The sequence below is a fragment of the Mobula hypostoma genome, chromosome 6 (genome assembly GCF_963921235.1).
Source record: "Mobula hypostoma chromosome 6, sMobHyp1.1, whole genome shotgun sequence".
NCBI classification, from domain to species: domain Eukaryota; kingdom Metazoa; phylum Chordata; class Chondrichthyes; order Myliobatiformes; family Myliobatidae; genus Mobula; species Mobula hypostoma.
This window is the reverse complement of record NC_086102.1, coordinates 106,508,119-106,652,297: the sequence shown is the minus strand read 5'-3', so window position 1 is coordinate 106,652,297 and position 144,179 is coordinate 106,508,119. Positions and strand designations below refer to the sequence as shown.

The following is a 144,179-nucleotide window of genomic DNA, read 5'->3' as shown; positions in this document are numbered from 1 at the left end:
GATCACTATGATCCAACAAACACCTACATTAGCAATGGATCATCTGACCACCAGGAAAGTGTGGTAAATAGAGCAAGGGCCAATTGTTAACCTAAAATAGATCAATACTGGGAATACAGATCTATAATTCATGAAAGTGGTCTCACAGGTAGAATGGGTCATAAAATGAGCCTTTGGCACATTGTTCTTCATAAATCAAAGTATTTGAGTACAAAAGGTGGGATGTTATGTTAAAGTTGTATAAGACATTGGTGAGGTCTAATGTGGAGTATTGTGTGCAGTTTCAGTCACCAACCTACAGAAAAGATGTAAATAAGATTGAAAGAGTACAGAGAAAATTTACAAGGACGTTGCAGGACTCAAGGACCTGAGTTATAGATTGAACATGTTAGGACTTTATTCCCTGGAGTGCAGGAGATTGAGGGAAGATTTGATAGAGGTATACAAAATTATGAGGGTTGTAGACAGGGTAAATACAAGCAGGCATTTTACACTGAGGTTGGGTGAGACTAGTACTACAGGTCGTGTATTAAGGATGAAAGGCAAAATATTTCAGGGAAATCTGAGGGGCAATTTCTTCACTCGGAGGGTGGTAAGAGTGTGGAATGAGCTGCTGGTGGAAGTGTGGATGGGGACTTATTTGCAACTTTTAAGAGAAGTTCAGATAACTATTGTCCAGGTGCTGGTCAATGGGACTAGGCAGAATAATAGTTCTGTATGGACTTGATGGGCCAAAGTAAGTGTTTCTGTGCTGCAGTGTTCTATGACTCTTATAATATAGATTGTTATGTGAAAAAATTGTGTATATGCAGTGAGGTAACAGATGATTCCAAGTGATGGCAGAACAGGTTAAAAGCCTCCCAGTGCATCAGCAGAAACACACTGTTATCACATGCATTTCAGGAACATCTGCACTGCCAGATATGATCAGTACAACATCTGAGGAGGGAGATAATGCTCACACTTACGCTTTCTTGATGTCTTCTTGAGAGGAATTGCGAGAGATTCCCAAAGTATTATAGTAATCCACCATTTCCTCCTCTACAGCTGTCTCGCTGCTGAGAAATAAAAGCAACACATCAGATCAACGGAACCAGAATCAGGTTTTTTATCACTGACATGAAATTTGATGTTCTGCAGCAGCAGTCGCTTACAATACATAAAATAGACTGTAAATTAGAATAAGAAATAGAAATATATATATATGTTAAATAAGTAGTGCAAAAACAGCGAAAAAATAGGGGAAGTTCAAAGTAAATTTATTATCAAAGTACATTCACATCACCAAAAACAACCCCACAATTTATTTTCTTGTGGGCATTCACAGTAAATACAAAGAAAAAAATAAATCTATAAATGAATGATAAATATCTATAATAGGAAATGAAAAGTCCTTGAAAGTGAGTCCATAGGTTGTGGGAACAGTTCAGTGTTGGGGCGAGTGAAGTTATCTCCTTCCTATATGTGCTCCTGGGTTTACAGTTCTTTCAGAAATCTGATGGCGGGGGAAGAAGCCGTTCCAAAAAAGTTCATTTATTATCAAAGTATGTATGATAATAAATAAATACAACTCTGAGATTCTTCTTCTCCTCCAGATAGCCAGCCATGAAACAGAGAAAACCAAACCAAATTAAATCAAGTTTAATTATCATTCAAATCATACATGGATACAGTCAAATGAGACAGCCTTCAACTGGGGCCAAGGTGCAGAACATACATCCAAAATAGCGAGAGAAAAAAAACACTCTGTTACACAAGAAAATACATGTACAGGGTTTTCAAAGAGAAACAGCAAACTCACCCCCCAACACAAAAAAAAATGGCAACATGATCATCAGCCACCCTCCCCCGGACAAAATTATCAGCCCCCAAATCCCCTTCCCTCGCTCAAACAAGATCATTCCCCAAACCCCTTCCCCCACACAAGAAAACTAACAAAAGTGCAACAAGAATATTGACCTCCAAACCCTCCTCTCCCCCCACACACAAAAGCAATGAGAAAGAATGGGAAACACTACACTATATAAAAAACACAAGACTGAAAAAGTCCATAGCCATAGTCCAGATTCATAAACACAGAACCTTGGTAACATCATTGAAAGAGACATGGCTCCAGTACAGAGGTCTACCCTCCAGCACAGCAATGGGCCACATAGGTTCCTTTAGCAGCAGAGGGACCAAATTGAACACTTGTTCACCTTCCACAATCGCCTCAATGCTTCAATCTTTCTCATTGTTATAATTGGTGAAATGGAGTTAATCTGTAGCACACGTCCTGTCTCGAAGTTTCTTCACCTCAAGGACTCAGGCTCAGAGCCAAGAATCTTCTCGGAGACAGCAAAATGCTGAGTGTGTTGAGTGTGGGTTTCCAGGCTTCTGGACCCCCTCCATGATGGTAGAAATAAGAGGGCGTGTCCTGGGTAGTGCAGGTCCTGAATGACAGATGCCACATTTTTGAGGCATTGTGTTTTGATGTCCTCAATGGCGAAGAGGGCAGTCTACAACCCTCTGTGACTTTTTTCGATCCTGTGCAGTGACACCTCCACATCAGGCTGAGATGCAACTAGTTAACAATGCTCCCCATTGGATATCTATAGAAATTTGCTCAAGTCTTTGGTGATACACCAAATCTCCTCAAACGCCTAATGAATTGTAACTGCTGCATGCCTTATTCATAATTGCATTAATATGTTGGGCCCAGGTTTGATCTTCAGATATGTTGACACCCAGGAACTCATAACAATTCAATCTTCATTCTGATTCTCAAACCCCTCTATTGTCTCATTTCATTCCCATCTCCTCCAGTGCCAAACTCATTCTCCTGTTCCAAGCTTAACAAAGATGCAGCAGATAGGATGGAGGAAAACTGTTCTCATTTAGACATTGCCCCCAGATTCAACAATACAGACACAACGTACAGGAAAAGCCATTTTTATGCAGGGTGATTATGATCTGGATCTCTCAGACCATGGGGATTGTCGAATCAGGCCAGATTCATGTTATTGCACAGGACAGAAACAGGTCCTTAGCCAGCTCATGCTTGCCGACCAAGCTGCAATAACTCAACTTGGTCCATTTGCTTTTGTTTAGCCTATAAACTGATTGGGGTTCAATTCCCAATTGACCGCGGTCTGTAAGGAATTCACACGTTCTCCAGCATGGGTTACACACGTGACCAGAAAGGTTTCCTCACACATTCCAATGATGTACAGGTCAGGGTTAGTAAGCTATGGGTATTCTATGGCGCTACAAGCATGGCAACTCTTGTAGGCTGTCCCCAGCACAATGCAAACTATGACAAACCACGATTTCACTATATGCTTCCATGTGCATGTGACAAATAAAGCTGATCTTTTCTTTAAACCTTTCCTATCCACATGCCTGTCTAAATGTCTTTCAAATATTGTCATTGTAATTCCTCTAGTGCCATAAACCAACCAAAAAACTTGTTGCTCAGGTCTCCTTTAAATTTTTCCCTCTTTTCCTTTAATTCCATGCCTCCTAGCTTTAAATTCGCCAATCTGGGGAAAAGACTACGACCCTATCTATGAGCAACACACACACACACACAGAATGCTGGAGGAGCTCGGCAGGTCAGGCAGCATTTACAGAGGGGAATAAACAGTTGACGTTTCAAGCTGAGACCCTTCATCAGGACTGAAAAGGGGGGGAAGATGTCAAAATAAGCAGGTGGGGTGAGGAGGAGGAATATTAGCTGACAGGTGAGACCAGGTGAGGAGGGACTGTAGTTAAAAGCTGGGAGGTATTAGGTGGAAAAGCTAAAGAGTTGATGATGAAGGGTCTCAACCCAAAACATTGAGTGTATTCCCTTCCATAGGTGCTGCTTGACTTGCTGAATTTTCCAGCATGGTGAATGGAGGTGAGCGAGAAGGTGAACGGGCAGGTGTAGCATTTCTGTCACTTGCAGCGATACGTGCCAAGAGGAAGATTAGTGGGGAGGGACAAATGGACAACAGAATCAAGGGCCCTGATAATATCCTTGTTAATCTTTTCTGTGCCCTTTCCAGCATAATGACGTTCTTCCTATAGCTGGTGGCCAACACTGCACGCAATAGTCCAAGAGAAGTCTCACCAATGTATTATACGGTTGTAACATGATGCCCGAACGCCTGTATTTGTTGTCCTAACCAATGAAAGCAAGAACACCCTGATCAACAATAAGTTAGGTCACCTGGCTTTCTTCTGTGTTGCAATGATTTGAAATTACAAAGAAGGCGTGCCAGCAGCTATAATTCTTTAGAGTTTAAGGGGATTTGGATAGTCAAAGACTAGCGCATTTCTACAGCTGTACCATGGAGAGCATTCTGACTGGTTACATTACCATTTGCTACAGAGATGTCAATGAATAGAAACCATAGAAAAACTACAGCACAGAAACAGGCCTTTTGGCCCTTCTTGGCTGTGCCCAATCATTTTCTACCTAGTCCCACTGACCTGCACACGGACCAAATCCCTCCATACACCTCCCATCCATGTATCTGTCCAATTTATTCTTAAATGTTAAAAAAGAACCCGCATTTACCACCTTGTCTGGCAGCTCATTCCACACTCTCACCACTCTCTGTGTGAAGCCCCCCCCTAATGTTCCCTTTAAACTTTTCCCCCTTCACCTTAACCCATGTCCTCTGGTTTTTTTCTCCCCTTGCCTCAGTGGAAAAAGCCTGCTTGCATTCACTCTATCTATACTCATCATAATTTTATATACCTCCATCAAATCTCCCCTCATTCTTCTATGCTCCAGGGAATAAAGTCCTAACCTATTCAACCTTTCTCTGTAACTGAGTTTTTCAAGTCCCGGCAACATCCTTGTAAACCTTCTCTGCACTCTTTCAACCTTATTAATATCCTTCCTGTAACTTGGTGACCAAAACCGAACACAATACTCCAGATTCGGCCTCACCAATGCCTTAAACAACTTCATCATAACATTCCAGCTCTTATACTCAACACTTTGATTAATAAAGGCCAATGTACCAAAAGCGCTCTTTACGACCCTATCTACCTGTGACACCATTTTTAGGGAATTTTGTATCTGTATTCCCAGATCCCTCTGTTCTACTGCACTCAGTGCCTTACCATTAACCCTGTATGTTCTATCTTGGTTTGTCCTTCCAAAGTGCAATACCTCACACTTATCTGTATTAAACTCCATCTGCCATTTTTCAGCCCATTTTTCCAGCTGGTCCAAATCCCTCTGCAAGCTTTGAAAACCTTCCTCACTGTCCATTACACCTCCAATCTTTGTATCATCAGCAAACTTGCTGATCCAGTTTACCACATTATCATCCAGATCATTGATATAGATGACAAATAACAATGGACCCAGCACTGATCCTTGTGGCATACCACTAGTCACAGGCCTCCACTCTGAGAAGCAATTCTCTACCACCACTCTCTGGCTTCTTCCATCGAGCCAATGTCTACTCCAATTTACCACCTTAGAATGGGTAAAAGCTACAGTGGGTTGTAAACTCAGTCAACTCCATCATGAGCATCTTCAAAAGGCAATGCCTCAAGAAAGCACCACCCATCATGAAGGACCCTCACCATCCAGGTCGTGCCCTTGTTTGGTGTGAGCCCCCAAACCCTACAGATTTTCTACATGGGTACAATGAAGAGCATCCTGACTGGCTGCATCACTGCCTGGTAAGGGAACTGTATTTCACTCATTCACAGGACCCTGCAGAGAGTGGTGCGGACAGCCCAGCGCATCTGTAGGTGTGTGTGAACTTACCACTATTCAGGACATTTAAAAAGACAGGTCTGTAAAAAAGGCTCGAAGGATCATGGGGACCTGAGCCACCCCAGCCACAAACTGTTCCAGCTGCTGCCATTCGGGAAACGGTACCACAGCATAAAAGCCAAGACCAACAGGCTCCAGGACAGCTTCTTCCACCAGGCCATCAGACTAATTAATTCATGTCGACACAACTGTATTTCTATGTTATATTATTGTACATACCATTTTTAATAAATCACCATACATTGCACATTTAGACAACGTAGCGTAAACATTTTTACTCACGTATATGAAAGATGTAGATAATAAAGTCAATTCAGTTCAGTTCTTCTCATTATTACCATCATGGAGGAGGTACAGGACCCTGAAGATGAGCACTCAATGTCTTAGGAACAGCTTTTTCCCCTCCACCATCAGATTTCTGAATGGCTCATGACCCCATAAACCTCACTATTCTGCTCTCTTTGTACTATTGTTAATATAATCTTAGTGTAATTTACAGTAAATTTTATGTAATGCACTGTGCAGTTGCCACAAAACATACGTCAGTGATCATAAACCAGATTCAGATTCTAATGATCTCCTGTGTTACACCAATGCACAATGGTGACCTTGGCTTCACCTGCCTGGTTCTATGTTCTTTAATACCCTCGCAAAACCCTTCCCCCTACATTGCTTCCAAAAATGTGCCTCTTTGAGAAAACGTGTTGAGATGCCTACCTCACCATGACACTTTCCAGTGGAGACGTAGGAGCAGAATTAGACCATTTGGTCTATCAAGTCTTCTCTGCCATTCCACCATGGCTGATTTATTATCCCTCTCAACCCCATTCTCCTGCCTTCTCACTGTAACCTCTGACACCCTTACTAATCAAGAACCCATCAACCTTCAGTAAAATACATCCAACGACTTGATAAAGCTTGCTGCAGTTGCTTTTATATCAGAAATTTGAAAGAGCTCAACTCAAATTCCAGGACACCCAGAGAGCAGTTTGTGACTGCAGCCCTCTGCAAGTCTCCTCAGGAATTCAAAAAGTCCAAGTAAAGTTTATTGTCAAAGTACATATATATTACCATATACTACCTTGAGATTCATTTTCTTTCAGGCATTTACAGGAAAATAAAGAAATACAATTTAAGAAAATCTATACATAAACAAAGATTGATAAAAACACACAATGTGCAAAAAAGACAAAATTCTGCAAATACAAAAAATAATAATACTGAGAGCATGAGCTGTAGAGTTCCTGAATGTGAGTCTGGAGGTCACAGAATCAGTTGAGAGTTGTGGTGAGTGAAGTTATCATACAGGAACATGATGGCTGCAAGATAATAACTGCTCCTGAAACTGGTGGTGTGGGACCCAAGGGAAGTGTAATGAACCCCAAGCTATGTGCCAGTGTCTCCTCGGGACAACTAGCAAGTAGAGAACACAGCTTGGGCTCCTTTCCCTCTGGGATACATCGCAAAATAGGCAAAATGCCCACAGAGAAAGCTCGGACATTCCTCCATCAGACATAATTGCATTCCTATAGCATCCTGTGTGACCACAAGGCATCCCAAGGAACTTTTCTCTCAATTAAATACAATAGCCAATTGCAATTCAAATAAAATATAGAAAATTACAGTACAGCACAGGCCCTTCCACCCACAATGTTGTACTGACCTTTCAACCTACTGTAAGATTAATCACCCTTCCCTCCCACATAACCTTTCATTTTTCTCTCATCCATATACCCGAGTCTCTTAAATATCTCCACTATATCTGCCTCTACTGTCACTCTACTGCCACCCACCCACCCACCACTCTGTAAAACAAAACTTTGTCATTCCTCCCATACTTTCCTCCAATCACCTTAGAGTTGTGTCCCCCAGGGTTAGCCATTTCACCCTGGGAAAAAGACTCTGGCTATCCACTTGATCTATGTTTCATCATCTTGTATAGCTCTATCAAGTCACCTTTCAGCTTCCTTATTTCCAAAGAGAAAAGCCCTTGCTCACTCAACCTATCCTCATAAGAAGGGATGTTAATGATCAGAGGGACCTTCAGGTTCAATTTCATAGCACTCTGTAACTGTAGTACAACACAGGTAGATAGGGTGTTGATGAAGGTCTATGGTTGGGGTACCTGCTGCTAATAATATGATTTACAATTAGTTTAGTGATAGCAAACTGTTCACAGCCTTGAAAGTGTGGCCTCAACGACAGAGTATCAGTGATCCATTCACTGTCAGAGGTGATATTGGGGTAATCTCGAGAGTGCTCCAACAGAGTAATGCTCAGAACTGAAAGATAGTGGCATTTTGTGTGTGAATTACTTGAGTGGGGAGTGAATTCTCTCACGATATATGTGAACTACAGCAAACTATAAGGTCAGCACAAAAGGTTATTGTCTCCAGTCTACCATCACTGCAAGTAATGTACTGTCCAGTGCAAAAAAAGTGAGCAAGGAAAATCATTGCAGAAGCCAGCCACTGCAAACTGCCTTTTCCAAAAGCTCCCTTCTGGAAAGCATTATAGGGCTATTAAAACAGCAACTTCACCCTATCTTAGAAATTTCTTTCCCCAGGCAGTTAATCTGATCAACCATTCCAGCTACACCCACCCTCATCATTGCAATGCACTGGAAATACTTTAAGCCATTTTTATGCAACACACATCAAAGTTGCTGGTGAACGCAGCAGGCCAGGCAGCATCTCTAGGAAGAGATACAGTCGACGTTTCAGGCCGAGACCCTTCGTCAGGACTAACTGAAAGAAGAGCTAGTGAGAGGTTTGAAAGAGGGAGGGGGAGGGGGAAGATCCAAAATGATAGGAGAAGACAGGAGGGGGAGGGATGGAGCCCAGAGCTGGCCAGTTGATTGGCAAAGGGAATATGAGAGGATCATGGGACAGGAGGCCAGGGAGAAAGAAAAGGGGGAGGGGGGGAAACCAGAGGATGGGCAAGGGGTATAGTGAGAGGGACAGAGGTGGGGTGCGTCCGGTGCTCCCGATGTGGCCTTCTATATATTAGCGAGACCCGACGCAGACTGGGAGATCATTTCGCTGAACACCTACGCTCTGTCCGCCAGAGAAAGCAGGATCTCCCAGTGGCCACACATTTTAATTCCACGTCCCATTCCCATTCTGATATGTCTGTCTACGGCCTCCTCTACTGTAAAGTTGAAGCCACACTCAGGTTGGAGGAACAACACCTTATATTCCATCTGGGTAGCCTCCAACCTGATGGCATGAACATTTACTTCTCAAACTTCCGCTAATGCCCCACCTCTCCCTTGTACCCCATCCGTTATTTATTTATATACACACATTCTTTCTCTCACTCTCCTTTTTCTCCCTCTGTCCCTCTCACTATACCCCTTGCCCATCCTCTGGGTCACCTCCCCCCCCCTTTTCTTTCTCCCTGGGCCTCCTGTCCCATGATCCTCTCATATCCCTTTTGCCAATCACCTGTCCAGCTCTTGGCTCCATCCCTCCCCCTCCTGTCTTCTCCTATCATTTTGGATCTCCCCCTCCCCCTCCCACTTTCAAATCTCTTACTAGCTCTTCCTTCAGTTAGTCCTGACGAAGGGTCTCAGCCTGAAACGTCGACTGTACCTCTTCCTAGAGATGCTGCCTGGCCTGCTGCGTTCACCAGCAACTTTGATGTGTGTTGCTTGAATTTCCAGCATCTGCAGAATTCCTCGTGTTTGCATTTTTAAAGCCATTTTTGTTATTTACTTTGCAAATACATGCTAGTATTGATATATTTATGCACATTTTATTTCCTATCTGTACTTTAGCCTCTAACCTTACTTTTCTGTGATTGTTTATGATTACTGAATGCGTTGTTTATTGTTGCATGTTGCACCAATACACTACAGCAAATTCCGATTACATGGAAATGCATTTGGCAAATAAGGTGATCCTCATCACTTTTCCACAGTTGGTACTGTGACAGCAGATTTAGTGATTTCGAACAATGAACAACAACAGAGTTTAGAACAATAATTGCTGAACTCACCAGTAACACTCACATTCTAGTAAATACATTTTTAAAACTCGCTTATGGCTGTTTATGCATAAAAGTCCTACATGTTATTTTATTATTTTTAAACGTTAAATCAGTGGAATCCTGAGCTGCTATTTTCAGGCATTGAGGATCAAGTGTGTGGTAACCAGCCTATTTATGGCCACAGCCCTGTCACGCTGATCATCGTCACATTGCCCATCAACTCCGGGCACAGCATAGTTGCTTGTCCAGAAACCTAGCCACTCTGTGACTCAGCACTCTACCAAATCAGCTGAGAGGAGGTTTGGAGAAAGTTTATCAGACTAGTACCTGGAATCCATAGTTTGCCTGAGAGGGAAAGATTAGACAGACCACTGGAGTTAGGTAAAATCGAGAGAGGATTTAACACATTAGTGATTCCGCAGATGCTGGAAATCTTGAGCAACACACACAAAATGCTAGAGGAACTCAATAGGTCAGGCAGCATCTATGGAGAGGAATAAACAGTCATTGTTTCAGCCCAAGATCCTTCATCAGGACGGGAAAGGAAGGGGGAAGATGCCAGAATAAAAAGGCAGGGGGACAACATCATCTTTTGTAATTAGTCCAAGCTCTCTTCCTCAAAAGATTAGTGAAGGAAAGTCTTTGAATATTTTTAGGGGGAAGGTAATAGAGTTTCATAAATGGTGGGGCAGAGTTATGAGGCCAAATGATGCCTCAATGTTTCAATCTCCTTCGTTGCTTTAATCAGCGAAATGGTGTCAAACCTCGGCTTGCGCCCTGTACCACAGCCTGCCTACGAAGTTCCCGCACACTGCCTCTGCCTCCCGGAATCCTCTCGGAGACTGCAGAGTGCTAGAACACCCAAACAATCTCCAAACAGCAATTCACAGGCTCCAACAGTTCCAGAATCACATTCAAGATAAGTGAAATATATAGTTTCATGAACTATCCAGAAGATATTGACCAAAGGAGTGTTGTATGCAGACATTATCTTGACCAGAAGTGTTCTAGGGAATAAAGTTGAAATCTGTTTCATCTTTCTTAACTCAGGTGCTCCAGTCCTGGCAACATCCTTGTAAACTTTCTCCGTACTCTTTCAATATTATTTACATCTTTCCTGTAGATCGATGACCAAAACTGCACACAATACTCCAAATTAGTCCTCACCCAACATCTTATACAACTTCAACATAACGTCCCATCTCCTGTACTCAGTACTATGATCTCTGAAGGCCAATGTGCCTAAAGCTTTCTTTACGACTCTATCTACCCGTGATATCACTTTCAATGAATTATGGGCCTGAATCCCAGATCCCTTTGTTCTACCACAGTCCTCAAGTGTCCTATCGTTCACTGTATAAGACCTACCCCTGGTTGGTCCTACAGAAGTGCAACACCTCAGACTTGTCTGCATTAAATTCCATCTGTTATTTTAGCCCATTTTTCCAGCTGGTCCAAATCCCACTGCAAGATTTGATAGTCTTCCTCACTGTGCACTACACCCCAAAGTTTGGTGTCATCTGCAAATCTGCTGATCTAGTTCACCACATTGTAAAGTATATCAATGATCTGGATGAGAAACAACAACAGACCCAGCACCAATCCCTGTGGCACTCCACTAGTCACAGGCCTCCAGTTAGAGAAGCAACCATCTGCGATCACTCTCGGGCTTCTCCCACAAAGCCAATTCTAATCCTGTTAACTACCTCATCTTGAAGACCAAGTGAATGAACCTTCCTGACCAACCTCTCATGCGGTAGCTTGTCAAATGCCTTGTGGAAGTCCATGTAGCCAACATCTACTGCCTCGCCCTCATCAACTTTCATGGTGACTTCCTTGAAAAACTCTAAGATTGGTTAGACATGACTTACCACACATAAAGCCATGCTGATTATCCCTAATCAGTCCACACCTATCCAAATACTCATATTTAGTCCTTTAGAATACCTTCCAATAACTTTCCCACTACTGATGTCAGGCTCACAAGCCTGTAATTTCCAGGTTTATTCATTGAGCCTTTCTTAAACAGTGAAACAACATTAGCTATCCTCCAGTCCTCTGGTACCACACCAGTTGTTAACGATGATTTAAATATCTCTGCTAGGGCCCCTGCTGTTTTTGCACTTGCCTCCCACATGGAGGGAGATAGGATTTGTCCACCCTAATTGGCCTAAAGACGAAAAACACCTCCTCCTCTGTAATCAATATAAGATCCATGACCTCGCTGCTTCTTTGCCTCACTTCTATAGACTGTGTCATCTCCCACATACATACAGATGCAAATAACCGATTTAAGGTCTCCCCCATTGATTTGGCTCCATGTATAGATAACCACTCTGATGTTCCAGAGAGCCAATTTTAGACCACAAGATATAGGAGAAGAATTAGGCCATTCGGCCCATCAAGTCTTCCCTGCCATTTCATCATGGCTGATCCATTTCCCTCTCAGGCATATACATACTTTGTACGGTTGGTCAGAAAGAACTACATTCTATATATCAGTGAATTCAAAAGAATCAAGGACAGTGGAAGCAGACAGTCTAATTGTCTTTGTTCTTGCCGTGAGTTTGGGGGTAGAGGCTGCCATCTGGTGAACAGACTATTCCCCATTTTGTGAGCTTGACATGCTTGACTTGATCAATGTTTTAAAGATACAATGATACTCCAGGTAATCTTACTGGAGATCATTTCCAAATAAGAAGTTATTTGTGAGATGTTCAATGGTTGGATACAACATGCAGGTTTGTGATTATTGAGGTTAGTGCCTGCCTGGAGTGATTTGAGTTCATTGCTGATTGAGAACAAGCAGCCATAAATTATTGACGGTCACTTGATGGGAAAAGGGCAATAAATGGATGCTGGCTTGGAGCAGAGCCAATAACAAGGTGTTAAAGGTCAGACACATGACCTGTGGCCAATGACACTGGAATGCGATATTTGAATTGATAAAGAATGGATATAAAAGTGGATGCTTCATGTGTGCTGGCAGCAGTAACTTCGAAGAATAACAATCGCAGATAAAAGCATGAGCAACCCTGCGTGAAACATGTGGTGAGTGAACCGGGACTACGAGTAATGCCTGGCCAGCATAGACTCCTTTGCCCGGATAATACCTCTGCTATTTTTTGATTATTCAGGAGACTCAGGCACACCTAGTGGGTGTGCACACGAGGTATTTAGTGTATGAATTCACGTACTTGTTGGCTTAAACAATAAAGGTACTTGTCCGTAAATACAGATCTCTCTGTGCCTCACTGATTATTGTTATAAGAGGTAATTCATACAACAGTACTTTCAAAAGTTCATTTTGAAGGCCTCCCACTTACCATGTACATCTTTGCCAGAAAACAACCTGTCCCAATCCACACTTACCAGATCCTTTCTGATACCATTAAAATTGACCTTTCTCCAATTTAGAATCTCAACTGAGGACCAAACCTTATCGTTTTCTACAATTATCTTGAAACTAATGGCATTATGATCACTAGATGCAAATTGTTCTCCTACACAAATTTCTGTCACCTGCCCTGTCTTATTGGCCAACAGGAGATCAAATATTGCACACTCTCTCACAGGGACTTCTACATACTGATTAAGGAAACTTTCCTGAACACATTTGACAAACTCTGTCCCATCTAGTCCCTTGTCCATTCGTCCCTCCCCACTAATCTCCCTTCCAAGTATTTACCTCTGCTAACGGCACAAGTGCTACACGACCATTAATCCACCTCCACCCTCACCTCACCTCTATTTAGGGCCTCAAACATTCCTTCCAGGTGAGGCAACACTTCACCTGCAAATCTGATGGTGTCGTCTATTGCGTCCGGTGCTCCTGATGTAACCTCCTCTACGTTGGTGAGACCTGATGTAAATTGGGAGACGGCTTTGTTGAGTACCCTGGACCATCTGCCACAAGTGGGCCTTCCCGGTGGGCAAGCATTTTAATTCCGATTTCCACTGCGATATATCAGTCCACGGCCTTCTAGTGCCAAGATGAGCCTACCTTCATGGTGGAGAAGCAACACCTTACATTCTGTCCAGGTATCCTCCAACCTGATGGCATGAATATTGATTTCTCCTTCCAGAAAACAAATTCCACCCCCACTCTATCTTTTTATTTCTTCTCACCTAGCTGTTACTTCCCCCAGGGTCCCCTCCTCCTTCCCTTTCTCCTCTCCTATCAGATTCTTTCTTCTCTCACCCCTGACCTTTCCCACCCACCTGGTTTCTCCTATCACCTTCCAGCTATCTTCTTTCCTCTCTCAACCCCACCTTTTTATTCTGTCATCTGCCCCCTTCCATCTCAGTCCTGAAGAAGGGTGTCAACCTGAAATATTGACCATCTATTCATTTCCATAGATGCTGCCTGACCTGCTGAGTTCCTTCAGCATTTTGTTTGTGTTTCTTCCCATCTAATCCTTTTATAGAAGGGCAGTCCTAGTATTATATAATGCACCAGACTTCTGCTGCAAAACTACAAACTTCACACCATGCACCAGAGGTGTTACCCCACCCTGGACACCCCATAAATATATATTTATGTATTTAATAATTACACTCTGGACATTTTATCAGGCACACCTGTACACCTGCCCATTAATGAAAATATCTAATCAGCCAATCATGTAGCACCAAGCAATGCATTAAAGCATGCAGATATGGTTGAGGTTCAGTTGTTGTTCAGACCAAACATCAGAATGGAGAAGAAATGTGATCTAAGTGACTGTGACTGTGGAATGATTGTTGGTGCCAGAATGGGTGGATCAAGTATCCCAGAATCTGCTGATTTCCTGGGATTTTTAAGAACAACAATCTCCCGAGTGTTCAGAGAATGATGCGAGAAACAAGAAGTATCCAGTAACTGGCAGTTCTGTGGACAAAAGCGCCTGGTTAATGAGAGACATCAGGGGAGAATGGCCAGACTGGTTCAAACTGACAGGAAGGTGACAGCAACTCAAGTAACCACACATTACAACAGTGATGTGCAGAAGAGCATCTCTGAACACACAACACATCGAAACTTGAAGTGGATGGGCTACAGGAGCAGAAGATCATGAACATAAACACAAAATAATCTGCAGATGCTGGGGTCAAAGCAATGCTCACAACACGCTGGAGGAACTCAGCAGGTCGGGCACATCCGTAGAAAAGATCATGAACATACTCAGTGGCCACTTTATTAGGTAGAGGAGGTACCTAAAACAAGTGACCACTGAGTGTATTTCAGTGATGATAAAACTGATTCTAAGAGCCTTATTTAAGACCATTATGGCCACAAGATATAGGAGCAGAATTAGGCCATTTGGCCCATGAAGTCTGCTCCATTATTTCATCATAGCTGCTCCATTTCCTTCTCAGATTCAACCTCCTGCCTTCTTCCTGTATTCCTTCGTGCCCTGACTAATCAAGAATCTATCAACACACACAAAATGCTGGAGGAACTCAGCAGGCCGGGCAGCATCTATGGAAAAAAAGCACAGTCGACATTTCAGACCAAAATCCTTCAGCAGAACTGGAGAAAAAGTGCTGTTGAATAGATTTGAAAGGTGGGGGAGGGGACAGAGAAACACCAGGCAATGGGTGAAACTTGGAGGGGTGGGGGATGAAGCAAGAAGCTAGGAAGTTGATTGGTAAAAGGGACAGAAGGCCATGGAAGAATGAAAAAAGGGAGGGGGTGGAGGAGCACCAGAGGGAGGTGATAGGCAGGCAGGAGAGAGGGAAAAGGGGCTGGCAAATGGTGAAATGGGGGGGAGGCATTACTGGAAGTTTGACAAATTGATGTTCATGCCATCAGGTTGGAAGCTAACCAAACAGAATATAAGGTGATGTTCCTCCAACCTAAGTGTGGCCTTATCACGACAGTGGAAGTGGCCATGGACGGACATAAATCATGAATGGGAATGGGAAGTGGAATTAAAATGGGCAGCCACTAGGAGATCCCGCTTGTTCTGGCAGACAGAACATAGATGCTCAGCAAAGCAGTCTCCCAATCTATGTCGGGTCTTACTGATATACAGGAGGGGCAGGTGTAGCAATTGTTCTGCTTGCAAAGATAAGTGCCAGAAGAAGATCTGTGGGGAAGGACAAATAGACAAGGGAGTCGTGTAGGGAGCGAGCCTCACAGAAAGCAGAAAGGTGGGGGGGGTGGGGGGGAGGGAAAGATGTGTTTGGTGGTTGAATCCAGTTGGAGGTGACGTAAGTTTCAGAGAATTATGTGCTGGACGCAGAGGCAGGTGGGGTGGTAGGTGACGACAAGAGGAACCCTATCCCTGGTAGGGTGGCGGGGGGGTGGGTTAAGAGCAGACATGCATGAAATGGAAGAGATGCAGTTGAGGGCAGCATTGATGGTGGAGGAAGGGAAGCCCCTTTCTTTGAAAAAGGAGGACATCTCCTTTGTTCTAGAATGAAAATCCTCATCCTGAGAGCAGATGGGGCAGAGACAGAGGAATTGAGAGAAGGTGATAGTGTTTTTACAAGTAACAGGGTGGGACGAGGTATAGTCCATCGGTTTATAATAGACATTGGTGGATAAGCTGTCTCCGGAAATCGAGACAGTGAGATCGAGAAAGGGAAGTGTCGGAAATGGACCAGGTGAATTTGAGGGCTGGGTGGAAGATGGAGGCAAAGTAAATGAAATCGATGAGTTCACCACGGGTGCATTAAGCAGCACCAATGTAGTCATCAATGTAGCGTAGGAAAAGTGCGGGACGGTTACTAATGTAGGCTTGGAACATAGACAGTTCCACATAGCCAACACAATGGCAGGCATAGCTAGGACCCATGCAAGTACCCTTTTGTTTGAAGGAAGTGGGAGGAGCCAGAGAAGAAATTATTTAGAGTAAGGACAAGCTCTGTTAGGTGGAGAGTGGTGGTGGAGGGGAACTGGTTGGGACTGTGTCCAGAAAGAAACGAACAGCTTTGAGGCCTTCCTGGGGATGGAGATGTATATGGACTGGACATCCATAGTACAAATAAGATGTTGGGGGCCAGGGAACCTGAAATCCTTGAAAAGACCAAGAGCATGTGAGGTGTTATGGATGTAGGTAAGAAGGGACTGAACTGGGGTGATAAAATAGAGTCAAGGTATGCAGGTACGAATTCAGTGGGGCAGGAACAAGCTGAAACAATGGGCCTACCTGGACAAGCAGTTTTGTGAATTTTGGGTAGGAGGTAGAAAAGGGAAGTGCAGGAACCATGAGGTTGGTGGCAGTGAATGGGAGATCCCCAGAGTTCATAAGGTTGGTGATGATGTGGGAGACAACGGACTGGTGTTCCTTCATGGGGTCCTGTTCGAGGGATAAGAAAGAGGTGTCTGAGAGTTGGCGCTGGGTCTCAGCAGGGTAGAGGACAGTTCGCCAGACTACCGCAGTACCTACCTTATCAGAGGGTTTGATGGTGAGGTTAGGATTAGTGCGGAGGGAGTGGAGAGCCGAGCGTTCGGAAGGAGTGAGGTTGGAATAGGAGAAAGGAGTGTTAATGTCTAGACGGTTAATGTCCTGTTGGCAGTTGGTAATGAAAAAGTCCAGAGCAGGGAGAAGACCAGGGCGGGGGGGCTCCAGGAAGAGGAGGAGGGTTGAAGATGGGAGAAGGGGTCATCAGTGTGGGGTGGGGAGAACTTGCCAAAGAAATAGGCTCGGAAACAGAGGCGGCAAGAATCTATCAACCTCTGCCTTAAAGAGGACCTGCTTTTAGCTTCCTACCTAGCTACCTAATCTCTCTCTTCAGGACCTCTTCTTCTTTCCTGACGTCATCGGTGCCAATATGTACCAATGTTCACCTTCCCCGTTTAGAATGTCTTGGACACAATCCAAAATATCCCTAACATCACTGACCCTGGCACCTGAGAGGCAATGTACCATCCAGTCGCCTCTATCCTGCCCACAGAATCTTGTCTCTACTGTTCCAACTATGGAATCGCCTATCAGACCTGCCATCCTCTTCACCTCTTTTCTCTTCTGAGCCACAGGGCCCGAGACCCAGTCGCTGTGGCTCCGCCAGAAGGCCGTCCTCCTCAACAGTATCCAAAGTGGTATACTTATTACTGAGGGGAATGGCCACAGGGGTACTCTGCACTGGCTACTCCCTTCCCTTTCTTCTCCTGTCAGTCACCCAGTTACATGCCTCTTGCATGTAAGTGACTACCTCCCTGTAGCTCCTATCTATCACTTCCTCAATCTCTGTATAAGCCGAAGGTCACTGAGCTGCAGCTCCAGTTCCTTAACAAGCTCTCCGAGGAGGAGCGGCTCAGTGCATCTGGTGCAGATGTGGTTATCCGAGAGGCCAGAGGTCTCCCAGAATTCCCACACAGAACAAAACACAACCCCTGGAGCTAGTCTCACTGAACTAACTATGCCCTAACAGACACAAGAAATGGAGATTAAAGAATAAGAAGAAACTTACCAGATACTTACTTCGCCTCAGCTTGATGAGCCAAAGTCACTTCATCGTTGGCACACTCACACAATGGCCGCTCCACTTGTCCCTGCCTTAATTTTATTAGTCATTTCTAATGAATCCTGTTCACTGACTGGGTGCAGACAACTCCAAAAACAGCTGTGAATCACTACCTTTTTTAATCTTTAGCTATGTATGCAACTGAAATCACCACTTCTTGTGTTTCCACTCACTGATGGGACGCAGTCCAACTTTAAGAAACTTTTTGATAGGTACATGGAGGGGTGCAGTTAATTAGGACCAGCTGGGTGGGCTCTGTAGTTGGGCTGAAGGACCTGTATCCGTGCTGTATTGCTCTGACTCCAGGCCTCAGTCTAAACCAGTAGCAAGTACCCAACCATACACCTTCTTCACCATATTGTCCCACAGTTATAGGAAACTCTGGACTTGAACCCCAAGGTCCCTCCAATCAACAATGTTTCTTAACCCTATAATACCTACAGTTCTATAATGAACATGGTACACATTTCTATCTGATTCTTTGCTGCATAATATTTTGAATATGCACATAAGTGGATATAATTTTTATACGTTTTAGAGTCATCATTTTAGTTTTACTTTATTCAGAAATACAGCCCTTCTGTCCATGTCATTTAATTACACCCATGTGATCAATTAACCTGCTAAACCACCTTTGGAAGAGTCATTAGGACAGACTGTAAAACGTACCTTGATTTATCATTTTCACATGTTTAGATGTGCAGCAAAAAGCTTTTTGTATGCTGCACTGATCATTAGTGCATTGACACAGTACAAGGTAAAACAACAGAATACAGAATAAAGTATTACAGTCACCGAGAGAGTGCAGTGCTGGTAGACATTAAGGTACAAGGCAAAACAAACAAAATGCTGGAGGAACTCTGCAGGTGAGGCTGCTTACTTGGAGAGGAATAACCATATTGGGCCAAGACCCAATTCCCTCCTTTTCAGCCCTTTACTATTTCCACCTATCATTCCTAGCTTCATTCCCTCTCCTCCAACCGCCTAGCATCACCTTCTAAACTGACACTCATTCCCCTCCCCCACCTTATTCCAGCTTCTACCCACTTCCTGTCCAGTTCTGATGAAGGATCTCAACCCAAAGCAGCGACTGTTTATTCCCCTCCATAGATGCTGCCTGATCTGCTGAATTCCTCCAGCATTTGTGTGAGTTGCTCTGGATTTCCAGCATCTGCAGAATTGCTTGTTTTTATAAGCTGCAAGGCCATGACAAGGTAGATTGTGAGGCCAGGAGTCCACATTATCATACTAGGCCACCAGTTAGTGGTCTTTAAAACAGCAGGGCAGAAGGTGCCCATATAACTGAGTATAAAGCTTAAATGATGACAATACACTGTGAGGTCCAAAAGCAAAACATGATGTTCTGTCAAGTCAATATCAATGCTCACCACAAAGAAACACAAGGGATTCTGCAGATGCTGAAAATCCAGAGCAACTCTGATTCCTCTGTCCCATCGGGCAAAAAATACAGAAACTTGAGAAGCACTTACACCAGACTCAAGGACAGCTACTTTGAAAACAGCAGAATAGGAAAGTTCAACGTATATCTATTATCAGAGTACATACACGTCACCCTGAGATTCATTTTCTTGGATACATTCACAAAGAAATACAATAGATTCAATAAAAAACTAAACACAAAGACAAACAATGTACTAAAGATGACAAATAGTGCTAATATAGAAAAGAAAACAAATAATAAATAAATGTTGAGTGCATGAGAGGTAGAACCCTTGAAAGTGAGCCCACAGGTTGCAGAATCAGTTCGGTGACACTTGAACGGACTTCTTACACGCTAAAGGTGAACATTTGATCTACTAGCCGATCTTGTTATGCCCCTTACACCTTATTGTCTATTTGCACTGCACTTGCTCTGTAACTTTACTGTAACACTATATTCTGCACCGTTTAACATTTTTACCTCAATGTGCTACTCGAACGCAAACAAAAGCTTTGCACTGTACCTCGGCGCATGTGGCAATCATAAAGCAACAACCACAGAGCTAGGACAAACACCATGGGCCGAACGGCTTTGCGGGCGAAGTCTGGAACGCTCATCCCGAGTAAGCAGGTCAATGGAAGGAACGCCAAGCGCCCAGCAGAGGCGCGGGGAGCGCGCTAGCGGAGTCGTGCGCGCTCCCGAGGGGCGAATGTGAGAATGTTGCGGCGCCTGTAGCCGAGTGGAGAAGCGGGTAACATAGAGGATATCTAGAGGGTAACAACGTATCTATCGGACGAAAGGGGGTCTGGTAGCTGCAACATAGTAACCATCTGGCGCGCCGCAGCCGGCCACAAACGACCAGCTGCCGCCGTCTGGAACCTTTGGCTGGGTGACCGGGCAATCTCCTGGGCGCCTCCCCCGTCCCCTGTCCCCCGTCCCCCGTCCCTCGTCCCTCGTCCCTCGTCCCTCATCCCCCCCGTCTTCCTACCTGCTGTGAGTGTCGCCTCTTCTCGTCTCCCTTCCCGCCCTCAGTTGCCAGATGCGCTAACTCTGATCTCAGCGCGACGTCAACAATGAAAACTGCAGAAAAGTCCAGAAACCTGCCCCGCCCCCTCCGTCCCCACTCTCCCTCCCCCCCCGCCTCCTGGCCCGGGATCAGGGGACGCGCGCAGGCGCAGAGACTCGGTTAACCCTTGCGACGTCAGAGGGAATGGAGAGTAGACGGTTCGGTGTTTCCAGGGCCAAATCCGTACTTCGAGACAGTGTACAGCAGCAAACTTGTACTGATGAGGTGTTTCGGCCCGAAGCGTCGACTGTTCATTCCCTCCATAGAAGCTTCGTCATCTACTGAGCACTTCCAGCATTTGCAGAATCTCTTGTGTTAATGTGGTCGTAGACTTGAATCCAACTGCGCGGAGTCGCTGGAGATCGTAGATTCTGCATTGTATCCTGACATAATCAGAAACAGCTTTATTATCACTGACATATCTGGTGAAATGTTGTTGTTTTTACAGTGCAATACAAAAAAATGTAAAAAGTAAATAGTGCAGGAAGAACAAAATAATGAGGTAGTGGAGATATGAACCGTTTATAAAGCTGACGACGATAGGGAAGAAGCTGTTTCCAAAACTTTGAGTGTTGGTCTTCAGACTTCTGTGCCTCCTCCTGGTGGTAGTAATGAGAAGAGGCCCGATGTGGTGAGGACCTTTAATGATGGATGCCACCTTCAAGCAATCGCCATTTGAAGATGCCCTCAATGGTGAGGAGGCTTGTTACATCGAAAGTGCAGATTTGACCATAAGACATAGGAGCAGAATTAGGCCATTTGGCCCATCGAGTCTGCTCTGCCATTCAATCATAACTGATCCTCTCCCCCAGCCCCATTCCCTGGAATTCTCCAATCAAGAACCTATCAAGCTCTGCCTTAAATACGCCCAATGACCCGGCCTCCACAGCTGCCTGTGGTAATAAATTCCACAAGTTCACCACCCTCTGGCTAAAGAAATTTCTCCACATCTCTGTTTCAAATGGATGCCCCTCTATTTAATGGGCCAAATGGCTCTACTCTTACGGCATTATGGTCTTATGGTTGGACCATTGGTGGAACTTTGAAGAGGAACTAGATCAATACTAGCTCATAGAGAAAAGGGCTATGGAGGAATGACACAGAAAAGATGATGTCTCTATCATCCCATTGAATGGTAAGGCAGGCTTGAGAGGTTGATTGGCCTTCTCAAGGTCCTGTTTCTTACAGTCATAGAGGAATATAGCCTGGATACAGGCCCTTTGGCTCAGTGAGTCCTTGCCCATACAGCTAGTTCCAATGCCCTGATTAGCCCCATGTGCTCCTCAGCCACACTCCCCAGGTACCTATCCAAGGGCTCCTAGATCTATACTATTGTACCTGCCTCAACCACTTCCTCTGGAAACTCATTCCACATGCAGTACATGGAAAAGCCACCCTTCAGGCCCTTTTTAAATCTGTTCCTCTCTCACATCCTCTAGTTCTCGACATTTCTACCCTTTGAAAAAGACTCCCTTTCCAGTCCTCATGAAGGGTCTCAGTCTGAAACGTCAACTGGTATTCTCCATAGATGCTGCCTGATCTGCAGAATTCTTCCAGCACTTTGTGTGTGTGTTGCTCTGGATTTCCAGCATCCACAGAATTTCTTGTGTTTGTGATTTGCTACTCTACTACAAATTCTCTTTGAGGTATGCCTCTCCTGAAGAAACTTAAACTTTCTCTTCAATGGGACTTCAGCGAGACCTTCTCTTGCTGCTCCCTCTCTGTGATCATCGCAGCTCTCCAACTCTTCGACTATCTGTTCACCCAGACTTGCTAGCTTGTACTCCTTCCCGTTGCCTCCCACCTTATTCTGGCTTCTTCCCCTTTCCTTTCCAGTCCTGATGAAGGGTCTTAGCCTGAAATATTGACTGTTTATTCCACTCAATAGAAGCTGCCTGACCTGCCGAGTTCCTCCAGCATTGTGTGTGTGTGTTACTCTGACTGTCTATGCTGCTTGTAATTTTATAAACCAATTAATAGATCTCTTCTCAGCCTCCTATGCTACAGAGAAAACACTACAAGTTTGTCTCAGTGAAGTTCCGAAAGGTGAGTGGGGGGAGGATCTCATTGAAACCAACCAGATACTGAAAGGCACAGACAGAGTGAACATGGAGAGTATGTTTCTGCATTGGGGGAATCGAGAACCAGAGAGCACAGCCTCAGAATAGAGGGATGTCCCTTTTGAACTGAGATAAGGAAGAATTTTTTCAGCCAGAGGGATGATTAATCCGTAGAATTTGTTGCCACAGAGGCCAAGTCACTGGATGTATTTAAGACAGAAATTGAAAGGTTCTTGATTTGTAACTGGGTTAAAGTTTATAGGGAGAAGGCAGTTGACAAAAAATGTCAGCCATAATGGAATGCCAGAGCACATCTGATGGGCTGAATGGCCTAATTCTGCTCCTATATCATATGGTCTAAATACAACAGTGCTGGATAAATGGAATTTCAAGGGAGTTAGGAAACAAGAGGTGAGTTTCCGATGAAGTCGAGTTTGCAGATCATGCAAGGTGGATGACCAAAGTTCATAGTTCAAAATAGATTTATTATCAAAGTACATATAAGTAACCAAATACTTCCCGCCTTCTTGCAGGCATTCATAGTAGAACAGAGAAATAGACGCAAAGACTGACAAACAACCAATGTGCAAAAAATGACAAACTGTGCAAATGGAAAAATAATAATAATAAATAAGTATATAATAATACTGAGAACGTGAGTTGTAGAATCCTTGAAAGTGACTGAAGTTGGAGACGGAATCAATGTCGTGAGCTGATATTCGACTCCATTTCACTGTTTAAAGTGTCCATTAATTGCTGATTAAAGCACCGAAGAAGATTGAGACATCAAGGCGAAAGCAGAGTGCGAGTGAGAGTTTCAGCATCGACTGCCTGCCTTTTGATCGTTACTGGAGAAGGAGTCTGTGAGCGGCCTTTCACTGTGTGGCTCACGGTGGCAGGCAAGGAGGCCACTCTGCCTCGTGGTGTCCCTGTCTTTCGGTGAATGTTGATGATATCGTAGACTGGTATTGTAGTTCTGTATTTATGGATTGGACTATTGTGTTTACAGACTGCGAACGTTTTCAGACAGGGTTTTTATATTCTGGCTTCTTTTTAATCACCTGTTTCCATTTTGTTGTGCTGTGCAAGGGGAAAGAATTTGGAGTTGATGTTCTGTTAAGTTTTTTATGTGGGGGAGGGGTTTTTGGGGAAATCGATATCCCTGTCCCGTTTCGTGCAGGGGTGGAAGTTGATTATTAGGATGCTATTCTTTTTTGTATGAGAGGGTGGTGGGATTGATGTTTCTCTCTGAAAGACTTTCATGTTCTTTCTTTGTTTTGTGGCTATTTGGAGAAGACAGATTTCAGAGTTGTGTATTTTAGAATTGTGTTATTATCATGCTTTGATAATAAAATGAACCTTTGAATCAGATGCATGTCAGTCGTAATAGGGTTTGCAGACCTCTACTTTCTACAAGGCGAAACCTAACGTCCCGCAGCATCTGGTGACCCTATAATCTCTGAACTCGTCAGAACATCTTCAATGAGGGTGAACCCTCACAAGGTGTCAGGCTCTGAAAACCTGTGCCAACCAACTAGCTAGAGTGTTCAAGAACATCCTCAATCTCTCATCAATCAGAGGCTCCCACCTGCTTGAAGGAATGGCAATCATACCTGTGCCCAAGAAAAGCAGGGTGAGTTCCCTCAATGACTGTTGCTCAGTTGCGCACACTTCTACTGTGATGAAGTGCTTTGAGTGGTTGATCATGGCCAGAATCAACTCCTGCCTAAGTAAGGACCTGGACTCACTGCAATTTGCCTATCACCACAATAGGTCTACAGCAGATACAATCTCACTGGCTCTCCACTTGGCCTTGGATTATCTGGACAATAGCAATATCTAAGCAATACACACAAAATGCTGGAAGAAGTTGATGAGTGAAAGAGACAAAGGTCTCGAGGAGGGGGAATCTGATAGGAGAGGATAGACCATGTAAGAAAGGGAAGGGGGAAATGATAGGCAGCTAAGGTACGAGAGGGAAACAGGAATGGGGAATGGTGAAGGAGAGAGGGCAACTACCAGAAGTTCGAGAAATTGATAGTCATGCCATCAGGTTGAAGGCTACCCAAATGGAATATAAGATGTTGCTCTTTCAACCTCAGTGTTGTCTCATCGCGACAGTACAGGAGGCCATGGACTGACATGTTGGAATGGGAATGGATGTAGTGGAATTAAAATGGGTGGCTACAGGGAGATTCTGTTTTTTCTGGCATACGGAGCATAGATGTTCGGTGAAATGGCCTCTCAATCTATCTCGGGTCTCGCCGATATACAGGAGGCCACACCGGGAGTACCAGATACAGCAGATGACCACCACAGACTTACAGGTGAAGTGTCACGCCACCTGGAAGGACTGTTTGGGGCCCTAAATGATAGTGAGGGAGGAAGTGTAGGTGCAAGGACAAGTACCAGGAGGTTGATCAGTGGGGAGGGCCAAGTGGACAAGGGAGTCACGTAGGAAGCAATCCTTGCGGAAAGCAGGAAGTGGGGTGGGGAGAGGAAGGAAAGGTGTGCTTCGTGGTGAGATCCCGTTGGAGATGGTGGAAGTTACGGACAATTATGTGCTGGACGCGGAAGCTGGTGGGGTGGTAGGTGAGGGGAAGAGGAACCCTATCCTTCGTGCGGCGACGGGAGGATGGGGTGAGGGAAGACGTGCACGAAATGGAAGAGATGTGGGTGAGGGCAGCATTGATGTTGGAAGCCCCCTTCTTTGAAAGAGGAGGATATCTCATTAGCTCTGGAATGAAAAACCTCACACTGAGAGAAGATACTGTGGAGATGGAGAAACTGAGAAAAGGTGATGGCATTTTTACAAGTGAGAGACTGAAAGAGGAATAGTCCAGGTAGTTGTGAGAATCAGAGTGTTTATAAAAGATTTCTGTCTCCAGAGATGGAGACACAGAGTACAAGAAAGGGGAGGGAGGTGTTGGAAATCGATTAAGTAAATTTGAGGGCAGGGTGGAAGTTGGAGGCAAAGTTGATGAAGTTTACGAGCTCAGCATGGGTGCAGAAAGCAGTCAAATGCAGTCATTGATGTAGCATAGGGAGAGTTGGGGAGCAAAATACTGACATAGGCTTGGAACATGGACTGTTCCACGTAGCCGACAAAAAGGTAGGCATAGCAAGGCTCATGCAAGCACCCATGGATACACCTTTGGTTTGGAGAAAGTGGGAGGAGCTGAAGGAGAAATTATTGAGAGTGAGGACCAGTTCCAGCAGATGGAGGAGAGTGGTGGTGGAGGAGAACTGGTTGGGTCTGTTGTCCAGAAAGAAGCAGAGAGCTTTAAGGCCCTCCTGATGGGGGATATATAGGGACTGGACATCCATAGTGAAAATGAGACGATCAGGGCCAGGGAGCTTGAAGTCATTGAAAAGATCAAGAGTGTGTGACTTATACCAATGTTAGGTTGCTGTTTATTGATTACAGCTCAGCATTCAACACCATCATACTCTCTGTATTAATCAACAAGCTTCAAAACCTGAGTCTCCGTACCTTCCGCTACAACTAGATCCTTAACTTCCTCATCGGGAAAGCACAGTCAGTGCAGTTCAGAAATACTATCTCCTCCTTGCTGACGATCAACACTACCACGCCTCAAGGATGAGTGCTTAGCCCACTTGTCTACTCTTTCTACACCCACAATTATGTGGCTAGGCACAACTCAAACACCATATATAGATTTGCCAATAACACAACTATCGTTGGCAGAATTTCAGAGGGTGATGAGGAGGCGTTCATAAGTGAGACAGTTCAGCTGGTTGAGTGCTGTTGCAGCAGCAACCTTGCATTCAACATCAGTAAGACCGAGGAATTGATTGTGGACGTCAGGAAGGGGAAGTCAAGGAAACACACAGCAGTCCTCATTAAGGAATCAGCAATGGAAGGTGGTGCAGTTTCAAGTTCCTGGGTGTCAACATCTCTTAAAATCCATCCTGGGCCCAACATATTGATACTATTACAAAGAATGCACAGCAGCAGCTATATTTCATTAGGAGTTTCAGGATGTCACCAAAAGACTAGCAGGTTTCTACAGATGTACTATTATCAACATTCTAACTGATTGTATCACCATCTGGTATGAAGGGACCACTGCACAGGATTGGAAAAAACCTGCAGAAATTTGCAAACTCAGCCATCTCCATCATGGACACCAGCATCCCCAGCATCAAATACATCTCCAAAAGGAAGAGGTACAGGATCCTGAAGACACACACTTAACGTTTCAGCAACATCTTCTTCCCTACCACCATCAGATCTCTGAATGGATAATGAATCCATATACACGACTGCACTATTTTGTTTGCTCTTTTTGCACTACTTAATTTAATTTTTTATATATATATATATATTTCTTATTGTAATTTTGTTTATTATTATTCACTGCAATGTACTGCTGCCACAAAACAATATATTTCATGACATATGCCAGTGATATTAAACCTGATTCTGATTCTGAATGAAGTTGTCCACGCTGGTTCAGGAGCCTGATGATTGAACTGTTCCTGAACCTGGTGATTAGGACCTAAATCTCCTGTACCTCCTTCTCAATGGCAGCAGCAAGATGGAAGTATGGCCTGGATGGCGGAAGTCCTTGTTGGATGCTGCTTTCTTGTGGCAATGTTTGTTGTAGATGTGCTCAATGGTGGGGTGGGATTTTCCTGTGATGAATTGGGCTATATTGCAGCAAGTGAACTTAGAAGTAGCAATGGAGAGATCAAGATTTCAACATCAGTTGAAGAGAGGTAATTTTATCATACAACGTGGAAAAAGGCCTTTTGGCTCAACTGGTCCATACTGACCAAAATGACACCAGCTAGTCCCACTTGCCAGTATTGGCCCATAACCTCCAGAATCAAATGTTTTGCAGCAGCAGTACAGTGAAATACATTAAAAATTAAAAAGGGTTAGTTTAGCTGGCCATTTGATGACTAATTTATTTGATTCAGCACAACGTTGTGAGCCAAAGGGCCTGTTCCTGTACTACCTGTATACTCTTCTATGCTTTATATACTATAAATTACAATGTATATAAGAAAATAAGTTGTGCAAAAAGAAAGCAACATCGTGAGGTAGTGTTCATAGATGTTCAGAAATCTGATGGCAGAGGGAAAAAATCTGTTCCTAACATAATGAGTGTGCATCTTCAAGCTCCCATACCTCTTTCCCTGATAGTGGTAATGAGAAGAGGAATCCGAGAGAACCTACTGGCTATTGATGGAGTAGCAGTGTTTTTATAATTGCTCCTACTCTACTTAATTTACTGTTTCCAACTTGTTTTGAAAACTTACTTTTAAACGCAATATTGTTTTATGATGAGTCATGCCAAAGCTACCAAAAAAGAAGAGGACCCTCCCGTAACTTTGGAATCTATTTTGGAAACACTTCGGAAGCATAAAAATGAACTTTCGGAGGAGTTCCAGCAGGAATTTCGGCAACTCAGTGCTGAATTTAAACGAATGGATGTAAAATTGGATTCTATTCAAAAGAACTTTAAGTGAACACAATAAACGGATAAAAGAGAATAAAGACACTTTGACGACCTTGGATGCGAAGATTGATGACCTGGAAAAGATCTGATAAACAGTCAAAGGTTAATGAAACATTAAGACAGAAGATTATTGACTTAGAAAATAGAAGTAGAAAAAATAACTTACGTATTCTGGGTCTTAAAGAGTTAATGGAAGGCAATCAGCCTTCAGAATTTTTTGCAAACTTTTTGGCTAAATTATTTCCGAATATTTTAAAATCTCCACCTAAAATAGACCAAGCTCATAGATTGCCAGTATCAAGACCCCTTTCAGGAGAACAACCCCGTTCAGTGATAATTTGTCTTCATGACTTTCAAACAAAGCTTTTAATTCGTGAATCTCGTCAGAAAGTTATGACAGATTATGAAGGCCAGAAGATCGGAATTTTTCATCTGAGGTGTTGAACGAACACTTCAAGTTTAAAAAAGTGATGTTGGAGTTGTATAATAAAGGTTTTAAACCCTCTCTTCGTTACCCCACTCATTTTGAAAAATGGCTCTCAGAAATAGTTCCGTTCGACTCAAGAGATACAGAATTTCTTAATTTCTGAATCAATATCAGAAGTTTAATTGTTCAATAATTCCCTACATAAATCTATGTTGTGTCTGCCTGATGGATCCTTTTTTTAGAATCAGCACTCTAACTGTTGATTACTTTCTTTAATGAACAATTGTTTTTTTTTATTTTTGGTATACCTTCGTATCTAATTTTTTTTTGTACTTTTATTTCTTTGCTTAGAAAATTAATGATTTAACATTAGTAAGTTTTCATTGAATTAATACTTTCCAAATTAATATGTTCTGATTTTTCTTAGTTCTTTTTAATATTTTATACTATATTTTTATGAGGTTTCTTTAATATGTTTAATTTTGCTCTGTTTTTTGTTATGTCTTGTTGGAATGCGGTTAGCCTTGGAAATTTTTTGGAGCTCAGCCAATAAATTGTTTTGGGCAGGTAATGTTGGTAGGTTTAGTTGTTGATTGCCCTTTGGTCGACTTTTTTTCTTTGGGTGGGGATGGATTTTTTCTTTTCTATCAGCTGTTTGGTTCTCTTAGCTTCATTTGTCGCTTGGTTACTTTATCTTAAAGCTCACTGTTTGGATTTAATATACATTTTAGTGATTTTTATTCTAACCTCTCTCTTAAGCAATATTTAAAATGGACCATACTATTAATTTACTTAGTTTTAATGTGGAAGGATTAAAGCATCTTGTGAAACGTAATAAGATATTTAATTATATTAAGAAATTGAATGTCTCAATTATTTTTTTACAAAAAACACATTCATAAATGTGATAATTTACATCTTTTCAGCTGTTAGAAGGGTTTATTATTTCATTCCCCCTTTCAGGCTAAGGCTAGAGGTGTTTCGATTCTTATAGGCAATTCAGTTTCTTTCGTTCAACATAGCGTAGTGTCTGATACCAATGGGCATTTTGTTATAGTGTCAGGGAAATTAGATAATAAATTAATGGTTTTTGCTCATTTGTATGCCCCGAATATAGATGATCCATGTTTTTTTAATGCTTTTTTTCGCTTTTACCAGATTTAAGTCTGTATTCTCTGGTTTTAGGAGGAGACTTCAGCTGTTGTTTAGACCCTGTTTTAGATCGCTCATCTTTTAAACGATTGACTTTTAGTAGAGCTGCCTCCTTTATCCAATCTTTTTTAATGAAATGTGATATTGTTGATGTTCGGCACTTTTTGTATCCAACAGATAGACAGTACTCATTTTTTTCTCATGTTCATCATATGTATTCCAGGATTGATTTTTTTTTGTTGCTAGCAAATTGATTCCTTTAGTTCGATCCTGTGAATATAAAGAAATTGCTGTTTCGATCATGCTCCTGTGTTTTTATTGTTAAATCTTCCAGGTGTCTCCCGAATACTGTAAACATATTCTGGCGTTTTAATCCAACTTTGTTATCTGATAAGGATTTTTTTAAATTTTTGGAGACACAAATTACTCTTTTTTTAAGAAAATACGCTAGAAGAGACTTCTAGTCTTATTTTATGGGATGATTTTAAGGCTCATATTAGAGAACAAGTTACCGCAAGTGTTAAGAAAAAAGCTAATAAGAATTGAATTAGCCAATCAGATGAAACAATTAGACCAAAAATATGCTTTGGCTCCAGATCCTGCTTTATATAAAAGATGTGTTGAAATTAAAACTAAATACGATCTGCTTTTAACTTATCCAATTGAAACTCAGCTTTTAAAAGATAAAAGTCAGTTTTATGTTCATGGAGATAAAACGGGTAAACTATTGGCTAATCAATTAAAGACCTTTATAGTTAAGCACCAAATTAAAGAAATTTGTAAAGCTAATGGTGATAAAACATCTGATCATTTAGAAATAAACGACACTTTCAGAGAATTCTAAACTGTATAGTTCTGATCCTCCTAAAGATAATATTGTAATGAATAATTTCTTAGAACAATTAAACATTCCTACACTTTCTGAGAATAATTGAAAATTACTGGATCAACCCATTTCTTAGGAGGAAATTGCCAAGGTTGTTCACTCCTTGCACTCGGGGAAGGCTCCAGGTCCTAATCCTGATCGATTTTCTGGAGAGTTTTATAAGGCTTTTTCCTCTTTGCTTATACCTCACTTATATTTACTCCTTTTGGACTCTTTTAAATTAGGTAGGTTGCCACAATCGTTTTATGAAGCCTCTATTTCACTTATTCTAGGAAAGAATAAGGATCCAACTGAATTTCTTCTTATTGACCAATTTCCTTACTTAATGTTGATACTAAAATTTTATCTAAACTTTTGGCTCATAGGATTGAAAATATTTTGCCATCTATTATTTCTGATGATCAGACTGGATTCATCAAAAATCGATACTCCCACTTTAATATTCGTCCTTTATTGAATGTTATTTATTCTCCTTCTAAAGAGATATCGGAATGTGTGATATCCTTAGATGCTGAGAAAGCCTTTGATTGGGTTGAATGGAATTATTTATTTAAAACTTTCGAAAAATTTAACTTCGGGCCCGATTTTATTCAATGGATTAAATTGCTTTATTTATCTCCCTTTGCTCAGGTTCTTACTAATTCCCAGAATTCTAAACCATTTAAACTTCAACATGGAACCAGACAAGGTTGTCCTTTGAGTCCTTTGCTTTTTGATTTGGTCTTAGAACCTTTAGCTATTGCTTTCCAGGAATTTAATGATATCACTGGTATTTTAAGGAGGGGTATTACTCACAAAGTGTTGCTTTATGCTGATGACCTTTTGCTCTACATTTCTAATGTGGAGTCTTCTTTACCTTCCGTACTTTCTTTACTCTACTGCTTTAGTCAGTTTTCAGGATAGAAACTTAACTTTCATAAGAGTGAACTTTTTCCTTTGAATAATTTAGTATTCCTTTTAAAATTGTAAGAAATCAATTTACTTATTTGGGCGTAACAATTACTAGGAATTATAGATTCCTTTTTAAAGAATTTTTTTTACACTTCTGAATTATGTTAAGAAGGCACTATCAAATTGGTCACCCCTCTCTTTATCGTTGATTGGCCGAATTAATTCTATTAAAATAAGTATTTTGCCTAAATTTTTATATTTATTTCAGGCCGTACCTGTTTTTATTCCTAAATCCTTTTTTGATTCTCTGGATTCTATTATATCTTCTTATCTATGGAAAAATAAAATTTCTCAATTAAATAAAGTTCATCTTCAAAAAGCTAAAAAGAATGGAGGTTTAGCCTTACCCAATTTTAGGTTTTATTACTGGGCAATCAATATATGGAATCTTACGTTTTGGTTAGACTATATTAATCGAGAGGTCTGTCCGGTCTGGGTTTCTTTAGAAGCTAATTGTTAATAAATTTTCTATCATTTCTCTTCTCAGATCCTCAATTCCTTTATCTTTAAGTAATTTAACTGATAATTTTATAGTTAAACACACCTTGAGGATTTGGGTACAATTTAGAAAATATTTTGGTTTATTGAGTTTTTGACTTTCAAGTCCCATTTTTCTAACTTTTTTTTTTAAACCTTTTATGACTGATGTAGTTTTTAAAGAGTGGAATAGATTGGGTATTAAATGTTTTCAGGATTTGTTTGTTGGAGGTAGTCTCTCTTCATTTGAACAATTGTCTGCTAAGTATAGCCTACCCAAAACCCACCTTTTTCAATATTTACAAATTAGAGACTTTTTGTGTTCTCAAGTACATATATTTCCTAAGGGTCCAGATAAGAATTTACTTGATACAATTTTTAATTTGAAACCCTTCCATAATGGATCTACATCTTATGTCTATGGTACGTTGTTGGGAATGAGAAATGATTCCTTTAGACAAAATTATAAATCTCTGGGAGCAAGATTTACAGATTCCAGTTTCTGAGGATACTTGGAATGAAATTTTTTAATTGGTTGATACCTCATCGTTATGTGCCCATCATTCCCTTCTACAATTTAAAGTGGTTCAAAGGGCCCACATGCCTAAAGATAAGCTCTCTCGTTTTTATTCGAATACATCTCCCTATTGTGATATAGGTAACAATGGAGAAGCTTCACTAATCCATATGTTTTGGACTTGTCCGAGTCTTGGAAAATATTGGAAGGAAGTATCCCAAACTTTTTCAGTGCTTTTTAAAGTAAATTTTAAACCTAGTCCTTTGACTGCCTTATTTGGTATTGTTGGAGGAAATTATATTATTTTGGAGTCACATAATTTGCATTTTTTGGCCTTTATTTCTCTTGTAGCCAGGAAGGCATTGTTGCTTAAGTGGAAGGATGCCACTCCGCCTACTCATACTCATTGGTTAAATGATGTTATGTCATGCTTAAATTTAGAGAAGATTCACTGTTCAATTTCTGAACCTAGACAAGATTTTTTAACATTGTGAGGACCTTTTTTGAATTATTTTCAAAATCTTTGATTTGCTATTAAGCACAGATGTCGGCTAACAATATATCTTATATGATAAGGATTTTTTTCTTTTCTTTTTTTAACCAAACAGCTGTTTTTCTTTTTGGTAGTGGGTTTAGATTTTTTTTGCATAATAAAATTATCTCTTTTCAATATTATGTTTAAATTTAATGTGTATGGATATGGGGTAATGAGACTATATATGTGATTTCAATATATTGTAATCGATATATATTATACATCCTACTGTACTCTGTATTCTTTTATGTAAGAAATCAATAAAAATATTGAAAAAGGAGAAGAGGAATCCATGTACTTGTCCAACTGTCTTCTAAAAGTTGTTATTGTACCTACCATAAATCACTTCCTCTGGCAGCTTATTTCATACCGCACTCTGTGAAAAAAGTTGCCTCAAGTTTCTATTAAATTTTTCTCATCTCACCTTAAACCCATGTTTTTGATTCCCCACCAACTCCAGGATAAAAAGACTGAGTGCATTTACCCCATTTATGCCACACATAATTTTATACACCTCTCAGTCTCCTGCTCTTTAAAGAATAAAGTCCTTGCTTGTCCAACCTCTCCCTATAACTCAGTCCTTCACATCCTTGTAGATCTTTTCTGTACCCTTTCCAGTTTAATAATATCTTTCCTCTAGTAGGGTGACCAAAACTAAACACAACAAGAAGCCGAAATGTTGGGTTCAGGATGGAGGGCTGACCATTCCAGTTTTTTCCAGAGTTGTGTATTTTTGGAATTCTGTATTTCACCATGGGTGCTTAATAATAGAGGAATCAAAGTTCGAAGTAAATTTATTATCAAGGTACTCAACATAGTCCTGTATATATGTACCATGACCTCCCAACTTTTGTACTCAATGCCCTGACTGAGGAAATAATGAATGCTGCTTTCTTTTGGCAGCACTTCTTGAAGATGTGCTCAAAGGAGAGAAGGCTTTTCCTGTGATATATGGGCTATATCCACTGCTTCTTGTAGACTTTTCTGTTCATGGGTATTGGTGTTTCCATACCAGGCCACGATGGAACCAGTCAGGATACTCTCCACTATGCATCAATAGATGCTTTTTCAAAGTTTTAAATGACATGCCGAATCTGCACAAACTTCTATAAAAGTAGAAGCGCTGCCATGCCTTCTTTGCAACGGCACTTATGTACTGGTCCCAGGACAGACCCTCTAATGTGGAAAGGAGGGTCAAGGAATGTAAAGTTAATGACCCTCTCTATCTCCGATCCTCAAATGAGGACTGGCTCATGAACCTCCAATATCTTCTTCCTGTAGTCAATAGTCACTTCTTCAGTTTTGCTGATGTTGAGAGGTTGTTGTGGCACCATTCAACCAGATCTGGAGTAATTGTCCAGTACTTAATCATTGCAATACCATAATATTCCTAGTTTCTTCTCCTTCCTCTCCATCTAGCTGACCCCTAGTTCTAAAAGATCTAAAATCTCCATGTTACTCCATTTCAGGCTATATCCCATGTTTTTCTTTTCCAGAGGCAGCTATGTCTTCAACTGTCTTGTATATAAGACCATAAGACATAGGAGCAGAATTCAACCTTTCAGTCCATTGAATCATGGCTGTTTTATTATCCTTGTCAATGCCATTCTTATGCCTTTTCCCCATAATCTTTGACACCCTTACTAATCAAAAACCTATGAACCTCTGCTTTAGATATACGCAAACACTTGGCTTTCACAGTTCTCTTTGGAAATGAATTCCACAGATTCACCTCCATCTGGCTAAAGAAATTCCTCCTCATTTCTGAGGTTGTGCTCTCAGGTCCTAGTCTCTCCCACTATAGGAAACATCAAGGCATAATCAACATCTAGAATTTTCTCCCTAGGACTTCCTGAATCTCTCTTTTTCCCCCTCTCATCCTTCAGGACATACTCCGTATTTTGCAGTTATTACTTAAGGGTGCTATATGTGTGCAAATTGTTGAACACAGAAAAAATACTGAACTTAAAGAGTGCTTGAAAACACTAAACAGGTCAGGAGCCACTGCCAAGGTTAGGAAAATGTGGATGTAATATATACAACAAAATGTTTTCTTGTGTGTTTTTTTATTTAATAATGTTCAATGACTTATGGACTTGGCACAATATTGCTTTATGGTAACAAAGTGTTATTAAAATACAAGACAATATATTTACAATACATAATTTAAAGTTTATGTCTTGGGTGGAAAATTTAATAGTCAGTTATTGCTCAGGGGTAATTTTAACTTGAAAATATTAGGGAGCAGAGTTTTAAGATGATTGGATAAAATTTAGGGAGGATGTCAGAGGTAGGATTTTTATATCGAAAGTGGTGGGTGGATAGAATATGCTGCCAGGGTGGTAACAGGACCATAAGACTTAAGAGCAGAATTAGGTCATTTGGCCTATCAAGTCTACTCTGCCATTCCATCATGGCTGATTTATTATCCCACCCAACCCCATTCTCCTGCCTTCTCCACATAACCACTGACATCCTTCCTAAGTAAAAACCTATCAAACTTTAAATATACCTAAACACTTGGCCTCCACAACTGTCTGTGGCAATGAATTCCACAGATTCACCACGCTCTTGCTAAACAACCTACCTACTGTCGATTATGCCACTGGCATTTAGGGCAGCAATGAAAGTCCTCCATCTCTGGAGGTGTTCATCGTGACAGTAGCTCAGTTTTCACCATTGTCGGTCATGCAGGTCCCGGGTGGAGACTCAGGAATACTGCCGAGCACAGGTAGAGAAGGATTCTTCATTGCTGTTTCTTTAACAGTTTTGCTAGAAGCATAGAACATTACAGCACAGAAACAGGCTTTTTGGCCCTTCTTGGCTGTGCTGAACCATTTTTCTGCCTAGTCCCACTGACCTGCACCTGGACCATATCCTTCCATACACCTCTCATCCAGGTACCTGTCCAAGTTTTTCTTAAACGTTAAAAGTGAGCCTGCATTTACCACTTGATCTGGCAGCTCATTCCACTCTCCCACCATTCTCTGTGTGAAGAAGCTCCCCCAATGTTCCCTTTAAACTTTTCCCCCTTCACCCTTAATCCAGGTCCTCGGGTTTTTTTCTCCCCTAGCCTCAATGGAAAAAGTCTGCTTGCATTCACTCTGTCTATACCCATCATAATTTTATATACCTCTATCAAATCTCCCCTCATTCTTCTACGCTCCAGGGTATAGAATGTTTTACCATTCAGGGTTGTTAGCCCTGAGCTGAACTCCCAAACCTGGAGGACTGGTGGACCACTCTCAGTCTGGCCTCAACCCTTTGACCTGTTTGGCATGGGTAACCCTACCAAGAGCCAAAGCATAAAACCCAGACTCAGACCAACATAGCACTCTGGGTCATTGAGACATGTATGCCTCCAAACCCTATGACAAGGTTGTGGTCCTTTTGGAGGCTGGCTAGATAAATTCCTCCTCATTTCCATCCTAAAGAGAAGTCCCTTTATTCTGAGGCTGTGCCCTCTGATCCTAGACTCACCCACTATATGAAACATCCTCTTCACATTCACTCTATCAAGGCTTTTCAATATTTGATGGGTTTCAATAAAATCCCTCCTCATTCTTCTAAATTGCAGCTAGTACGTGCCCAGAGCCTTCTGAACTCTCTGCCTCCTCATCACTACCAGACCCTCCATCTATCTTTGAATTGCCCGCAAATTTGGCCACAAAGCCATCAATTCTGTCATCCACATCACTAACATATAACATGAAAAAAAACGGTCCCAACACTAACCTCTGTGGAACACCACTACTCACTGACAGCCAGAAAAGGTCCCCTTTATTCTCACTCTTTCCCTCCTGCCAGTCAGCCAATCCTCTACCCACGCTAGTATCTTTCCTGTATGCATGGGCTCTTGTTTAGCAGCATCCTGTGTGGCATCTTGTCAAAGGCCTTATGAAAATCCCAGCAATCAATGTCCACTAATTCTCCTTCATCTATCCTGTCTGTTATTTCCTCAAAGAATTCCAACAGATTTGTTGGACAAGATTTCCCCTGAAAAACAAACATGCTGACTTATTTTGTCATGTTTCTCCAAATACTTCGAAACCTCATCCTTAATTGTGCACTCCAAAACCTTCCCAACCACTGGAATCAGGCTAAATAGCCAATAATTTTCCTTGTTGTGCCTCCCTCCCTTCTTAAGGAATGGCATTTGCAATTTTCCAATCCTCCGGAACCTTTCCAGAATCCAGTAATTCCTGAAAGATCACTGCTAATGACTCCACAATCTCTTTCAGAACCTTGGAGTATAGTTCATCTGGTTGAGGTGACCTTCAGTTTTCCATCCATGCTGGTATCTTAACTGCTATACCAGAGCTCTTTTCACGTTTCGCAGGATCACGTGCAGCACCTTGCCAAAGGCCTTCTGAAAATCCAAGTAAACAACATCCTTTAACAAGAGATTCTGCAAATGCTGGAAATCTAATGCAATACACACAAAGTGCTGGAGGAACTCAGCAGGTGTCATCTCAGAAGATGCCAGAATAAGGTGGGGGGGAGGGAAGGATGACAAGCTAGAATGTTATAGGTGAAACCAGGTGTGTGGATGGGGGATGAAGTAAGAAGCTTGGAGGCAAAAGGCTAGAGAAGAAAGAATCTGATAGGGGGGAGAGTGGACCATGGGAGAAAGGCGGGGGCGGGGGGCACCAGGCAGAGGTGATAGGCAGGTGAAGAGAAGAGGTAAGATGCCAAAGTAGGGAATTGAGGAAGGAAGGGGAGGGGAAAAATACTGCTAGTTCAAGAAATCAATGTTCATGCCATAAGGTTGAAGACTACCTAGACAGAATACAAGGTGTAGCTCCTCCCATCTGAGAATGGCTGTATCATTGCAGGAAAGGAGGCCATGGACTGACATGTCAGAATAGAAAGGCAACAGGAGTTAAAACAGCTGACCACTGGGAAATTCCACTTCTTGCAGATGGAGCAGATGTGCTCAACAAAGCAGTCCCCCAAAAATTCCACTTCTTACAGATTCGCAGGTGAATGTTACCTCATCTTGAAGGTCTGTTTGGGGCCTTGAATGGAGATGAGGGAAGAGATGAAAGGACAGGTGTTGCACTTTGGTCACTAGCAAGGATATATGCCAAGAATGAGATTAGTGGGGAGGGATGAATGGACAAGGGAGTTACAAAAGGAGTGATCCCTGTGGAAAGTGGAGAGTCGGGGGTGGGCAAGGTAAATATTTGGCGGTACAGTCCCATTGAAGATGATGGATGTGGAGGCTCATGGGGTGGTAGGTGAGGACGAGAGGAACTATATCTCAGTTAAAGTGGCAGGAAGATGGGGTGAGTGCAGATGACCAGGCAATAGAGGAGATGCAGGTGAGGGCAGCATCTATGGCAGAGGAAGGGAAACCACCTTCTTTGAAGAAGGACACTTCTGATATCCTGGAAAGGAAAGCCTCATCCCAGGACAGATGTGTCAGAGATGAAGGAAGTGAGAAAAGGGAATGACGTTTTTACAGGAGACAGGGTGAGAAGAGATATAGTCAAGATAGCCATGGGAATCAATAGGTTTATAAAAGATACCGGTAAACAATTTGTCTCCAGAGATGAAGACAGAGAGATTGGGAAAGAGGAGAGAGGTATCAGAAATGGACCAAAAGAATTTAAGGTAGGGAGGAAGATGGAGGTGAAGTTGATGAAATTGACAAGCTCAGCATGGGTGCATGAAGCAGTACCTATACATTCATCAACGTAGCTCAGAAAGGGTTGGGAGCATTATCAGCGAAGGTTTGGATAGACATGTATAGGGACTGGACATCCATGGTAAAAATGAGGCAGTCGGCCAGGGAATTGAAAGTTAGTAAGGAGATTGAGAGCACGTGAAATGTCACGGATGTAGATGGGAAGGTACTAAACCAAGGGAGATAAGATGGAATTTAGGTATGCTAACACGAGTTCAATGGGACAGGATCAGGCAGTCAGGTTTGTTGATCTTGGGTAGGAGGTAGAAACGAGCAGTGTGGGGGTAAGGGAACTATGAGGTTGGTGGCAGTGGATAGGAGATCTCCAGAGTTGATGAGGTTGCTGATGCTGTGGGTCTTTATCAAGAGGCAAGTAAGAGGAAGTGCCTGAGAATAACTGCCTGGTCTCAGCAAGGTAGAGGTCAGTCTGTCATACTACAAAGCACTTTCTTTGCCTGCAGGTTTGATGGTGAGGTTGGGATTGGTGTGGAGAGAGTGGGGGGGTGGGGAGCCAGGTTTGAAGAGGAGAGAGGAGTGCTAAAGTCGAGCCAGTTGGTACCTCGTCAGCAATTAGAGATGAAAAGACCCAGAGAAGGTAGAAATCCAGAGTGGGGTGTGCAAGGTGAGGAGGAGGGTTGGAGTCCACTGACTCTCCTTTGTCTATTCTGCCTGTTCTTTTCTCTTTGGTGGAAGCAGATACATTTAAGAGACTCTTAGAAAAGCATATGGATAATAGATAAATGGCAGGCGAGAGAAGGGTTAGATTGATCTTAGAGTAGGTTAAAAGGTCAGCACAACATTGTGGGCTGAGTAGGCCTGTTCTATGTTACATAAAAGTGGTCCTTTTTGTTTTGAAAAGCTCTTCACTCTAAATACCTGGAAATAAATTTCTGACACTGTTATTGTCTCACAGCACTGCATTTTTCCGTGATTATTTTCCATTGTGCTACCTCAGTGTACTGATGTGATGAAGTGATCTGTATGGATAACAGGCAAAACAATTTTTCCATTGTACTTCAGTATACATCACAATAAATAACCAATTTACTAATCTACCAATAAGCCATCTATGGACAGAAGTGTACATTGGTGACTTGGGTTGAGACACTTCACCTGGAGTAATTATGAGCCAAGATGGAAAGTCAGACAAACAAGTAAACCTAGTTATTTTATTAACATATGCTTACTTCATTATTGGGAGAAGGTGTCAGCATTTCTAATACTCATCAGCATCAAGTTCTGAACTGTCCTTGCCTACTTCTTCATAATCTTTCTCCAAAGCTGCTAAATCCTCCCGAGCCTCAGAGAACTCCCCCTCCTCCATCCCCTCCCCCACATACCAATGTACAAAGGCGCGCTTGGCATACATCAGGTCAAACTTGTAATTGAGACGAGCCCAGGCTTCAGCAATGGCGGTGGTGTTGCTTAGCATACAGACTGCACGAAGCACCTTGGCCAGATCCCCACCAGGGACCACAGTGGGAGGCTGGTAGTTGATGCCAACTTTGAAGCCAGTGGGGCACCAGTCAACAAATCTAATGGAGCGTTTGGTCTTGATGCTAGCAATAGATGCATTAACGTCTTTCGGCACCACATCACCTCGATATAAGAGACAGCAAGACATGTACTTCCCATGACGAGGATCACATTTGACCATCTGGTTTGCTGGCTCAAAGCAGGCATTGGTGAGCTGAGCCACAGACAACTGCTCATGGAAAGCCTTTTCAGCTGAGACAACTGGTGCATAAGCAACCAATGGGAAATGGATGCGAGGATATGGAACCAAGTTGGTCTGGAACTCTATCAGATCAACATTCTGTGCACCCTCAAAGCGAAGGGAGCATGTAATACAGGAAACGACCTGAGCGAGCAGCCGGTTCAAGTTGGTGTAGGTCGGACGCTCGATGTCCAGGTTCCTGCGGCAGATATCATACAAAGCTTCGTTGTCTGCTATGAAGCAACAGTCTGAGTGTTCTAGGGTGGTATGGGTGGTGAGGATGGAGTTGTAGGGCTCAACCACAGCTGTTGAGATCTGGGGAGCTGGGTAAATAGTAAATTCAAACTTTGTCTTCTTGCCATAGTCAACAGAAAGGCACTGCATCAATAGAGAAGTGAACCCAGAGCCAGTTCCTCCACCAAAGCTATGGAACACCAGAAAACCCTGGAGTCCTGTGCATTCATCAGCCTGCAGAAAATAGGACAGAGTCTAGATTTATATACTCAGTCACTTATTTGAAATCAAAAACATCTTGCTTAAATTTTTTAAAACATTTCTAAATGACTAATGAAACATTAAAAAGTCTGGTTTATATTTTTCCACTCATTTTGAGAATCTGGGTACAGCTGGCAATGTCAACAATTACTGCCTAGATCAATCTGCCCTTGGAAAGGCGTAGCGAGCTGCACTCTTGAACAGATGCATACCTGGCAAGGACATTCCCACTGTGCAGTTGTTTTGTAACTTTCTGAGTCTGAAAACAATCTAGACCCAAATGTACACTGTGGCCACTTTATTAGCTACACCTGCTTGTTAATGCAAATATCTAATTAGCCAATCATGTGACAACAACTGAATGCATAAAAGCATGCAGACATGGTCAAGAGGTTCAGTTGTTGTTGTTCGGTTCCCAAGGAGATGTTGGAATGAATAGCAGGAGGAAGATTTCAAAAGAAGCAAGCAGGGGCAGTCGAGACGTAATTGGAGCCACAGTTCCCGAGGAGACATTGGATTGTGCATAATTAGGCACTTGGCAAAGGCCAATAAAAATAAGTTAGGTTTTAGTGGAGCAGCCATTGTGGGTGTGACCATTGTGTGAGTGGGCCAGAGTAAGACTGGGAAGTTCGGGCTTTGGCTGATAAAGGTCTTGGTAAGGAAAGACAAATGCTGCAGGTTGAATTTTTTTCATTAAGATTTTCTTTGGTTTTTTTTTTGCTTATTACCCAGTTAGGGCAGTGGGGATGCTAGATGGGATAGTGGAAAGCTCCTCTTGCGGGATGTGCAATGAGAGTCCTCCAGTGTCCCTGACAACTATATCCGCAAGAAATCAGCCTAGCTGCAGCTTCTTTTTGACCAGGTTAAGGAATTGGAGCTGGAGCTGGATTAACTCCAGATCATTTGGGAGGCTGGGGGGTTGGTCAACACGACAAACTGGGAGGTAGTTACATCCAACGTGCAAGACGCAAGTAATTGAGTGACTATCAGGAGGGGGAAAGAGGATAGGCAACCACTGTAGAGTACCCCTGTGACAGTTCCCCTCAACAACAGGTATACTGCTTTAGATTATGTTGGGGGAGGAATGAGCTCGCAGAGGAAAGCACAACGGTCAGGTCACTGGTACTGCATCTGGCTCTGGGGATTGGATGCGAAGTGGGGAGAAAAGATGAGCTGTAGTGATAGGGGAACAGACAGAAGTTCTGTGGACAAGAACAAGATTCCCGAATGGTACGTTGCCTTCCGGATGCCAGGGTATGGGATATCTCGGATTGAGTCCACAGCATTCTTAAGTGGGAGGGTGAGCAGTCAGAGGTTGTAGTCCAGGTCGGTACCAATGACATGGGTAGAAAGGGAGATGAGGTCCTGCAAAGTGAGTTCAGGGAGTTAGGCACTAAGTTAAAGGACAGGACCTCCAAGGTTGTGATCTTAGGATTGCTACCCATGCCAGGTGCTAGTGAGGCCAGAAGTAAGAGCAAACATATTTACACTTGGCAAAGGAGATGGTGCAGGAGGGACGGCTTCAGATTTTTGGATTGTTGGGCTCTCTTGCAGGGAAGATGTGAACTGTACAGGTGGGACAGTTTGCCCCTGAACTGGATGGGCACTAATATCATTGCGGAAAGGTTTGCTAATGCTGCACGGAGGCATCTAACCTAGAGTTATGGGGGATGGGACCCAGTGCACCAGAGCAGATAGTGGAGTGATTGTGAAGAATGATTTTGTTAAACCTACATACCAAGTCAGGAATCGAAAGACTAAGTATGGTGGGACTAATGTTCTAGGTTGTGTATATTTCAATGCAAGGAGTATTGTAGGAAAGGTAGATGACATTAGGGCATGGATCAGAACATGGAATTATGACATTGTAGCCTTAGTTGCAGGAGGGGCAGGACTGGCAGCCCAATGTTTCCGGGTTTTGTTGTTTAGGATGTGATACAGCAGGAGAGATAAAAGGAGAGTGGTGACATTCCTAGTCGGGGAAAATATCTTGGCTGTACTCAGGGAAGACTGGAGAGCTCATCTAGTGAGGGATAAACAGAGGAATAAGAAAGCTATGATCACAGTAATGGGATTATATTACAGACCACCCAAAAGTCATCGGGACTCAGAGGAGCAAATTTGTAGAAAGATTGCAAACTGTTGCAAGAAACGTAAGGTTGTAATAATGGGTGATTTTAAACTTTCCACATATTCACTGGGACTCCCATACTCTAAAAGGGCTGGATGGGACAGAGCTTGTCAAATCTGTCCTTAATCCTTGATTTCCTTAATCAGCACATAGAGGCCCCAACTAAAGTGATATTAGTTCTCCTATTAGGCAGTGAGACAGAGCAGGTGACAGAAGTTCGTGTCGGGGAACACTTTGCATTTATTGACCAGAATGCCATTAATTTCAAAGTAAATATGGAAAAAGATAGGTCTGCTCCTCGGGTTGAGATTCTAAATTGGAGAAAGGCCAAATTTGAAGGTATCAGAAAGGATCTAGCTAGTGTGGATGGGGACAGGTTGTTTTCTACCAAAGGTATACTTGGTGAGTGGGAAGCATTCAAAACTGAAATTCTGAGAGTAGAGTCCATACGTTCCTGTCAACATAAAAGGCAACAATAACAGGTTTAGGGAACCTTAGTTTTCAAGGGACATTGGGCCCTGGTTAAGAAAAAAAAGGAGGTGCATAGCAACTATAGGCAGGAAGGAACAAATGAGGTATTTGAGGCATATAAGAAATGCAAGAGAAAACTTAAGAAGGCACTCAGGAGGGCTAGAAGACATGAGGCTGCTTATCAGACAAGGTGAAGGAAAATCCCAAGGAGTTCTACAGATATATTAAAGAGCAAAAAGATAGCAAGGGACAAAATTGGCCCTCTAGAACAGCAGAGTGGTTATCTATGCATGGAGCCAAAGAGATGGGGGAGATCTTAAACAAGAGAAAATCTGCAGATGCTGGAAATCCTAGCAATAAACACAAAATGCTGGAGGAACTCAGCAGGCCAGGCAGCATCTATAGAAAAGAGTACAGTCAATATTTCGGGCTGAGACCCTTCATCAGGACTGGAAGAAAAATGATTAGAAGTCAGAGTTAGAAGGTGGTGGGAGGGGAGGAAGAAACACAATGTGATAGGTAAAACCGATTGGGGGGAGGGGTGAAGTAAAGAGCTGGGAAGTTGATTGGTGAAAAAGATACAGGACTGAAGAAGGGGGAATCTGATAGGGGAGGACAGAAGGCCATGGAAGAAAGGAAAGGGGGAGGAACACCAGAGGGAGCTGAAAGGCGGGTAAGGAAATAAGGCAAGAAACGGGAATGGGGAATGGTGGTGGGGCGGGGGGGGCGGGTGCTTTACCAGAAATTCAAGAAATCAATGTTCATACCATCAGGTTGGAGACTACCCAGACAGAATACAAGGTCTGGATCCTCCAATCTGAATGTGGCTTCATCGCGACAGTAGAGGAGGCCATGCACCGAAATGGCAGAATGGGAACGGAAAATGGAATTAAAATGGGTAGCCACCAGGAGATCCAGCTTTTCCCGGGTGGATGGAGCATAGGTGCTCAGCAAAGGGGTCTCCCAATCTACGTCGGGTCTCCCAAGAGATCACACCGGAAGCACCAGATGCAGTAGATGACAACAACAGGCTCAAGGGTGGAGTGTCGCCTCACCTGGAAGGACACTAAGGGGCCATAAGTGGTAGTGAGGGAGGAGGTGTAGGGGCAGGTGTAGCACTTGTTCCACTTGCCAAGGTAAGTGCCGGGAGGGAGATGAATGGGGAGGGATATAATGGACAAGGGAGTAACTTAGGGAGCGATACCTGTGGAAAGTAGAAAGTGGGGGGGGGAGCGAGGGAAAGATGTGCTTGGTGGTGGGATCCCATTGAGATGGTGGAAGTTACAGAGAATTATGTGCTGGACGTGGAGGCTGGTGGGGTGGTAGGTGAGAACAGGAGGAACCCTATCCCTGGTGGGGTGGCGGGAGAATGGGGTGTGGGCAGACGTGAGCAAAATGGAAGAGATGTGATTAAAGGCAGCATTGATAGTGGAGGAAGGGAAGACCCTTTCTTTGAAGAAGGATGAGGTCTCCTTCACTCTGGAATGAAAAGCCTCATCCTGAGAGCAGATGCAGTGGATAGGGAAGAACTGAGAGAGGTGGGTTGACATTTTTACAAGTAACAGGGTGGGAAGGGGTATGCTCCAAGTAGCTGTGACAGTCAATGGGTTTATAATAGACATCAGTAGATAAGCTGTCTCCAGAGATAGAGACAGTGAGAGCGAGAAAGGGGAGGGAGGTGTTGGAAATGGACCAGGTAAATTTGAGGGCAGGGTGGAAGCTGGAGGCAAAATTGAGGAAGTCGACAAGCTCTGCATGGGTGCAGGAAGCAGCAGCAATACAGTTGTTGATGTAGGTAGGAAAAGTTGGGAATTGACACAAGTGTTAGATTGGAACATACAGTGTACCACGTAGTCGACAAAAAGGGAGCCATAGCTGGGATCCATGCAAGCACCCATTGCACTTCCTTTTGTTGAAGGAAGTGGGAGGAGTCAAATGCAAAATTATTAAGAGTGAGGACGTTCCGCCAGACTGAGGAGAGTGGTGGTGGAGGGGAACTGGTTGGGACTGGTGTCCAGAAAGAAACGGAGAGATTTGAGGCCCTCCTGATGGGCGACGGAGGTTTTCAGGGACTAGGCTTCCATAGTGAAAATAAGATACTCGGAGACAGGGAACTTGAAGTCAATGAAAAGATCAACAGTGTGTGAAGTGTCAGGGATGTAGGTAGGAAGGGACTGAACCAGGGGGGATAAAACTGAGTCAAAGTATGCAGATAAGAGTTCAGTGGGGCAGAAACAATGGGCCTGCCTGGATGGGCAGGTTTGTCGATCTTGAGTAGGAGGTAGAAACGGGAGGTGCGGGGTGAGGGAACGATGAGTTTGGTGGTAGTGGATGGGAGATCACTAGAGCTAATAATGTCAATGATAGTGTGGGAAACAATGGCCTAGACCGTATCTTAAATAGATTCTTTGCATCTGTATTTACTCAGGAGATGGACACAAGAGTCTATAGATGTGAGGAAATTCAGCAGCCAGGTCATGGACCATACACAGACTTCAGAGGAGGAGGTGTTTGCTGCCTTGAGGCAAATTAAGGTGGATAAATCCCCAGGGCCTTAAAAGGTATTCCCTTGGACCCTGTGGCAGGCTAGTGCAGAAACTGAAAGGGCCCGAGCGAAGATATTTAAAACACCCTATGCCATGGGTGAGGTGCTGGAGGATTGCAGGATAGTTAATTTTATCCTGTTGTTTAGGAAAGGTTCTAAGAATATGCAAGGATATTATAGGCCAGTGAGTTTGACATCAATAGTGGGCAAGTTATCATAAGACATTCTAAGGAACTGAATATATAAGTATTTGGATAGGCAGGGACTAATTAGAGAAAATCAACTTGGCTATGATGTGTCTAATCAATCTTATAGAGTTTTTCGAGAAAATTATCAGGAAAGTTGATGACAGCAAGGTAGTAGATGTTGTCTACATGGACCTTAGCGAGGCCTTTGACAAGGTCCTGCATGGAAAGTTATTCAAGAAGGTTCAGTCGTTTGGCCTTCAGGATAAGGTAGTAAATTGAATTAGACAATAGCATCATGGAAGAAGCCAGACAGTAGCAGTAGTTGGTTGCCTCTCTGACTGGAGGCCTGTGACTAGTGGTGTGTTGTGGACATTAGTATTAAGTCCGCTGTTGGTTGTCATTTGTAACATGATCTGGATGATAATGTGGTAAACTGGATCTGCCAGTCTGCAACACTCACAAAATGCTGGAGGAACTCAGCAGGCGAGGCAGCATCTATGGGAAAGAGTACAGTCAATGTTTCAGGCTGTCGTACTTTGGCAGTTCTGGAGAAAAAAAGATGAGAAGATTTAAAAGGTGGGAGGGAAGAGAGAAACACAAGGTGATAGGTGAAACCAGGAGGCGGAGCGATGAAGTAAAGAACTTGGAAGTTGATTAGTGAAAGATACACGACTGCAAAAGGTGGAAATCTAATACGAAAAGACAGAAGGCCATGGAAGAAAGAAAAGGTGGGGGGGGGGAAGAGCATCAGAGGAAGGTGATGGGCAGACAAGGAGATACAGTGAGAGAGGGAGAAGGGGATGGGGAATGGTGAAAGGGGGACATTACTAGAAGTTTGAGAAATCGATGTTCATGCCATCAGGTTGGAGGCTACCCAAACAAAATATAAGGTGTTGTTCCTCCAACCTAAGCATGGCCTCTTGACAGTGGAGGAGGCCATGAATAGACATACGGGAATGGGAAGTGGAATTAAAATAGGTGGCCACTGGGGGATGGTTCTTCTCACATGCTTCTTCTGGTAGGTGCTCGGTGAAGCGGTCTCCCAATTTACGTCAGGTCTCGCCAATATACAGGAGGCCACACCGGGAGCACTGGACACAGTATATGACCCCAACAGACTCATAGGTGAAGTGTCACCTCACCTGGAAGAGCTCTATGGTGCTGAATGGTAGTGAAGGAGGAGGTGTTGGGCAAGTGTTGCACATGTTCCACTTGCAATGATAAGTTCCAGGACGGAGATCAGTGGGGAGGAACGAATGGACATGGGAGTTGTGTAGAAAGCAATCCCTGCGGAAAGCAGAAAGTGGGGGATGGGGTGGAGGGAAAGATGTGCTTGGTGATGGGACCCCATTGGAGATGGCGGAAGATCTAAAGAGAATTGTGTGCTGGACGCAGAGGCTAGTGGGGTGGTAACCCTATCCCTAGTAGGGTGGTGGGTGGATGGGGTAAGAGCAGACGTGTGAAATGGAAGAGATGCAGTTGAGGGCAGCGTTGATGGTGGAGGAAGGGAAGCCCCTTTCTTTGATAAAGGAGAACACCTACTTCACTCTGGAATGAAAACCTCATCCTGAGAGCAGATGTGGCAGAGACGGAGGAACTGAGAGAAGGGGATGGTATTTTTACAAGTAACAGTGTAGGAAAAGGTATAGTCCAGGTAGCTGTGAGGTTTATAATAGACATCAGTAGGTAAGTTGCCTCCAGATACAGAGACAGTGAGATCGAGAAAGAGGAGGAAGGTGTCAGAAATGGACCAGGTAAATTTGAGGGCAGGGGTAGAAGTTGGAGGCAAAATTCATGAAGTCAACAATCTCCGCATGGGTGCAGGAAGCAGTGCCAATGTTACATGTCTGAACGACTGGCGTCTTGTCGCACTCACCTCAATAATAAGCAAATACTTTGAGAGGCTGGTCAAGGATTACATCTGCAGCATGCTACCGTCCACACTGGACCCCCTACAATTTGCATACTGACACAACCAATTGACAGATGATGCAATAGCCACAGCTCTACACACTGTCCTTATACATCTGGAGAAGAAGGATGCTTATGTGAGAATGCTGTTCTTGCACTACAGTTCATTATTCAACACCATAATTCCCTCCAGGCTCGACAAGAAGCTCAGTGACCCTGGCATTCACCCTGCCTTGTGTAGCTGGATCCTGGACTTCCTGTCAGATCGCCGGCAGGTGGTAAGAGTGGAGTCCCTCACCTCTGCCTCTCAACACAGGTGTCCCCCAGGGCTGTGTACTAAGCCCCCTCCTTTACCCTCTGTCTACCCATGACTGTGTTGCCACCCACAGCTCCAATCTGCTAATTAGATTTGCTGATGATACTACACTAATTGGCCTAATCTCAAATAATAATGAGGCAGCCTACAGAGAAGAAGTCATCACCCTGACACAGTGGTGTCAAGAAAACAACCTCTCCCTCAGTGTCACTAAAAGGAGCTGGTTGTGGGCTACAGAAGGAATGGGGACAGGCTAGCCCCAATTGGCATCAATGGATCTGGGGTTGACAGAGTGAACAGCTTTAGGTTCCTTGGCATAAACACCACCGAGGATTTCACGTGGTCTATACACATCAGCTGTGTGGTGAAAAAGGCACAATAGCACCTCTTTCACCTCAGACGGTTGAATAAGATTGGTAGGGGCCCCCAGATCCTTAGAACTTTCTATAGCAGCACAATTGAGAGCATCCTGACTGGCTGCATCACTACCTGCTATGGGAACTGTACTCACTCAATTGCAGGACCAGAGAGGTGCAGATAGCCCAGCGCATCTGTAGAAGTGAACTTCCCACTATTCGGGACATTTACAAAGACAGGTGTGTAAAAAGGGCCTGAAGGCTCATTGGGGAGCCGAGTCACTCCAACCACAAACTTTTCCAGTAGCTACCATCTGGGAAATGGTACCACAACATAAAAGCCAAGACCAACAAGCTCCGGGACAGCTTCTTCCACCAGGCCATTAGACTGCTTAACTCATGCTGACACAACTGTATTTCTGTTATATTGACCACTCTGTTGTTAATACTATTTATTATAAATTACTATAAATTGCACATTTCACATTTAGACGGAGACATAACATAAGGAGTTTTACTCCATGTATATGAAGGATGTAAGTAATAAAAGTCAATTCAATTTAGTTATCTATGTAGCGTAGGAAAAGTAGAGGAGTGACACCACTGTAGGATTGCAACGTAGACTGTTCCACGTAGTTGACGAAAAGGCAGGCATGGCTGGGACCTATGTGAGTGCCCATGGCTAGACATTCTGTTTGAAGGAAGTGGGAGGAGCCAAAGGAGAAATGATTAAGAGTGAGAACAAATTCTGCTAGATGGAGGAGAGTGGTGGTGGAGGGGAACTGGTTGCGTCTGGTGTCCAGAAAGAAATAGAGAGCTTTGAGGCCTTCCTGGGGAGGGATGGAGGTGTATAGGGACTGGACATCCATATTGAGAATGGGTGCCAGGGAACTTGAAATCATTGAAAAGATCAACAGTGTGTGAAGTGTCACAGATGTAGGTAGGAAGGGACTGAACTACGAGGGAATAAAACAGAGTTGAGGTTTCCAGCATCTGCAGGTTTTCTCTTGTCTGCAAATCTGCAGATGACATGAAGATTGGGGGCATAGTGGACAGCAAGGAAGACTACCAAAGTTTGCAGCAAGATCAGGTCCAGCTGGAAAAATGGGTTGAAAAATAGCGGATGGAATTAAATGCAGACAAGTGTGAGGTGTTGCACTTTAGGAGGGCAAACCAGTGTAGCACTTGCATGTGAGCGACAGGGGTGAGGAATGCAGTGGAACAAAGGGATCTGGGAATACAGATCCATAGTTCCTTGAAAGTGGCACAGGTAGATAGGGTTGTGAAGAGAGATTTAGGCATATTGGCCTTCATAAATCTAAGTACTGAGTACAGGAGTTTGGATGTAAGTTTGAAGTTATATAAGATGTTGCTAAGTTCTAATTTGGAGTACTGTGTGCGGTTTTAGTCACCACCTACGGGAAAGATATCAATAAGATTGAAAGAGTGTGGAAAAAATTTGCAAGGATGTTATCAGAACTTGAGGACCTGACTTATTGGAAAAGGTTGAATCAGTTATGACTTTATTCCTTAGAGCGTAGGAGAATAAGGATAGATTTCAGAGGGGTAGAGATGGGGTAAATGCAAACAATTTTTCCACTGAGGATGGGTGAGACTGGAACTAGAGGTCATGGGTTAAGGGTGGAAGGTGAAATGTTTTAAGGGAAACATGAGGGGGAATTTCTTCACTCAGAAGGTGGTGAGTGTGTGGAATGAGCTGCCAGAGGAAGTGTTGGATAATTAAATAATTTCAATATTTAAGAGAAATTTGGATAGGTACGTGGATAGGAGGCATATGGAGGGCTACGGTCCAGGTGCAGGTTGATAGGACTAGGCAGATTAATAGTTCAGCACAGACTAGATAGGCCGAAGAACCTGTTTCTGTGCTGTAGTGTTCTATGACTCTTTCATAATGTTCTTGTCACTTTGGAAAGGAAGCATTTACATTAAACCATGTTTTTCAAGGCCCCAGGATATCCCAAAGCATTTTATAGTCATGTTGGGTATTTTTGAACACAGTTGTAATGTTGCAAAATGTGGGCAGATGGTTTGTGTAAATTAAACTCCCACACAACCATGAGACAATGTAGTGAGTTAACTGAAGAATAAATGGGATAGGGGAACTCCTTGGTCTTCTGCTGAGGTTTTATAAAGCATTGGCCAGACCGTTCTTAGAGTATTATGAGCGGTTTTGAGTCCTTTTTCTAAGAAAGGATGTGCTAGCATTGGAGAGGGTCCAGATGAGGTTAATGAGAATGATTCTGGGAATAAAAGAGTTAATGTATGAAGAGTGTTTGATGGCTCTCAGCCAGTACTCGCTAGAGTTTGGAAGAATGTGGAGCGGGGGGGGGGGTCTCATTGAAATCTATCAAATATTGAAAGGCCTAGAAAGAGTGAAGGTGGAAAGGATGTTTTTTTTATAGTGGGGAGTCTAGGTTCAGAGGGCAAAACCTCAGAATAAAATGATGCCCCTTTAGCCAAAAGGTGGTGAACCCGTGGAATTTATTGCCACAAACCTCTGTAGAGGTCAATTCACTGGGTATATTTAAAGTGGAGGTTGATAGGTTGTTGATTAGTAAGGTTGTCAAAGGTTATAGGGAGAAGGCACAGTGGGTTTGAGAAGGAAAATAAATCAGCCACTATGGAATACTTGATGGGCCAAATAGCCAACTTCTGCTCCTATGTCTTATGGTGTCATAATAGCAGCATAGAATCTTCTATGTTCACAAATGGAAAGCAGAAGTGACCTCAGTTCACATACTACTTGCATGGAGGTACCACCAGCATTTGCATTGTTCCTCCAGTACTGCACTTAAATGTGCTGCATGCAAAGAAGATTTACCCAGTGTTTCTTGGACTTGGGTGCCTCAGTTACAAGGATGTTGCAGAGACTAGGACTTTATTCCCCGGGATTTGGGAGATTGAGGTGTGACTTGTGAGAGGTATACAAGATTATAAGGGGCAGAGACAGAGAAAGTACATGGTCTTTTACTAGGGGAGGGAGGTGGGTGCTAAAAACAAGAGGGCATTGGTTTAAGATTTGAGGTGAGAGATTTAGAAGGGACATCAGGGCAATTTCTTCACTCAAAGGGTGGTATGTATTTGGAATGAGCTGCCAGAAAGCCATAGTGGTTAGCACAGGCTTTACAGTACCAGTGACCCGGGTTCAATTCCCACCGCTGTTTGTAAGGAGCTTGTATGTTCTCCCCGTGACTGCATGGGTTTCCTCCAGCTGCTCTGGTTTCCTCCCACAGCTGGTAGGTTAATTGGTGTTTACAAATTGTCCCATGATTAAGCAAGGGTCAAATTGTGGGGCTGCTGGGCAGCGTGGCTCGATGGCCTGGAAGAGCCTGTTCCATTCTGTATCTAAAACAAAATAGTGGTTGAGGTGGGCACATTAGCAACATTTTAAAATATCTAAATAAGTATATTGACAGAAGAAGGTTAGAGGATTACAGGCCAACTGTGGTCAGATGGCTAACAGTCACCATGGCCGACTTGGACCATAGGGTCTATTTCCATGCTGTATATGTCTATGACTTTATGTGAAGAAGCTTTCTCCTTCAACCTCAACATTTTACTGGAAAACTTATTATACTACTGTGTAACATATAAAGGTGTGTTGGGGGTAACAACACATCCAGTGGTCTGGAAAATCTGCCAGTCCAGCATCAACAAAATGTGAGGGTGCCACATTATCAAAATTTTACAGTACTAAATTTGCTGAGACCTTATGCAAATATTTGGACTTCTACATTCCATTAAGAAAACTCTCACCAGCTTGCGTATTCTATCCAGAGCTAGATCAATTATCTCTCTGCCAATGGTGTAGTGCCCACGAGCATAATTGTTGGCAGCATCTTCCTTGCCAGTGATGAGTTGCTCAGGGTGGAAGAGCTGTCGATAGGTACCGGTACGGACCTCATCTGGAATAATAAGTTTTCAGAAATGATGATAAGGGGAAGTAGCCATGATCAGAAAGTATTGCTAGTCTCCATTTGGTCAAAGCAGGAACTAATCAAATGGACAATACATATAACATGGAATCATAGAACACTACAGCTCAGAAACTGTATCCCATCCAGGAAGTGTCAAACTATTAAACTGCTTAGTCCCATCGATCTGCAACACACATCAAAGTTGCTGGTGAACGCAGCAGGCCAGGCAGCATCTCTAGGAAGAGGTACAGTCGACGTTTCGGGCCAAGACCCTTCATCAGGACTAACTGAAAGAAGAGCTAGTAAGAGATTTGAAAGTGGGAGTGGGAGGGGGAGGGGGAGATCCAAAATGATAGGAGAAGACAGGAGGGGGAGGGATGGAGCCAAGAACTGGACAGGTGATTGGCAAAAGGGATATGAGAGGATCATGGGACAGGAGGCCCAAGGAGAAAGAAAAGGGGGAGGGGGAAAAACCCAGAGGATGGGCAAGGGGTATAGTGAGAGGGGCAGAGGGAGAAAAAGGAGAGAGAGAGAAAGAATGTGTGTATATAAATAAATAACAGATGGGGTATGAGGGGGAGGTGGGGCATTAGCGGAAGTTTGAGAAGTCAATGTTCATGCCATCAGGTTGCTGCATTCACCAGCAACTTTGATGTGTGTTGCTTGAATTTCCAGCATCTGCAGAATTCCTCGTGTTTGCGTGCCCACTGGACCACAGCCCACCAAATCCCGCCCCCCCCGCACCAATCCATGTACCTATCCACATATTGAGATCAAATCTGTGTCCACCACTTCTGCTGGCAGTTTGTTCCACAGTCTCACCACCCTCTGAGTGACTAAGTTCCCCTCATGATCCCTTTGCACATTTCTCCTTTCACTCTGAACCCATGACCTCTAGTTGTAGTCTCACCCAATCTCAATGGAAAAAGCTTGCTTGCACCTACCCTATCTATACCCCTCATAATTGTGTATACCTGTATCAAATCTCCCCTCATTCTCCTACAGTCTAGGGAATAATATCTGGGTACTTACACAGATTTCTCTTAAAAGTTGCAATTAAACCTGCATCCACCTCTTCCAGACTACGAGTATGATTCCTGCTGCTTATAAGCAGTACATATTCCCATTATTCAAAGTTCTTTTTGCTGTTTATATTTCTACAATACATAGGTGAAATTGAAAATAAGGCATTGACCAATATTGCATTATACTCACCGATGACAGTGGGTTCTAAATCAATGAATAGAGCTCTTGGGACGAGCTTCCCGCCACCCGTGTCAGAAAAGAAAGTGTTGTAGGAATTATCTGCAGCTCCATAAGTCCAATCCCTGGCCATAAATCCATTAGGTTGGATCCCATGTTCTAAACAGTACAATTCCCAACAAGCATTTCCGATCTGGACACCAGCCTGGCCAATATGGATGGAGATACATTCATGCTGTGAACCGAAATGTTTAAAATTATAATGAAGCCGGTCTAGCTAAGACAGAAACAGCAAGTCATAGCAAATCAAAAAACACAAGAGAATCTGTAGATGCTGTAAATCTAGAGCAACACACAGAAAATGCTGGAGAAACTCAGCACGTCAGGTAGAATCTATGGAGTGGAATAAAGAGTTGACATTTTGTGCTGAGACCCTTCAGCAGGATTGAATCAGAGTTATCAAACCCTTCATCTGAGTCATAGCAATCTTATTTTATTACTTTTATGTTCCAAAAAAACCCCTTGGTCGTCAGGAAATGTAGAGGAGGCTTGACCCAAAGGAGGAGGGGCAGAGACAATTCAGTGGTGAACAATAATTTTAACAAGCCACAAGGGGCTACAAAACAAGATAGAACATAAACTAAATGCAACAGGTAAATTTTAGGCAGGAAGACTGAAAGCTAACAGCAATTAGTTGAATCCAGCTGGTTCAATGATTGAACAAGGACTGTGGCTGACAACTGGGATTAAATAGGCTGCATGTGATGAGTCTGGAACTGGTGGCAAGTGACTCCCATTAGCTGGGTGCTGACTGAGAGGTGCCTGAATGTGCAGGTTGGGAAGTGTCAGCGGGAACAGGCCTGACATTGGTCTGATTTTGTAGTAATTTGCCAGGCAACAACTGCTATCCCCATGAATCTATTGACTCCTTTAGTTGGATTTTCCATTCCCAGCACATTCTGTTGTTGGGTAAGAATTCTGCAGCCTGTGTATGGATTGGTGGTGCTGGCAATGGTTGAGATGGAGGTGCAGGCATGGGTAGGGGGATGGGTTGTGTTAGGTTTGGTTTGACAGTGGAGGTCACTTGGCCAGTGGTGTTTGGTCAGTGGGTAAGAGGAGGGAGCAATTAAGTAGGGTGGGTGAAATGATACACTAGCAGTGGGATGTGGTTTCTGAATGGGGTTCTTGGCAGAGGAAACTGGATGGCTTACTGACAGTCAGAGTTGCATATTACTGAGGTAGAGTGGGAAATGAGCTATTGATATTGGGTGGGCAGGATTGGCAGTGGGAAAGGTTAACCTGCCCATGGGTTGCTATGGTGAGGGTTTGGTGCTGTTGGGTAAGGATGGCGGTGGGACTGAGGCTGGTGATGGGGGAGGGTTGGATTGTGGATGGTTGCTGTTGTGGAGAAGGTGGGTGGTGTTGGGAAGAAGATGCATAGTTTTGGGGAGGGCGTAGCTGGTGTTGGGGAAGAGTGTGGTTACTGTTGAGGAGAGTATAGCTGGTGTTTGGGAGGGGGTGGCATTCAGGAGTAGTTGGTGTTGAAGGGTGGTACCTGTATTGGACAGGAGTGTGGTTAATGTTGGGGAAGGGATGGTGTTGGAGAGGGGATGGCTTGTATTGAAGAGGGGTGTTAGGAAGGACGTGGTTGGTGTTCGGGAAGGGTTGGTGTTGGGGAGAGGCTGTTTGATGAGAAGAGTGGGTAGTTTTGGGGAGGGGTTGGATGATTATGTTGGTGTGGATGCTATTGGAGTGAGATTGGTGCAGATATCCCACCTCTCCCGGAAGTTCCGGGAGTTTCCCACATATTGATAGCGGCTCCCTGATGCCCGGAAATTACATACAATATCCCAGAAATCGATTTTCTTTGAGAGTGAGAGGGAGGGCAAGAGCGAACATCCTGATTGGTCTCTCTTCGTGCTAAGTAGACCTATCAGTTTTCTCTGTGGGCAGGTTTTACAGTCGACCTCAAAAATAATGAGTGTTGCTCGCTGCACTGTTTGCAACAGTGACTTTTCTATTGCCCATGGTGGGTTAAAATGTAAAAGGTGAGTTTAACAGGTGTCATTCGTTCATTAGCATAGCTAACGTTAATTAAACTAGCTAGCTAGCTAGCTGCTAAGGAGCTACTCTATTGATGTCCTACGTGATGAGGCCGAACTCCCTGTAGACTTGCTTAAAGTTGTAATAGAATAAGCATGAAAATATAATTTAAGTACATATTTTAATGTCACATTTTCTGCATATACCCAACTTGGTTTACAGATTAGACAAAATCACTAAACCAATTATTACATACACCCTTGGAGGTCAACCGGGGGAGGGGGGGGGTATGGGGTTGCGGGGGCGAGGGTGCTGCCTCCCTGAAATGAGTTTTTGCGGGGTGGGATGTCTGTTGGTGTCCTGAAGGGGATGAAAATGGTGGTGTGGCTATTATTGGCATAGAGAGGCGCTGGCTGATGAAGGGTGGGTGGTGTACGGATGGATGCCTTTGGGTTGGTTGCTGATGGACAGACTGCCTCTGGGGGAGCAGCTTTAGTATAGGGGGGACGAATTTGTGCTGCGATGGCGTAGTCCCGGTCGCTGGAGCTCGGATTACGAAAACAATCTCATACCATGTCGGAGCCCCTTGCCGCCTCCCACACGCGTTCCCGCCAAAACCTTCACGGGGCACTGCGCTGCGCATGCGTTGCCCTTCAGGAGCGCATAGCCCGTGTCCGTGACAACAATCCCACTGACTACGCATGCGTACCAACAAACAGCAGTACAAGGTAATTGCGCGTGTGCCTGTTGGCATATGCGCCGGTATTGAGGCATTCCGGGTATTGTAGTTCCGTTGAAAACACATTGCTAAATTTCTGATTAGAAAGTTCAGAGCACATACATGTCACCACATACAACCCTGAGATTCTTTTTCTGTGGGCATAGTTAGCAAATCTGGAGAAAAGTAATTGTAAACTGTAAACATCAAGAACTGTTAACTGTAAACAAACTGTGTAAATGCAGATATAAATAAATAACAATAAATAATGAGCATGAAATAAAAATATAACAGAGTCCTTAAATGAGTGCAGCTATCCCCTTTTGTTCAAGAGTCTGATGGTTGAGGGGTAGTAACTGTTCTTGAATCTGGTGGTGTGAGTCCTGAGGCACCTGTACCTGCTACCGGATGGCAGCAGCAAGAAAAGAGCAGGACCTGGGTGGTGACAATTTTTGATAATGAATGCTACTTTTCTACTTCAATGTTTCATGTAGATGAGTTCAATGGTTTGGGGGGGTTTTACCTGTAATGTACTGGGCCGAATCCACTATCTTTTTTAGGATTTTCCGCTTAAAGGCATTGGTGTTCCCATACCAGGCCATAATGCAGCCAGTCAGCACACTTTCCACCATACATCTATTGAAGTTTGCCAAGGTTTTTGATGACATGCCAAATCTCTGCAGACTCCAAAGGAAGTAGAGGCACTGTTGTGCTTTCTTCACAATCATATTTACATGAAGGGTCCAGGAAAAGTCCACTGAGAAAGTGAGAAGTTACTGACCCTCTCCACCTCTGATGATTACTGGCTCATCGACCTGTTTTCCTTCGCCTGGTCTACAATCAGTTCCTTCGTCTTGCTGACACTAGGTGAGAAGTTGCTGTTATTACAGCTGTCAGCTAGGTTTTCATTCTCCCTCCTGTCTGCTGATTCATCCCCATCTTTGGTACAACCCACAACAGTGGTGTAATCAGCAAACTTGTATATGATGTTGGAGCTGTACTTAGCCACACAGTCACAGGTGTAAAGCAAGTAGAGCAGGGGGTTAAATACACATCCCTGTGGTGCTCCTGTACTGATCGAGATTGTGGAGGAGATGTTTCTGCCAATCCAAACTGACTGTGGTCTACAAGTGAGGAAATCCAGGGTCCAACTGCACAAAGGTGTTTTGAGGCTCAGGTCTTGGAGTTTACTGATTAATTTTGAGGGGATGATGATATTAAATGCCGAGCTGTAATCGATAAGGAGCACCTGGAGCATGCATCTTTGCTGTCCGGATGTTCCAGTGTTATGTAAAGAGCCAATGAGACAGCATCTGCTGTAGACCTGATGCTTCGACAGGCAGATTGGAAGGGATCAAAGTTACTATTCAGACAGGAGCTGATATGCTTCAATACCAATCTCTCAAAGCACTTCATCACTGTGGATGTAAGCGCCACTGGGTGACAGGTTACCGCGCTCCTCTTGGGCACCAGTATGATTGAAGTCTGCTTGAAGCAGGTGGGAACCACATACAACCGGAGTGAGAGGTTGGAGGTATCTGTGAATACACTAGCCAGTTGGCTGGCACAGGTCTTCAGTATTTGGCCAGGTACTCTGTCCGGTTCCCAACCTTTTTTAATGCCATGGACACCTACTATTAACCCAGGGGTCTATGGACCCCAGGTTGGGGACCACTGGGTTAGAACATTAGATATATGTGCAGAATTAGGCTATTCGGCTCATCAAGCCCGCTCCACAATTCGATCATAGCTGATTTATTAATGCTTTCAACCCCATTCTCCTGCCTGCTCCCCATATATTTTGACATCCCTACTAATCAAGAATCAATCAACCTCCGCTTTACATATACACAATGATTTGACCTCCACTGCTGTCTGTGGAAGTGAATTCCAGAGATTCACCACTCTCGCTCTAAAGAAATTCCTCTTCATCCCTGTTCTAATGGGATGTCCTTGTATCCTGAGGCTGTTCCCTCTGGTCCTACACTCTCCCACTATAGGAAACAGCCTCTCCATGTCCACTCTATCAAGGCCTTTCAATATTCAATAGGTTTCAAAGAGATCCTCCCCTCATTCTTCTAAACTTCAGCAAGCACAGTTCCAGAGCCATCAAATGCTCCTCATGCGTTAATCCTTTCATTCCGAGATCATTTTGTAAACCTCCTCTGGACCCTCTCCAATGCCAGCACATCCTTTCTTAGTAACACACATCAAAGTTGCTTGAATTTCCAGCATCTGCAGAATTCCTTGTGTTTACATCCTTTCTTAGATATAGGGCCCACACTGCTCACACTGCTCACAATTCTCCAAATGTGGTCTGACCAACGCACTCAGCATTATATCCTTGCTTTTATATTCTTGTCCTCTTGAAATAAATGCTAAAAATTGCATTTTCCTTCCTTACTACCAACTCAACCTATAAGCTATCCTTTAGGGAATCCTGCACTAGGACCTAAACACAACCAAAATAAGAACCTTATACAACTCTGGCTCATCCAGCCAGTAACCTTGCCTTTCAAACCTAAGATAGTGGCACTAACTCTGTGTAACATATTTATAGTATTTACAAATTTTTGATTATGTTTACAAAATTTACATCTTTAGACTAAAAATGCATAAGTGCTGGATGTACATTCATTTGAAACATTTAGACATAGGAGAAGAATTAGGCCATTTGGCCCATCAAGTCTGCCCTACCATTCAATCATGGCTGATCCTTTTTTTGAGAAGTTTGGATAAGTACATGATTGGGAGAGGAATGAAGGGCTATGGTCCAGGTGCATGTTGATGGGACTGAGCAGAAGAATAGTTCAGCACAGACTAGATGGGCCAAAGGATAACATTGTTATCCTTGCCTATGATGTATACCAGCCTTCATAACTCCTCTTAGTCCAGCAAGTTATTGGTATTGGAGATACAGTGAAATACTTGTCTTGCATACTCTTCATACAGATCAATCCATTACATGCTGCATTGAGGCATTACAATGGAAAACAATAATGCAGAATGAAATGTTACAGTTACTGACAAAGTAGAGTGCTGGGTGTCAGGTTATTGCAATATTCACTTTCCAGGGCCCAAGAGGCTTATTGCTAATCTCAGCTTTCTGACTTGTTTGTGACAAAGTTAAACTTCTAACTAACATTCTTTCATAAACAAGAGAAAATCTGCAGATGCTGGAAATCTAAGCAACACACAGAAAATGCTGGAGGAACTCAGCAGGCCAAGTAGCATCAATGGATAAAGTACAGTAGACTTTTCAGGCCAAGACCCTTTGGAGGGTCAGTTTCTTGTTGTAAACAAGCAAACAGTGAGGTCTTTTAGGCCTATGTTTAATCAACATAAGACAGTGGAGTTATGTTAGTTGGCCTGCATCAAAGCAGACAACACTGGTTAAGTTATTCGCACCATCTTGACAAGAGCTCATGGAATCTTGCAGACCAGGCTGATTTTGTCACTTAGCACATCAATCATGGTCACAGAAATAGTCAATCAATCAATAGCTGGGATATATGTGTACACAGACTCAAGGCCCTCACAGCATTAATTTCAGATGTTTGGGATCTCTGTCCCCAGAGGCTCTTAGACCATCTATGTGAATTACTTTATCCCAGCAAAGGTGTCTGCAAAACATCACCTGCAGATAATATCTGGCAACTAGTAGAGAAACAGTATAAATGTTAGAAAGCATCGGAGATTGCTATGAATGACAAGGACAGGAAGAACAGAGTTCATTCCCCAACCTTCAGCTTCTGTGAGAAATGTTTTGTTATCTGCAACTCTTCGGTATGTTCTTTCAGTTTGTAAGAATCGTACATGTTTGGAAAGCTTTTGTAGTTTATACATCTTTTGTAATATGGAAATATCTTACAAGTTAGAAATCCTTTGAGTTTTAAACGCCAGTTAAGAACTATTTGTCTAAATTTAAATGTATCATTGAAAAATAAAATATTCTTGCTTAAACAACTTAAGTAGCTGGAATTATCTTCTTGCTAGGGAGGGTGGATCTATCACTTAAATAGTGGGTATTCGCAGCTAGGCCTTATCACAGGGTCTAGACAGGGAGGTAAGCTAGTCTTTGAAGAGTAAATTGATACAGCATAACCTCCCTATAGTGAGAGTACCTGTATCAAATAGGGTTTAAAATCTCCTTTTGAGTTTAAGGCTTTGCTGACAGTGAACCTAATTCCATGACATCATAACGAGGTAGACTGAGATCAAGAGCCCATCTTATCATACCAGGATACTAGTTCAATAGTCCTATTACAGTGAGATAGATGTAGTCTTATAGACTGCAATAAACAATTATCTAGGAGGAATAAACTGTGAATATTTCAGGCCGAGTCAAGAGGGTGTAGAAACCAGCACAAGAAGGAGACGGGATGGTGAGGGGAGGAATACAAGATGCAGAGTTCCTCCAGCATTTTGTGTGTGTTCCTCAGGATCAGAATTAATATTACTGGACGTATGTCATGAAATACGTTGTTTTGTTGCGGTACATAAATTTTTTTAAATCTTATTAATTTCAACAATAAATATATATATGCACAAATTAAATAGTGCAAAAAGAGAGCAAATAGCGAGATAGTGATCATGGGTTCATTATCCATTCCAAAATCTAATGGGGGAAGAACTTGAGTGTCTTCAGTCGTTGGTACCTCCTCCTTGATGACATGTCCTGGATGCTGGGGGTCCGACGGATGCCGTCTTCTGGAGGGATCACCTTTGGAAGTTGTCCTTGATGCTGCGACTGGCTGAGTTTATAACTTTCTGCAGTTTTTCCGAAACTGTGCAGTGACCTCAAGTGGCTACTGGAAGTTCTACAGGTCCACAGCCACTTACTTATTTTTATTTAGGGATTCAGCACCAAACAGGCCCTTCTGGCACGAGCCGCACCTCCCAGCAACCCACCTATTTAACCCCAGCCTAATCACTGTACAATTTACAATGACCAATTAACCTACTAACTGGTACACCTATGGACTGTGGAAGGAAACCAGAGGTCCCAGAGGGAACCCACACCTACAGGAAGGACGTACAAAATTCTTACAGACGGTGCCGGATTTGAACTCCAAACGTCAACCCCCCAATCTGTTGTAGCATTGTGCTAACCTGCGATGCCACTATGATGCCCTAACTTCAGAAATTTGGTGGAAATTAAACACAGATGTTGAATTTAACTATTAGTCTACTGAAAAACAGTTCTAAACATTAAGAATGGTGAATTATTTTAAAACAGTTCAAGTTGGAAGCTTTTTGTTAGACACACCATTTCAGGTGTCAGGTCAGCACAAAAGGTCATTGGCTGCAGACCAGGACAAAGAGGCAGGAAAAACTTCATTGTGGACACTACCCACCCAGCAAATTGTCATTTCCAAGTTATTGTAAGGCTATTAAAACAAAAAAACCCACACCATCTCGTTTCTTCCCCCAGGTAGTTTAATCTGATCAGTTAGCCCCTCCCCCACCACTTTTATCGATTACCTCATTCACTGCACTGAACTGTAAACACTTAAGCCACTTTTTAATAATGCTGTTTACATGTACACATATGCTGGTATATGTATTTATGCAGTTTATTCCATATCCATATTTTAAACTCTTTTCATATAATTCTTTACTCTTACACTCACACTACAGCGAATTCCTAATACACGAAACTTATTTTATGAATAAATTTGATCCTTGACCATTTTACACTAATGCTGTGCTCTAGATCAGAGCAGTTCACAGAGATTGTCTCAAGCAGTTCCTCTGTTGAAGTGGGCCCTTTGCAATTACTCCACTCCAATTATATTGCAGGGTAATATTAAGACATTATTCATTGCACTGAAACTTTCCTAAAGAATATAGAACAGTGCAGGTCCTTCCACCTATGAAGTTGTACCAATCCTTTAACCTACTCGAAACCTAGATGTTCTGAATGTATCTGCCTTTACCACAACCCGACAGTGTGCTCCACCCACCCACCCACCGCTATCCATAAAACATCTTTGACATACCCACTATACTTCCCTCCAATCATTTTAAAATTATGCCCCATCATTAGCCATATCCACCCTGGGGAAAAAGGGAGGGAGGGAACGTTGACTCAGACCGTGAGAGGACTGTGTCAGGCATTTTCATGCCTTAAGGCTGGGGGAAAAACGTCTCTGACTACCCACTCAATCTCTGCCTCTTATCATCTTGTACTCATCTATTGGGTCACCTTTCATACTCCTTCACTCTAAAAAGCCCCATCTTGCTCAACCTATCCTCCTAAAGTGGTCACAGACTTCCAATGAGAAAATAAGCTCTTCACCACCACCCTCAGCCTTTCATTTTCAAGTCAGTTTTATATTTCATTTACTTTGGCATGGACAGAATAGACTGTTTTTGTGCTAGGATTGCTCTTTAGTCCAGCCAACATCCTAGTAAATCTCCCTTGCTTCTGAAGCTTCCACATCCTTCCTATAATGAGGCATTTCTATTCTGAGTACACCTGTTCCCAATTTCCTGCCTAATAGCATCATAAATAATCTCAAATATACTTTAGATTAATTACATCAACCAGCTACTGTTAGCTGTGTTGCCTGGCTATGTGGTGGTGTTGGTAGTGAAAATTGAGGGCAACTCCGTCATCATAAATGAACTGCTATCAGCTCAAATATGCATTAAGTTGTTTAGGCCGCCTATACGCAGAGTTCTCACTCTCTTTTCTCAGCACGGGCTTTCAAGTACACATGTATTCCATCGCAGTGGGCCTGGTTGGATGCTTCCACACAAAGTTGTCCAGTGTGTAGTTACTAATATGATTCAGTAAAAACATTTAGTCGTACTACCCTATTGTCGTGCTTGCTCCGCATATATGGAACAATGAACAGTTGGAATAACATTGAATTACCTGCAGTGATATGTTTTTGCATGTGAGATTATTAGATCGAGTAATTCAAATGTCAAGTCATTGAAGTATATGGATTAAATTATAACATTTACATCCACTTTTTATGGTATACAGCTGTATTGTGTTATAGTTAATACATACATGGTTAATAATTTTTTTTGATATACAAACGCTTACTGTTTGTCTACTCAGCTCAAATCTTTTTTATGTATTCTCATAATTGCAACATTCAGCAGAATCAAAAGCAACATTAGCTTAACAGGAAGAGTACAATTTCCACTTGACGGAAAAAAAATACTGGAAATCAATTTTCCCGCCTGGAATGAATCCAATCAGCAAATTATCCTCAATCAATAATTAGGGATGGTTTTTGATTACCTAATATTCTTCCTCTTCACCCTGGTCCTCAATAGTATCTGCACCAACCTCTTCATAATCCTTCTCCAAGGCTGCCATGTCTTCCCGGGCCTCAGAGAACTCCCCCTCCTCCATCCCCTCCCCCACATACCAATGCACAAAGGCGCGCTTGGCATACATCAGGTCAAACTTGTGGTCAAGGCGAGCCCAGGCTTCGGCAATGGCGGTGGTGTTGCTCAGCATACAGACTGCACGCTGCACCTTGGCCAGGTCGCCACCAGGCACCACAGTGGGAGGCTGGTAGTTGATGCCAACCTTGAAACCAGTGGGGCACCAGTCAACAAACTGGATGCTGCGTTTGGTCTTGATGTTAGCAATGGCAACATTGACATCTTTTGGCACCACGTCACCCCGGTAAAGCAGACAACAAGCCATGTACTTGCCATGGCGAGGATCACACTTCACCATCTGGTTCGCTGGCTCAAAGCAGGAACTGGTGATCTCAGCCACAGACAATTGTTCATGGTAAGCCTTCTCAGCTGAGATCACAGGGGCATAGGTAGCCAGAGGGAAGTGGATACGTGGGTATGGGACTAAATTGGTCTGGAACTCTGTTAGATCAACATTCAGGGCACCATCAAAGCGCAAGGATACTGTAATAGAGGACACAATCTGACCAATTAGTCGATTCAGATTGGTGTAAGTTGGGCGCTCTATGTCCAGGTTTCTCCGGCAGATGTCATAGATGGCCTCATTGTCTACCATGAAGGCGCAGTCTGAATGCTCTAGGGTGGTGTGGGTGGTCAGGATAGAGTTGTAGGGTTCAACCACGGCGGTGGAGATCTGAGGAGCTGGGTAGATGGCAAACTCTAACTTGGATTTTTTGCCATAATCCACTGAGAGACGTTCCATCAGTAGAGAGGTGAAACCAGAGCCGGTGCCTCCTCCAAAACTGTGGAAGACTAGGAATCCCTGGAGTCCTGTGCATTGATCAGCCTGTGATGAGAGAGTAGAAAGGGAACATATTATGATGCAGCAAAAAATCATTGATAGAAGGCAGAAAATCTCAATTTTCTCCAGTATCATAGAACACTACAGCATAGAAATAAGCCCTTCAGTCCATCTTGTTCATGCTGAACCCTGCCAAATCCCATCAACCTGCATCTGGACCACAGCCCTCCAAATCCCTCCCATCCATGTACTTATCCAAACCACTCTTAAATGCTGCAATCAAAGACCCATTTATCACTTCCACTAGCAGCTTGTTCCACACTCGCACTATGTTGAGCCAAGTTCTCCCGCAGGTTCCCCTTAAATATATCACCTTTCATCCTTAACCCATGACCGCCAGTTCTAATCTCACCCAACCTCAGGAAAAATTGCTGGTATTAACCTTATCTATACTCCTGATTATTTTGTATACCTCTATCAAATCTCCCCTCATTTTCCTACACTCCAGAGAATAAAGTGCGAAACTACTCAACATTTCCCTGTAACTTAGATCTTCAAGTTCCAGCAACATCATTGTAAATTTTGTAGGTAGGTGACCAGAACTGCATACAATACTCCAAATTTGGTCTCACCAACATCCTTTACAACTTGAACGTAACATCTCAATTCTTTCTAATGGTTGAAAGCTTTCTTTGTTGAATTTCACAGCAACACACCACAGCAAATTCCTAATACATAGAAACATAGAAAATAGGTGCAGGAGTAGGCCCTTCGGCCCTTCGAGCCTGCACCGCCATTTATTATGATCATGGCTGATCATCCAACTCAGAACCCTGCACCAGCCTTCCCTCCATACCCTCTGATCCCTTTAGCCACAAGGGCCATATCTAACTCCCTCCTAAACATAGCCAATGAACTGGCCTCAACTGTTTGCTGTGGCAGAGAATTCCACAGATTCACCACTCTCTGTGTGAAGAAGTTTTTCCTAATCTCAGTCCTAAAAGGCTTCCCCTTTATCCTCAAACTGTGACCCCTCGTTCTGGACTTCCCCAACATTGGGAACAATCTTCCTGCATCTAGCCTGTCCAATCCCTTTAGGATTTTATACGTTTCAATCAGATCCCCCCTCAATCTTCTAAATTCCAACGAGTACAAGCCCAGTTCATCCAGTCTTTCTTCATATGAAAGTCCTACCATCCCAGGAATCAATCTGGTGAACCTTCTTTGTACTCCCTCTAAGGCAAGGATGTCTTTCCTCAGATTAGGGGACCAAAACTGCACACAATACTCCAGGTGTGGTCTCACCAAGGCCTTGTACAACTGCAGCAGTACCTCCCTGCTCCTGTACTCGAATCCTCTCGCTATAAACGCCAGCATACCATTCGCCTTTTTCACCGCCTGCTGTACCTGCATGCCCACTTTCAATGACTGGTGTATAATGACACCCAGGTCTCGTTGCACCTCCCCTTTTCCTAATCGGCCACCATTCAGATAATAATCTGTTTTCCTATTTTTGCCACCAAAGTGGATAACTTCACATTTATCCACATTAAATTGCATCTGCCATGAATTTGCCCACTCACCCAACCTATCCAAGTCACCCTGCATCCTCTTAGCATCCTCCTCACAGCTAACACTGCCGCCCAGCTTCGTGTCATCCGCAAATTTGGAGATGCTGCATTTAATTCCCTCATCTAAGTCATTAATATATATTGTAAACAACTGGGGTCCCAGCACTGAGCCTTGCGGTACCCCACTAGTCACTGCCTGCCATTCTGAAAAGGTCCCATTTATTCCCACTCTTTGCTTCCTGTCTGCTAACCAATTCTCTATCCACATCAATACCTTACCCCCAATACCGTGAGCTTTAAGTTTGCACACTAATCTCCTGTGTGGGACCTTGCCTTTTGAAAATCCAACTATACCACATCCACTGGTTCTCCCCTATCCACTCTATTAGTTACATCCTCAAAATATTCGATGAGATTCGTCAGACATGATTTTCCTTTCACAAATCCATGCTGACTTTGTCCGATGATTTCAGCGCTTTCCAAATGTGCTGTTATCACATCTTTGATAACTGACTCCAGCAGTTTCCCCACCATCGACGTTAGGCTAACCGGTCTATAATTCCCCGGTTTCTCTCTCCCTCCTTTTTTAAAAAGCGGGGTTACATTAGCCACCCTCCAATCCTCAGGAACTAGTCCAGAATCTAACGAGTTTTGAAAAATTATCACTAATGCCTCCACTATTTCTTGGGCTACTTCCTTAAGCACTCTGGGATGCAGACCATCTGGCCCTGGGGATTTATCTGCCTTCAATCCCTTCAATTTACCTAACACCACTTCCCTACTAACATGTATTTCGCTCAGTTCCTCCATCTCACTGGACCCTCTGTCCCCTACTATTTCTGGAAGATTATTTATGTCCTCCTTAGTGAAGCCAGAACCAAAGTAATAATTCAATTGGTCTGCCATGTTCTTGCTCCCCATAATCAATTCACCTGTTTCTGTCTGTAGAGGACCTACATTTGTCTTTACCAGTCTTTTCCTTTTTACATATCTATAAAAGCTTTCACAGTCAGTTTTGATGTTCCCTGCCAGTTTTCTCTCATAATCTTTTTTCCCCTTCCTTTTGTCCTCCTCTGCTGAACTCTGAATTTCTCCCAGTCCTCAGGTGAGCCACTTTTTCTGGCTAATTTGTATGCTTCTTCTTTGGAATTGATACTATCCCTAATTTCTCTTGTCAGCCACGGGTGCACTACCTTCCTTGATTTATTCTTTTGCCAAACTGGGATGAGCAATTGTTGTAGTTCGTCCATGCAATCTTTAAATGCTTGCCATTGCATATCCACCGTCAATCCTTTAAGTGTCATTTGCCAGTCTATCTTAGCTAATTCACGTCTCATACCTTCAAAGTTACCCCTCTTTAAGTTCAGAACCTTTGTTTCTGAATTAACTATGTCACTCTCCATCTTAATGAAGAATTCCACCATATTATGGTCACTCTTACCTAAGGGGCCTCTCACGACAAGATTGCTAATTAACCCTTCCTCATTGCTCAAAACCCAGTCTAGAATAGCCTGCTCTCTAGTTGGTTCGACATGTTGGTTCAAAAAACCATCCCGCATACATTCCAAGAAATCCTCTTCCTCAGCACCTTTACCAATTTGGTTCACCCAATCTACATGTAGATTGAAGTCACCCATTATAACTGCTGTTCCTTTATTGCACACATTTCTAATTTCCTGTTTAATACCATCTCCGACCTCACTACTGCTGTTAGGTGGCCTGTACACAACTCCCACCAGCGTTTTCTGCCCCTTAGTGTTATGCAGCTCTATCCATATCGATTCCACATCTTCCCGGCTTATGTCCTTCCTTTCTATTGCGTTAATCTCATCTTTAACCAGCAACGCCACCCCACCTCCTTTCATGTCTATCCCTCCTGAATATTGAATATCCCTGAACGTTGAGCTCCCATCCTTGGTCACCCTGGAGCCATGTCTCTGTGATCCCAACTATATCATAATCATTAATAACAATCTGCACTTTCAATTCATCCACCTTGTTACAAATGCTCCTTGCATTGACACACAAAGCCTTCAGGCGCTCTTTTACAACTCTCTTAGCCCTTATACAATTATGTTGAAAAGTGGCCCTTTTTGATGCTTGCCCTGGATTTGTCGGCCTGCCACTTTTACTTTTCACCTTACTATTTTTTGCTTCTACCCTCACTTTACACCCCTCTGTCTCTCTGCATGTATATGTAAATCTAAATGTATATGGCAAATAAAATTAATCCTTAGTCCAACTCCTGTGAATACTTTGATTTATGAAGGCCAATGTGCCAATAGCTCTCTTTAAGATCCTATCTACCTGTAATGCCTCTTTCAAGGAATTATGGATCCATGTTCACCGGTCCTTCTGTTCTACCACACACTGTGCCCTACCACTCCCTGTGTAAGTTCTACCCTGGTTTGTCCTCCTAAAGTGCAGCACCTCAGATATTAAATTCCATCTGCCATTTTTCAGACAACCTTTCAATTATCTAACCAAAATTAAACCCTGACTAAATGAGTTACTACTTGGGGAACAATCAATAAAGCATACACTAATTCCTTGTCAGCCTTAACTTTTGTAATGAGCTTCCTTGGACTTCATATTTCACTGAGCTACTTCCCTTGCCATAGATGGCTGTGAAGGACAAGTCAAGGGGTATATTTAACATAGACATTGATAGGTTCTTTATTAGTATCTATTATTATTAAGGACTTCCATTAGTAATTAGTCAAAGGTTATGGAGAGAGGTCAAGGGAATAGGGTTGAGAGGAATAACAAATCAGCCATGATGGAATGGCAGAGCAGACTCAATGAACTGAATGGCCTAATTCCACTCCTATGTCTTAGGGTCTTCACAATCTGAATATTATAATTCATGAGTTTAATTGTCCCAGATGGCTTCAAATGCTATTGGAATTTTACAGTCATCCTGTCAGTTGCTGTCAAATATAACACTATAAAATAACTTCTGTTCTCTAATTTACCAAGGCCAAAGCCCTGGGTCTGCGAGTCCACACCAGGGAATTTTGCTGCTTGCGTTGTGTTGAACATGCTTTGATGTACATGTGAAGACCAGTGGCCACCCATTTTAATTCTACTTCCCATTCCAACATGTTGGTCCATAGCCTTCACTACTGTCACAACCAGACTACTCTCAGGTTGGAGGATCAACACTTCATATTTGGTCTGGGTGGCCTCCAACCAGACAGCATGAACATTGATTTTTCTTACTTATGGTAATTTCTCCCCACCCCCCTGCTCTCTTTTTTCATTTCCCCTTTCTGGCTTCCCTCTCACCTGCCCATTACCTCCTTCTGTACCCGTCCTCCTTCCCTTCTCTCCCATCAGATTCCTCCTTCATCAGCCTTACCTTTTCCACCCACCCCCACCCAGCTTCTTGCTTCATTTGCCTATCCTCCCCACCTTATTCTTTCTTTCCCCTTCCTTTCCAGTCCTGAAGAAGAGTCTCAGCCTGAAATGTCAAATGTTTATTTCTCTCCATAGATGCTGCCTGACCTGCTGAGTTCCTCCAGCATTTTGCACGTATTAATCTAAATTTAAATAATTAGCAGAATGAGCATTGGAATCTCATTCTTTATGGCCACTTTAATGCTCTACTAATCTATTAAAAGTTTATATTTTCTTCGAGCTCCTATCCTGGACCATTGTAATTTTGTGTATTTTTAGGTGCCAATTCAATGATCCACACCTTCAAACCACCGAAGACAGGGGTACCTTAAGAGCTGTGGACAGATGTTTACCAGCAGCTAGTTTGGAAACTATAAGAAGGCATTTCACTTGTGACTTAACGAGCATCAAGGAGATGTGATCTTTTAGTTATCCACTCCCTGTTCAGGATTGAAACACAGGTTTTCGGATGTGAAGGGAAAATCGCTGAAGCCGTCATCATAGCCGAATGCACCATCAGGTCCTCTAATAAAATATATGAAAATAGATCATACATGAGTAATGTGCTAATGATTATATTCCATTAAACGAATGAACAAGTTACTGTTAGCTCCCCTTGTTCTATAGATTGTAATGCAAAAATCCTACCAGCTTACGGAGTTTGTCAAGGACCAAGTCGATCAGCTCCTTGCCAGTGGTATAGTGTCCACGGGCATAATTGTTTGCAGCATCCTCCTTCCCACAGATGAGCTGCTCAGGATGGAATAGCTGCCGATAGGTACCACTGCGAACCTCATCTAGAATGTAGAATTAGATTCCAGATTCACTATTGCTTAATGTCATTTCCAGTACACAAGTGTAAAAGAGAATAAAATAATTATTACTGTGGATCTGATGCAGCACAAAAAAAAAACACAATATGATAAAGAAAACAATAAATATAAATACATAAGATAGTTGTAGTCTGTATTAAAGATAGTGATGAATGAACATTTAGGATGAGATTTAAAATTTGGCTGAGTGGTGTAATAACAACAGCCTCTCACTCAATGTAAATAAGAGGGAAACCGGAGGTCTACAAGCCAGTAATTATCAGAGGAAGAAAGTCAGTAACTTTAAATTCCTGCGTGTCACAATCTCAGAAGACCTGTTCAGGACCATCATATAAATATAATCGCAAAGAAAGCACGACAGCGCCTCCACTTCCTCAGGAGTCTGTGTTGATTTGGCATGTCATCAAAAACCTTGGCAAACTTCTATAGATGTGAGGTGGAATGTGTGCTGACTGGCTGCATTACGGCTTGGTACGGCAACACCAATGCCTTTGAGTGGAAAATCTTACAAAAGATAGTGGATTCAGTCCAGTACATCAAAAGTAAAGCACTCCCAACCGTTGAACATGTCTATATGAGACGTTGCTGTAGGAAAGTAACATCCATTATCAAAGATCCTCACCACCCAGGCCATGCTCTTTTCTTGCTGCTGCCATCAGATAGAAGGTACAAGTGCCTCAGGACTTGCACCACCAGATTCAAGAACAGTTACTACCCCTCAACCATCATGCTCTTGAACAAAAGGAGATATCTACACATTTAAAGTTTTATTTTAATCTTGTTATTTCATGCTCGATATTTATTGCTATTTACTTATATCTGCATTTGTAATTTGTTGTCCATTGATCCGGTTTACAGTTATTGTTCTATAGATTTGAAAAGTATACCCACAGAAAAAGAATCTCACGGTTGTATGTGTTGACATGAATGTACTAATAATAAACTTTACTTTGACTTTTAGTTTATATACATACATTGATTATACATAACAAAGTAATGTTAGATACAGGAGTGCATGTACATAAACTGACTGACAGGAAATGATTAAGTAGTGGTGGTGGTAAGCGTGGAGGGGTGGGCTAGTGATCCTGGTGTGAATGCTACTTAGCCTCCTGCCCGATGAGAGTGGGACATGAGCAGGGTGGATGGGATTCTTCAAGATATTGCTGGCATTTTTCTCACACTTTTCTATATAGAAAGAAGGGCAGCAAGTCTTCCTTTTGTTCTTCCACAACACACACAATTAGCAACAATATGGTGAAATGCTGTTTGAATTTTATTAAGAGGCTCCATAAACAGAGTTAAATGTTTTTCTCTTGCAGGGCTTACCAACCACAGTTGGTTCTAGATCAACGAAGACAGCTCGTGGAACGTGCTTCCCTGCTCCAGTCTCCCTGAAGAAGGTGTTGAAGGAGTCATCTCCACCTCCAATGGTCTTGTCACTAGGCATCTGTCCATCTGGCTGGATGCCGTGCTCCAAGCAGTACAGCTCCCAGCAGGCATTGCCCATCTGGACACCAGCCTGGCCAACATGGATGGAGATACATTCACGCTGTAGGGAAAAGAAAATGATTAGTACAAAACACAACTTGGAAAGCCATAACTTTAGACATTACAAGAGCAGCATGTCATACTATTTGTTCCTTATTAAGCACATACAACTTCACTCCCCTCAACACTAAGGTCTCAAATGATTCCACAATCTATGGATTCACTTTTAAGGGCTCTGCAACTCCTGTTCTCAAAATTATTTATTACTCATCTGTTGCTATTATTTTGTTTTTCTGTTTCTATTTACACAATTTGTTGTCTTTTGCACATTGGTTGGTTGTCCATCTTTGTGTGTAGTTTTTATTGATTCTATTGTACTTCTTTGTATTTATTGTGAATACCCATAAAAAAATGAATCTCAGAGTAGTATATGGTGACATATGTGTAATTTGGTTATAAATTTACTTGAACTTTGAGGAAGAGCAAGGTAAAACAATAACAGTAAACAGAATAGTGTTACAATTACAGAGTAAGTGCTGTCCAGTTAGACAATAAGGTGCAAGGTCATAATGAGGTAGATTGTAACATCAAGACTCACTTTTCATACTAGGGAACTATTGCGTGGTAGCAGATAGCCTTGACCCTGGTGGTACTTGCTTTCAGGCTTTTGTATGTTCTGCCCTATGAAGGAAGGGAGAAGAGAGAATGTCCATGGGTAGGTGGGATTTTTGGTTATGTTGGCTGCTTTACTGAGGCAGTGAGAAGTGTAGACAGAGACCACGGAGGGTAAGCTGGCTTCTGTGATGTGAGTTATGTCTATGACTCTCTGCATGGTCTCTTGTGGTCACGGGATAGAGAGAATGCAATGCAATTAACAGATAAAATGCAGGAGACATGATGAGGTGCAGTAGCTCGGGAGATCAAGAGTCAGGCACATGGGGCCTAGAAAAATAGAGAGCTATGTGCTAGGGAAATTCTAGGCAGTCTCTGGAGTAGATTACATGGTCGGCACAACATTGAGGGCTAAAGGGCCTACAATGTGCTGTAAATTTCAATATTCTATGTTCTAAGAGTTCAGGTATTTACTGTTAGCATATGAGAGGTCTGTTCAAAAGTCTGAGAACAGTGGGACAGAAGCTATCCTTGAGTCTGGTGGTTCATGCTCTGATTCTCTGTTCAGTTCAACAGGTGAGGGAAGAAAATAAAATGACTGTTTTAGGAGAGGGCCTTGGTTATGCTGGCTGATTTCCCAAGGCAGTAGGAAGTTGAGGTAGAGTCCATGAAGCCAGGTTTGGTGTGATGACTGGGCTGTGTTCTCAGCTCTGAAATTTCTTGTGGTCATGGGCAGATTGTGTGAGAATTTGATAAGCGGTACGTGATTATGACAAGGTTTACCCAAGGTAAACAAAGAAAATCTGTAACTTGAGATTTTTTTAGATGCTAGAAATCCAGAGCAACACAGAGTGGAATAAGCAGTCAATGTTTTGGGCTGAGAGCCTTCATGGGGACTGGAAAGGAAGGGGGTAGCATCTATCTCCATTGGCAGATGGTGCAAGAACTAGGGGACACAGGTTTTTGAACAAGAGGTACAAATGAAATGTGAAAAGGGAGTTTCTGCGTACTCCCTTTGACTGTGTTGGTTTTCTTCAGGTTCAAAAACATATGGGTTAGTAGGTTAATTGGTCACATGGTTGAAAATGGGCAGCAGGGACTCATTGAGGTGTGGTGTTTCCATACTACAATGTGATGCAGTCAATAGAGTCAATCCCTTGAGTAGGGAGTATTGCCATGAGTATAGATTGTGCAAGATGACATAGGTAAGTGAGTGCATCCGCCCATCCCCCCTCGCTCTCACACACGTAATAGGTTTTCAGTCCAACACCGGAAACCACTGATCTTTAGCCAATTTAAACTGAGCCAGATTAGAAAGATTAAGGCGCTTTGTGGCTGAGGTCAAGACACAAACCAGTTTTCAGCTCACTACTTCGTGAGGTTATACTCACCTCAAGGCTGAACTGACTCTGCAGCTGTGGCAGGCAGCCATTGGCATTTGCCTCACTGAACTGGCTCCGTGGCCGTAGACTCACTTTCTGGTACGTTACGGTCCATGTTCTGTGTATTATTTGTTTACTTTTCCATGTTTGTACCATTTGTTCTTTTTTCGTACATTGGATATTTGACACTCTTTGTAGTGTGGAGTTTCTCATGGTTTCTATTGTGTTTCTTTGTTTTATTGCTGCCTGTGAGAACTTTGAAATAGTTATGAATAATAGTGCTCTGGGAACACACTCTCAGAGTAGAATTGCAGCATTTCACAAACTGAATGCTAGAATGGCTCAACGTTCTTATCAGACATCCAGACCTGCTTGTCCCAAAACTATTTGGTCCCATCACAAATATGCAGACTCCACAAAAGTAAACAGATTTATTTGCAAAGGATAAATATGTGCCAGTAAAATTACTGAAAGGTGCAATGCACAGAGCAATGGAGGAGCTCAATGGTCCAAGCCGAACCCATGGAGAAAAATGAACCGACATTTCCCGTCTTCTGAGATGTCAACTGTTCAATTCCCTCCACAGACGATGCTTGACCCAGAGTATTCCAGCATCTGTATTCTTTAAATATATTAGAATTAGGTTTAATATCATTGGCATATATCATGAAATTTGTTGGATTGCGGCAGTACAATGCCATACATAATAAGAAAAAAAATGAGGAAGCCCTCCATTGATCGACCATGGATATTGAGCCCTAGCTGTCTATATGATACACAAGCCAGGGCAATACGATACAGAGGGCAAGCTGTTGCCCTGCAGCAGGCTCCCCTCTCCACACAGCTGATAAATCCAAAGGAACAGCAGAGACCAATACAGTTTGGCACCGGCAGCGTCACAAGAGTTTCCAGTCAGCTTTGAACTGCCTTAGGGAGTCCACCTCTAGATTTTACCTTTGGGTTTACTCCTGAAGCCTTTGGCATGACTGAGTATAGCCACAAGGCAACACAGGTTGGAGATGTGAGTTTTCCTTCTCCTAACCACAGCTGACAAGCCCCATTTGCCCAAAGTGACAAGTCTAAGACACCAGTTATCCACCTTTGCCTTTTCCTGTCAATAAAAACAGTTCCACCAGGCTCAGAGGCTAATCTTCATGTGAAGGCCAGGAGCTGGACTTGGTTGTCAGAAACTATCTGAGACACACCACACTGAGAGCACTTAATAGGTTGTGGGAGCTTGTCCCCCCACTACCTCCCCCAGTTATAATAACCAAGAAAAAATATAAATTACAAAAAGTATATATAAAAAGAGACAAATGCTTGGAAGAAGATGACCATGCTAGCAGTGTATCCTTAAATTCTGCATAGTCCACAGATCAGATAATACCGCTCACTTGAGAATTCCAACAGTAAAAAGTTTACAAGATGGACTCTTGCCGTCATAAAAAAGCCCGAACCCTGTAGATTACACTTTCATTACACTTTACCAGTGCACTGTGTAATGAACTAATCAGCATGAACAGCTCTTCACTGCACGTCCGTAGATGCGACAATAAAATAAATAAAATCCAATTTATGCAGCGATCGCACGAACTCAAAACACGCATGCGCACAGACCAATTTGCTACGACACAGCGGAGTCGGGCGGTATATTTCGCACATGCGCCTGCGTGATCGTGGCTGTTGTCAGTCAAGGCGGGAGAGAAATTCCTGCCACAATAACCACCTCCAATATAGATTAAATTCCGTGCTCCGAGAGAGAATGGGACTCGCCCGACCCACCGCCGGAACAACTGGCGAACAAACTCAACGCCGACTGCTGCGTCCCGGGCGCGAGAAGCCGGAGTTTGTGAGGAAAATGCAGAGGCGGCGCTCCAGATGAAACGTCGAGCACTCGGCGACCCCGTACTGATCATTACCGCGGTTCTAGGGAGGAAAAATGCAATCTTTGGAAAGGAAAAATAACACAAACCATCTTCGCCTTCGCCCCCGTCCGTCACCCACGAGTCGTCGGAAGTCAACTACCAAGTGCTCATGCGCAACCGCGCCTCTGCGCCTGTACGTAACACGTACGTTACCGCAACGGACGGAAGTCGAAAGCGTGCGCGGGCGTCGCGTAATACCACCCGGAGCCGATCACAGTGACGTCGAAAGCCATTCCGCCCATCACCTCTGTACGCGCTCAAAGCAGTAGTCAAATTCGGTGAGACATCGTACAGGGAAAAACCTGCGTACAGATATCAAAAGGCGAGGAACACCAGAGGAATTCAGCAGGTCAGGTAGCATCTGTGAGGGCGAATATTGGGCCGATGCTCTTCATCTAGCACATAGGTACGGACAACACATCGAATATAAATGGTACGAGACTGTGAAGATTTAAAAAAAGGAATGTGTAAAACAAGGCATTATTGCAAAAATAAACAAGCCGCGAGGTCACACTGCAACTCGATAAAACTGGTTAGACCACTCTTAGAATATTGTGTTCAATTCTGGTCGTCTCATTATAGGGAGGATGTGGACGTTTTACAGAGGGTTTAAAGGGGATTTACCAGGCTACTGCCTAGCTGGGAGAGCATATCTTACGACGAAAGGTTGAGCCAACTAAGGCTTTTCTCTTTGGAGTGAAGGAATATGAGAGGTCTACAAAATGTTCTGAGGCAGTCAGAATCTTTTTCCTAGGGCTATATTTTAAGGTGAATGGAGGAAAGTATATGGAGGGGATGTCAGAGGTAGGTGTTTTTACAAAGTGGTGGGTGTGTGGAACATGGTGCCAGATGGTAGTGATAGGGACAGATACATAAGAGACATAGATAGGCTATCACCTGCAGTCCGGAGCACAGGGGGTCGGAGTTTGTGAGGGAAATGCAGAGGCAGAGTTCAAAATGTAATAGCTCTCAGTGACCTCTTCACAGAGGGGAAGAAGCTCTCCCTAAAATGTAGAGTATGCATCTTCAGGCTCCTGTCTGTACCTCCTCCCTAATGATACCAATGAGAAAAGGGAATGTCTTGGATCGTGAAGGGCCTTAATGATAGATGCTATTTTCTTGAGGCCCCGCCTGTCGAAGATGCCCTCAATGGTGGGGATGCTTGTGCCCATGATGGAGCTGGCTGACCTACAACCCTCTGCAGCCTCCTTCAGTCCTGTGTATTGGGGTCTCCTGTCCAGGCTGTGATCCAGCCAGTCAGAATGCTCTCCACTGCACATCCGTAGAAATTTGTTAGAGCTTTTGTTAACATACCAATTCTCCTCAAATTCCAAATCAAAATTAAGATTTATTCATCACATGTAGATCAAAACATGCAGTGAAGTGTATCATTTGTGTTAACAATTAACACACCCAAGGAAGTCCTGGGGGTAGCCCACAAGGGTCACTACATATTTTGTTGCCTACGCAGCATGTCTCACACATACAGCGAGGCCTCCAACCCTAGGACAGACCTCCTCTGAGGCTCCAGTCGTTGGCCCTACACTCTCAGACTTGCAGACATAATAGCAATATTAAGTGAACTGAGAAAATAATTTTAACATGATAGAATAAAGTAGTCTGTCTAAAGGAAATAATTACTTTGTTCAGGGGAAATTGCTGAAGTCTACAATTCTTGCCCCATTAGGAAGCACTGATGTTATTAATAGATCTGGTTTTTGTTTATGTGCTACTGAAAGAAATGTGAATTTTCAAGTGAATATAATTGTTTATGAAAACATGTTTTTGGAAATAGCAGGATTGTTCAGAGATATCGGTATTCAGTTAAGTTGAATGCAGTGTGTTCTCTTTTAAAGAAATCTCTATTGTCATTAACTCCAACATCAGTCTCAGTCCCATCAAAACCAATGCAAAGACAAGCACATCTCTATATAGACGTGGGCTACTGGTTTAGTTACCCATTGCCGTTACTTGTAATTATTGAACAATTTAAAACTTCTGCTGAAGTCTAGCTGCTGCTGTGCCTTCTTCGTGATTGCACCCATATGTTGAGCCCAGGATAGACCTAGGTATTGGGGATCTTTGACAATATTCCCATCCACTAATCTGAGATATTTATCTAGAGCGCTATCCATACAGTGCCCTTAGCATTGTCAAGAATCCCTCCCATCTATCCCATAATCTCTTTAACTATCCTACCATCAGACAGGAGGTCCTGTGGCATTAGGACAAGGAGTGTTTGGATGGTAAACAGCTTCTTCCCCTGGGCTGTGAAACTACTGGACTCCCTGCCAGCACCCATGTCTCATCACTTACGAAGCACCAATAGTGTTATATTTTTACTTATTAACTTGTGTCGTAAATGTATCTTATTCTAAAGGTCAATCTTCTGGAATATATTTTACTATTTGTTAATTTATTTGTGGTAATATTACTTTTTGTGGTGTGTGTCGTGCACCTTAGTCCAAAAGAACACTGTTTCGTTTGCTGGTATACATCTATATGTACAGTTGAATGACAATAAACTTGAACAAGAGACTAAAGGTTGTAGGCCTGAGGTTTGTGAGATTGAAAGTCCACGGCCAAGGACTAGAGGCCCAGAGGCAGCCTGTCCTGGGGTTAGAGGCCTGTGTGTGGGTAGAAAGGGGCTTTTTCTGTTGTTGTTGTTTTTGTTCTATTGTGTTGAACATTGTGGACATGCTATGTTGGCGCTGGAATGTGTGGTGATACTTGTGGGCCGCCCCTGCACATCCTTGTTGGTTGTTCACACCAATGGCGCAATTCACTGTGTGTTTCCATGTGTATTTTCCTTCTTGGGACAGTACCTCCTGTAGATGTTGTCAATGGTGCAGGGAGATGTGCCTGTGATTGGCCAGGCTGAATCAGAAGCAAGCTTGATATCACTGACATTTGTTGTGTTGTAGCAGCCGTACAGTGTCGAGAGTCCATTACTCTGTATCCTCTTGCATTCCTATGCATTGCAATTGCCGTAGCAGACCACAAAGCACCCAGTCAGAGCAAAGCAGATAGTAACTCTTTCTCACTCTCTACCAGAGCACTGCAAATTCATTCTTGCAGACAATTATCTAGCTCCTCTTTCAGCTTTACAATACAATTTGAATTAAAAGTACAAAATACAGGCCAGGCAACACTATTCGAGAGAGAGGCAGGTGATGTTTCAGTCTAACTTTCATCAGAACAATTTTGACTGGCACAGATATGGTGGACCAAAGAGCTTGAGATCCAGATTTATTTATCATATATTGTGTACATAAAAATGAACAGTGGAATGTGGCGTTTGCTTTCACAACTAACACAACCCAAGTGTATAAGGTGTCACCACATATTCCAGCACCAACGTAACAATGTTCAGCAGAACAACACAAGCAGCAACAGCAACAGAACAAAGCAAGGCACCAACAGCAAAACAAGCCCCTCTTTCAACCTTCCAACCTCCACCCTCTCACACAGAAAGGCATCTAGCCTCGGGTCAGCTCCGTCCTGTACTGTACTAAGAATACCTTGTCCCTGGCCCCAACCACTGAATATTATCAGTTTTGGTTCCTTGCCAATAATCTTCTGTCCACATTGCCTAGTGTTTTATGGTTCCACTGATGTTAACAGTTTCCATCTACTGTTCTTTATTGTCAGTGACTCAGCCTCATTGTTAGGAGTTTTGAGGAGATTAGGCATGTCATCAAAGATTCTTAAACATTTCTATAGATGAATTCCAATGATTCAGAAACCTCTTCTTCCCCCTCCGCCATCAGATTTCTGAATGGTCCATGAACACAACCTCATTATTCCTTTTATTTTGCCAAAGTTCCTGAAGGTACAGATGTTCAGTGCATATTCTGATGCATGGAATCTGCCTGGGCTCTACCAACTGCTGAAGCTTCAGTTATGATGCATCCATACCCTGGTGTCATAATTTAATTCCAGACGTTACCAACAGTAGAGATTTCTCATCTGGCATCCTCATCGGTGTAGGGTTATATTGCCTTCAGGAAATTAGTGCGAGTCTGCCACAGGAATAAAGAGTAAACAAATACAGGTTGCAGAGACCTGTTATATAATCTTGAGCACCCTATCATTATTATCTTTGGCAGTAAAAGAATTATATAATGGATGTAATAATTATATCAGTCCTGATGGAGGGTCTCAGTCTGAAACATCGACTGTTTATTTCTCTCCACAGCATGGAATAGACCCTTAGAGCCCCGCAGCTAGCAACCCACCAATTTGACCTTAGCCTAATCACGGGACAATTTACAATGACCAATTAACCCAGTTAACTGGAATTGTGGGAGGAAGCCAGCGTACTCAGAGAAAACCCACATATACTACAGGGAGGATGCATCACCTCCTTTACAGAGGACGCCAAGGTTGAACTCTGAACTCTGACAGCCCAAGGCATAATAGCGTCGTATTAACCGCTACACTATAGGGACACCAATTTCCAGCATCTGCAGAATCTCTTGTGTTTATTATATAATTGATTAGCATTTAGACAATCAAGTTTCAATCTTCTATGGCAGTTGGGAAAAATAAATACAAGTGATTAAATCTGGAATAAAAGAAACAGCTGTAGTGGTGTCCATGAAACTACTGAGCTGAAAAAAAGAACCTTTTTGTTACACAAATATCCTTCTGGGAAGGAAATCTACTGTACTTGCTCAGTCTGGCCCATATGTGGCTCCAGCCTTACAATGTAATTCCTTAACTCCCTCAGAAGTATCCTGACCGATGAATCCATCTGGTATGGAGGGTCCACTGCACAGGATCAGAATAAAAGCTGCAGAATGTTGTGGACTCAGCCAGCTACACTGAGGACACCAGCCTCCCAGCGTCATGGATATCTTAAAAAGGCAAAGCCTCAAAGATGCGGCATCAGTCATTAAAGACCACCATCACCCAGGACATGCCCTCTACTCATTGCTACCATCAAGGAGAGGTACAGGAGCCTGAAGACACACACTCAATGTTTTAGGGATAGCTTCTTCTCCAGTGCCACCAGGTTTCTGAATGGACAATGGACCACGACCTCGTGATTTTTTTTCTCTTTTTGCTTTTTTTGCACTACTAATTTAATGTCGTATTGGTATTTAGTGTTTTATTATGTATTATAATGTACTGCCGCTGCAGAACAACATATATTACGACATAGTGATTTTAAACACGGTTCTGATTCTGATCAGAAGCATCCTGGCCAATTAGCCAGTTCAGAGGTAAACAGTAACACCTGGATGTTGCTAACAAATGAATAAGTAGTTTGTCAAAGATAACGATGATAACTGCAGGATTTTATAGGATAAACAGAGGAAAAGTATTCACTCTGATGTTTGCAGCACAGAAGCAAAAACTTAAAATTAGAACTGGGTCATGCAAGCCTAATTTTATTTAGAGATGTAGTACGTTAACAGGGCCTTCTGGTCCAACTAGCCCACATTGAACTATTTCAACCAATTAACCTACTAACCTATGCATCTTTGATTAGATTGCATAATTGTTATTCTCCTTGTAGTTTAATTTTCTTATGCTTGTTTTGTATTTTTATGTAGTTACCTATGTATGTTCAGTATATTTTCAAGTAGTTACTGTTCCTCTGTATCTTTGTGGAAGCTTTTTGGCTATCACATTAATTGAGTAGGGCTATCTGATTGGTTCACTCTTATCTATGGAAATTCAATGGAATTAACAAATTGGTATAGGAAGGCCAAACCACATTGAATTTGGGCTTTTTACTCTTTGTTCTTTTCCCTGCCCCTCCCCCTCTCTCCCTCACCCCCTCCCTCCTCTCCCCCCTCCCCCTCTCTCTCTCCCCTCCCCCTCTCTCTCCCCTCCCCTCTCTCTCCCCTCCCCCTCTCTCTCCCCCTCCCCCTCTCTCTCCCCCCTCTCTCCCCCTCTCTCTCCCCCTCCCCTCTCTCTCCCCCTCCCCTCTCTCTCCCCCTCCCCTCTCTCTCCCCCTCCCCTCTCTCTCCCCCTCCCCTCTCTCTCCCCCTCCCCTCTCTCTCCCCCTCCCCTCTCTCTCCCCCTCCCCTCTCTCCCCCCCTCTCTCCTTCCCCCCCTCTCTCTGTTATGCTTCGTCTTCATTTTTCTTGTTTTTTTTATTGCAATATAGCGCAGAATAGGCCTCTGCAGCCCTTCAAGCCACACTGCTCAGCAACCCCCGACTTAACCCTTGCCTCCTTATGGGACAATTTACAATAACAACCAACCAACTGATACGTCGTTGGACTGTGTTCTTGTAATGCTTAATAAGTGATTGTAAGCAAAAGTTTTTGTACCTCATACTTGACTTCAGAAGAACCTCGGATTAAAAACATCTTTGGAATGTGGGAGGAAACTGGAGAAAGGTTCTTTATATGAAGGACAGTAACATGCAATTGAAGCTTTTGATGCGGGGGACTACAAGGGTATAGGGAATATTCAAAATAAATGGAGTTGAGGGTCAAATGAGCTGCAGTCTGGATGAGTAAACAGTGATTTTTCTGTACCTGCCTCAACAGAAAATCAAATAGACAAGTTGCACAATAGAATGGGATTATCTTTAGTTAATTTGCCATATGTATAATCACACATATCAACCACACAGTTTGCAGTATTATTTTATTGACAATTATTAAAATTACAATTTGTTTTTTATTGATTAAACCAGGTAATATCAATTTCATGAAGAAATTGGTGTTGTTAAAGAAAAATAGGGATTTATGAAGCTTGCACTAAAACAATTCAAGCAGTAATGAGAAAGAATAGATTTAGTCAACTTTCTTTTCCTTTTCACATTTCATTTTTCTTGGGAATGCTGGAGACCAGAGGCCTTTTCTTTAGAAACTCAAGTTTAATCATATCAGATTACTAATCACAAATGTTAACACCATTTGGATTACATTCATTAAGCTAATACTCCTCTCCTTCTTCTGCCTCTCCTTCCCCTTCCATAGTCTCAGTTCCAACCTCTTCATAGTCCTTCTCCAAGGCTGCCATGTCTTCTCGGGCCTCAGAGAACTCCCCCTCCTCCATCCCCTCCCCCACATACCAATGCACAAAGGCGCGCTTGGCATACATCAGGTCAAACTTGTGGTCAAGGCGAGCCCAGGCTTCGGCAATGGCGGTGGTGTTGCTCAGCATACAGACTGCACGCTGCACCTTGGCCAGGTCGCCGCCAGGCACCACAGTGGGAGGCTGGTAGTTGATGCCAACCTTGAAACCAGTGGGGCACCAGTCAACAAACTGGATGGTGCGCTTGGTCTTAATAGTGGCGATGGCAGCATTGACATCTTTTGGCACCACGTCACCCCGGTAAAGCAGACAACAAGCCATGTACTTGCCATGGCGAGGATCACACTTCACCATCTGGTTCGCTGGCTCAAAACAGGCATTGGTAATCTCAGCCACAGACAGTTGTTCATGGTAAGCCTTCTCAGCTGAGATCACAGGGGCATAGGTGGCCAGAGGGAAGTGGATACGTGGGTACGGGACTAAATTGGTCTGGAACTCTGTCAGATCAACATTCAGGGCACCGTCAAAGCGAAGAGAGGCTGTGATAGACGATACAATCTGACCAATAAGGCGATTCAGATTGGTGTAGGTTGGGCGCTCTATGTCCAGGTTTCTCCGGCAGATGTCATAGATGGCCTCATTATCTACCATGAAGGCGCAGTCTGAATGCTCTAGGGTGGTGTGGGTGGTCAGGATGGAGTTGTAGGGTTCAACCACGGCGGTGGAGATCTGTGGAGCTGGATAGATGGAGAACTCCAATTTGGACTTCTTGCCGTAATCCACTGAGAGACGTTCCATCAGCAGAGAAGTGAAACCAGAACCAGTGCCTCCGCCAAAGCTGTGGAAGATGAGGAAACCCTGGAGTCCTGTGCACTGATCAGCCTGTGAATGAAATTAATAGGTTTAACCATGTAAACATGGAGCAGAGTCAGGTTATTTGGCCCATTGAGTCTACTCCGCCATTCCTTCATGGCTGATTTATTATCCCTCTCAACCTCATTCTCCTGCCTTCTCCCCATAACCTTTGACACCCTCACTAGTCAACAACCTATCAATCTTCATTTTAAATATATCCAATGAATTAGCCTCTACAACCATCTGTGGCAATGAATTCCACAGATTCACCATCTTCTGGCTAACAAAATTTCTCCTTATCTCTGTTCTAAAGGGATGTCCCTCTATTCTGTTCCCTCTGGTCCCAGAAACTCCTCTCCATGTCCACTATATATAAGCCTTTCAATATTCAGTGGGTTTCAAAAGCTCCTTCCTCATTCTTAACTCAGTGTTCTAGGAAATGAAACCAAATAACATAAGAGAAGATTCTTCAATAACACTCATTCACATCATCCTAGCAAGAAAGGCTAAATGAATTAGAATTTAACACTTCTAGATATAATAGCATTGATGTATCAGGGTTATAGAATATTAACAAGATTGGATTCATGTCAGAAATTTCAAAATCTTTGGCAAATTTCTAAATGCTCCCACAGTTAAACTGATAAAATAAATAATTTTAAGGTGCTAAGCAAATACTGGAGGATGAGGATCAATGCAACAATTAATGTCCTCATCTGTGTATGTTTTTATGATTCTAAGTTATAATTATGTTGGATAAGGTAGATCAGGTATAAAGTTCTATGCTGTCCAAGGTCAGGTCCAGGTTACTTAAAAACAGAGAGATTAAGAGCAGGATTGGCCACTTGGCCTGCTGAACCTGTTTCAGCTTTCAATATAATTATGAAAATAGAACCTAGAGCACAGGATAGGTCCTTTGGCCCATGATATTGTGCTGACTTTTTAACCTACATCCATCGATGCATTAAAGTTGCTGTGCAAGCCAATAGGGTGGTTGGGAAGACATATTGATGTTGGCCTTCATTATTCAGGAGATTGATTTCAAGCGCCATGGGGTAATATTGCTGCACTATAAAAACCTGGTAAGATCACACTTGGAATATTGTGTTCAGTTCTGGTCCCTCATTATAGGAAGGATGTGAAAGCTTTGGAGAGGGTGCAGAGCAGATTTACCAGGATGCTGCCTGGATCGGAGAGCATGTCTTGTGAGGATAGGTTGAGCAAGCTAGGGCTTTTCTCTTTGGAGCAAAGGAGTATGAGAGGTGACTTGATAGAGATGTACCAGATAAGAGGCATAATTTAGGTGGACAGCCAGAGTTATTTTCCCAAGGCAGAAATGTCTAATATGAGAGGGCATGATTTTATAGTGGCAATTATATGGGAGATGTTAGAGATACATTTTTACACAAAGAAAGCTGCCGGGGGTGGTGGTAGAGGCAGATACATCAGGAACATTTTAGAAACTCTTAGATAGGCACATAGATGAAAGAAAAAAAACAGAGGGCTATGTGGGTGAGAAAAGTTAGATTGATCTTAGAGCAGTTAAAAGGTTGGCAAAACATTGTGGGCTGTAGGGCCTGTACTGTTCTATGTTCTACTATATTTGATTTAACCTCTGTTCATATGATGGCCCAGTCATCCCAGGGATCTGTGGTAAACCTTTGCTGCATTACTTTAATAGGATGTACTTCCTTTCTAATGATATGCTCGTATGCGTATGTTGCTATGATTACAAGTTAAAAGTCTTTGATCGTGACATTGGTTCATCCTTTCTTAAGTTTGGAGACCAGAAGAGCACACAATACAGCAATGTGGCTTCATGAAGGCTCTCTTCCATTGTAACAAGATAGCCATGCTCCTGTACTCAATGTCTCTGGCTATGCTTGGGTTGGAAGTGTACCAGCTATAATGACAAACTTTGATTGTTTTCTCTGGGGCACTGGAGTTTGAGGGGCAACAGTTTTCTAGAGGACAGAAAGAGTAGATATTCAGAGTCTATTTCACAGGATGGAAATGTCATTAGGAGCATAGCTAGAGTGAATGCTGTTAGTCTTTTCTCCAAGATTAGGGAATCAAGAACTACAGGGCATTAGGTTAAGTTGAGAGGGGAAAGGTCATTATATGTATTTTTAATATATATTTCATTTAAAGATACAGCATGGTAATAGGCTCTTCCAGCTCAATGAGCCCGTGCTGCCCAATTACACCCATCTGACCAATTAACCTACTAACCCATACATCTTTGGAATATGGGAGGAAACCAGAGCACTCAGAACAAAATGCTGGTGGACACAGAGAGATCATACAAACTCCTTACAGACAGCAGTGGAATTGATCTACAGCTGATGATGTAATAGTGTTATGCTAACCACTATGCTACCGCGCCTCCCTCTCCCCAAGTTTAATCAGACGGGGGATCTGAAGAAAGTAACATCCATTAAAGATCCCCACCATCCCACAGCTACCATCAGGCAGAAGGTACAGAATCCTAAAGTCCCACACCATCAGTTTCGATAAAACTTTGTCCCTTCGACCATTCAGCTCTTGGACCAACCGGAACAACACTAAACACTAGGGTATAACTTCTCTTTTAACATTTAAGAGAAGTTTGGATGAATACATGGATCGAGGCATGTGGAGGGCTATGGTCCGGGTGCAGGTTGGCGGGACTCGGCAGAATAATAGTTTGGCATGAACTAAATAGGCTGAAGGGCCTATTCTGTGCTATAGTGCACTCTGGCTCTAGAACGTTATGACCACTTCGATTACTTTGCATTGAAATGCATTTTGACCCCCCCTGCCCCCCAGAGAATTGTGGATTTGTGGAACAGGATGCCAGTTGTCACTTTATTCATCAGACCATGAAACATAGGAGCAGAATTAGGCTATTTTGCCTGTTGAGTCTGCTCCGCCATTTCATTATTGCTGATTTATTATCCTTCTCAACCCCATTCTCCTGCCTTCGCCGCTTAACCTTTAGTGTCCTTACTAATCAAGAACCTATTAACCTCCACTTTAAATATACCCAATGACTTGGCCTTTGCTACTGTCTGCGGCAATGAATTTCACAGATTCACCAACCTCTGGTTAAAGAAATTCCTCCTCTTCTCTGTTCTAAAGGGACATCCTTGTACTCTGAGGTAGTGACCTCTAGTCCTAGACTCTCCCACTATAGGAAACATTCTCCCCACGTCCACTCTATCTCGGCCTTTCAATATCTGATAGGTTTCAATGAGATTCCCGCCTCATTCTTTTAAACTACAGTGAGTACAGGCCCAGAGCCATCAAACGCTCCTCATACATTAACCCTTTCACTCCTAGAATAATTCTCATGAGCCTCCTCTGCACCCTCTCCAAAGCTAGCACATCCTTTCTCAGATAAGGTGTCACACTTGGGTAATCTAAAGTTATGAGATGTGTTACATTTATGTGATTCTTTTTAGCAGTTCAAATGCTGAGTGCATTCTCACCAGTTTACGAAGTCTGTCTAGAACCAAATCGATCAGCTCCTTGCCAATGGTGTAGTGCCCACGGGCGTAATTGTTAGCAGCATCTTCCTTGCCCGTGATGAGTTGCTCAGGGTGGAACAACTGACGATAGGTACCAGTACGAACTTCATCTGCAATTCATATATACAAGGTTTATTTACTTAAGGAAGGTTGTAATAATAAATCATAGGTTTGTACTTGTACGTGGTTTCTTTAGTTTTACATGCTGAGGACTAGGGAAAATTTCCATTTGAAAGTAAATTTACACAGCTATTTACACTGAGTGGCCACTTTATTCTGACGTTTGGTTTGAACAACAACTAAACCTCTTGACCATGTCTGCATTCTTTTATGCTGTCACATGATTGACTGATTGAATATTTGCATTAATAAGTAGGTGTGCAGGTGTACCTAATAAAGTGGTTTTTGACTATATCTGAAGCTTGGGAACAATCAAATTAGTAACAAGTCTCAAATTATGTATGTTATTAGCTTGGCATATTAATAATTAAGATTAGCTTTATTTGTCATCTGTACGTCGAAATATACATTGCAATGCATCATTTGTGTTAAAACAGTGGGAAATATACTGGGCAGCCCACAAGTGTCGCCATGCTGCCGGCTCCAACATAACATAACTTACTAACCATAACCCTAACTGTATGTTTTGGAATGCGTGAGGAAACCAGATTAGCCAGAGGAAACCCACATGGTCACATGGAGAATGTAAAACTCCTTATAGACAGTGGGGGGAATCGAACTCCGATCTACTGCTGGCACTGTAAAGCGATGTGCTAACTGCTAAGCTACCGTGCTACCACTTCACCTGAAGTCTCTGGCAGTAAGTAGTATTTGAACTCATCGAACCACCTTCTTAACTAACGTGTTTAAGATAATTAAAGAGCTTAATGGAATAAATTGAGAAAAAAAAATTTCTGGTGATAGGTTGGCGGGGGTAGGGGGAGGGTGAGTTGTTTACAACCAGAAGGAAATTATTTAAGATTACGCCGATAAAAGGCGTAATTCTTCACACAAGAGGCAGTGGAAATTTGGAGCTCATCAGCTCTCATCAAACATTACTTTTGACACCCCATCCAGGGTAAAAGAAACTTTGGAGAATAGAGGTTTATTAAAAATGTGAACATTAAAACGTATAGTGTTTCATTGGTAAGGATTACATGACTATTGATTTATTCAAAGTACATATAGCAGATACAAAATAGATACTGCCTGAGAGGGATAAACAGTTGATGTTTCGGACTGCCACCCTTCATCAAGACGGGAAAGGACAGGGAAAGAAGCCAGAATAAGGAGGTGGGGGAAGGGGAAGGAGTACAAGCTAGAAGGTAATAGGTGAAAACAGGTGGGTAGGGGAAGGGGGATGAAGTAAGAAGCTGGGTGGTAATAGGTGGAAAAGCTAAAGGACTGAGGAAGAAGGAATCTGATAGGTGAGGAGAGTGGACTATGGGAGATGGGAAAAGAGAAGGGGCATCAGGAAGAGGTAATAAGCAGGTGAAGAGAAGAAGTAGTAGGGGAGCTAGAGTGAGGAATGGAAGAAGAGGGTATGGGGAGGGAGAAAAATTAACATAAGTGAGAGAAATCGATGTTCATGCCATCAGGTTGGAGGCTACCCAGATGGAATATGAGGTGTTGCTCCTCTAACCTGAGAGTGGCCTCATAATGGCAATAGAGGAGGCCATGGACCAACAGGTTGGAAAGGGAATGGGGATTAGAATTAAAATGGTTGGGCATGGGAAATCCTGCTTGTGGATGGACAAAAACGCTACGGTTTTTAAGAGTTAGCAGGCTATAGAGTTGTATGTTTGGCTTTTTCCTCCTGTATGTCAAAGAGCAACACAACTGAAAATCTACAGTATTGCAAGAAGAGAATTATGCCCTCTTTTATTTTGCACAACACCTCTTCCACAGTGCATTCTTTCATTGACATTACCAATCACAGTTGGTTCTAGATCAACAAAGACAGCTCTTGGGACATGCTTCCCTGCTCCAGTCTCACTGAAGAAGGTGTTGAAGGAGTCATCTCCACCTCCAATGGTCTTGTCACTAGGCATCTGTCCATCTGGCTGGATGCCGTGCTCCAAGCAATACAGCTCCCAGCAGGCATTGCCCATCTGGACACCAGCCTGGCCAACATGGATGGAGATACATTCACGCTGTAGGGAAAAGAAAATGATTAGTACAAAACACAACTTGGAAAGCCATAACTTTAGACATTACAAGAGCAGCATGTCATACTATTTGTTCCTTATTAAGCACATACAACTTCACTCCCCTCAACACTAAGGTCTCAAATGATTCCACAATCTATGGATTCACTTTTAAGGGCTCTGCAACTCCTGTTCTCAAAATTATTTATTACTCATCTGTTGCTATTATTTTGTTTTTCTGTTTCTATTTACACAATTTGTTGTCTTTTGCACATTGGTTGGTTGTCCATCTTTGTGTGTAGTTTTTATTGATTCTATTGTACTTCTTTGTATTTATTGTGAATACCCATAAAAAAATGAATCTCAGAGTAGTATATGGTGACATATGTGTAATTTGGTTATAAATTTACTTGAACTTTGAGGAAGAGCAAGGTAAAACAATAACAGTAAACAGAATAGTGTTACAATTACAGAGTAAGTGCTGTCCAGTTAGACAATAAGGTGCAAGGTCATAATGAGGTAGATTGTAACATCAAGACTCACTTTTCATACTAGGGAACTATTGCGTGGTAGCAGATAGCCTTGACCCTGGTGGTACTTGCTTTCAGGCTTTTGTATGTTCTGCCCTATGAAGGAAGGGAGAAGAGAGAATGTCCATGGGTAGGTGGGATTTTTGGTTATGTTGGCTGCTTTACTGAGGCAGTGAGAAGTGTAGACAGAGACCACGGAGGGTAAGCTGGCTTCTGTGATGTGAGTTATGTCTATGACTCTCTGCATGGTCTCTTGTGGTCACGGGATAGAGAGAATGCAATGCAATTAACAGATAAAATGCAGGAGACATGATGAGGTGCAGTAGCTCGGGAGATCAAGAGTCAGGTACATGGGGCCTAGAAAAATAGAGAGCTATGTGCTAGGGAAATTCTAGGCAGTCTCTGGAGTAGATTACATGGTCGGCACAACATTGAGGGCTAAAGGGCCTACAATGTGCTGTAAATTTCAATATTCTATGTTCTAAGAGTTCAGGTATTTACTGTTAGCATATGAGAGGTCTGTTCAAAAGTCTGAGAACAGTGGGACAGAAGCTATCCTTGAGTCTGGTGGTTCATGCTCTGATTCTCTGTTCAGTTCAACAGGTGAGGGAAGAAAATAAAATGACTGTTTTAGGAGAGGGCCTTGGTTATGCTGGCTGATTTCCCAAGGCAGTAGGAAGTTGAGGTAGAGTCCATGAAGCCAGGTTTGGTGTGATGACTGGGCTGTGTTCTCAGCTCTGAAATTTCTTGTGGTCATGGGCAGATTGTGTGAGAATTTGATAAGCGGTACGTGATTATGACAAGGTTTACCCAAGGTAAACAAAGAAAATCTGTAACTTGAGATTTTTTTAGATGCTAGAAATCCAGAGCAACACAGAGTGGAATAAGCAGTCAATGTTTTGGGCTGAGAGCCTTCATGGGGACTGGAAAGGAAGGGGGTAGCATCTATCTCCATTGGCAGATGGTGCAAGGACTAGGGGACACAGGTTTTTGAACAAGAGGTACAAATGAAATGTGAAAAGGGAGTTTCTGCGTACTCCCTTTGACTGTGTTGGTTTTCTTCAGGTTCAAAAACATATGGGTTAGTAGGTTAATTGGTCACATGGCTGAAAATGGGCAGCAGGGACTCATTGAGGTGTGGTGTTTCCATACTACAACTTGATGCAGTCAATATACTCTCCACCACAGATCTATAGAAGTTTGTCAAGGTTTTAGATGTCATGCTGAATCTTTTCAAACTTCTAAAAAAAAAAGTAGAGGTGCTGCCATGCTTTCTTCCTAATGGCCCTGTGCCCAGGACAGATCCTCTGAAATGATAACACTGAAGACCACCTCCTCCTCCTCTGAGGACTGGCTCATGAACCTGCAGTTTCCTCCTCCTCAAGTCAATAATCAGTTCCTTGGTCTTGCTGACATTGAGTGAGAAGTTGTTGTTAGGGCACCACTCAGCCAGATTTTCAATCTCCCTCCTATATGCTGATTCATCACCACTTCTGAATGGGCCAGCAACAGTGGTGTTATCAGCAAACTTAAATACGGCATTGGAGCTGTGCTTAGCCACACAATAATAAGAATAAAGTGAGCAGAGCAGGGGGTTAACCTTGTGGTGCACCTGTGCTAATGGAGATTGTGGAGGAGATGTTGTTGCCAATCCAAACTGACTGGAGTCTGCAAGTGAGGAAATCAAGGATCCAATTGCACAAGGAGGTATTGAGGCCAGGGTCTTGAAGTTTATTGATTAGTTTTAAGGGGATGATAGTGTTGAATGCCGAGCTGTAGTCGTTAAAAAGCATTCTAACATATATTATTACCCCTCAACCATAGTGCTCTTGAACCAGTGGGGATAGCTTCACTCAACTTCACTCGCCTCATTACTGAACTGTTCTCACAACCTATGGACTCACTTTCAAGGACCCTTCATCTCATGTTATCAATATTTATTGCTTATTATTTATTATTATTGTTATTTTCTTTATCTTTGCACAGTCTCTTGTCTTTTGCACATTGTTTGTCCATCTCGTTGGGTGCCATCCTTCATTGATTCTAACATGAATCTCAGGGTTGTAATATGGTGACATATATGTACTTCAATAATAAATTTACTTTGAACATTGAACTAGAGCGGGAAGGGCCTGTTACCATGCTGTATCTGTCAATCTAAATCTAAAAGTATATTTTAGTACATCTGGAACTCACTACAAATGAGGCCACTGAAAGCAGAGAGAAAGATTTCAGAATGGAATTGGACGGAAATTTTTAAACAAGGGGATGTGATTCCAGGAGGAAAGATTTCTTGGTGAAATTGTTACCTGGAGTATTGGCTACAGTTTGGTCTCCTTGCTGGAAAAAAGGAAGATACAGTTGAATTCAGAAGTTTACATACACCTTAGCCAAATACATTTAAACTCAGTTTTTCACAATTCCTGATATTTATTCCTAGAAAAAAATTCCCTGTCTTAGGTCAGTTAGGATCACTACTTTATTTTAAGAATGTGGAATGTCAGAATAATAGTAGAGAGAATGATTTATTTCAGTTTTTATTTCTTTCATCACTTTCCCAGTGGGTCAGAAGATTACATACACTTTGTTAGTATTTGGTAGCATTGCCTTTAAATTGTTTAACTTGGGTCAAATGTTTTGGGTAGCCTTCCACAACCTTCTCACAATAAGTTGCTTGAATTTTGTTCCATTCCTCCAGACAGAACTGGTGTAACTGTGTCAGGTTTGTAGGCCTCCTTACTCACACATGCATTTTCAGTTCTGCCCACAAATCTTCAATCGGATTGAGGTCAGAAAATGATGTTAAGTCTGGTTCATCTTTGGGAGCAATTTCCAAATGCCTGAAAGTACCACGTTCATCTGTACAAACAATAGTACGCAAGTATAAACACCATTGGACCACGCAGCTTCCTGCTCAGGAAGGAGACACATTCTGTCTCCTACAGATGAACGTACCTTGGCGCGAAAAGTGCAAATCAATCCCAGAACAGCAGCAAAGGACCTTGTGAAGATGCTGGAGGAAACAGGTAGACAAGTATCTACATCCACAGTAAAACGAGTCCTATATCGACATAACCTGAAAGGCTGCTCAGCAAGGAAGAAGCCACTGCTTCTACTTCCTAGTAGAGAGAATGATTTATTTCAGTTTTTATCTCTTTCATCACTTTCCCAGTGGGTCAGAAGTTTACATACACTTTGTTAGTATTTGGTAGCATTGCCTTTAAATTGTTTAACTTGGGTCAAACGTTTTGGGTAGCCTTCCACAACCTTCTCACAGTAAGTTGCTGGAATTTTGTTCCATTCCTCCAGACAGAACTGGTGTAACTGAGTCAGGTTTGTAGGCCTCTTTGCTCGCACACGCTTTTTCAGTTCTGCCTACAAATTTTCTATCGGATTGAGGTCAGGGCTTTGTGATGGCCACTCCAATACCTTGACTTTGTTGTCCTTAAGCAATTTTGCCACAACTTTGGAGGTATGCTTGGGGTCATTGTCCATTTGGAAGACCCATTTGCGAACGAGCTTTACCTTCCTGGCTGATGTCTTGAGATGTTGCTTCAATATATCCACATAATTTTCCTTCCTCATGATGCCACTTATTTTGTGAAGTGCACCAGTCCCTCCTGCAGCAAAGCACCCCCACAACATGATGCTGCCACCCCCATGCTTCACGTTTGGGATGGTGTTCTTCAGCTTGCAAGCCTCACCCTTTTTCCTCCAAAAATAACGATGGTCATTATGGCCAAACAGTTCAGTTTTTGTTTCATCAAACCAGAGGACATTCCTCCGAAAAGTAAGATCTTTGTCCCCATGTGCACTTGCAAACTGAACTGTAGTCTGGCTTTTTTATGGCAGTTTTGGAGCAGTGGCTTCTTCCTTGCTGAGCAGCCTTTCAGGTTATGTCGATATAGGACTCATTTTACTGTGGATATAGATACTTGTCTACCTGTTTCCTCCAGCATCTTCACAAAGTCCTTTGCTGCTGTTCTGGGATTGCTTTGCACTTTTCGCGCCAAGGTACGTTCATCTGTAGGAGACAGAATGTGTCTCCTTCCTGAGCAGGAAACTGCGTGGTCCAATGGTGTTTATACTTGCGTACTATTGTTTGTACAGATGAACGTGGTACTTTCAGGCATTTGGAAATTGCTCCCAAGGATGAACCAGACTTAACATCATTTTCTGACGTCAATCCGATAGAAGATTTGTGGGCAGAACTGAAAAAGCGTGTGTGAGCAAGGAGGCCTACAAACCTGACACAGTTACACCAGTTCTGTCTGGAGGAATGGAACAAAATTCCAGCAACTTACTGTGAGAAGGTTGTGGAAGGCTACCCAAAACATTTGACCCAAGTTAAACAATTTAAAGACAATGCTACCAAATACTAACAAAGTGTATGTAATCTTCTGACCCACTGGGAAAGTGATGAAAGAAATAAAAGCTGAAATAAATCATTCTCTCTACTATTATTCTGACATTTCACATTCTTAAAATAAAGTAGTGACTCTAACTGACCTAAGGCAGGGAATGTTTTCTAGGATTAAATGTCAGGAATTGTGAAAAACTGAGTTTAAATGTATTTGGCTAAGGTGTATGTAAATTTCTGACTTCAACTGTATATTTGTCATGGAGAAAAGGCAGTGAAGGTTCACTACAGGGCAAAAAAATGTCGAAGTTGAATATCCAATGTCTGAGTCCTGGAGGTCTGGGTTGGAGGACCCTGTGTGTGTGCGTGGGTGGTTTGGTAGTTGGGAGGGAGGAACAGGGCTTGTTTTGCTGTTGTTGTTCGGTTGTTGTTGTTGTTGCTTCTGTTGTCCTCTAAACATGGTGGACTGTGCTCAGCACATCCTTATGTTGTGCTGGTTTTAATGCAAATTATGCATTTCCCTGTGTACACGTGATAAATAAATGAATCTGAAACTGACCTGAGTAGGAAATTCTTACAGGTCTGAACAGGTTAGGTGAAGGGAGAATGTTTCCCCTGGCTGAACCAGGGGGTTACTGTCTCGGAATAAAGTTGGGGCATCTAGATGTGAGATATGTAGAAACTTCTTTATATGATGAATGGCAGATCTTTGGAATTAGCTGTTGAGTCCCAGTTGAGAACGGCGATAGATAGATTTCCAGAAATTAAGAAAATCTAAGGATATGAGATTGTGCAGAAAATAGGAGCAGAGGTGGAAAACGAGCTGTTACCTTGATGAATGACTAAAGATTCAAAGTACCAGATGTCTGCTCCTTTCCCTATTTCTCATGCATTCTTATGCATACACTGTACCTCAGTACACATGACAATAATAAATCAATTACTAACTCTCATGTTGAAGGAAGTAAACGCAGGGCCACAGAGATAGAGAGGGTACCTGGGACTAACTGGATACTAAGAGGTGGCAAAGTGTTCTAATGCCTCTGTGAGAATGGAAAGGGAAAAGAGAGACTGATCCTAGCATCTGGAATCGATTTGAACTCAGATTCCTGTCAGTAATATCAAGTAAACTTTTTTTTTGCTACACCGTGGCAGATGGAAAGACTCTATACTATAACAGGTAGTCAGAACAGCCCTACACATCACCAGCACCAGCCTACCCACCATCAAGGACGTATAAACAAAAAGATGCCGAGAAAGGGCCAGTAACATCATGAAGGATTTCACCAGCCCTACTCATGGACTGTTTGTCCCATGCCCATCAGTGAGGAGGCTACGTAGCATCCACATCAGGACCGCCAGAGTCAGAAACAGTTTCTTTCCCCAAGCAGTAGAGCTGATCAACACCACCACCCACTAACCCACCCCTCCACACCCCCAATCACCACCACTTTATCATTTCCTGTCAGTCATCTCATGAACAGACACTCCTGTGCCTAGCAATACTTTATGGACATAAAATCAGTTTATGTATATATTCTATCTTCGTATTTATACTTATTGTATTTTGTATTATTGTGTTCTTTATCTTATTGGGTTTTTCCGTGCTACATCAGATCTGGAGTGACAATTATTTCATTCTCCTTTACACTTGTGTACTGGAAATGACATTAAACAATCTTGAACTTTTTTGTATGACTGCACAACTTGAATTTCTCCTGCCAAAGGAAATCTTTACAAATTTGGCTCCAGTTCCACAATTTTTTTAATCTTAAAAAATTTAAACTTTGCAGTTTAATTTATCGAAATTACTTTTTTAAGCCTTTTTTGTGTGATCCAATTTTTTTACTTTGGAAAAATAAAAGTATTAATTCTTTTTTGGATTTATTTAAAGAAGATAGATTGATGTCTTTTGAACAATGAATTGATAAATATTCTCTTTCATACTCACACTTTGTGCAATACCTTCAAGTTAGACATTTTTTACAAAAATATTTAAGTAATCTTCCTTACATATTGGAGGCTGACCTGTTAGATACTATTATGAGTATGAATCCTTTGATAAAGGGTTCTATTGGAAAAATTTATAATTTATTATTACAATGGGATAAGCGTCCTTTATCTGAGATTAAACAGGATTGGGAAAAGGAACTTAATTTGACTTTTATGATGGAGGATTGGATGTGGATTTTGAAGTTGGTTAACTCTTCTTCAATTTGTGCTAGCCATTTATTGATTCAATTTAAAATTGTACATCGTTATCATTTGACGAAGGAGAGACTTTCCAAAATCTTTTCTAATGTTGATAGTCATTGTGCTAGATGTAAAACTGAGATAGCTACACTGACACATATGTTTTGGTCTTGTTCTATATTGGAACAGTTCTGGAAGTCGGTTTTTTCAACAATTTCTAAAGCACTTAAAATTAATCTACAACCTAATAAATTAACTGTGCTTTTTGGAATAATTCCTCAAAATATTCATGGTATTTCTGTGTCTGACCAACATGTTATTGCATTTGTTACATTGATAGCTAGGAGGGCCATTTTGTTGAAGTGGAAGGATACATCAGCTCCCACTTTGTCACAATGGTTCTCTCAAGTGATGCTATGTCTTAGTTTGGAGAAAATTAGAAGTCGAACCTTTGAACCTTTATTTGATTTTGAGAAAAGATGGGGCTCATTTGCTAGTTATTATCATTTGAGCTAATTGATATAATTTTTCCACAATCTAATTGTAATTTTTTTAGTACATTTTCTTTTCTTGCTGGCGGTTTGATGTTTATTTTTAGAAGCTTTTTGTATGACGCATGACTCTGGGGTTGTACATCTAATGGGTTTTTTTTTCTCACTTTTCTGCTTAGTAGGTTTTTTTTGTAATCACAAAATTTTTTTCAATCTTTAAGATAATGTCTTTGAGACATTGTAAGTGTTGTTGCTTCAATGTAGTCATGTTATTTTTTCTGTATAATATAACAATAAAAAGATTTGATAGAAAGGAAATCCTGAAAATTCCAAGATATCTAAATGAGCGAAGTTATTCTCTACCACGTAAATTTTAATGATTCTCAAGATCCGAAAGTTTTAAGGTTGCTGTTCAAGTTCCCTTACCTCCATTTCAATGCTCTTTTTAACCTTCTCCTTTCAAATAAAATTGCATTCCCTGTGCAGACTGCACTTTACAAGCTCTCAGTTTTAACACGTGTCAAAACATCTTTTATTCAATTGATGGAGATTTGAGAGAGGTATATGAAAATGTAAGTGGTATAGACAAGGAGAATGCAAACATGCTTTTTCCACTGAGGTCTGGTGAGACAAGAACGAGAGGTAATCAAAGTTCAAAGTAAATTTCATTATCAAAGTACGTATATGTCACCATTTATTACCCTGAGATTCATTTTCTTGCAGTCATTCACAATAGAATTAAGAAGTACAAAAGAGTCAATGAAAATCTACACAGAGTCTGCCAAATTGTGCAGATACAAAAAGAAACAAGTTATAATACAAACAAACAAATAAATAATAATAATAATAATAAAACACCAAGAAAATGAGTTGTGAAAGTGAGTCCATAGGTTGTGTTCAATGATCACTTCAGTGTTTTGGTACGTGAAAATGCCCATGCTGTTTCAGGAGCCTGATGGTTGTAAGGTAATAGCTGTTGCTGAACCTGGTGGTGTGGGACCTAAGGCTCCTATACCTCCTTCCAGATGGTAGCAGAGAGAAGAGAGCATATCCTGGATTGTGGGTCCCTGATGATGGATGCTGCTTTCTTGTAGCAGCATTCTTTGTAGCTGTGCTCAATGGCGGGGAAGGCTTTCCCCGTGATTAACTGTACTGTATCCACCACTTTTGTAGGCTTTTCTTGGACACTGGTGTTTCCATAGACACCATGAATAACCAGTCAGGATACTCTCCACTGTGCATCTATAGAAGTTTGTCAGAGTTTTCAGTCATGGGTTAAAGGTGAAATGTGAAATGTTTAAGGGAAACATGAGGGGGATCTTCTTCACTCTGAAGGTGGTGCGAGTGTGGAACGAGCTCCCAGTGGAAGTGGAGGATTCAGGTTTGATTGTAACATTTAAGGAAAATTTAGATAGGTATGTGGGTGGGAGTGGAATAGTCCAGGTGGAGGTTGATGGAACTACGAAGAATAATAGCTCAGCATGGAATAGATGGGCCAAAGGTCTGTTTCTGTGCTGTAGTGCTCTATCTATCATGATTTGGCTGATTGTGTGGGCTACTCAACGCTTTAAGTCTGCTCCACTATTACATGTCTTGAGACTGCAACCTCAACTTCCCATTCCTGTCTATCCTGGTAAATTTTCATTCCTTTGTTTATCAGGGTGTACAAGATGATAGAGGCATAGATCGAGTGGACAACCAGAGACTTTTTCCTAGGGCGGAAATGGATAAAAGGAGGGGGACATAAATTTAAGGTGATTGGAGGAAAATATAGTGGTGATATCAGAAATATTTTTTTTAACAGAGTGGTGAGTTTGTGAAATGTGCTGTTGGGATTGGTGGTTGAGGCAAGTACATTACGAAGATTTAGAGCCTCTTAGGTAGGCACATGGATAGTAGGAAATTGGAAGATTATGTGGGAAGGAAGGGTTAGATTGATCTTGGAGTAAGTTAAATAGTCAGCACAACATTGTAGGCTGAAGGGCCCATACTATGCTACTCTTTTAGTTCTATGTTCTATGTTGGGAGAAACCAATAATTTTAAATGTGCTGTCACAGAGGATTTGTTATGCCCACAACAGAAGCAAACTCCTTTGCAGAATACAGAAAACCGTCCACTTGGATTGAAGATAGATCAAGTAAACAGCAGCTCGCTAAAGTTTAACTCTTGTTTTTCCCTCAGACTCTCTGCCCCCTTTCAAGCAAAGTATTCAACCATGCCATGGCTGACTTAATTGTAACATAGCAACAGTCCCAGGCAGACAACGTTGGCATCTATCCCAACATTCTCTTGGTGCATGTCCAAGAACCCTTGATTCTGCATACTGTCAAGCTGTCTATCTGGTCCCTTGAAACCCACTGCTGATCTATTGTTCCAGTACCAGAGTCTGCAGCGTGATCTATGCACTTAATCTGCAAAGAATCTCAAATATGAATACATATTCCATCTATATGTTAAACTAGACACAGCAAAGAAAAATGCAAGAGATTCTGCAGATGCTGGAAATCCTGAGCAACGCACACAGAGTGCTGGAGGAACTCAGCGAGTCAGGCAGCTTTAATGGAGGAGTTTCGGGCTGAGGCCCTTCATCAGGACTGGAAAGGAAGGGGGCAGAAGCCAAAATAAGAAAGTGAGGGGAGGAGCTGGTCATAGACCAGGTGAAGGGGGAGTTGTGTGTGGGGGGGGGGGAATGGGGATGAAGTGAGAAGATGGGAGGTGATAAAGGAAAGGAAGAAGGATAGGAACCAGAGGGAGATGATGAGCAGCTGAGGGTAGAGAAGGGAGAGAGAGGAATCGGAATGAAAAATGGAAAAAGAGAGAAGGGGGAGCAGGAAGAACTTACCAGAGAAATCAAGAAATAACTGGGTAGAGAACCATCAGGCACAAATACCCCAGGTGCAAAGACTCAGACCTCTCAGGTTTAGCAGGTCATAGATTCTCTAAGACACACTAGCAGTCCCCAGCCAAGAAGAACAATAAGAAATTACAGGTAATGAAACTGCCCAGGCAAGAAAAACGCTGGTCAACAGAATCTCCAGGCAATGAGCAACCTGGTGCCAAAAAAACTCCCCTGGCAACAAGTCTCCCAGGCAACGAACAACTATAGACAGAGGAACTCCTAGACTACATTAGGAAGGGACCATAGCATTGAGACTGCCTAGGCGGTGACATTCAAACCCAGACATATGTAAATGAACAGTTTATCTTAGGGCATGGTTTCCAATGCCTAAAGAGTGCCAGTGGTAAAAATTGCACTCTCCTGCTGAAAAATCCCACCTCCAGCAGTCCTCTACCCCACACCTACTGATCTTTCATCACACAACATATTGAGCTATGCTGGGGTGCAGGACTTGTCAGGCTAGCCTGATATCTTCAATTATGCATGTGACATTTGAGCACACTGCCTAGATGTGAATATTTTATTTTCTACTACTTGAATTAAACATTCTAATTTTCATTTTACCTACCTCTCCTACACTCTGTGGCCACTTTATTAGGTATACCCATTTGCCTGCACATTAATGCAAATATCTAATCAGCCAATCAAATGGTAGCAACTCAATGCACAAAGGCATGTAGATATAGTCAATAGATTCAATGGTTGTTTAGACCAAACATCAGAATGGGAAAGAAATGTGATCTAAGTGATTTTGACTATGGTGGTGCCAGATGGAGTGGTTTGAGTATCTCAGAAACAGCTGATCTCCTGAAATTTTCAAGCACAACGGTCTCAAGAATTTACAGAGAATGGTGCAAAAAACTTTAAAAAAAACATACCAGTGAGCAGCAGTTCAGTGAGTGAAAACGCCTTGTTAGTGAGAGAGGTCAGAGGAGAATGGCCAGACAGGTTCAAGTCAACAGGAAGGCGACAGTAACTAAGGTAACCACATGTTACAACAGTGGTGTGCAGAAGAGCATCTCTCAATGCACAACACATTGGACTTTGAAGTGACAAACAAGAGAAAATCTGCAGATGCTGGAAATCTGAGCGACACGTACAAAGTGCTGGAGGAATTCAGCAGGCCAGGCAGCATCTGTGAAAAAACGTACAGTCGACGTTTCAGCCCAAAATGTTGGCTGTACTCTTTTCCTAGATGCTGCCTGGCCTACTGAGTTCCTCTAACATTTTGTGTGTGTTTCTCAAGCTGTCATGTCAGCAGAAAAGGTCACTGGCTGCAGTCTACCATCACTGCAGGACTTGTATATGTCCAGCACAAAGAAACAGGCAGGAAACATAATTGCGGACACTACCCACCCAGCAAACTGCCTTTTCCAAAAACTCCCTTGTGGAAAACGTTAAAGGTCTAGTAAAACAAAAACTTCATGCCATCTTAAAAATGCCTTTCCCCAGGCAGCTAATCTGATTTCAGTTGGCCTCTGCTCCAACTTTAAACCACTTTTTATATAATGATGTTTACATTATCAATATATGCTGGTATTTACGTATTTGTGTACATTTTATTCCATATCTGTGCTAATGTTATTTTTATAATGTATTCTTTATAATTGTTTAATGTTGATATTTTTGTGTGTAGAGCCCTGACAAATACCCCACAGTAAACTCCTAATACATATCAATATATATGGCGAATAAAGTTGATCCTTGATGATATATTCTGATTTTTATATTTCCTACCCCATTTAAAACCCTCTTAAATCCTTGATCTCATCATTCCTCCTAATTATGACCTTACCAACTCTGCCCCCCCCATCACCTGGGCTCCAATCTTAGGAATTCCATCACCCACCTCTCCCCTTCTCGTTTTTAAAGATTAGCATTATTTGTCATATGCACATTGAAACATAGTGAAATGCATCATTTGCATCAACAGCCAACACAGTCTGAGGATTGTGCTGGGGAAAGTCCGTAAGTTCCACCACATTTCCGGCACCAGCATAGCATGCCCACGAGTTATTAATTCATATGTCTCTGGAATATGGGAGGAAACCCACATGGTCATGGGAAGAACGTACAAACTCCTTGCAGACAATTACAGGAATTGAACCCCAGTCACTGGCACTGTAAAGTGTTACACTAACTACTACGCTGTTTTCCCACCCTCTTTGTAACAGACTGATTAAATCTCCAGTCAAGTTCTTGATCACTTATCTTCTGTAGCTATGTGTAAAATTTTTACTTGATTACACTTGTGTAAGAAGCTTCTTTTACATTGAAGGCTCTATTTAAATGCAAACTGTTGGGTGGTACTTATGTCTAAAGCCCATACACTCACCATGGTTATCGATCTTCAACAGTCCGACCTTCAGGAATCGACCAAGAAGTTCTTCAGCTGACTGAAGGCTGTCTCCTCCCCTGGATTTATAGAAGTGAAGTGACAAAGGGTTGCGAGGTGAAGCTGAGAGGTTTGTTGGTAGCAACCAACAGAGACATACAATTACTTTTCACAATTGGCTCTCTCCAGAAGCGCAGTATTCAAGTTACCAACTCAGTCACCAACACAACACACTTCCACAGACTCACAGGGCAGCCAAGGGGCCAATCTCTTTGCGAGGAGAAGTTAGTTTAGTTGCTGCAGGGTGGATCCATTGTGTTACAGCCCCACCTTTCCTCCAAGCAGTCAGTTTACTTGCAGCTTGAATATTATGCCTCAAGCACACGGCCTGTGCTTGCTTTCTTAACCCTTCATGTGCAGTGTCATTGCAGGAATAGGCTGGTACAATGTAAAAATGCCCGAGGGTGGTAAAATTTTAAGTTGATTGGAGGAAAGCATAAGGATAATATCTGAAACATAAGAGATTCTACAAATGTTATAAATCCAGAGTACCACACACAAAATGCTGGAGGAACTCAGCAAGTCAGGCAGCATCTATGGAGAGGAATGCAGTGTGGATGTTTTGGACTGAGACCCTTCTTCAGGTCCTGACAAAGGGTCTCAGCCTGAAACATGGGCTCTTTATTCATTTCTAGAAATACTGCCTGACCGGCTGAGTTCCTCCAGCATTCTGTGTGTATTACTATGGGGCAAAGTCAGAGGCAGGTTTTTTACATACAGTATATAATGGTGAGTTCATGGAACACCATGCCAGGGGTGCTGGTAGAGGCATGTATGTCGGGAATGTTTAAGAGAGGCACATGGATAGTAGAAAAGTAGAGGGCTATGTAGAAGGGAAGGGTTCAATTGATCTTAAAAGGTCGCCATAACATCATGGGCTGAAGGGCCTAGACTGTGCTGTTATGTTCTATGTTCTATGTGTCAAGATGTTAAATCAAAGATTTGTCTGCTCTCCCAGGAGGACGCAATAGATCTGAGAGCACTAAGAACAGGGTATTGGCCAAAATTTACACAAAACCAGAATCTATTGAGCAAATGGTTCAAAGTTGAGTTTATTGTTACGTGTACCAGTACATGTATACACAAGATGCAATAAAAAAAACATACTTGCAGGCACATAACATCAGAGAAGCAGCAGTCACAAGAAACACATAAATTAAACTTAATTATCCATATATTTTACAAGAAAACACCATTATAACAAAAAATCAATTTTAATGCAAAATGGTGTTGCTAAACTGTAGTGATTAGGGTTCTGCTAGTTGCTTCAAGAACCAAACAAATCACCTGGTCTCCTTGTCATTGTGGGAACTCCCTGTGTACAGTTACCTACCTTATTTTCTCTATCACAACAGTAACTAATATATAATTAGCATAGAGTATGTGTAAATGAGAGAAAAAAAATCAGGTTCAATATAAAGTTTGTGATAGTGGTTGGGAGCTCCTCACTGCTCACTTGTTGCCAGGGAAGTGTGGGTTTGTTTACAGTAGGTATAGAAACCATAGAAAGCTCGATACCAACACAGTTCTAAAATGCGCAATGGGATCAGCATGAGAAATGCAGGGTATTATGTAGAGTACTTATCCTCTCCTACCCTAGGGTTCCTGTATCTTTTCCCCAAGGTTGAAATGTCTAAAACTGGAGGGCATACATTTAAGGTGAGGAGGGTAATTTCAAAGGAGATGTCAGATGCAGAATTTTTATACAGGATGGTGGGTGCCTGGAATGCACTGCCTGGAGTCGGGGTAGAGGCAGATAGATCGGGCATTTTTAGGAGATGTTTAGATTGACATATGAATGTGAGGAAAATGGAAGGATATGGACATTGTGTAGTTTAGTTGGGATTTGATTACTAATTTATTTGGTTCGGCACAATATTGTGGGCTGAGGGGCCTGTTCCGGTGCTGTTACTAACGGGTACAGCAAGTAGGGCTATTGCCTCATAGAGCCACAGACCCGGTTTCAATTCTGACCTTAGATACTATACATGTGGAATGTGCACATTCTCCTTATGACTGCATGGGTTTCCTCTGGGTGCTCTACAGCACAAAAATGTGTAGGTTGGTAGGTTAATTAATAAAAGTAAGTTGATCCTAATAGGTAGACGAGTGGTAGAATCTGGTGGGAGATAGAACATAGAACGGTATAGCACAGGAACAGGGCCACGTTAATGTGCTGAACTAATTAAATTAGTTATCAAATGTTAACTAATCTTTTCTGCTTACATAAATGTTTTCCAGTTTCCTCACATTCATGCCTATCTAAACATTATACTTCCTGTGTGTAAAATTTGCTCCTCACATCTCCTTTGAAATGACCCCTTCTCACCTTAAATGTGTACCCTCTGGTATTAGACATTTCAACCCAGGGAAAAGTACTGTCTGTCTGCTCTGTCTGTGTCTCTCATAATTTTGTAGAACTCGATCAGATTTCCCCTCAGCCTCCACCAAGTTGAAGAGAGTGGGGGTGGGGGGAATGAAAGTTATGATTAATATAGGACTAGTGGAAATGGTTGGTTGATGGTCTGCATAGACTTGGAGGGCTGAATGATCTGTTTCTCTGCTGTATCTCTGTGAGTCTAAAGCTCCACACCATATCCCAGCTTTCACCTTCAGCTTCTCAAATTCAAGTTCAAGTTTATTGCCATTTGACTGTTCAGATAGACAACTAAATGAGACAACTTTGCTCAAGACAATGATGCATCTACAAAGCATACATCACACACAGTATATAAAACAAAATATTACTGCAAATAAGTTAATAAAATGTGATTCAAAATGCACGTAGTGCAGAGCATAGGTAAACAGTAAACAGTTCGCTGTCCTAGTAACGAGATCTTGGTGGTAGCAGGGTACTCGTTAATCTCACAGTCTAGGGGAGGAAGTTGTTACACAGTCTAGCGGTCCTAGTTCTGATGCTCCTGTACCTCCTTCCTGACGGTAGTGGGTCAGAGAGATTGTGGGATGTGTGGTAAGGATCCTCATCAATGCTTCAGGCTTTTTGCCTCCAATACCATAGATTAGTGCTTACTTGCTGCTCATTATGCCTCTGGTGCTTAGGGCAGCAATGAACGTCCTCCATCTCTGGCAGTATTCAGGGCTTCCTTCATCATGTCAGCTGCTCCTTCCTGTGTGACTGACAGAAGTGAAAACCAAGTCCCGGGTGGAGACTCAGGAATACCGTTGCACTCCGATGTGGAAGGATTTTTCAGTGTTATTTCCGTAACAATTTGGTTTTGTCAGTGTGAGTTGTTAGCCCTGAAATGAACCTCCAAACCTGGAGGATCAGCGGACCACTCTTAGTCTGGCCTCTACCCTTTGACTTGTTTGGCATGGGTGACCCTACCAAAAGCATAAAGCCTTGACTCCTGCCAACATAGCTCTCCAGGTCATTGAGGCACCAAGCCTCCAAACCCAATGACAAGGTTGTGATCCTCTTGGAGGTTGGATTAGAGCAACACACATAAAATGCTGGAGGAACCTAGCAGATCAGGCAACTTCTATGAAGAGGAACAAACAGTCGACGTTTTGGGCTGAATCCCTTCATCAGGATTAGTTTTGCTTCTCAGAATCATGGAGTTTTTTTGCAGGGAAATTGCCCCTTTGACTTAACTGGTCTACGCTGATCAACATTTCCACCTGAACTCATCCAATTTGTCAATTTGTCCTATATCTGTCAAAACCTTTCCCATCTATGCACTGGTCTAAGTGACTTTTAATTGTTGTTATTGTACTTCTCTCAACTACTTCCTATGGCAGCCCGACTCTCTTGCCCCTCAGGTCCCTTGGAAATCTTTCACCTGAAACCTGTGCCTTCTAGTTTTAATTCCTTTCTCATGGTTAAAGGACTGTATACTTTCACCCTATCTATGCCCCTCATGATTTTATACACCTATATAATATCATTCTTCAGTCGCCTGCAATCCCAGCCTGCCCAACCTCTTCCAATAACACAGGCCCTTGATCCCGGCAGCACTGGAAGTCAGAGGCTGGTTTTTTACCCAGAGATTGGTGGGTGCGTGGAACACGCTGTCAGGCGTAGTGGTAGAGGCAGATACTTTATGGGCATTTAAGAAACTCCTGGATAGGCACATGGATGATAGAAAAAATGGAGGTCTATGTGGGAAGGAAGGGTTAGATTGATCTTAGAGTAGGTTAAAAGGTTGACATAACGTTGTGGCTCGAAGGGACTGTATTCTGCTGTAATGTTCTGTTTTACAGTATATTCTAACATTCGCATAAATCACTTACAGTCTTTCCAGCAGAATGGCATATTTCCTCTTATGTCTATTCTGTAGTGTAACATTATTCCTTTGACAGTTAAAGGGAACCTAAACTCCAGTTTGGCAGTTATGTAACTACAAGGGCTAATTGTGTTTTTGTTGTTTGGTTGTGTGCTCATTTGCTTTCCTGGGACCTCCCTTCATAATGTGTTAATGGCTATTGGACAGGTTCTAAGGTGCCAGGAAAGGGAGGAAGAAAAGGCAGTAATTTGGGGCTGGGATTCTTTCTAACAATTGTGATATCTATTTTATGGTGCAGGTCAAAACCAAATGGGTGTGTGAAGTGGAGTAACATTCAGTCGACAGACAGGAGTGATATTCTGATTTGTACCTACGCCCTGGTGTATGCCGACAGTGCTGAGGTTGACACAGTTGAGAGTTTCAAGCTGCTAAAAGCAAACATCACCAATAACCTGTCATGGACAATTCATGTAGACAACAAAACCAATAAAAAGAAATTTAACATGTTCCCCTCAATCCTCACCATAGAAAGCATCTGGTCTGGGTGCATCACAGCTTGGTATGGCAACTGTTCCGGCCATTGTTACGTACCCCGTAACTGGGTTGCCAAACCAGCAGAAATGGACCACTTAGTTGGAGTCTGGATTACTGGAACTAAGAAAGTTTTATTAAAGAAATAAGTAACACAGTACTCTAATCGTAAGGATATAAATGCAACAGGTTAGCAATGATAAAACACACATGTACACAGAACTAGGATAATAGGAATCAATCAAGCCCTACCACAGTCTAGGGGTAAAATGATCAGTCTCAAGTGACGCAGAGTTCAGTTCAGCTGAGTACAGTTCACAGTAATCGCTGTTGTGCCGTTGGAGAGAGAGAGAGAGCGAATGCAAATTTCGATCCAACAGACCTTTGATGTTCCCCGCAGTTAGCTTTCGGGCGAGCCCTTTTACTGTCTTCGGAGGTCACCGACTGTGACCCCTCCGTTCTAGATACGATTGTTCTTTTGCGGTGAACCCGGCACCCAGGCAAGGGCGGACACACACACCAGGTTCCCGCCGATCGTACCTTCTCACCCTGTGCGTCTATGGTCGGTCCCGCGACCAGACCTCCAAACTCCCACCAGCTTGTGGGGGCACACCACTTTTCCAGGGTCTCATTATCTCGTGATCTCGTGGTGTCTGTCTTACCTTAGCGAACCTGTTCCTTTTATCCCCCTGCTGGGGTATTGCCTGTCCATCAAACTTCAAACAGTTCAGGTTCAAAGCAACCGGTCTGTCAATACTCGGAACTGTGTCTCTTTTCGTTAATCTCTCTTCTCTCTCATTAACATTTTGAACGCTTCTCTCTTTGTCTCTCTTATCTCTCTCATCAGCATCAATCTTCTGATAACTTGCTTTTTTGGCACACCATGAAGTTAGGAAATTCAGAGTTGTGGATACAGCTCACACATCAAAGAAACCGGTCTTCCCTCCAAAAGATTGGATAGATTAGCTTTATTTGTCGTATGTACATCGAAACATACAGTGAAATGGGTTATTTGCATCAATGGTCAACACAGTTTGAGGTTGTGCTGGGGGCAGGCTTTAAGTGTCACCATAGCATGCCCACAACTCATTAACCCTATCCCACATGTCTTTGGAATGTGGGAGAAAAGCGGAGTACCCAGAAGAAACCCACATAGACACAGGGAGAACATACAAACTCCTTGGGAATCAAACCCCAATCTGTGATTGCTAATGCATAAAGCAATTGTGCTAACCATTGTACTACCATGCCACCCTTAAGAAACATTTAGTCAACAAATAGGAATGATATTCTGATTTACATAAATGCGCTGGCTTATGACAATGGTGCTGAGGTTGAGAGGATGAAGTTTCAATTTCCTAGGAGTGAACATCACCAATAGTCTGTCCTGGATGAGTCATATAAACACTAAGGTCAAGAAAGTTCACCAGCACCTTTACCTCCTCAGGAATCTAAAGAAATTTGACATGCCCCATTGACCCTCATTAGCTTTTTATCGATACATCATAAAAAGCATTTGGTCTAGATACCCCGTGGCATGGTTCGGCAACTCCTCTGCACATGACCATTAGGAAACTGCAGAGAGTTATGGATACAGCTCTGCAGATTACGGAAACTAGCCTCCCCTCCATGGACTCTGTCTACACTTCGCAATGCCTTGGTAAAGCACCCAGCTTTATACCCACCTCGGGCAATCTCACTTCTCCGTTCAGCACAAATAGCCCTTCCCACTATCAGGTAGAAAATATAAAAGCCTGAAAGCATTTACCACTAGTCAAGGACAGCTCTTACCTCGCTGTTATCAGACTCCTGAATGGCCTCTTGTAGGATAAGATGGACTCTCAGCCTCACAGTCTATCTCATCGAGGCCGTTGCACCTTATGGTCTCATCTGATTCTCATGTTCTGCATTCTGCATTCAATAGTTCAATCATTCCATTTAATATCAGAGAATGTGTACAATATACAACCTGAAATTCCTGTTCTTCACAGACATACATGAAACACGAGTACGTCAAAGAGTGAGTAACATTAAAAACATCAGAATCCCAAAGACCCCTACTCCACCCTCCCACACACAGGCAGCAGCAGAGCAATGACCCTCCCCCTCCCTCCCCCACTTATTTCAGCAAAAAACCATCAGCATCCTCCACCTACCAAATAAGCAATAGCAATAGCAAGAGAAAGGTCATGATTAGCAGTATAAAAAAAACTAATTATTCACCCAACAATTCAATGTACCCCCCTCCCTCTCCGTCACCCTCACCCTCACCCCTCCCCATCCCCATTACTGCAACAGTAATAAACCCATTTATGCAGTACATATTGAAAACAGGCCTTTCGGCCCAACTCATGCATGCTAACCAAGTGGCCTATCTAGTGCATGAGTTGGGCCTGTTTTCAAAACTACATAAATTGGTAAATTGGTTTATTTGGCCCTTATCCTTCTAAGTCTTTCTTATCCATGTACCTTCCAAATGTCCCATGTCAAGTTCCTGGGCGTGAACATCTTTGAAGATCTGTCGTGGGCCCAACATATTGATGCAATTACAAAGAAGGCATGACAGCAGCTATATTTTATTTGGAGTTTGAGGAGACTAGATATGTCACCAAAGACTAGCAACTTTCTACAGATGTACTGTAGAGAGCATTCTAACTGGTTGCATCACTGTCTGGTATGAGGGGCCACTGCACAGGATCGGTAAAAGTTGCAGGAAGTTGCAAACTCAGTCATCTTCATCATGGGCACTAGCCTCCCCAGCATCAAGGCAATGATTCAGAAAGGCTGCATCCATAATTATGAACTCCCATCACCCTGAACATGCCCCTTTCTCATTGCCGCCATCAAGGAGAAGGTGCAGGAGCCTGAAGGCACACACTCAATGTTTCTCAACATGCAAAAATGCCATCCCCTTCTCGCAATTCCTCCGTCTCTGCCGCATCTGCTGTCAGGATGAGGCTTTTCGTTCTAGGATGAGGGAGATGTCCTCCTTTTATAAAGAAAGGGGCTTCCCTTCCTCCACCATCAACTCTGCTCTCAAACGCATCTCCCCCATTTCACGCACATCTGCTCTCACTCCATCCTCCCGTCACCCCACTAGTAATAGGGTTCCCCTGGTCCTCACCTACCACCCCACCAGCCTCCGGGTCCAACATATTATTCTCCATAACTTCCGCCACCTCTAATGGGATCCCACCACTAAGCACATCTTTCCCTCCCTCCCCCCGCCGCCGCCGGCTTTCCACAGGAATCGCTCCCTACGCAACTCCCTTGTCCATTCGTCCCCCCTATCCCTCCCCACTGATCTCCCTCCTGGCACTTATCCTTGTAAGCGGAACAAGTGCTACACATGCCCTTACACTTCCTCCCTTACCACCATTCAGGGCCCCAAACAGTCCTTCCAGGTGAGGCGACACTTCACTTGTGAGTCGGCTGGGGTGACATACTGCGTCCGGTGCTCCCGATGTGGCCTTTTATATATTGGCGAGACCCAACGCAGGCTGGGAGACCGCTTTGCTGAACACCTACGCTCTGTCCGCCAGAGAAAGCAGGATCTCCCAGTGGCCACACATTTTAATACCACATCCCATTCCCATTCTGATATGTCTATCCACGGCCTCCTCTACTGTAAAGATGAAGCCACACTCAGGTTGGAGGAACAACACCTTATATTCCGTCTGGGTAGCCTCCAACCTGATGGCATGAAGATTGACTTCTCAAACTTCCGCTAATGCCCCACCTCCCCCTTGTACCCCATCCGTTATTTACTTATATACACACATTCTTTCTCTCACTCTCCTTTTTCTCCGTCTGTCCCTCTGACTACCCCTTGCCCATCCTCTGGGCATTTTTCCCCCCCTCCCCCCTTTCCTTCTCCCTGGGCCTTCTGTCCCATGATCCTCTCATATCCCCCTTGCCAATCACCTGTCCAGCTCTTGGCTCCATCCCTCCCCCTCCTGTCTTCTCCTATCATTTTGGATCTCCCACTCCCCCTCCCACATTCAAATCTCTTACTAGCTCTTTCTTCAGTTGGTCCTGACGAAGGGTCTCGGCCTGAAACGTCGACTGTACCTCTTTCTAGAGATGCTGCCTGGCCTGCTGCGTTCACCAGCAACTTTGATGTGTGTTGCTTGAATTTCCAGCATCTGCAGAATTCCTCATGTTTACATGTACACCACCTCATTATTTTTTTCTATGTTTTGCATTACGTAATTAATTTAAATTGTATAGTGTATATATATTCTTATTGTACTTTGTAGTTTTATTATTATGTATTCCACTGTACTGCTGCTGTTAAATCTGACTTTTAAATGTCATTTTTGGAGTATTGAATAGATATGGCATATACTCAGAGGCTTTTTCTCATAGCAGTGGTCTAAAACTGGAGGACACAGGTTTAAGGTGAGAGGGAACTGTTTAAAAGCGACCTAACAGGCAAGTTTTCCATATGGATCGTGCTAGGTATGTGAAACAAGCTGCAAGAGGAAGCAGTGGACGTGGGTACAGTTCAAAGGTTCATTTATTATCAAAGTTTACAACACTGAAATTCTTCTCGAGAAAGCATGAAACCAAGAAAGAACAGAATAGTAGCATGGTCACCAAGCCCCAAATCCCTCTCCCCACACAGTTAAGAAACAAAAACACAACAGGCACATCGACCCCCAAATCCCCCTCTCCACACAGAAAACAAACAATCACAAAACAGGCACATCAACCCCCAAATCCTCCTCTCCACACAGTAAACAAACAACAACAAAACAGGCACATCGACCCCCAAATCCCCCTCTCCACACAGAAAACAAATAAAAACAAAACAGGCACATCAACCCCCAAATCCCCCTCCCCACACAGAAAACAAATAAAAACAAAACAGGCACATCAACCCCCAAATCCCCCTCCCCACACAGTTAAGAAACAAAAACAAAACAGGCACATCGACCCCCAAATCCCCTTCCCCACATAGTAAACAAACAAAAACACAACAGGCACATCGACCCCCAAATCCTCCTCTCCACACAGTAAACAAACAACAACAAAACAGGCACATCGACCCCCAAATCCCCCTCTCCACACAGAAAACAAATAAACACAAAACAGGCACATCAACCCCCAAATCCCCCTTCCCACAAAATAAACAAACAAAAATAAAATAGGCACATCAACCCCCAAATCCCCCTCCCCACACAGAAAACAAATAAAAACAAAACAGGCACATCAACCCCCAAATCCCCCTCCCCACACAGTTAAGAAACAAAAACAAAACAGGCACATCAACCCCCAAATCCGCCTCCCAGCACAGAAAACAAACAGAAAGAAAACAGGCACATCGACCCCCAAATCCCCCTCTCCACACAGAAATCAAACAAAAACAAAAGAGTCACATCGACCCACAAATCCCTCTCCCCACACAGTAAACAAAAAAAAAACAAAACATGCACATCAACCCCCAAACCCCCCTCCCCACACAGTAAACAAACAAAAACAAAGCAGGCACATCAACCCCCAAATCACACTCCCCACACAGAAAACAAACAAAAACAAAACAGGCACATCAACCCCCAAATCCCCCACCCCGCACAGTAAACAAACAAAAAAAAAGCAGGCACATCAACCCCCAAATCCCCCTCCCCACACAGAAAACAAACAAAAACAAAACAGGCACGTCAACCCCCAAATCCCCCTCCCCACACAGAAAACAAATAAAAACAAAACAAACACATTGACCCCCAAATCCCCCTCCCCACACAGAAAACAAAAAACAAAACAAGCACATCAACCCCAAATCTCCCTCCCCACACAGAAAAAAAACAAATACAAAACAGGCACATCAACCCCAAAATCCCCCTGTCCACACAGTAAACAAACAACAACAAAACAGGCACATCGACCCCAAATCCCCCTCTCCTCACAGAAAACAAACAACAACAAAACAGGCAGATCAACCCCCAAATCCCCCTCCCCACAAAATAAACAAACAAAAACAAAACAGGCACATCAACCCCCAAATCCCCCTCCCCACACAGAAAAGAAACAAAAGCAAAACAAGATCATCAATCCCCAAATCCGCCTCCCCACACAGAAAACAAACAGAAAGAAAACAGGCACATCGACCCCCAAATCCCCCTCTCCACACAGAAATCAAACAAAAACAAAAGAGTCACATCGACCCACAAATCCCTCTCCCCACACAGTAAACAAAAAAAAAACAAAACATGCACATCAACCCCCAAACCCCCCTCCCCACACAGTAAACAAACAAAAACAAAGCAAGCACATCAACCCCCAAATCACACTCCCCACACAGAAAACAAACAAAAACAAAACAGGCACATCAACCACCAAATCCCCCACCCCGCACAGTAAACAAACAAAAACAAAGCAGGCACATCAACCCCCAAATCCCCCTCCCCACACAGAAAACAAACAAAAACAAAACAGGCACATCAACCCCCAAATCCACCTCTCCACACAGAAAACAAATAAAAACAAAACAGGCACATCAACCCCCAAATCTCCCTCCCCACACAGAAAACAAACAAAAACAAAACAGGCACGTCAACCCCCAAATCCCCCTCCCCACACAGAAAACAAATAAAAACAAAACAGGCACATCAACCCCCAAATCCCCCTCCTCACACTGAAAACAAAGAAAAGCAAAACAGGCACATCAACCCCCAAATCTCCCTCCCCACACTGAAAACAAACAAAAACAAAACAGGCACATCAACCCGCAAATCCCCCTCCCAACACAGTAAACAAACAAAAACGAAACAGGCACAGCGACCCCCAAATCCCCCTCTCCACACAGAAAACAAACAGAAACAAAACAGGCACATCCACCCCCAAATCCCCCTCCCCACAAAATAAACAAACAAAAACAAAACTGGCACATCAACCCCCAAATCCCCCTCCCCACGCAGAACACAAACAAAAACAAAACAGGCACATAAACGCCCAAATCACCCTCCCCACACAGAAAACAAACAAAAAAAAACAGGCACATCAACCCCCAAATCCCCCTCCCCACACAATAAACAAACGACAACAAAACAGGCACATTGACCCCCAAATCCCGCTCCCCACACCGAAAACAAACAAAAACAAAACAGGCACATCGACCACCAAATCCCCCTCCCCACACAGAAAACAAACAAAAACAGAACAGGCACATCGACCCCCATATCCCCCTCCCCACATAGTAAACAAACAAAAACAAAACAGACACATCAACCCACAAATCCACCTGCCCATACAATAAACAAGGAAAAACAAAACAGGGACATCGACCCCAAATCCCCCTTTCCACATAGTAAACTAACAACAACAAAACAGGCACATCGACCCCCAAATCCCCCTCTCTACACAGAAAACAAATAAAAACAAAACAGGCACATCGACCCCCAAATCCCCCTCTCCACACAGAAAAGAAATAAAAACAAAACAGGCACATCAACCCCCAAATCCCCCTCTCCACACAGAAAACAAACAAAAACAAAACAAGCACATCAACCCCAAATCCCCCTCCCCACACAGAAAACAAACAAAAACTAAACAGGCACATCAACCCCCAAATCCCCCTCTCCACACAGTAAACAGACAACAACAGAACAGGCACATCAACCCCCAAATCCTCCTCTCCTCACAGAAAACAAACAGAAACTAGACAGGCACATCGACCCCCAAATCCCCCTCTCCTCACAGAAAACAAACAAAAACAAAAGAGCCACATCAACCCCCAAATCCCCCTCCCGACACAGAAAACAAACAAAAACAAAACAGGCACGTCACCCCCAAATCCCCCTCCCCACACAGAAAACAAATAAAAACAAAACAGGCACATCAACCCCCAAATCCCCCTCCTCACACAGAAAACAAACAAAAACAAAACAGGCACATCAACCCCCAAATCCCCCTCCTCACACAGGAAACAAACAAAAACAAAACAGGCACATCAACCCCCAAATCCCCCTCCCCACAGAGAAAAGAAACAAAAACAAAACAGGCTCATCAACCCCCAAATCCACCTCCCCACACAGAAAAGAAACAAAAGCAAAACAGGCACATCGACCCACAAATCCCCCTCCACATACAGTAAACAACGAAAAACAAAACAGGCACATCGACCCCCAAATCCCCCTCTCCACACAGAAAACAAACAACAACAAAACAGGCACATCAACCCCCAAATACCCCTCCCCACACAGAAAACAAACATAAACAAAACAGGCACATCGACCCCCAAATCCCCCTCTCCATACAGTAAACAAACAAAAACAAAACAAGCACATCGACCCCCAAATCCCCCTCCCCACACAGAAAACAAACTAAAACAAAACATGCACATCAACCCCCAAATCCCCCTCCCCACAGAGAAAACAAAGAAAAACAAAACAGCTACATCAACCCCCAAATCCCCCTCCCCACACAGAAAACAAACAAAAGCAAAACAGGCACATCGACCCCCAAATCCCCCTCCACATACAGTAAACAACAAAAAACAAAACAGGCACATCGACCCTCAAATCCCCCTCCCCATCCAGAAAACAAACAAAAACAAAACAGGCACATCAACCCCCAAATCCCCCTCTCCACACAGAAAACAAACAAACACGAAACAGGCACATCAACCCCCAAATCCCCCTCCCGACACAGAAATAAACAAAAACAAAACAGGCACATCAACCCCCAAATCCCCATCTCCACACAGTAAACAAAGAACAACAAAACAGGCACATCGACCCCCAAATCCCCCTCTCCACACAGAAAACAAACAAAAACAAAACAGGCACATCGAACCCAAAATCCCCCTCCCTACACAGAAAACAAACAAAACGAAAACAGGCATATCAATCCCCAAATCCCCCTCCCCACACAGAAAACAAACAAAAACAAAACATGCGCATCAACCGCCAAATCCCCCTCTCCACACAGAAAACAAACAGAAACAAAACAGGCACATCAACCCCCAAATCACCCTCTCCACAAAATAAACAAACAAAAACAAAACAGGCACATCAACCCCCAAATAGCCCGCTCCACACAGAATACAAACAAAAACAAAACAGACACATCAACCCCCAAATCCCCCTCCCCACACAGAAAACAAACAAAAGCTAAACAGGCACATCGACCCCCAAATACCCCTCCACATACGGTAAACAACAAAAAACAAAACAGGCACATCGACCCCCAAATCCCCCTCTCCACACAGAAAAGAAACAACAAGAAAAAAGGAACATCAACCCCCAAATCCCCCTCTCCACACAGTAAACAAACAAAAACAAAACAAGCACATCAACCTCCAAATCCCCCTCTCCACACAGTAAACAAACAACAACAAAACAGGCACATCAACCCCCAAATCCCCCTCCCCACACAGAAAACAAACAAAAACCAAACAGGCACATCAACTCCCAAATCCCCCTCTCCTCACAGAAAACAAACAGAAACTAGACAGGCATATCAAACCCCAAATCCCCCTCTCCACAAAATAAACAAACAAAAACAAAACAGGCACATCAACCCCCAAATCCCCCTCCCCACACAGACAACAAACAAAAACAAAACAGGCAGATCAACCCCCAAATCCCCCTCCCCACATAGTAAACAAACAAAAACAAAACAGGCACATCAACCCCCAAATCGCCCTCCCCACACAGAAGAGAAATAAAAACAAATCAGGCACATCAACCCCCAAATCCCCCTCTCCATACAGAAAACAAACAAAAACAAAACAAGCACATCAACCCCAAATCCCCCTCCCCACACAGAAAACAAACAAAAACAAAACAGGCACATCAACCCTCAAATCCCCCTCCCCACACAATAAACAAACAACAACAAAACAGGCAAATCAACCCCGAAATCCCCCTCCCCACACAGAAAACAAACAAAATCAAAACAGGCACATCAACCCCCAAATCCCCCTCCCCACACAGAAAACAAACAAAAACAAAACAGGCATATCAACCCCCAAATCCACCTCCCCACACAATATACAAACAACAATAAAAGAGGCACATCAACCCCCAAATCCCCCTCTCCACACAGAAAAGAAACAAAAACAAAACAGGCACATCGACCCCCAAATCCCGCTCCCCACACCGTAAACAAACAAAAACAAAACAGGGTCATCAACCCCCAAATCCGCCTCCCCGCACAGAAAACAAACAGAAAGAAAACAGGCACATCGACCCCCAAATCACCCTCTCCACACAGTAAACAAAAAAAAACAAAACAGGCACATCAACCCCCAAATCCCCCTCTCCACACAGTAAACAAACGACAACAAAACAGGCACATCGACCCCCAAATCCCGCTCCCCACACCGAAAACAAACAAAAACAAAACAGGCACATCGACCACCAAATCCCCCTCCCCACACAATGAACAAACAACAACAAAACAGGCACATCAACCCCCAAATCCCCCTCCCCACACAGAAGAGAAATAAAAACAAATCAGGCACATCAACCCCCAAATCCCCCTCTCCACACAGAAAACAAACAAAAGCAAAACAAGCACATCAACCCCAAATCCCCCTCCCCACACAGAAAACAAACAAAAACTAAACAGGCACATCAACCCCCAAATCCCCCTTTCCACACAGTAAACAGACAACAACAGAACAGGCACATGGACCCCCAAATCCCCCTCTCCACACAGTAAACAAAGAACAACAAAAGAGGCACATCGACCCCCAGATCCCCCTACCCACAACGAAAACAAACAAAAACAAAACAGGCACATCAACCCCCAAATCCCGCACCCCACACAGAAAACAAACAAAAACAAAACAGGCACATCAACCCCCAAATCGCCCTCCCCACACAGTAAACAAACAAAAACAAAACAGGCACATCAACCCCCAAATCCGCCTCCCCGCACAGAAAACAAACATAAAGAAAACAGGCACATCGACCCCCAAATCACCCTCCCCACACAGTAAACAAACGACAACAAAACAGGCACATCGACCCCCAAATCCCGCTCCCCACACAGTAAACAGACAACAACAGAACAGGCACATGGACCCCCAAATCCCCCTCTCCACACAGTAAACAAACAACAACAAAGGAGGCACATCGACCCCCAAATCCCCCTCTCCTCACAAAAAACAAACAAAAACAAAGCAGCCACATCAACCCCCAAATCCCCCTCCCCACACAGAAAACAAACAAAATCAAAACAGGCACATCAACCCCCAAATCCCCCTCCCCACACAGAAAACAAACAAAAACAAAACAGGCACATAACCCCCAAATCCACCTCCCCACACAATATACAAACAACAATAAAAGCGGCACATCAACCCCCAAATCCCCCTCTCCACACAGAAAGCAAACAAAAACAAAACAGGCACATCTACCCCCAAATCCCGCTCCCCACACCGTTAACAAACAAAAACAAAACAGGCACATCGACCACCAAATCCCCCTCCCCACACAATGAACAAACAACAACAAAACAGGCACATCAACCCCCAAATCCCCCTCCCCACACAGAAGAGAAATAAAAACAAATCAGGCACATCAACCCCCAAATCCCCCTCTCCATACAGAAAACAAACAAAAACAAAACAAGCACATCAACCCCAAATCCCCCTCCCCACACAGAAAACAAACAAAAACAAAACAGGCAAATCAACCCCCAAATCCACCTCCCCACACAATATACAAACAACAATAAAAGAGGCACATCAACCCCCAAATCCCCCTCTCCACACAGAAAAGAAACAAAAACAAAACAGGCACATCGACCCCCAAATCCCGCTCCCCACACCGTAAACAAACAAAAACAAAACAGGGTCATCAACCCCCAAATCCGCCTCCCCGCACAGAAAACAAACAGAAAGAAAACAGGCACATCGACCCCCAAATCACCCTCTCCACACAGTAAACAAAAAAAAACAAAACAGGCACATCAACCCCCAAATCCCCCTCTCCACACAGTAAACAAACGACAACAAAACAGGCACATCGACCCCCAAATCCCGCTCCCCACACCGAAAACAAACAAAAACAAAACAGGCACATCGACCACCAAATCCCCCTCCCCACACAATGAACAAACAACAACAAAACAGGCACATCAACCCCCAAATCCCCCTCCCCACACAGAAGAGAAATAAAAACAAATCAGGCACATCAACCCCCAAATCCCCCTCTCCACACAGAAAACAAACAAAAGCAAAACAAGCACATCAACCCCAAATCCCCCTCCCCACACAGAAAACAAACAAAAACTAAACAGGCACATCAACCCCCAAATCCCCCTTTCCACACAGTAAACAGACAACAACAGAACAGGCACATGTACCCCCAAATCCCCCTCTCCACACAGTAAACAAAGAACAACAAAAGAGGCACATCGACCCCCAAATCCCCCTACCCACAACGAAAACAAACAAAAACAAAACAGGCACATCAACCCCCAAATCCCGCACCCCACACAGAAAACAAACAAAAACAAAACAGGCACATCAACCCCCAAATCGCCCTCCCCACACAGTAAACAAACAAAAACAAAACAGGCACATCAACCCCCAAATCCGCCTCCCCGCACAGAAAACAAACATAAAGAAAACAGGCACATCGACCCCCAAATCACCCTCCCCACACAGTAAACAAACGACAACAAAACAGGCACATCGACCCCCAAATCCCGCTCCCCACACAGTAAACAGACAACAACAGAACAGGCACATGGACCCCCAAATCCCCCTCTCCACACAGTAAACAAACAACAACAAAGGAGGCACATCGACCCCCAAATCCCCCTCTCCTCACAAAAAACAAACAAAAACAAAGCAGCCACATCAACCCCCAAATCCCCCTCCCCACACAGAAAACAAACAAAATCAAAACAGGCACATCAACCCCCAAATCCCCCTCCCCATACAGAAAACAAACAAAAACAAAACAGGCACATCAACCCCCAAATCCACCTCCCCACACAATATACAAACAACAATAAAAGCGGCACATCAACCCCCAAATCCCCCTCTCCACACAGAAAGCAAACAAAAACAAAACAGGCACATCTACCCCCAAATCCCGCTCCCCACACCGTTAACAAACAAAAACAAAACAGGCACATCGACCACCAAATCCCCCTCCCCACACAATGAACAAACAACAACAAAACAGGCACATCAACCCCCAAATCTCCCTCCCCACACAGAAGAGAAATAAAAACAAATCAGGCACATCAACCCCCAAATCCCCCTCTCCATACAGAAAACAAACAAAAACAAAACAAGCACATCAACCCCAAATCCCCCTCCCCACACAGAAAACAAACAAAAACTATACAGGCACATCAACCCCGAAATCCCCGTCTCCACACAGTAAACAGACAACAACAGAACAGACACATGGACCCCCAAATCCCCCTCTCCACACAGTAAACAAACAACAACAAAAGAGGCACATCGACCCCCAAATCCCCCTACCCACAACGAAAACAAACAGAAACAAAACAGGCACATCAACCCCCAAATCCCGCACCCCACACAGAAAACAAACAAAAATAAACCAGACAGATCAACCCCCTGACCCCCTCTCCTCACAGAAAACTAACAGAAACAAAACAGGCACATCAAACCCCAAATACCCCTCTGCACAAAATAAACAAACAAAAACAAAACAGGCACGTCAACCCCCAAATCCCCCTCCCCACACAGAAAACAAACAAAAACAAAACAGGATCATCAACCCTGAAATCCGCTACCCCGCACAGAAAACAAACAGAAAGAAAACAGGCACATCGACCCCCAAATCCCTCTCCCCACGCAGTAAACAAAGAAAGACAAAACAGGCACATCGACCCCCAAATCCCCCTCCCCACACAGAAAAGAAATAAAAACAAAACAGGCACATCAACCCCCAAATCCCCCTCCCCACACAGAAAGGAAACAAAAAGAAAACAGGCACATCGACCCCCAAATCCCCCTCTCCACACAGTAAATAAAAAAAAAACAAAACAGGCACATCAACCCCGAAATCCCCCTCCCCACACAGTAAACAAACAAAAACAAAACAGGCACATCGACCCCCAAATCCCCCTCTCCACACAGGAAACAAACAAAAACAAAACAGGCACATCAACCCCCAAATCCCCCTCCCCACAGAGAAAAGAAACAAAAACAAAACAGGCTCATCAACCCCCAAATCCACCTCCCCACACAGAAAAGAAACAAAAGCAAAACAGGCACATCGACCCCCAAATCCCCCTCCACATACAGTAAACAACGAAAAACAAAACAGGCATATCGACCCCCAAATCCCCCTCTCCACACAGAAAACAAACAACAACAAAATAGGTACATCAACCCCCAAATACCCCTCCCCACACAGAAAACAAACATAAACAAAACAGGCACATCGACCCCCAAATCCCCCTCTCCATACAGTAAACAAACAAAAACAAAACAAGCACATCGACCCCCAAATCCCCCTCCCCACACAGAAAACAAACTAAAACAAAACATGCACATCAACCCCCAAATCCCCCTCCCCACACAGAAAACAAACAAAAGCAAAACAGGCACATCGACCCCCAAATCCCCCTCCACATACAGTAAACAACAAAAAACAAAACAGGCACATCGACCCTCAAATCCCCCTCCCCACCCAGAAATCAAACAAAAACAAAACAGGCACATCAACCCCCAAATCCCCCTCTCCACACAGAAAACAAACAAACACGAAACAGGCACATCAACCCCCAAATCCCCCTCCCGACACAGAAATAAACAAAAACAAAACAGGCACATCAACCCCCAAATCCCCCTCTCCACACAGTAAACAAACAACAACAAAACAGGCACATCGACCCCCAAATCCCGCTCCCCACACCGAAAACAAACAAAAACAAAACAGGCACATCGACCACCAAATCCCCCTCCCCACACAATGAACAAACAACAACAAAACAGGCACATCAACCCCCAAATCCCCCTCCCCACACAGAAGAGAAATAAAAACAAATCAGGCACATCAACCCCCAAATCCCCCTCTCCACACAGAAAACAAACAAAAGCAAAACAAGCACATCAACCCCAAGTCCCCCTCCCCACACAGAAAACAAACAAAAACTAAACAGGCACATCAACCCCTAAATCCCCCTTTCCACACAGTAAACAGACAACAACAGAACAGGCACATGGACCCCCAAATCCCCCTCCCCACACAATGAACAAACAACAACAAAACAGGCACATCAACCCCCAAATCCCCCTCCCCACACAGAAGAGAAATAAAAACAAATCAGGCACATCAACCCCCAAATCCCCCTCTCCACACAGAAAACAAACAAAAGCAAAACAAGCACATCAACCCCAAGTCCCCCTCCCCACACAGAAAACAAACAAAAACTAAACAGGCACATCAACCCCTAAATCCCCCTTTCCACACAGTAAACAGACAACAACAGAACAGGCACATGGACCCCCAAATCCCCCTCTCCACACAGTAAACAAAGAAGAACAAAAGAGGCACATCGACCCCCAAATCCCCCTACCCACAACGAAAACAAACAAAAACAAAACAGGCACATCAACCCCCAAATCCCGCACCCCACACAGAAAACAAACAAAAACAAAACAGGCACATCAACCCCCAAATCGCCCTCCCCACACAGTAAACAAACAAAAACAAAACAGGCACATCAATCCCCAAATCCGCCTCCCCGCACAGAAAACAAACATAAAGAAAACAGGCACATCGACCCCCAAATCACCCTCTTCACACAGTAAACAAAAAAAAACAAAACAGGCACATCAACCCCCAAATCCCCCTCTCCACACAGTAAACAAACGACAACAAAACAGGCACATCGACCCCCAAATCCCGCTCCCCACACCGAAAACAAACAAAAACAAAACAGGCACATCGACCACCAAATCCCCCTCCCCACACAATGAACAAACAACAACAAAACAGGCACATCAACCCCCAAATCCCCCTCCCCACAGAGAAGAGAAATAAAAACAAATCAGGCACATTAACCCCCAAATCCCCCTCTCCACACAGAAAACAAACAAAAACAAAACAAGCACATCAACCCCAAATCCCCCTCCCCACACAGAAAACAAACAAAAACTAAACAGGCACATCAACCCCCAAATCCCCCTCTCCACACAGTAAACAGACAACAACAGAACAGGCACATGGACCCCCAAATCCCCCTCTCCACACAGTAAACAAACAACAACAAAGGAGGCACATCGACCCCCAAATCCCCCTCTCCTCACAAAAAACAAACAAAAACAAAGCAGCCACATCAACCCCCAAATCCCCCTCCCCACACAGAAAACAAACAAAATCAAAACAGGCACATCAACCCCCAAATCCCCCTCCCCACACAGAAAACAAACAAAAACAAAACAGGCACATCAACCCCCAAATCCACCTCCCCACACAATATACAAACAACAATAAGAGGCACATCAACCCCCAAATCCCCCTCTCCACACAGAAAACAAACAAAAACAAAACAGGCACATCTACCCCCAAATCCAGCTCCCCACACCGAAAACAAACAAAAACAAAACAGGCACATCGACCACCAAATCCCCCTCCCCACACAATGAACAAACAACAACAAAACAGGCACATCAACCCCCAAATCCCCCTCCCCACACAGAAGAGAAATAAAAACAAATCAGGCACATCAACCCCCAAATCCCCCTCTCCATACAGAAAACAAACAAAAACAAAACAAGGACATCAACCCCAAATCCCCCTCCCCACACAGAAAACAAACAAAAACTAAACAGGCACATCAACCCCCAAATCCCCGTCTCCACACAGTAAACAGACAACAACAGAACAGGCACATGGACCCCCAAATCCCCCTCTCCACACAGTAAACAAACAACAACAAAAGAGGCACATCGACCCCCAAATCCCCCTACCCACAACGAAAACAAACAAAAACAAAACAGGCACATCAACCCCCAAATCCCGCACCCCACACAGAAAACAAAGAAAAACAAAACAGACACATGAACCTCCAAATCCCCCTCCCCACACAGAAAACAAACAAAAATAAAACAGACAGATCAACCCCCTGACCCCCTCTCCTCACAGAAAACAAACAGAAACAAAACAGGCACATCAAACCCCAAATACCCCTCTGCACAAAATAAACAAACAAAAACAAAACAGGCACGTCAACCCCCAAATCCCCCTCCCCACACAGAAAACAAAGAAAAACAAAACAGGATCATCAACCCTGAAATCCGCCACCCCGCACAGAAAACAAACAGAAAGAAAACAGGCACATGGACCCCCAAATCCCTCTCCCTACGCAGTAAACAAAGAAAAACAAAACAGGCACATCGACCCCCAAATCCCCCTCCCCACACAGAAAGGAAATAAAAACAAAACAGGCACATCAACCCCCAAATCCCCCTCCCCACACAGAAAGGAAACAAAAAGAAAACAGGCACATCGACCCCCAAATCCCCCTCTCCACACAGGAAACAAACAAAAACAAAAGAGGCACATCATCCCCCAAATCCCGCTCCCCACATAGTAAACAAACAAGAACAAAACAGGCACATCAACCGCCAAATAGCCCTCTCCACACAGAATACAAACAAAAACAAAACAGGCACATCAACCCCCAAATCCCCCTCCCCACACAGAAAACAAACAAAAGCTAAACAGGCACATCGACCCCCAAATTCCCCTCCACATACAGTAAACAACAAAAAACAAAACAGGCACATCGACCCCCAAATCCCCCTCTCCACACAGAAAAGAAACAACAACAAAAAAGGAACATCAACCCCCAAATCCCCCTCTCCACACAGTAAACAAACAAAAACTAATCAAGCACATCAACCTCCAAATCCCCCTCTCCACACAGTAAACAAACAACAACAAAACAGGCACATCAACCCCCAAATCCCCCTCCCCACACAGAAAACAAACAAAAACAAAACAGGCACATCAACCCCCAAATCCCCCTCTCCTCACAGAAAACAAACAGAAACTAGACAGGCATATCAAACCCCAAATCCCCCTCCCTACACAGAAAACAAACAGAAACAAAACAGGCACATCAACCCCCAAATCCCCCTCTCCACACAGAAAACAAACAATAACAAAACAGAGACATCGACCCCCAAATCCCCCTCCCAACAGAGAAAACAAACAAAAGCAAAACAGAACATCGACCCCCAAAACCCCCTCCCCAAACAGTAAGCAACGAAAAACAAAACAGGCACTTCGACCCCCAAATTCCCCTCTGCACATAAAAAACAAACAACAAAGAAACAGGCACATCAACCCCCAAATCCCCCTCCCCACACAGAAAACAAACAAAAACAATACAGGCACATCGACCCCCAAATCCCCCTCCCCACACAGAAAACAAACAAAAACAAAACAGGCACATCGACCCCCAAATCCCCCTCCCCACACAGAAAAGAAACAAAAACAAAACAGGCACATCGACCCCCAAATCCCCCTCCCCACACGAAAAACAAACAAAAACAAAACAGGTACATCAACCCCGAAATCCCCCTCTCCACACAGAAAACAAACAAACACAAAACAGGCACATCAACCCCTAAATCCCCCTCCCCACACAATAAACAAACAACAGCAAAACAGGCACATCGACCCCCAAATCCCCCTCTCTACGCAGAAAACAAAGAATAACAAAACAGGCACATCAACCCCCAAATCCCCCTCCCCACACAGAAAACAAACAAAAACAAATAGGCACATCCATCCCCAAATTCCCAATCCCCACATAGTAAACAAACAGAAACAAAACAGCCACATCAATCCCCAAATCCCCCTTTCCACAGGGTAAACAAACAACAAAAAAACAGGCACATCGACCCGCAAATCCCCCTCTCCACGCAGAAAACAGACAAAAATAAAACAGGCACATCGACCCCCAAATCCCCGTCTCCTCACAGAAAACAAACAAAACCAAATCAGGCACATCAACCCCCAAATCCCCCTCCCCACACAGAAAACAAACAAAACAAAACAGGCACATCAACCCCCAAATGCCCCTCTCCACACAAAAAACAAACAAACACAAAACAGGCACATCGATCCCCAAATCCCCTTCCCCACACAGAAAACAAACAATAACAAAATAGGTACATCGACCCCCAAATCCCCCTCCCCACACAGAAAACAAACAAAAACAAAACAGGCACATCAACCCCCAAATCCCCCACTCCACAAAATGAACAAACAAAAACAAAACAGGTACATCAAACCCCAAATCCCCCTCCCCACACAGAAAACAAACAAAAACAAAACAGGCACATCGACCCCCAAATCCCCCTCTCCTCACAGTAAACAAACAACAACAAAACAGGCACATCGACCCCCAAATGCCCCTCTCCACACAGAAAACAAACAAAAACAAAACAGGCATATCGACCCCCAAATCCCCCTCTCCTCACAGTAAACAAACAACAACAAAACAGGCACATCGACCCCCAAATCCCCCTCTCCACACAGAAAACAAACAAAAATAAAACAGGCACATCGACCCCCAAATCCCCATCCCCACAGAGAAAATAAACAAAAACAAAACAGGCACATCGACCCCCAAATCCCACTTCCGACACAGAAAACAAACAAAAACAAAACAGACACATCAACCCCTAAATCACCCACTCTACAAAATAAACAAACAAAAACAAAACACGTACATCAACCCCCAAATCCCCCTCCCCACACAGAAAAGAAACAAAAACAAAACAGGCACATCAACCCCCAAATCCCCCTCCCCACATAGTAAACAAACAAAAACAAAACAGGCACATCACCCCCCAAATCCCCCTACCTACACCGAAAACAAACAAAAACAAAACAGGCACATCGACCCCCAAATCCCCCTCCCCACACAGAAAAGAAACAAAAACAAAACCGGCACATCGACCCCCAAATCCCCCTCCCCACACAAAAAACAAACAAAAACAAAACAGGCACATCAACCCCGAAATCCCCCTCTCCACACAGAAAACAAACAAACACAAAACAGGCACATCAACCCCTAAATCCCCCTCCCCACACAAAAAACAAACAACAGTAAAACAGGCACATCGACCCCCAAATCCCCCTCTCTACACAGAAAACAAACAATAACAAAATAGGTACATCGACCCCCAAATCCCCCTCTCCTCACAGTAAACAAAAAACAACAAAACAGGCACATCGACCCCCAAATGCCCCTCTCCACACAGAAAACAAACAAAAATAAAACAGGCACATCGACCCCCAAATCCCCATCCCCACATAGAAAACAAACAAAAACAAAACAGGCACATCGACCCCCAAATCCCCCTCTCCATACAGTAAACAAACAAAAACAAAACAAGCACATCGACCCCCAAATCCCCCTCCCCACACAGAAAACAAACTAAAACAAAACATGCACATCAACCCCCAAATCCCCCTCCCCACACAGAAAACAAACAAAAGCAAAACAGGCACATCGACCCCCAAATCCCCCTCCACATACAGTAAACAACAAAAAACAAAACAGGCACATCGACCCTCAAATCCCCCTCCCCACCCAGAAATCAAACAAAAACAAAACAGGCACATCAACCCCCAAATCCCCCTCTCCACACAGAAAACAAACAAACACGAAACAGGCACATCAACCCCCAAATCCCCCTCCCACACAGAAATAAACAAAAACAAAACAGGCACATCAACCCCCAAATCCCCCTCTCCACACAGTAAACAAACAACAACAAAACAGGCACATCGACCCCCAAATCCCGCTCCCCACACCGAAAACAAACAAAAACAAAACAGGCACATCGACCACCAAATCCCCCTCCCCACACAATGAACAAACAACAACAAAACAGGCACATCAACCCCCAAATCCCCCTCCCCACACAGAAGAGAAATAAAAACAAATCAGGCACATCAACCCCCAAATCCCCCTCTCCACACAGAAAACAAACAAAAGCAAAACAAGCACATCAACCCCAAGTCCCCCTCCCCACACAGAAAACAAACAAAAACTAAACAGGCACATCAACCCCTAAATCCCCCTTTCCACACAGTAAACAGACAACAACAGAACAGGCACATGGACCCCCAAATCCCCCTCCCCACACAATGAACAAACAACAACAAAACAGGCACATCAACCCCCAAATCCCCCTCCCCACACAGAAGAGAAATAAAAACAAATCAGGCACATCAACCCCCAAATCCCCCTCTCCACACAGAAAACAAACAAAAGCAAAACAAGCACATCAACCCCAAGTCCCCCTCCCCACACAGAAAACAAACAAAAACTAAACAGGCACATCAACCCCTAAATCCCCCTTTCCACACAGTAAACAGACAACAACAGAACAGGCACATGGACCCCCAAATCCCCCTCTCCACACAGTAAACAAAGAAGAACAAAAGAGGCACATCGACCCCCAAATCCCCCTACCCACAACGAAAACAAACAAAAACAAAACAGGCACATCAACCCCCAAATCCCGCACCCCACACAGAAAACAAACAAAAACAAAACAGGCACATCAACCCCCAAATCGCCCTCCCCACACAGTAAACAAACAAAAACAAAACAGGCACATCAATCCCCAAATCCGCCTCCCCGCACAGAAAACAAACATAAAGAAAACAGGCACATCGACCCCCAAATCACCCTCTTCACACAGTAAACAAAAAAAAACAAAACAGGCACATCAACCCCCAAATCCCCCTCTCCACACAGTAAACAAACGACAACAAAACAGGCACATCGACCCCCAAATCCCGCTCCCCACACCGAAAACAAACAAAAACAAAACAGGCACATCGACCACCAAATCCCCCTCCCCACACAATGAACAAACAACAACAAAACAGGCACATCAACCCCCAAATCCCCCTCCCCACAGAGAAGAGAAATAAAAACAAATCAGGCACATTAACCCCCAAATCCCCCTCTCCACACAGAAAACAAACAAAAACAAAACAAGCACATCAACCCCAAATCCCCCTCCCCACACAGAAAACAAACAAAAACTAAACAGGCACATCAACCCCCAAATCCCCCTCTCCACACAGTAAACAGACAACAACAGAACAGGCACATGGACCCCCAAATCCCCCTCTCCACACAGTAAACAAACAACAACAAAGGAGGCACATCGACCCCCAAATCCCCCTCTCCTCACAAAAAACAAACAAAAACAAAGCAGCCACATCAACCCCCAAATCCCCCTCCCCACACAGAAAACAAACAAAATCAAAACAGGCACATCAACCCCCAAATCCCCCTCCCCACACAGAAAACAAACAAAAACAAAACAGGCACATCAACCCCCAAATCCACCTCCCCACACAATATACAAACAACAATAAGAGGCACATCAACCCCCAAATCCCCCTCTCCACACAGAAAACAAACAAAAACAAAACAGGCACATCTACCCCCAAATCCAGCTCCCCACACCGAAAACAAACAAAAACAAAACAGGCACATCGACCACCAAATCCCCCTCCCCACACAATGAACAAACAACAACAAAACAGGCACATCAACCCCCAAATCCCCCTCCCCACACAGAAGAGAAATAAAAACAAATCAGGCACATCAACCCCCAAATCCCCCTCTCCATACAGAAAACAAACAAAAACAAAACAAGGACATCAACCCCAAATCCCCCTCCCCACACAGAAAACAAACAAAAACTAAACAGGCACATCAACCCCCAAATCCCCGTCTCCACACAGTAAACAGACAACAACAGAACAGGCACATGGACCCCCAAATCCCCCTCTCCACACAGTAAACAAACAACAACAAAAGAGGCACATCGACCCCCAAATCCCCCTACCCACAACGAAAACAAACAAAAACAAAACAGGCACATCAACCCCCAAATCCCGCACCCCACACAGAAAACAAAGAAAAACAAAACAGACACATGAACCTCCAAATCCCCCTCCCCACACAGAAAACAAACAAAAATAAAACAGACAGATCAACCCCCTGACCCCCTCTCCTCACAGAAAACAAACAGAAACAAAACAGGCACATCAAACCCCAAATACCCCTCTGCACAAAATAAACAAACAAAAACAAAACAGGCACGTCAACCCCCAAATCCCCCTCCCCACACAGAAAACAAAGAAAAACAAAACAGGATCATCAACCCTGAAATCCGCCACCCCGCACAGAAAACAAACAGAAAGAAAACAGGCACATGGACCCCCAAATCCCTCTCCCTACGCAGTAAACAAAGAAAAACAAAACAGGCACATCGACCCCCAAATCCCCCTCCCCACACAGAAAGGAAATAAAAACAAAACAGGCACATCAACCCCCAAATCCCCCTCCCCACACAGAAAGGAAACAAAAAGAAAACAGGCACATCGACCCCCAAATCCCCCTCTCCACACAGGAAACAAACAAAAACAAAAGAGGCACATCATCCCCCAAATCCCGCTCCCCACATAGTAAACAAACAAGAACAAAACAGGCACATCAACCGCCAAATAGCCCTCTCCACACAGAATACAAACAAAAACAAAACAGGCACATCAACCCCCAAATCCCCCTCCCCACACAGAAAACAAACAAAAGCTAAACAGGCACATCGACCCCCAAATCCCCCTCTCCACACAGAAAAGAAACAACAACAAAAAAGGAACATCAACCCCCAAATCCCCCTCTCCACACAGTAAACAAACAAAAACTAATCAAGCACATCAACCTCCAAATCCCCCTCTCCACACAGTAAACAAACAACAACAAAACAGGCACATCAACCCCCAAATCCCCCTCCCCACACAGAAAACAAACAAAAACAAAACAGGCACATCAACCCCCAAATCCCCCTCTCCTCACAGAAAACAAACAGAAACTAGACAGGCATATCAAACCCCAAATCCCCCTCCCTACACAGAAAACAAACAGAAACAAAACAGGCACATCAACCCCCAAATCCCCCTCTCCACACAGAAAACAAACAATAACAAAACAGAGACATCGACCCCCAAATCCCCCTCCCAACAGAGAAAACAAACAAAAGCAAAACAGAACATCGACCCCCAAAACCCCCTCCCCAAACAGTAAGCAACGAAAAACAAAACAGGCACTTCGACCCCCAAATTCCCCTCTGCACATAAAAAACAAACAACAAAGAAACAGGCACATCAACCCCCAAATCCCCCTCCCCACACAGAAAACAAACAAAAACAATACAGGCACATCGACCCCCAAATCCCCCTCCCCACACAGAAAACAAACAAAAACAAAACAGGCACATCGACCCCCAAATCCCCCTCCCCACACAGAAAAGAAACAAAAACAAAACAGGCACATCGACCCCCAAATCCCCCTCCCCACACGAAAAACAAACAAAAACAAAACAGGTACATCAACCCCGAAATCCCCCTCTCCACACAGAAAACAAACAAACACAAAACAGGCACATCAACCCCTAAATCCCCCTCCCCACACAATAAACAAACAACAGCAAAACAGGCACATCGACCCCCAAATCCCCCTCTCTACGCAGAAAACAAAGAATAACAAAACAGGCACATCAACCCCCAAATCCCCCTCCCCACACAGAAAACAAACAAAAACAAATAGGCACATCCATCCCCAAATTCCCAATCCCCACATAGTAAACAAACAGAAACAAAACAGCCACATCAATCCCCAAATCCCCCTTTCCACAGGGTAAACAAACAACAAAAAAACAGGCACATCGACCCGCAAATCCCCCTCTCCACGCAGAAAACAGACAAAAATAAAACAGGCACATCGACCCCCAAATCCCCGTCTCCTCACAGAAAACAAACAAAACCAAATCAGGCACATCAACCCCCAAATCCCCCTCCCCACACAGAAAACAAACAAAACAAAACAGGCACATCAACCCCCAAATGCCCCTCTCCACACAAAAAACAAACAAACACAAAACAGGCACATCGATCCCCAAATCCCCTTCCCCACACAGAAAACAAACAATAACAAAATAGGTACATCGACCCCCAAATCCCCCTCCCCACACAGAAAACAAACAAAAACAAAACAGGCACATCAACCCCCAAATCCCCCACTCCACAAAATGAACAAACAAAAACAAAACAGGTACATCAAACCCCAAATCCCCCTCCCCACACAGAAAACAAACAAAAACAAAACAGGCACATCGACCCCCAAATCCCCCTCTCCTCACAGTAAACAAACAACAACAAAACAGGCACATCGACCCCCAAATGCCCCTCTCCACACAGAAAACAAACAAAAACAAAACAGGCATATCGACCCCCAAATCCCCCTCTCCTCACAGTAAACAAACAACAACAAAACAGGCACATCGACCCCCAAATCCCCCTCTCCACACAGAAAACAAACAAAAATAAAACAGGCACATCGACCCCCAAATCCCCATCCCCACAGAGAAAATAAACAAAAACAAAACAGGCACATCGACCCCCAAATCCCACTTCCGACACAGAAAACAAACAAAAACAAAACAGACACATCAACCCCTAAATCACCCACTCTACAAAATAAACAAACAAAAACAAAACACGTACATCAACCCCCAAATCCCCCTCCCCACACAGAAAAGAAACAAAAACAAAACAGGCACATCAACCCCCAAATCCCCCTCCCCACATAGTAAACAAACAAAAACAAAACAGGCACATCACCCCCCAAATCCCCCTACCTACACCGAAAACAAACAAAAACAAAACAGGCACATCGACCCCCAAATCCCCCTCCCCACACAGAAAAGAAACAAAAACAAAACCGGCACATCGACCCCCAAATCCCCCTCCCCACACAAAAAACAAACAAAAACAAAACAGGCACATCAACCCCCAAATCCCCCTCTCCACACAGAAAACAAACAAACACAAAACAGGCACATCAACCCCTAAATCCCCCTCCCCACACAATAAACAAACAACAGTAAAACAGGCACATCGACCCCCAAATCCCCCTCTCTACACAGAAAACAAACAAAAACAAAATAGGTACATCGACCCCCAAATCCCCCTCTCCTCACAGTAAACAAAAAACAACAAAACAGGCACATCGACCCCCAAATGCCCCTCTCCACACAGAAAACAAACAAAAATAAAACAGGCACATCGACCCCCAAATCCCCATCCCCACATAGAAAACAAACAAAAACAAAACAGGCACATCGACCCCCAAATCCCACTCCCCACACAGAAAACAAACAAAAACAAAACAGGCACATCAACCCCCAAATGCCCCTCTCCACACAAAAAACAAACAAACACAAAACAGGCACATCGACCCCCAAATCCCCCTCTCCACACAGAAAACAAAGATAACAAAACAGGCACATCGACCCCCAAATCCCCCTCCCCACACAGAAAACAAACTGAAACAAAACAGGCACATCCATCCCCCAATCCCCCTCCCCACATAGTAAACAAACAAAAACAAAACAGCCACATCAATCCCCAAATCCCCCACTCCACACAGAAAACAAACAATAACAAAATAGGTATATCGACCCCCAAATCCCCCTCCCCACACAAAAAACAAACAAAAACAAAACAGGCACATCAACCCCCAAAACCCCCACTCCACAAAATAAACAAACAAAAACAAAACAGGTACATCAAACCCCAAATCCCCCTCCCCACACAGAAAACAAACAAAAACAAAACAGGCACATCAACCTGCAAATCCCCCTCTCCTCACAGTAAACAAACAACAACAAAACAGGCACATCGACCCCCAAATCCCCCTCTCCACACAGAAAACAAACAAAAATAAAACAGGCACATCGACCCCCAAATCCCCATCCCCACAGAGAAAACAAACAAAAACAAAACAGGCACATCGACCCCCAAATCCCACTCCCCACACAGAAAACAAACAAAAACAAAACAGGCACATCAACCCCTAAATCACCCACTCCACAAAATAAACAAACAAAAACAAAACACGTACATCAACCCCCAAATCCCCCTCCCCACACAGAAAACAAACAAAAACAAAACAGGCACATCAACCCCCAAATCCCCCTCCCCACATAGTAAACAAACAAAAACAAAACAGGCACATCAACCCCCAAATCCCCCTGTCCACACAGAAAAGAAACAAAAACAAAACAGGCACATCGACGCCCAAATCCCCCCCCACACAATAAACAAACAACAACAACACAGGCACATCGACCCCCAAATCCCACTCTCCACACAGAAAACAAACAAAAACAACACAGGCACATCAACCCCGAAATCCCCCTCTCCACACTGAAAACAAACAAACACAAAACAGGCACATCAACCCCTAAATCCCCCTCCCCACACAATAAACAAACAACAGTAAAACAGGCACATCGACCCCCAAATCCCCCTCTCTACACAGAAAACAAACAATAACAAAATAGGTACATCGACCCCCAAATCCCCCTCCCCACACAGAAAACAAACAAAAACAAAACAGGCACATCAACCCCCAAATCCCCCACTCCACAAAATAAACAAACAAAAACAAAACAGGTACATCAAACCCCAAATCGCCCTCCCCACACAGAAAACAAACAAAAACAAAACAGGCACATCGACCCCCAAATCCCCCTCTCCTCACAGTAAACAAAAAACAACAAAACAGGCACATCGACCCCCAAATGCCCCTCTCCACACAGAAAACAAACAAAAATAAAACAGGCACATCGACCTCCAAATCCCCATCCCCACATAGAAAACAAACAAAAACAAAACAGGCACATCGACCCCCAAATCCCACTCCCCACACAGAAAACAAACAAAAACAAAACAGGCACATCAACCCCCAAATGCCCCTCTCCACACAAAAAACAAACAAACAGAAAACAGGCACATCGACCCCCAAATCCCCCTCTCCACACAGAAAACAAAGATAACAAAACAGGCACATCGACCCCCAAATCCCCCTCCCCACACAGAAAACAAACTGAAACAAAACAGGCACATCCATCCCCCAATCCCCCTCCCCACATAGTAAACAAACAAAAACAAAACAGCCACATCAATCCCCAAATCCCCCACTCCACACAGTAAACAAACACCAAAAAAACAGGCACATCGACCCCCAAATCCCCCTCTCCACACAGAAAACAAACAATAACAAAATAGGTATATCGACCCCCAAATCCCCCTCCCCACACAAAAAACAAACAAAAACAAAACAGGCACATCAACCCCTAAATCACCCACTCCAAAAAATAAACAAACAAAAACAAAACACGTACATCAACCCCCAAATCCCCCTCCCCACACAGAAAACAAACAAAAACAAAACAGGCACATCAACCCCCAAATCCCCCTTCCCACATAGTAAACAAACAAAAACAAAACAGGCACATCAACCCCCAAATCCCCCTGTCCACACAGAAAAGAAACAAAAACAAAGCAGGCACATCGATGCCCAAATCCCCCCCCACACAATAAACAAACAACAACAACACAGGCACATCGACCCCCAAATCCCACTCTCCACACAGAAAACAAACAAAAACAACACAGGCACATCAACCCCCAAATCCCCCTCTCCACACAGAAAACAAACAATAGCAAAACGGAGACATCGACCCCCAAATCCCCCTCCCAACACAGAAAACAAACAAAAGCAAAACAGGCACATCGACCCCCAAATCCCCCTCTCCACACAGAAAACAAACAAAAACAAAACAGGCACATCAACCCCCAAATCCCCCACTCCACAAAATAAACAAACAAAAACAAAACAGGTACATCAAACCCCAAATCGCCCTCCCCACACAGAAAACAAACAAAAACAAAACAGGCACATCGACCCCCAAATCCCCCTCTCCTCACAGTAAACAAAAAACAACAAAACAGGCACATCGACCCCCAAATGCCCCTCTCCACACAGAAAACAAACAAAAATAAAACAGGCACATCGACCTCCAAATCCCCATCCCCACATAGAAAACAAACAAAAACAAAACAGGCACATCGACCCCCAAATCCCACTCCCCACACAGAAAACAAACAAAAACAAAACAGGCACATCAACCCCCAAATGCCCCTCTCCACACAAAAAACAAACAAACACAAAACAGGCACATCGACCCCCAAATCCCCCTCTCCACACAGAAAACAAAGATAACAAAACAGGCACATCGACCCCCAAATCCCCCTCCCCACACAGAAAACAAACTGAAACAAAACAGGCACATCCATCCCCCAATCCCCCTCCCCACATAGTAAACAAACAAAAACAAAACAGCCACATCAATCCCCAAATCCCCCACTCCACACAGTAAACAAACCCCAAAAAAACAGGCACATCGACCCCCAAATCCCCCTCTCCACACAGAAAACAAACAATAACAAAATAGGTATATCGACCCCCAAATCCCCCTCCCCACACAAAAAACAAACAAAAACAAAACAGGCACATCAACCCCTAAATCACCCACTCCAAAAAATAAACAAACAAAAACAAAACACGTACATCAACCCCCAAATCCCCCTCCCCACACAGAAAACAAACAAAAACAAAACAGGCACATCAACCCCCAAATCCCCCTCCCCACATAGTAAACAAACAAAAACAAAACAGGCACATCAACCCCCAAATCCCCCTGTCCACACAGAAAAGAAACAAAAACAAAACAGGCACATCGATGCCCAAATCCCCCCCCAGACAATAAACAAACAACAACAACACAGGCACATCGACCCCCAAATCCCACTCTCCACACAGAAAACAAACAAAAACAACACAGGCACATCAACCCCCAAATCCCCCTCTCCACACAGAAAACAAACAATAGCAAAACGGAGACATCGACCCCCAAATCCCCCTCCCAACACAGAAAACAAACAAAAGCAAAACAGGCACATCGACCCCCAAATCCCCCTCTCCACACAGAAAACAAACAAAAACAAAACAGGCACATCAACCCCCAAATCCCCCTACCCACAACGAAAACAAACAAAAACGAAACAGGCACATCGACCCCCAAATCCCCCTTCCCACACAGAAAACAAACAATAGCAAAACAGGCACATCGACCCCCAAATCCCCCTCCCCACACAAAAAACAAACAAATACAAAACAGGCACATCGACCCCATAATGCCCCTCTCCACACAGAAAACTAACAAAAACAAAACAGGCACATCAACCCCCAAATCCCCCTCTCCACATAGTAAACAAACAAAAACAAATCAGGCACATCAACCCCCAAATCCCCCTACCCACAACGAAAACAAACAAAAACAAAACAGGCACATCGACCCCCAAATCCCCCTCACCACACAGAAAACAAACAAAAACAAAACTGGCACATCGACCCCCAAATCCCCCTCTCCACACAGAAAACAAACAAAAACAAAACAGGCACATCAACCCCCAAATCCCCCTCTCCTCACAAAAAACAAACAGAAACAAAACAGGCACATCAACCCCCAAATCCCCCTCTCCACACAGTAAACAAACAACAACAAAACAGGCACATCGACCCCCAAATCCCCCTCTCCACACAGAAAACAAACAAAAACAAAACAGGCACATCAACCCCCAAAATCCCACTCCCCACATAGTAAACAAACAAAAACAAAACAGGCACATCAACCCCCAAATCTCCCTCTCCACACAGAAAACAAACAAAAATAAAACAGGCACATCACCCCACAAATCACCCTCCCCACATAGTAAACAAACGAAAACAAAACAGGCACATCAACCCCCAAATCCCCCTACCCACAACGAAAACAAACAAAAACAAAACAGGCACATCGACCCCCAAATCCCCCTCTCCACACAGAAAACAAACAAACACAAAACAGGCACATCAACCCCCAAACCCCCCCTCCACACAATAAACAAACAACAACAAAACAGGCACATCGACCCCCAAATCCCGCTCTCCACACAGAAAACAAACAACAAGAAAACAGGCACATCGACCCCCAAATCCCACTCTCCACACAGAAAACAAACAACAACAAAACAGGCACATCGACCCCCAAATCCCCCTCTCCTCACAGAAAACAAACAAAAAGAAAACAGGCACATCAACCCCCAAATCCCCCTACCCACAACGAAAACAAACAAAAACAAAACAGGCACATCGACCCCCAAATCCCCCTCCCCACACAAAAAACAAGCAAATACAAAACAGGCACATCGACCCCCATTCCCCCCCCACGCAATAAACAAACAACAACAAAACAGGCACATCGACCCCCAAATCCCCCTCTCCTCACAGAAAACAAACAAAAAGAAAACAGGCACATCAACCCCCAAATCCCCCTACCCACAACGAAAACAAACAAAAACAAAACAGGCACATCGACCCCCAAATCCCCCTCCCCACACAAAAAACAAGCAAATACAAAACAGGCACATCGACCCCCATTCCCCCCCCACGCAATAAACAAACAACAACAAAACAGGCACATCGACCCCCAAATCCCCCTCTCCACACAGAAAACAAACAACAAAACAGGCACATCGACCCCCAAATCCCCCTCTCCACACAGAAAACAAACAACAAGAAAACAGGCACATCGACCCGCAAATCCCCCTCTGCACGCAGAAAACAAACAACAACATAACAGGCACGTCGACCCCCAAATCCCCCTCTCCACACAGAAAACTAACAAAAACAAAACAGGCACATCAACCCCCAATTCCCCCTCTCCAAACAGAAAACAAACAAAAACAAAACAGGCACATCACCCCCCAAATCCCCCTGCCCACATAGTAAACAAACAAAAACAAAACAGGCACATCAACCCCCAAATCCCCCTACCCACAACGAAAACAAACAAAAATAAAACAGGCACATCGACCCCCAAATCCCCCTCCCCACACAGAAAACAAACAAAAACAAAACAGGCACATCGAGCCCCAAATCCCCCTCTCCACACAGAAAAGAAATAAAAACAAAACAGGCACATCAACCCCCAAATCTCCCTCTCCACACAGAAAACAAACAAAAATAAAACAGGCACATCACCCCACAAATCACCCTCCCCACATAGTAAACAAACGATAACAAAACAGGCACATCAACCCCCAAATCCCCCTACCCACAACGAAAACAAACAAAAACAAAACAGGCACATCGACCCCCAAATCCCCCTCTCCACACAGAAAACAAACAAACACAAAACAGGCACATCAACCCCCAAACCCCCCCTCCACACAATAAACAAACAACAACAAAACAGGCACATCGATCCCCAAATCCCGCTCTCCACACAGAAAACAAACAACAAGAAAACAGGCACATCGACCCCCAAATCCCCCTCTCCACACAGAAAACAAACAACAACAAAACAGGCACATCGACCCCCAAATCCCCCTCTCCTCACAGAAAACAAACAAAAAGAAAACAGGCACATCAACCCCCAAATCCCCCTACCCACAACGAAAACAAACAAAAACAAAACAGGCACATCGACCCCCAAATCCCCCTCCCCACACAAAAAACAAGCAAATACAAAACAGGCACATCGACCCCCATTCCCCCCCCACGCAATAAACAAACAACAACAAAACAGGCACATCGACCCCCAAATCCCCCTCTCCACACACAAAACAAACAACAAAACAGGCACATCGACCCCCAAATCCCCCTCTCCACACAGAAAACAAACAACAAGAAAACAGGCACATCGACCCGCAAATCCCCCTCTGCACGCAGAAAACAAACAACAACATAACAGGCACATCGACCCCCAAATCCCCCTCTCCACACAGAAAACTAACAAAAACAAAACAGGCACATCAACCCCCAATTCCCCCTCTCCAAACAGAAAACAAACAAAAACAAAACAGGCACATCACCCCCCAAATCCCCCTCCCCACATAGTAAACAAACAAAAACAAAACAGGCACATCAACCCCCAAATCCCCCTACCCACAACGAAAACAAACAAAAACCAAACTGGCACATCGACCCCCAAATCCCCCTCCCCACACAGAAAACAAACAAAAACAAAACAGGCACATCGAGCCCCAAATCCCCCTCTCCTCACAAAAAACAAACAGAAACAAAACAGGCACATCAACCCCCAAATCCCCCTCTCCACACAGAAAACAAACAAACACAAAACAGGCACATCAACCCCCAAACCCCCCCTCCACACAATAAACAAACAACAACAAAACAGGCACATCGACCCCCAAATCCCCCTCCCCACACAGAAAACAAACAAAACCAAAACAGGCACATCAACCCCCAAATCCCCCTCCGCACATCGTAAACAAAGAAAAACAAAACAGGCACATCGACCCCCAAATCCCCCTCCCCACACAGAAAACAAACAAAAACAAAACATGCACATCAACTCCCAAATCCCCCTCCCCACAGAGAAAACAAAGAAAAACAAAACAGCTACATCAACCCCCAAATCCCCCTCCCCACACAGAAAACAAACAAAAGCAAAACAGGCACATCGACCCCCAAATCCCCCTCCCCAGATAGTAAACAAACTAAAACAAAACAGGCACATCAACCCCCAAATCCCCCTACCCACAACGAAAACAAACAAAAACAAAACAGGCACATCGACCCCCAAATCCCCCTCCCCACACAAAAAACAAGCAAATATAAAACAGGCACATCGACCCCCAAATCCCCCTCCCCACACAGAAAACAAATAAACACAAAACAGGCACATCAACCCCCATTCCCCCCCACGCAATAAACAAACTACAACAAAACAGGCACATCGACCCCCAAATCCCCCTCTCCACACAGAAAACAAACAACAAAAAAAAGGCACATCGATCCGCAAATCCCCCTCCCCACATAGTAACAAACAAAAACAAAACAGGCACATCAACCCCCAAATCCCCCTCTCCACACAGAAAAGAAACAAAAACAAAACAGGCACATCGACCCGCAAATCCCGCCCCCCACACAATAAACAAACAACAACAAAACAGGCACATCGACCCCCAAATCCCCCTCTCCACACAGAAAACAAACAAAAACAAAACAGGCACATCAACCCCCAAATCCCCCTCCGCACAAAGTAAACAAACAAAAACAAAACAGGCACATCAACCCCCAAATCCCCATCCCCACACAGAAAACAAACAAAACCAAAACAGGCACATCAACCCACAAATCCCCCTCCCCACATCGTAAACAAAGAAAAACAAAACAGGCACATCAACCCCCAAATCCCCCTCTCCACACAGAAAACAAACAAAAACAAAACAGGCACATCATCCCCCAAATCCCCTCCCCACATAGTAAACAAACAAAAACAAAACAGGTACATCAACCCCCAAATCCCCCTCCCCACATAGAAAACAAACGAAAACAAAACAGGCACATCAACCCCCAAATCCCCCTCCCCACATAGTAAACAAACAAAAACAAAACAGGCACATCAACCCCCAAATCCCCCTCTCCACACAGAAAACAAACAAAAACAAAACAGGCACATCAACCCCCAAATCCCCCTCTCCACACAGAAAACAAACAAAAACAAAACAGGCACATCAACCCCCAAATACCCCACTCCACAAAATAAACAAACAAAAACAAAACAGGTACATCAACCCCCAAATCCCCCTACCCACACAGAAAACAAACAAAAACAGAACAGACATATCAACCCCCAAATCCCCCTCCCCACATAGTAAACAAACAAAAACAAAACAGGCACATCAACCACCAAATCCCCTACCCACAACGAAAACAAACAAAAACGAAACAGGCACATCGACCCCCAAATCCCCCTTCCCACACAGAAAACATACAAAAACAAAACAGGCACATCGACCCCCAAATCACCCTCCCCACACAAAAAACAAACAAATACAAAACAGGCACATCGACCCCATAATGCCCCTCCCCACACAGAAAACAAACAAACACAAAACAGGCACATCAACCCCCATTTCCCCCCCCACACAATAAACAAGCATATACAAAACAGGCACATCAACCCCCAAACCCCCTCTCCACACAGAAAACAAACAAAAACAAAACAGGCACATCAACCCCCAAATCCCCCTACCCACAACGAAAACAAACAAAAACAAAACAGGCACATTCGACCCCCAAATCCCCCTCCCCACACGGAAAACAAACAAAAACAAAACAGGCACATCGACCCCCAAATCCCCCTCCCCACACAAAAAACAAACAAAAATAAAACAGGCACATCAACCCCCAAATCCCCCTCTCCACACAGAAAACAAACAAACACAAAACAGGCACATCAACCCCCAAACCCCACCCCCACACAATAAACAAACAACAACAAAACAGGCACATCGACCCCCAAATCCCCCTCTCCACACAGAAAACAAACAACAAAAAAACAGGCACATCGACCCGCAAATCCCCCTCTGCACGCAGAAAACAGACAAAAACAAAACAGGCACATCGACACCCAAATCCCCCTCTCCTCACAGAAAAGAAACAAAAACAAAACAGGCACATCAAACCCCAAATCCCCATCCCCACACAGAAAACAAACAAAACCAAAACAGGCACATCAACCCCCAAATCCCCCTCCCCACATCGTAAACAAAGAAAAACAAAACAGGCACATCAACCCCCAAATCCCCCTCTCCACACAGAAAACAAACAAAAACAAAACAGGCACATCATCCCCCAAATCCCCTCCCCACACAAAAATCCAACAAAAATAAAACAGGCACATCAAGCCCCAAATCCCCCTCTCCACACAGAAAACAAACAAACACAAAACAGGCACATCAACCCGCAAAACCCCCCCCCACACAATAAACAAACAACAACAAAACAGGCACATCGACCCCCAAATCCCCGTCCCCACATAGTAAACAAACAAAATCAAAACAGGCACATCAACCCCCAAATCCCCTCTCCTCACAGAAAACAAACAGAAACAAAACGGGCACATCAACCCCCAAATCCCCCACTCCACAAAATAAACAAACAAAAACAAAACAGGTACATCAACCCCCAAATCCCCCTCCCCACACAGAAAACAAACAAAAACAAAACATGCACATCAACCCCCAAATCCCCGTCCCCACATAGTAAACAAACAAAAACAAAACAGGCACATCAACCCCCAAATCCCCATCCCCACACAGAAAATAAACAAAACAAAAACAGGCACATCAACCCCCAAATCCCCCTCCCCACATCGTAAACAAACAAAAACAAAACAGGCACATCAACCCCCAAATCCCCCTCTCCACACAGAAAACAAACAAAAACAAAACAGGCACATCATCCCCCAAATCCCCCTCTCCACACAGTAAACAAACAAAACCAAAACAGGCACATCGACCCCCAAATCCCCCTCTCCACACAGTAAACAAACAACAAAAAAACAGGCACATCGACCCGCAAATCCCCCTCTCCACGCAGAAAACAGACAAAAACAAAACAGGCACATCGACCCCCAAATCCCCCTCTCCTCACAGAAAAGAAACAAAACCAAAGCAGGCACATCAACCCCCAATTCCCCCTCCCCACACAGAAAACAAACAAAAACAAAACAGGCACATCAACCCCCAAATCCCCCTCCCCACATAGTAAACAAACAAAAACAAAACAGGCACATCAACCCCCAAATCCCCCTCTCCACACAGTAAACAAACAAACACAAAACAGGAACATCAACCCCCAAACCCCCCCCACACAATAAACAAACAACAACAAAACAGGCACATCGACCCCCAAATCCCCCTCTCCA

The 144,179-nt window shown here is 43.4% G+C and overlaps 4 protein-coding genes across 8 annotated transcripts in view; all 4 read right to left on the bottom strand.

The window, feature by feature from the left end:
• The window catches only part of dnajb2 (DnaJ heat shock protein family (Hsp40) member B2), a 98,163-nt gene extending 77,397 nt beyond the window's left edge, over positions 1-20,766 (bottom strand). For 4 of the 5 annotated variants that reach the window (XR_010018383.1, XM_063051382.1, XM_063051381.1 and 1 more), the window contains exons 1-2: positions 20,638-20,766; positions 969-1,058 (exon numbers count right to left, since the gene is read on the bottom strand). Coding sequence is in view for 4 of the 5 variants with exons in the window: in XM_063051382.1 (XP_062907452.1) it covers positions 969-1,033 (65 nt within the window). In the remaining variant the exon portion in view is untranslated. The remainder of the gene's footprint in view (positions 1-968; positions 1,059-20,637) is intronic. The other variant, XM_063051380.1, reaches the window with a different exon arrangement.
• Positions 20,767-40,114: 19,348 nt separating this feature from the next.
• On the bottom strand, positions 40,115-56,855 carry LOC134348738 (tubulin alpha-1C chain-like). The gene is made up of 4 exons (XM_063052541.1): positions 56,769-56,855; positions 54,182-54,446; positions 52,806-52,954; positions 40,115-41,083 (listed from the first exon to the last, which is right to left on the bottom strand). Exons 1-4 carry the CDS (start codon positions 56,853-56,855, stop codon positions 40,115-40,117), a joined length of 1,470 nt encoding a protein of 489 aa, XP_062908611.1.
• Positions 56,856-63,873: 7,018 nt separating this feature from the next.
• Positions 63,874-76,484, bottom strand: LOC134348264 (tubulin alpha-1D chain-like). Its single transcript, XM_063051376.1, has 4 exons — positions 76,382-76,484; positions 72,254-72,476; positions 70,740-70,888; positions 63,874-65,166 (listed from the first exon to the last, which is right to left on the bottom strand). The coding sequence occupies exons 1-4, from the start codon at positions 76,382-76,384 to the stop codon at positions 64,192-64,194; spliced, it is 1,350 nt and encodes a 449-aa protein (XP_062907446.1). The 5' UTR covers positions 76,385-76,484; the 3' UTR covers positions 63,874-64,191.
• A 5,986-nt stretch (positions 76,485-82,470) lies between these two features.
• Positions 82,471-102,888, bottom strand: LOC134348263 (tubulin alpha-1D chain). The gene is made up of 4 exons (XM_063051375.1): positions 102,657-102,888; positions 89,631-89,853; positions 87,662-87,810; positions 82,471-84,218 (listed from the first exon to the last, which is right to left on the bottom strand). Exons 1-4 carry the CDS (start codon positions 102,657-102,659, stop codon positions 83,235-83,237), a joined length of 1,359 nt encoding a protein of 452 aa, XP_062907445.1. The 5' UTR covers positions 102,660-102,888; the 3' UTR covers positions 82,471-83,234.
• Between the last annotated feature and the right edge of the window lie 41,291 nt (positions 102,889-144,179).

Coding starts and splice junctions, on each gene's coding strand:
- LOC134348263 (XM_063051375.1), bottom strand. Junction 87,811..89,630: donor TCTAGAACCAACTGTGATTG/GTAATGTCAATG, acceptor TATGAATTGCAG/ATGAAGTTCGTACTGGTACC. Junction 84,219..87,661: donor TAGACAGACTTCGTAAACTG/GTGAGAATGCAC, acceptor TTTCATTCACAG/GCTGATCAGTGCACAGGACT.
- LOC134348264 (XM_063051376.1), bottom strand. Junction 70,889..72,253: donor TCTAGAACCAACTGTGGTTG/GTAAGCCCTGCA, acceptor TCTACATTCTAG/ATGAGGTTCGCAGTGGTACC. Junction 65,167..70,739: donor TTGACAAACTCCGTAAGCTG/GTAGGATTTTTG, acceptor CTCTCATCACAG/GCTGATCAATGCACAGGACT.
- LOC134348738 (XM_063052541.1), bottom strand. CDS start 56,855: ATGCGCAGCGCAGTGCCCCGTGAAGGTTTTGGCGGGAACGCGTGTGGG. Junction 54,447..56,768: donor CATGGTATGAGATTGTTTTC/GTAATCCGAGCT, acceptor TTTCTGTCTTAG/CTAGACCGGCTTCATTATAA. Junction 52,955..54,181: donor TTTAGAACCCACTGTCATCG/GTGAGTATAATG, acceptor TTATTATTCCAG/ATGAGGTCCGTACCGGTACC.